Here is a 144,179-nt window from a genome sequence, read left to right on the forward strand (position 1 = left end):
CCTCTACCTAAACATCACCTTCACGGAAACCCTCACACTAACCCTAACCCTCACCCACACCCTAACCCTACCCCTCACACTAAACCTCAACCTATCCCTAACCCTAACCCTAACCCTAACCCTAAACCTAACCCTTACCTAAACAAAACCCTCACCCTCAGCTTCAGCCTAACCCTAACCCGCACCCAAACCCTAACATTTACCCTCAACCTAACCCTCACGCAAACCCTAATCCTCTCCCTAACCCTAAACCTAAGCCTTACATAACCGAAACTCTCACCCTCACCCTCACCCTAATCCTAACCCCACCCATCAGCCTAACCCTCACACTAACCCTAACACTCACCCTCACCCTGACCCTAATCCTAAACCTAAACCTTACCCTAACCCTCACCTTCACTCTAACCCTCACCCTAACCCTTACCCTCACCCTAACCCTAAACCTAACCCTAACCCTAAACCTCATACTAATCCTAACATTCAACCTAACCCTAAACCTAACACTAAGCTTAAACCTCACCCTCACCCTCACCCTACCCTAACCCTAACCCTAACCCTAACCCTCACCCTACGCCTCACCCTAACCCTAACCCTCACCCTAACCATCACCCTCATCCTAACCTTTACCCTCACCCTAAACCTACCCCTCAACCTAACCCTCATCCTATCCCTAACCATAACCTAATCCTCAACCTGACCCTAACCCTAACCCTAACCCTAACCCTCACCCTACGCTAACCCTCACCAACACCATAACCCTCACCCTCAAACTCACCCTCACCCTCACCCTCACCCTAGCCATCAACCTAACCCAAACCTTAACCCTAACCCTCACCCTAACCCTAACCCTCACCCTAGCCCTCAGCCTAACACAAACCATAACCCTAACACTCACCCTAACCCAAATCCTCACCCTAACCTTCACCCTCATCCTAACCCTCACCCTAACCCTTACCCTCAACCTAACCCTAATCCTAAACCTAACCCTTACACTTACCCTTACCCTCAACCTAACCCTCACCCTAACCCTAAACCTAACCCTCACCCTCACCCTAACCCTCACCCTAACCCTAAACCTATCCCTAAATCTCATCCTCGACCTAACCCTCACCTGATACCTAACCCTCAGTCTCATCCTAACACTCACCCTAACCCTCACTCTCATCCTAACCCTCACCCTAACACTTACCCTCAACCTAGCCCTAATCCTAAACCTAACCCTCACACTAAACATACCCTCACCTTAACCCTCACCCTCACACTAACCCTAACCCTAACGCTCACCCTAATCGTCACCCTGACCCTAACTCTAACCCTAAACCTCACCCTACCCTAAACCTCATGGACACTCTAACCCTCACCCTCAACCTCACGCTCACCCTCACCCTCACCCTAGCCCTCAGCCTAGCCCAAAACCTAACCCTAACACTCACCCTAATCCTAACCCTAACCCTAACCCTCACCCTCATCCTAACCCTCACCCTAACCCTCACCCTCATCCTAAACCTCAACTTAACCCTTACCCTCAACTTAACCCTAATCCTAAACCTAACCCTCACACTAAACATACCCTCACCCTAACCCTCACCCTCACCCTAACCCTAACCCTAACCCTCACCCTAATCCTCACACTGACCCTAACCCTAACCCTAACCCTCAATCTACCCTAAACCTCATGGACACTCTAACCCTCACCCTCAACCTCACGCTCACCCTCACCCTCACCCTAGCCCTCAGCCTAGCCCAAAACCTAACCCTAACCCTCACCCTAAACCTCACCCTCACCCTAACCCTAACCCTGACCCTCACCCTAATTCTCACCCTAACCCTAACCCTAACCCTCATCCTCACCCTAACCCTCAACGTAACCCTAACCCTCAACCTAACCCTAACCCTCACACTCACCCTAACCCTCACCCTTACCCTCACGGTAACCCTAATCCTAACCCTAACCCTCACAGTAACTCTATCCCTCACACTATCCCTTACACTATCCTTCACCCTAACCCAAATCCTAAACCTAACACTAACCTTCACCCTCACCCTAAACCTAAACCTAACCCTCACTCTTACCCTAAAACTCACCCTCACCCTCACACTCAACCAAAAGCTAAACCTACCCCTCACAATAACCCTCATCATAACCCTAACCCTAAACCTAACACTCACGCTAAACCTAAACCTAACCCTAAAACTCACCCTAACCCTCAACCTCAGCCTAACACTAACCCTCACACTAACCCTTACCCTCACCCTTCCCTAACCCTAACCCTATCCTTAACCCTAAACCAAACCCTCACACTAACCCTCCCCCTCAGCCTAACACTAACCCTCAGCATAAACCTCATCCTACCCTAACCCTAACCCTCACCCTACCCTAAGATAACCCTAACCCTAACCCTCACCATCCCCCTCACCATAACCATAAACCTCACCCTAACCCTCACCCTCATCCTAACCCTCGCCGTTACACTTACCCTCACAGTAACCCTAATCCTAACCCTAACCCTCACACTAACCCTAAACCTCACACTAACCCTAACCCTACCCCTCAACCTAACCATCATCCTAAACCTAACACTAACCCTTACACTCACCCTAACCCTAAGCCTACCCCTCACCAAAACCCTAACCCTTACCCTCACCTCACACTAACCCTAATCCCACACCTCACCCTAACCCGCATCCTAACCTTAACACTATCCCTTACACTCACGCTAACCATAAACCTAACCCTAACCCACACCCTCAACCTCACCCTCAGCCTAAAGCTAACCCTCACCCTAAACCTTACTCTCACCCTACCCTAACCCTAAGCCTAACCCTAACACTCACCCAAACCCTACCCTAACACCAACCCTGAACCTAACCCTAACACTCACCCTCACCCTAACACTAACCCTAAACCTAACCCTCACCCACACCCTAACCCTCACCCTCACCGAACCCTCACCCTCACCCTAAACCTCACCCTCACACTAAACATCACCCTAACCCTAAAAAGCACCCTAACCCTAACCCTAACCCTCATGCTAACTCTAACCCTCACCCTCACCCTAAACCTAAGCCTAAGCCTAACCCTAACACTAATCCTAAACCTAACAATCACCCTCACCCTAACCCTAAACCTATCCCTAAAACACCCTCACACTCACCCTAACCCTAACCCTAACCCTCACCCTCACCCTACCCTAACCAAAACCCTAACCATAACCCTCACCCTACCCCTCACCATAACCCTTAACCTAAACCTAATCCTCACCCTCAACCTAACCCTAAACCTAACCCTAACCCTCACCTTAATCCTCACCCTCACCCTCACTCTCACCCTCACCCTAACCCTAAACCTAGCCCTCACCCTAACCCTCAGCCTAAACCTAACCCTAACCCTAACCCTCATGCTAACCCTAATCCTCACCCTCACCCTCAGCCTAACCCTAACTCAAACCCTAATCCTAACCCTAAGCCTCACCCTCACCCTCACCATAACCTTAAACCTAATCCTAACCCTCATCCTCACCCTAACCCTAAAAATAAACCTAACCCTCACCCTAACACTAACACTAACCATCACCCTCACTCTAACCCTAACTCGAACTCTCAACCTAACCCTAACCCTCACCCTAAACCTCACCCTCATCCTAATACTCACCGTAATCCTTACCCTCAACCTAACCCTAATCCTAAAACTGACCCTCACACTAACCCTTACCCTCACTCTAACCTTCACCCTCACCCTAACCCTAACCCTAATGCTCACCCTAACTCTCACCCTAACCCTAAACCTAATCCTTACCATCATCCTCACCCTAACCCTCACAATAAACTTAACCCTCACCCTAACCCTAACACTAACCCTCACCCTCACCCTCACGCTCACCCTCAGCCTAACTCTAACCCTCACCCTCACCCTAACCCTAACCCTAACCCTAACGCTCCCCCTAACCCTCAACCTAAACCTTACCCTCATCCTCACCCTAACCCTCACCCTAACCCTAACACTAACCCTCATCCTCAACCTAACCCTAACTCTAACTCTCACCCTAACCCTAACCCTAACCCTAACCCTCACCCCAACCCTAACCCTAAACCTAACCCTCAACCTCACCCTAACCCTCACCCTAAACCTAACCCTCAACCTAACCCTAACCCTCACCCTCATCCTATCCCTCACCCTTACCTTACCCTCATGTTAACCCTAACCCTAAACCTAACCCTCACACTAACCCTAACTATACCCCTCACCCTCATTTTCACCCTGCAGGGAGCCGGGACAAATGCCATTACAAGATGGCGCCCGCTTCCTTTCAGCCTAGAAGTAAACAACTCCATATTAGGCAAGTGCTTGGCGGGGCTGCGAGTCCCCAGCTGTGCGTATGCACCATCATTATAAATCCTGAGCCAATCCCGTGGCACCTGGTGACGGTAGAAGGCGGACAGCCAATCCTGAAGCGACCCGTGTTCCAAACCCTATATAAGCGGCTGCATTTCCTTGCTCGCTCTCTTGCGCTCAAGCTCTCCCTTCAACTAAAAGGCTCTCCAATAAAGTGTGATCTGAGAAGACTCCTGGTGTGGTGGTCGTTCTTCCTCGCTGGCCGAGAAGGCGTTCGCCGCAAGTGGTGCCGAAACCCGGGACCTGCGCAAGAGGTCGAACAGGAGCCAGAACTCAACACACGGAGAGGAGACGTCGGTAAGTATCCCTAGGTATGTTGTTTTTTACTATGGACTATTGGTTGTTTGCATTGCTGCTTCCTTTGTGGTTTGTCTTTCTGGTGGTTCTCTGTGCCTGTCTGCGTTGTGGGGATGACCACAAAGAGGGGGTCTCAAGGAGACCCCTGTACCCTTTTTTGAAGGAATTTTCAAACTGGTTCTCAGCCCTACATGTGGAAGGGCAGGACCAAGAACGCAGTGATCCTGTGAGTGACTCAGAGGAAGAAATGTTAGAGGAGGAGGGAGAGCAGCTCGATCCAGCTGATAATGAAAGGAGCTGGCCCTCACCCGTCGGCCCCCTCCCCCGCCGTACCCGCCGGCGGGGCGGAGTCACTTTATAAAAGGGAGCACCTGGTCGCGGCTGGCGGCCGCCTTTCCAGTTTTTGAAAATCCAATTACTAATGAAAGAAATTTTGAGCCGGTTTCCTACTCCCAGCTTATAATTTTACCCGAGCTGCAAATTTGTCTAAACAATTGTCAAGTTATCTTTTAGGTAATTGGACTGGCGAGTTTGATGAGATGCTGGAGCAGCTGTGGATTGCCATTGTGATTGTTAATTCAACGCGAATGGATCCCGGATTTGTGGAGGGGCTCCAGTCCTGGATTTCCTCCGCTGTTTCCTGGTTTAAGGAGTGGGTGGGAGTTGGAATGTTTTTAGCCTGCTGCTTGGGTGGATGCGTGGTCTGCCTATGGTTGGTCTGTCGCCTTCGAGCCCAAACCAGTAGGGACAAAGTTGTTATTTCGCAAGCATTAGCCGCCTTGGAGAGTGGATCCTCACCCCAAATTTGGCTGTCGGCCCTGAGAGGTCATTAAGCCTTATCATTTCACATAGCCCTAGCACCCCGAGGGATCTGGGGATCCCATTGCACCGGGACGGGTATGTGACTGATAATTTGGAACAGGGTGTAAGGCAAACGCACTGCACTTGGGCAAACGCACTGCACATGGGAATCACTTCCTGGCGTAAGCCCAAGAAGAGCACGTTGGGCTGCAAGTGGGTTGATGCCCAAGATCCCACCTCTGCAAAAAAGGCATCGGACGGGCCTGGTCGTCACGGGGGAAGGCGCCCCCCAGGCGAAGGCCAGTGCAAGGTCCTCTCTTTGAGACAGAGGCCCGACCTCTACTCTTACCTGTTACCAAAACAAAAAGGGGGAACTGCAGGGAGCCGGGACAAATGCCATTACAAGATGGCGCCCGCTTCCTTTCAGCCTAGAAGTAAACAACTCCATATTAGGCAAGTGCTTGGCGGGGCTGCGAGTCCCCAGCTGTGCGTATGCACCATCATTATAAATCCTGAGCCAATCCCGTGGCACCTGGTGACGGTAGAAGGCGGACAGCCAATCCTGAAGCGACCCGTGTTCCAAACCCTATATAAGCGGCTGCATTTCCTTGCTCGCTCTCTTGCGCTCAAGCTCTCCCTTCAACTAAAAGGCTCTCCAATAAAGTGTGATCTGAGAAGACTCCTGGTGTGGTGGTCGTTCTTCCTCGCTGGCCGAGAAGGCGTTCGCCGCATCACCCTAACACTAATATGAACCCTAACCATCACCCTAACCATTACCTTAACCCTCGCCCTCACGCTAACCTTCCCCGTCAATCTAACCCTTACCTTTACCCTAACCCTCACCCACAATCCAACCCTCACCCTCACCTAACCCTAGCCCTATCCCTAAACCTAACCCAAACCCTCATCCTAACACTCATGCTAAACCTAAACCTTAATCGCACCCTACCCTAATCCAAACCATTACCCTCACCTTAACCCTATCCCTAACCATAACATTCACACTAAACCTGCTGAGTTCATTCACCCCTTAAGAAACTTAATACCAACTAATTGTATTAACTTAATACCAACTAATTGTATTAAACTCCTGTATCAATTACAAAAAAACACGATAACCCTCACAATAAACCTTACCCTCACCCTAACCCTAACACCAACCCTCACCCTCACCCTCATGCTCACCCTCAGCCTAACCCTAACCCTAACACTAATCCAAACACTAACCCTTACCCTCACCTCAACCTAAACCTAACCCTAACCCTAACCCTCACCCTCTCACTCACCCTCACCCTAACCCTAACCCTCAGCCTAACCCTAAGGCTAACCCTCACCTTAACCCTCATCGAACACTAAGGCTAACTCTAACACTCACCCTAACACTAACCCTAAACCTAATACTCACCGTCACCCTCAGCCTAACCCTGACCCTAACCCTAATCCTAACCCTATTCCTAACCCTCACCCTGACCTAATTCTAAGCCTAACCCTAACCCTAACTCTCACCCTGAACCTAACCCTAAATCTAACTCTCACCGTAACCCTAACCCTATCCCTAACCCTCACCCTCAAACTATCTCTAAACCTCACCCTAACCCTCAACCTAACCCTAACTCTAACACTAACCCTAGTGTGAGGGTGAGGTTTACGGTGAGGGTAAGGGTTCAGGTGAGGGTGAGGGTTAGGGTGAGTGTTAGGGTGAGGGTGATGGTTAGGGTTAGGTTTAGGGTTAGTGTTAGGGTTAGGGTTTGGGTGAGTGTTAGGTTTAGGGTTAGGGTTAGGGTTAGGGTGAGTGTAAGGGTTAGGGTTAGGGTTAGGATGAGGGTTTGGGTGAGGTGTAGGATTAGGGTTAGGGTAAGGGTGAGGGTGTGGGTGAGGTTTAGGGTTAGGTATAGGATTAGTGTGAGTGTTAGGGATAAGTTTAGGGTTAGGATGAGTTTTAGAGTGAGGGGTAGGTTTAGGGTTAGTTTGAGGGTGAGTGTGAGGGTGAGGTTAAGGGTTAGGGTGAGGGTTAAGGTTAGGGTTAGGGTGAGGATGAGGGTTAGGGTTAGGTTTAGGATGAGGGTTAGGGTGAGGGGTAGGGTTAGGGTTAGTCTGAGGGGTAGGTTTATTGTGAGGGTTCGGGTTAGGGTTAGGGTTAGGGTGAGGGTTAGGTTTAGTGTTACGCTGAGCGTAGGGTGACGGTGAGGGTTAGGGTGAGGTGAGAGTGAGGGTGAGGGTTAGGGTGTCTGTGAGGGTTAGGGTAGGGTGAGGGTTAGGGTTAGGTTTAGGGTTAGGGTGAGGGTGAGGGTTAGGTTTAGGATTAGTAATAGGGTTAGATTAGGCTTAGGGTGAGGGTGAGGTGAAGGGTGAGGGTTTGGGTTAGGGTTAGGTTGAGGGTTAGGTTTAGGGATAGAGTTAGGGTGAGGGTAATGGTTAGAGTGAGGGTTAGGATGAGGGTGAGGTTAGGGTTATGGTGAGGGTTAGGGTGATTTTTAAGGTTAGGTTTAGGGTTTGGGTTAGGGTGAGGGTGAGGGTGAGGGTTAGGGTTAGGGTTTGGGTGAGGGTTAGGTTTAGGGATAGGGTGAGGGTGAGAATTAGGTTTAGGATTAGTGTTAGGGTTAAGCTTAAAGTGAGGGTGAGGGGTAGGGTGTGGGTTTGGGTTAGGGTTAGGGTTATGGTGAGGATGAGGGTAAGGGTTAAGGTGAGGGTTAGTGTTAGGCTGAGGGTGAGGATGAGGGTCAGGTTTAGGGTTAGGTTTAGGATTAGTGCGAGTGTAGGGTTAGGGTTAGGATGAGGGATAGGTTGAGGGGTAGGGTTAGGGTTAGGTTGAGGGTGAGGGTGAGGGTGAGGTTTAGGGTTAGTGTGAGGGTTATGTTAGGGTTAGGGTTAGGGAGAGGGTGAGGGTTAGGGTTAGGTTTAGGATGAGGGTTAAGGTGAGGGGTAGGGTTAGGGTTAGTGTGAGGGTTAGGGTTAGTGTGAGGGTGAGGGTTAGGGTGAGGGTGAGGGTGAGGGTGAGGGTGAGGGTGAGGGTTAGGGTAGGTTGAGGGTAAGGGCGACGTTGAGGGTTAGGGTGAGGGTGAGGGTTAGGGTTATGGTTACGTTTAGGGTTAGGGTCAGGTTGAGGATTAGGGTTATGGTTTGAGTTAGGATGAGGGTTAGGGTTAGGGTGATATTTAAGGTTAAGTTTAGGGTGAGGGTGAGGGTTAGGGTTAGGTTGAGTGTGCGGATTAGGGTTACGGTTAGGGTTATTGTGAGGGGTAGGGTTAGGGTCATGCTGAGGGTTAGGTTTAGTGTGAGTGTTACGGTTAGGGATAGGGTTAGGGTGAGGGTAAGGGTTTGGATGAGGGTAGGGTGAGATTATGGTTTAGGTTTAGCATGAGTGTTAGGATGAGTGTTAGGGTTAGGTTTAGGGATAGGGCGAGGGTTGGGTGAGGGTGAGGGTTGGATTGTGGGTGAGGGTTAGGGTAAAGGTAAGGGTTAGATTGATGGGGAAGGTTAGAGTGAGGGCGAGGGTTAAGGTAATGGTTAGGGTGATGGTTAGGGTTCATATTAGTGTTAGGGTGAAGATGAGGGTGAGGGGTATAGTTAGGTTTAGGGTGAGGGTTAGGATTAGTGTGAGTGTTAGGGTTAGGGTTAGAATTAGAGTGAGGGTAAGGGTTAGGGTGAGGTTTTGGGTGAGGTTTAGGGTTAGGGTGAGAGTTAGGGTTAGGTTGAGGGTTAGGGTAAGGTTTAGAGTTAGGGTTAGGGTGAGGGTTAGGGTGAGGTTTAGCGTGAGGGTTAGGGTTAGGGTGAGAGTTAGAGTTAGGGTTAGGGTGAGGGTGAGGGTTAGTGTTAGGGTTAGGGTGAGGGTTAGGGTGAGGATGAGGGTAAGGTTTAGGTTGAGGGTTAGGGGGAAGGTTTAGAGTTAGGGTGAGGGTTAGGGTTAGGGTGAGAGTTAGAGTTAGGGTTAGGGTGAGGGTGAGGGTTAGTGTTAGGGTTAGGGTTAGGGTTAGGGTTAGGGTGAGGGTTAGGGTGAGGGTTAGGTTTAGGCTGAGCTTGAGCATGAGGGTGAGGGTGAGGGTTAGTGTTAGGGTTAGGGTGAGAGTTAGGTTTATTGTGAGGGTTAGGGTGAGGATGAGGGTAAGAATTAGGTTTAGGGTGAGGGTGAGGGTGAGGGTGAGGCTTAGGGTTAGGATTAGGGTTTGGGTTAGGGTGAAAGTGAGGGTGTGGGTTAGGGTTAGGATTAGGGTTTGAGTTAGGGATAGGCTGAGGGTAAGGGTGAGGGTTAGGGTTAGCATGAGGGTTAGGGCTAGGTTTAGGTTTAGGGTGAGGGTGAGGGTGAGGGTGAGGGTTAGGGTGAGATTTAGGTTTAGGGTGAGAGTTAGGGTTAGGGTTACTTTTAGGTTGAGGGTTAGGGTGAGGGGTAGGCTTAGGGTTAGTGTGAGCCTTAGTGTTAGTCTTAGGGTTAGGGTTAGGGTTAGGGTTAGGGTTAGGTTTAGGGTTACCATGAGGGTAAGGGTAAGGGTGAGGGTTAGGATGAGGGTGAGGGTTAGGGATAGGGTTAGGGTGAGGGTGAGTGTTAGGGTGTGGATGAGGGTTAGTGTTAGGGTTAGGGTGAGGGGTAGTTTGAGGGTTAGTGTTAGGTTTAGGGTTAGGGTGAGGGTGAGTATTAGGGTTAGGTTAAGTGTTATGGTGATGGGTAGGCTGAGGGTTACGCATAGGGTTTTGGTTAGGGTATGGTGAGTGTTTGGATTAGGGTTAGGGTTAGGGTGAGTGTGAGGGTGTTTTAGGGATAGATTTAGGGTTAGGGTGAGGGTGAGTGTTAGGTTTAGGATTAGTGTTAGGGTTAGGCTTAGGCTTAGGTTTAGGGTGTGGGTGAGGGTTAGAGTTAGCATGAGGTTTAGGGTTAGGGTTAGTGTGCGGTTTATGGTTAGGTTGATATTTAGTTTGAGGGTGAGGTTTAGGTTGAGGGTTCGTGTTCGGGTGAGGGTGAGAGTTAGGGTGTCGTTGAGGGTTAGGGTAGGGTGAGGGTTAGGGTTAGTCTGAGTATGAGGGGTAGGTGAGGGTTTGGGTTAGGGTTAGGGCTAGGGAGAGGATTAGGGTTTCGGTGAGCGTTAGGGTGAGGGTAAGTGTTAGGGTTTGGGTGAGGTTTAGGGTTAGGGTGAAGCTGAGGGTGAGGGTTTTGTTTAGGTAAGGGTTAGGTTTAGGGTTATGGTTAGGTTTAGGGATAGGTTGTAGGTTAGCATGAGGGGTAGGGTTAGGGTTAGTGTGAGGGTTAGGGTTAGTGTGAGTGTTAGGTTTAGGGATAGGATTAGGGATAGGGTGAGGATAAGGGTAAGGGTGAGGCTTAGAATGAGGGTAAGGTTTATGGTTAGCGTTAGGTTAGGGTGTCTGTTAGGGTGAGGGTTAGGGTTAAGTTTAGGGTGAGGGTGATGGTGACGGTTAGGGTGAGGGTGAGGGTGAGGGTTAGGGTGAGGGTTAGTGTTAGGGTTAGGGTTAGGCTAAGGATGAGGGTGAGGGGTAGGGTGAGGGTTTGGGTTAGGGTTAGGGTTAGGATGAGGGTGAGGGTTAGGGTGAGGGTTAGTGTTAGGGTTAGGGTTAGGTTTTGGGTGAGTGTTAGGTTTAGGGTTAGGTTTAGGGTTACCATGAGGGTAAGCGTAAGGGTGAGTGTAAGGATGAGGGTGAGGGTTAGGGATAGGGTTAGGTTGAGGGTGAGTGTTAGGTTGTGGATGAGGGTTAGTGTTAGGGTTAGGGTGAGGGTTAGGGTGTGGGTTAGGGTTAGGTTTAGGGTTAGGGTGAGGGTGAGTATTAGGGTTAGGTTAAGTGTTATGGTGAGGGGTAGGGTGAGGGTTACGCCTAGGGTTTTGGTTAGGGTAGGGAGAGTGTGAGGATTAGGGTTATTGTTAGGGTGAGTGTTAGGGTGTTTTAGCGATAGGTTTAAGGTTTGGGTGAGGGTGAGTGTTAGGTTTAGGATTAGTGTTAGGGTTAGGCTTAGGCTTAGGTTTAGGGTGAGGGTGAGGGTTAGAGTTAGCATGAGGGTTAGGGTTAGGGTTAGTATGCGGTTTATGGTTAGGGTGATGTTTAGTGTGAGGGTGAAGTTTAGGGTGAGGGTGAGGGTGAGGGTGAGGGTGAGAGTTAGGGTGTGGGTGAGGGTTAGGGTTAGGGTTAGTGTTAGGGTGAGTGTGAGTTTTAGGGTTAGGTTTAGGGTTGGTGTTAGGGTTAGGGTTTGGGTGAGCGTTAGGGTTAGGGTTAGGTTTAGGGTAGGGTGAGGGTAAGGTTTAGGGCGAGGGTTAGGTTTAGGCTGAGTGTGAGGGTGAGGGTGAGGGTTAGGGTTAGGTTTAGGGTTAGTGTGAGTGTAAGGGTTAGGGTTAGGGTTAGGATGAGGGTTAGGGTGAAGTGTGGGATTAGGGTTAGTGTGAGGGTTAGTGTGAGGGGTAGGGTTAGGGTCAGGGGTAGTCTTAGAGTTAGGATGAGTGTTAGGGTTAGTGTTAGGTTTAGGATGATGGTTAGGGTGAGGGGTAGGGTTAGGGTTAGTGTGAGGGGTAGGGTTAGGGTTAGGGTTACTGTGAGGGTAAGTGTAACGGCGAGGGTTAGGATGAGGGTGAGGATTAGTGTTAGGGTTAGGTTTAAGGTGAGGGGTAGGGTGAGGGTTAGGTTTAGGTTTATCTTAGGCTAGGGTGAGGGTTAGGGTTAGGCTTAAGGTTAGTGTTATGGTGAGGGTTAGGGTTAGTGTTAGGTTAGGGTTTGGTTGAGTGTTAGTGTGAGGGTTCGGGTTAGGGATAGGTTTAGGGTGAGGCAGAGGGTTAGGGTGAGGGTGAGGGTGAGGGTCCGGGTTAGGGTGTCTGTGAGGGTTAGGGTGAGGGTTTGGGTTAGTGTTAGGGTTAGGGAGAGGATTAGGGTTTGGGTGAGGGTTAGGGTGAGGGTAAGTGTTAGGGTTTGGGTGAGGTTTAGGGTTAGGGAGTAGCTGAGGGTGAGGGTTTTGTTTAGGTAAGTGTTAGGGTTAGGGTTAGGGTTATGGTTAGGTTTAGGGATAGGTTGTAGGTTAGCATGAGATGTAGGGTTAGGGTTAGGGTGAGGTTTAGGGTTAGTGTGAGGGTTAGGTTTAGGGATAGGATTAGGGATAACGTGAGGGTAAGGGTTAGGGTGAGTGTTAGGATGAGCTTGAGGTTTACGGTAAGCTTTAGGGTTAGGAGTTCAGTTATGGTGAGGGTTAAGGTTAGGTTTAGGGTGAGAGTGACCGTGATGGTTAGGGTTAGTGTGTGGGTGAGGGTTAGGTTTAGGGTTAGGGTGAGGGTGATGTCTAGGTTTAGGATTAGTGTTAGGGTTAGGGTTAGCCTTAGGTTGAGGGTGAGGTGTAGGGTGAGGGTTTGGGTTAGGGTTAGCGTTAGGGTTAGGGTGAGGGTGAGGGTTAGGGTGAGGCTTAGGGTTAGTGTTAGGGTTAGGTTTTGGGTGAGTGTTAGGGTGAGGGTTAGTGTTAGGCTGAGGATGAGGGTGAGGGTGAGTTTTAGGGTTAGGTTTAGGTTAAGCGAGAGTGTTAGGGTTAGGCTTAGCGTTATGATGAGGGTTATGGGGAAGGTTAGGTTTAGCGTTAGGTTGAGTGTGAGGGTGAGGGTGAGATTTAGGGTAAGAGTGAGGGTTAAGTTTAGGGTTAGGGTGAGGGTGAAGGTTAGGGTTAGGTTTAGGATGCGGGTTAGGGTGAGGGGTAGGGTTAGGGATAGTGTGAGGGTTAGAGTTAGTGTGAGGGTTAGAGTTAGGTTTAGGGTTAGGATTACCGTGAGGGTAAGGGTAAGGGTGAGGGTTAGGATAAGGGTGAGGGTTAGGTTTAGGTTGAGGGTTAGGGTTAGGGCAAGGGTTAGGGTGAGGATGAGGGTTAGGTTTAGGGTTAGGGTTAGGGTGAGAGTTAGGGTGAGGGTTAGGGTTAGGGTGAGGGTGAGGGTTAGGCTGAGGGTGAGGGTGAGGGTTAGGGTTAGCATGAGGGTTAGGGTTAGGGTTAGGTTTAGGTTGAGGGTTAGGTTGAGGGCTAGGTTTAGGGTTAGGGTGAGAGTGAGGGTGAGGTTGAGGATGAGGGTTAGGTTCAGGGTTAGGGTTAGGGTGAGGGATAGGGTTAGGGTTAGGTTTAGGTTGAGGGTTAGGGTGAGGGGTAGGGTTAGGTTTAGTGTGAACCTTCGTGTTATTGTGAGGGTTAGGGTTAGGGTTAGGGTTAAGGTAACCGTGAGGGTAAGGGTAAGGGTGAGGGTTAGGATGAGGGTGAGGTTTAGGGATAGGGTTAGGGTTAGGATTAGGGTGAGGTTTAGTGTTAGGTTTAGGGTTAGGGTGAGAGTGAGGATTAGGTTTAGGTTAAGGGTTATGGTGAGGGGTAGGGTGAGGGTTACAGTTAGGGTTTTGGTTAGGGTAGGGTGAGGGTGAGGGTTAGGCTTAGGGTTAGGGTGAGTGTGATGGTGTTTCTGGATAGGTTTAGGGTTAGGGTGAGAGTGACTGTTAGCTTTAGAATTAGTGTTAAAGTTAGTCTTAGGCTTAGGTTTAGGGTGAGGGTGAGGGTTAGAGTTAGGGTGAAGGTTTGAGCTAGGGTTAGAGTGTGGTTTAGGGTTAGGGTGATGTTTAGTGTGAGGGTGAATTTTAGGGTGAGGGTTCGGGTTCGGTTGAGGGTGAGGGTTCGGGTGTGGGTGAGGGTTAGGGTTAGGGTTCCTTTTAGGGTGAGAGTGAGTGTTAGGTTTAGGTTTAGGGTTGGCGTTAGGGTTAGGGTTTGGGTGAGTGTTAGGGTTAGGGTTCGGGTTAGGGTAGGGTGAGGGTAAAGTTCAGGGTGAGGGTTAAGTTTAGGCTGAGTGTGAGGGTGAGGGTAAGGGTTAGGGTTAGGTTTAGGGTTAGTGTGAGTTTAAGGGTTAGTGTTAGGGTTAGGATGAGGGTTAGGGTGAGGTGTGGGATTAGGGTTAGTGTGAGGGTGAGGGTGAGGGTTAGGCTTAGGGTTAGGGTTAGTGTTAGGGTTAGTGTTAGGTTTAGGATGATGGTTAGGGTGAGGGGTAGGGTTAGGTTTAGTGTGAGGTTTAGGGTTAGTGTGAGGGTTAGGGTTAGTGTGAGGGTTAGGGTTAGGGTTAGGGTTACCGTGAGGGTAAGTGTAAAGGCAAGGGTCAGGATGAGGGTGAAGGTTAGGGTTAGGGTTAGGGTGAGGGGTAGGGTGAGGGTTAGGTTTATGGTTAGGGTTAGGGTTAGGTTTAGGGTTAGTGTGAGTGTAAGGGTTAGGGTTAGGGTTAGGTTGAGGGTTAGGGTGAGGTGTGGGATTAGGGTTAGTGTGAGGGTGAGGGTGAGCGTTAGGGTTAGGGTGAGGGGTGGGCTTAGGGTTAGGGTGAGTGTTAGGTTTAGTGTTAGGTTTAGGATGATGTTTAGGGTGAGGGGTAGGGTTAGGGTTAGTGTGAGGGGTAGGGTTAGTGTGAGGGTTAGTTTTAGGTTTAGGGTTACGGTGAGGGTAAGTGTAACGGCAAGGTTTAGGATGAGGGCGAGGGTTAAGGTTAGGGTTAGGGTTAGGGTGAGGGGTAGGGTGAGGGTTAGGGTTAGGGTTATCTGAGGGTAGGGTGAAGGTTAGGGTTATGCTTAAGGTTAGTGTTAGGGTAAGAGTTAGCGTTAGTTTGAGGGTTAGGGTTTGGTTGAGTGTTAGTGTGAGGGTTTGGGTTAGGGTTAGGTTTAGGGTGAGGAAGAGGGTGAGGGTGAGGGTTAGGGTGTCGGTGAGGGTTAGGGTAGGGTGAGGGTTAGGGTGAGGGTTAGTGTTAGCCTGAGGGTGAGGGGTAGATGAGGGTTTGGGTTAGGGTTAGGGCTAGGGAGAGGATTAGGGTTTCGGTGAGTGTTAGGGTGAGGGTTAGTGTTAGGGTTTGGGTGAGGTTTAGGGTTAGAGTGAAGCTGAGGGTGAGGGTTTTGTTTAGGTAAGGGTTAGGTTTAGGGTTATGGTAAGGTTTAGGGATAGGTTGTAGGTTAGCATGAGGGGTAGGGTTAGGGTTAGTGTGAGGGTTGTGGTTAGTGTGAGTGCTAGGTTTAGGGATAGGATTAGGGATAGGGTGAGGGTAAGGGTAAGGGTGAGGCTTAGGATGAGGGTGAGGTTTACGGTTAGCGTTAGGTTAGAGTGTCTGTTAGGGTGAGGGTTAGGGTTAAGTTTAGGGTGAGGGTGATGGTGACGGTTAGGGTTAGGGTGAGGATGAGGGTTAGGGAGAGGGTTAGTGTTAGGGTTAGGGTTAGGCTAAGGGTGAGGGTGAGGGGTAGGGTGAGGGTTTGGGTTAGGGTTAGGGTTAGGGTGAGGGTGAGGGTGAGGGTTAGGGTGAGCGTTAGGGTTAGGGTTAGGGTTAGGTTTTGGGTGAGTGTTAGGGTGAGGGTAAGGGTTAGGGAAGGGTGAGCGTAAGGGTTAGGGTGAGGGTTAGTGTTAGTCTGAGGGTGAGGGTGAGGGTGAGGTTTAGGGTTAGGTTTAGGTTTAGTGTGAGTGTTAGGGTTAGGGTTAGGGTTATGATGAGGGTAATTGTGAGGGGTAGGTTTAGCATTAGGTTGAGTGTGAGGGTGAGGTTGAGGTTTAGGGTAAGAGTGAGGGTTAGGTTTAGGGTTAGGGTGAGGGTGAAAGTTAGGGTTAGGTTTAGGATGAGGTTTAGGGTGAGGGGTAGGTTTAGGGATAGTGTGAGTGTTAGCGTTAGTGTGAGAGTTAGGGTTAGGTTTAGGGTTAGGGTTACCATGAGGGTAAAGTAAGGTTGAGGGTTAGGATGAAGGGGTGGGTTAGGTTTAGGGTGAGGTTTAGGGTTAGGATAAGGTTTAGGGTGAGGATGAGGGTTAGGTTTAGGGTTAAGGTTATGGTTAGAGTTAGTGTGAGGGTTAGGGTAAGGGTTAGGGTAGGGTGAGGGTAAGGTTTAGTGTGAGGGTTAGGTTTAGGCTGAGGGTGAGGGTGAGTGTGAGGGTTAGGGTTAGGTTTAGGGTTAGTGTGAGTGTAAGGGTTAGGGTTAGGGTTACGATGAGATTTAGGGTGAGATGTGGGATTAGAGTTAGTGTGAAGGTAACGGTGACGGTTAGGGTTAGGGTGAGGGGTAGGCTTAGGGTTAGGGTGAGTGTTAGGGTTAGTGTTAGTTTTCGGATGATGGTTAGGGTGAGGGGTAGGGTTAGGGTTAGTGTGAGGGGTAGGGTTAGTGTGAGGGTTAGGGTTAGGGTTAGAGTTACCGTGAGGGTAAGTGTAACGGCAAGGGTTAGGATGAGGGTGAGGGTTAGGGTTAGGGTTAGGGTTAGGGTGAGGGGTAGGGTGAGGATGAGGGTAAGGTTTAGCTTGAGGGTTAGGATGAGTGTGGGGGTTAGGGTTAGGGTGAGGGTTAGGGTGATGTTGAACTGTAGGGTTAGGGTTAGGGTTAGGGTGAGGGTTAGGTTTAGGGATAGGGTGAGGGTGAGCATTAGGTTTAGGATTAGTGTTAGGGTTAGGCTTAGGGTGAGGGTGAGGGGTAGGGTGAGGGTTTCGGTTAGGGTTAGGATTAGGGTGAGGGTGAGGGTTAGGGTGAGGGTTAGGGTTAGTGTTTGGGTTAGGGTTTGGATGAGTGTTAGGGTGAGGGTGAAGGTTAGGATTAGGTTTATGGAAGTGTGAGGGTAAGGTTTAGGGTGAGGATTAGTGTTAGGCTGAGGGTTAGGGAGAGGGTGAGATTTAGGGTTAGGGTTAGGGTTAGGATGAGAGTTAGGGTTATTGTTAGGCTTAACCTGAGGGCTAGGGTGAGGGTGAGGTTTAGGGTGAGGGTGAGGGTGAGGTTTAGGGTGTTGGTGAGGGTTAGGGTAGGGTGAGGGTTAGGGGGACAGGGAGGGTTAGGGTGAGGGTGAGGGTTAGGTTTATGGTTAGGGTTAGGGTTAGGGTCAGGTTGAGGATTTAGAGTTACGGTTAGTGTTAGGGTGAGGGGTTGGTTTTGGTGTTAGAGTTAGGTTTACGGTGTGGGTAAGGGTGAGGGTGAGGGTTAGGGTTAGGTTTAGGATGAGGGTTATGGTTAGGGTGAGGGTTAGGGTTAGGTTTAAGGTTAGTGTTAGGGTTAGGTTAAGGGTTAGGGTGAGGTGTAGGGTGATGGTTAGGGTTAGGGTTTTGGTTAGGGTAGGCTGAGGGTGAGGGTTAGGGTTAGTATTAGGGTCAGAATGAGGGTTTTTTAGGGATAGGTTTAGGGTTAGGGTGAGGGTGAGTGTTAGCTTTAGGATTAGTGTTAGGATTAGGCTCATCCTCACCCTAACACTCACGCTCACCCTAACCCTATCCCTGTCCCTCACCCTCATCCTAACCCTCACCCTTACACTTACACTCACGGTAACCCTAAACCTAATCCTAACCCAAACCCTCACACTAAAATTAAGGCTCACACTAACCCTAACCATACCCCTCCCCCTAACCTTCAACTTAAACCAAACGCTAACCCTAACCCCCACCCAAACCCTGACCCTCACCCTCACCCTCAACCTCTCCCTAACCCTAAACCTACCCCTTACCCTAACCCTCAAACTAAACCTAAACCTAAACCTCACCCTCACCCTCAGCCTAACTCTAACCCAAACCCTAATCCTAACCCTAACCTCACCCTTACCCTAACCCTAACCCCAACCCTAACCCTCACCCTCACGCTCACCCTAGTCCTAAACCTAACCCTAACCCTCACCCTAACCCTAACCCACACCCTAAACCTAACCCTAAACCTCACCCTAACCCTAACCCTAACCCTAACCCCTACCCTAAACCTAACCCTAACATTAACCCTATTCCTCACCCTAAAAGTAACCCTAAACTTAAACCTAAACCTCACCCTAAGCCTCACCCTAACTTTAACCCTAACCCTAACCCTACCCATCACCTTAACCCTCAACCTAACCCTTACCATCACCTCACCCTAACCCTAGAATAAACCTAACCTTCACCCTAACCCTAACACTAATCCAAACACTAACCTTCACCCTCACCTAACCCTAACCCGAAACCTAACCCTCACCCTCACACTCACCCTCACCATCACCTTAAAACTCAGACTCAGCCTCAACCTCACCCTAACCATAACCCTAACCCTCAGCATAACCGTAACCCTGACCCTAACCCTAATCCTAACCCTAAACCTCACCCTCATGCTCACCCTCATGCTCACTGTAAGCCTAACCCTCACCCTCACCCTAGCCCTCACCCTCACCCTAACCCTAACCCTAACAATCACCCTAAATTTAACCCTCACCCTAACCCTCAGCCTCATCCTAACTAACCCTCACCCTAACCCTTACCCTCACCCTAACCCTAACCCTCCCCCTTACCCTAACCCTACCCCTCACCTTAACCCTCATCCTAACCCTAAGCCTAAATGGAACACTCACCCTAACCCTATCCCTAACCCTAACACTTACCCTCAACCTCAGCCTAACCCTAACCCTAACCCTAATCCTAACCCTATCCCTCACCCTCACCCTCACCCTAAATCTATCCCTAACCTTAACCTTAAACCTCACCCTCTCCCTAACCCTAACTCTAACTCTCACCCTAACCCTCATCCTAGCCCTAACCCTAAACCTAACACTCACACTAATCCTAAATCTAACCCTAAACCTCATGCTTACCCTCACCCTCAGCCTAACACTAACCCTCACCTTAACCCTTACGCTCACCCTTCCCTAACCCTAACACTAACCCTAACCCTCACCCTCACCCTAACACTCACCCAAACCCTAAGCCTAACACTAACCCTAACCCTTACCCTAACCCTCACCCTCACCCTAGCCCTAACCCTAACCCAAACCCTCACCCTACCCCTCACCCTCACCTTAAGCCTAACCCTAACCCTAACACTAATCCTAAACCTAATGCTCACCCTCACCCTATCCCTAAACCTAACCCTTACCCTAACCCTAACCCTAACCCTCACCCAAACCCCAACCCTAACCCTAACCTTAAAAATCACCCTAACTCTCACCCTAACCCTAAACCTCACCCTCATCCTAAACCTCTCCCTAACCCTTACCCTCACCCTAACTCTAACACTAAAGCTAACCCTCACCCTCACCCTACCACTCAGCCTAACCCTCATCCTAACCATAACCCTAAACCTAATCCTCACCCTCACACTAAACCTCAACCTCATCCTAACCCTCACCTTCATTGTAACCCTCACACTAACCCTAAACTTCACCCTAACCCTAACCCTACCCCTCACGCTAACCCTCAACCTATCCCTAAACCTAACCATAACCCTAACCCTAACCCTAACCCTTACCTAAACAAAACCCTAACCCTCAGATTCACCCTAAACCTAACCCTCACCCAAACCCTAACATTTACCCTCACCCTAACCCTCAACCAAACCCTAATCCACTCCCTAACCCTAAACCTAATCCTTACATAACCGAAACTCCGACCCTCACCCTAACCCTAACTCTAACCCTAACCCTCAGCTTAACCCTCACCCTAACCCTAACCCTAACCCTCACCCTCACCCTCACCCTAATCCTAAACCTAAAACTTACCCTAACCCTCACCCTCACTCTAACCCTCACCCTAACCCTTACCCTCACTCTAACCCTAAACCTAACCCTAACCCTAAACCTCACACTAATCATAACACTCAAACTAACCCTAAACTTAAACCTCACCCTAACCCTCACCCTACCCAAACCGTAACCCTAAACCTAAACCTCACCCTAACGCTCACCCTCACCCTAAACCTAACCCTATCCAAAGCCTCACCCTTCTGCTCACCCTCACCCTAAGCCTAACCCTAACCCTAACACTAATCCTAAACCTAACCCTCACCCTCACCCTAACCCTAAACCTAACCCTCATACTAACCCTAACCCTAACCCTCAACGTGACCCTAACCCTCACCCTACCCTAACCCTCACTGACACCCTAACCCTCACCCTCACTCTCACCTCACCCTAACCCTCACCCTCAACCTACCCTCAGCCTAACCCTAACCCTAACCGTCACCCTAACCCTAACCCTAACCCTAACTCTCACAATAAAACTAACCCCCACACTAACCCTACCCCTACCCCTCACCTCAACCTCATCCTAAACCTAACCCTAACCCTCACTCTCACCATAACCCTAACCCTACCCCTCACCCTAAACCTCATCCTAACCCTAAACCTTACCCTAACACTCACACTAATCCTACACCTAACCCTAAACCTCACCCTCACCCTCATCCTTACCCTAACCGCAATCCTACACCTCACCCTAACCCTCATCCTAACACTAACCCTAACCCTTACAATCACCCTAACCCTAAACCTAACCCTAACCCTCACACTCACCCTCACCCTCAGCCTAACCCTAACCCTCACCCTAAATCTTACAATCACCATACCCTAACCCTAACCCTAACCCTCACCCAAACCCTAAAACTAACACTAACCCTAAACCTAACCCTAACCCTCAACCTCACCCTCACCCTAACACTCACCCTCACCCTAAACCGCACCCTGACACTAGGGTTAGTGTTAGAGTTAGGGTTAGGTTGAGGGTTAGGGTGAGGTTTAGAGTTAGGGTGAGGGTGAGGGTTAGGGTTAGGGTTAGGGTGAGGGTTAGGGTTATGGTGAGAGTTAGAGTTAGGGTTAGGGTGAGGGTTAGGGTTAGGGTTAGTGTTAGGCTTAGAATTACGGTGAGGGTGAGGGTGAGGAATAGGGTTAGGATTAGGGTTAGGGTTAGGTTTAGGCTGAGGGTCAGTATTAGGGTTAGGGTTAGGGTTAGGGTGAGTGTTAGGGTTAGGGTGAGGGTTAGGGTTAGGGTGAGGTTAAGGGTTAGGGTGAGGGTTAGGGTTAGGGTGAGGGTAAGGGTTAGGGTTAGGGTTTGGGTGAGGGTAAGGTTTAGAGTGAGGGTTAGGATGAGGGTGAGGGTTAGGGTTAGGGTTAGTGTTAGGTTGAGGGGTAGGCTGAGGTTGAGGGTTACGGTTATGGTTAGGGTAGGGTGAAGGTTAGGGTGAGGTTTAAGGTTAGTTTTAAGGTTAGGGTTAGGGTGAGTGTTAGGGTAAGTGTGAGGGTTAGGGTTAGGATTAGGTTTAGGGTTAGGGTGAGGGTTACAGTGAGGGTGAGGTTTAGGGTAAGGCTTAAGTTTAGGATTATTGTCAGGGTGACAGTGAGGGTTAGGGTTAGTGTGAGGGTTAGGCTGAGGGGTAGGGTGAGGGTTAGGGTGAGTGTGTGGGTGAGGGTTTCGGTTACGTGAAGGTTAGGTTTAGGGCTAGGGAGAGGATTAGGTTTTGGGTGAGGGTGAGGGTGAGGGTAAGTGTTAGGGTTTGGGTGAGGGTTAGGGTTAGAGTGAAGCTGAGGGTGAGGGTTTTGTTTAGGTAAGGGTTAGGATTAGGGTTAGGGTTAGGGTTAGGTTTAGGGATATGTTGAGGGTTAGCGTGAGGGGTAGAGTTATGGTTAGGGTGAGGGTAAGGGTTAGTGTGAGGGTTAGGTTTAGGGATAGGATTAGGGTTAGGGTGAAGTTAAGGGTTAGGGTGAGGTTTAGGATGAGGGTGAGGTTAAGGGTTAGCGTTTGGGTTAAGGTGTCGGTTATGGTGAGGGTTAGGGTTAGGTTTAGGGTGAGGGTGAGGGTGACGCTTAGGGTTAGGGTTAGGGAGAGGGTTAGGTTTAGGGTTAGGTTGAGGGTGAGGGTTAGGTTTAGGATTAGTTTTAGGGTGGGGTTAGGCTTAGGGTGAGGGTGAGGGGTAGGATGGGGTTTTGGGTTAGGTTAAGGTTTAGGGTGAATATGAGGGTTGTGTGAGGTTTAGGTTTAGTTTTAGGTTTAGGGTTTGGGTGAGTGTTAGGGTAAGGGTGAGGGTTAGGTTTAGAGTTAGGGTTAGGGAAGGGTGAGGGTAAGGTATAGGGTGAGGGTTAGTTTTAGGCTGAAGGTGAGGGTGAGGGTGAGGTTTAGGGTTAGGTTTAGGTTTAGTGTGAGTGTTAGTGTTAGGGTTAGGGTTATGATGAGGGTTAGGGTGAGGGGTAGGTTTAGGGTTAGGTTGAGGATGAGGGTGAGGGTGAGGTTTAGGGTAAGTGTGAGGGTTAAGTTTAGGGTTAGGGTGAGGGTGAAAATTAGGTTTAGGTTTAGGATGAGGGTTAGGGTGAGGGGTAGGGTTAGGGATAGTGTGAGGGTTAGGGTTAGTGTGAGGGTTAGGGTTAGGTTTAGGGTTAGGGTTACCCTGAGGGTAAGGGTAAGGGTGAGGGTTAGGATGAGGGTGAGGTTTAGGGTTAGGGTTAGGGTGAGCGTTAGGGTGAGAATGAGTGTTAGGGTTAGGTTTAGGGTGAGGGTGAGGGTTAGGGTGAGTTTTAGGATTAGGGTAAGGGTGAGGGTGAGGGTTAGGGTGAAGGTAAGGGTTAGTGTGAGGGTTAGATTTAGGATTAGGGTTAGGTTGAGGGTAAGGGTTATGGTGAGGGTTAGGATGAGGGTGAGGGTTAGGGTGAGGTTTAGGGTTAGGGTTTGGGTTAGGCTGAGGGCTAGGGTGAGGGTGAGGTTGAGGGTGAGGCTTAGGGTGTCGGTGAGAGTTAGGGTAGATTGATGGTGAGGGTGAGGGTTAGGGTTAGGGTAGGGTTAGAGTTAGGGTTAGGGTCAGTGTGAGGATTAGGGTTAAGGTTAGGGTGAGGATGAGGATTAGGGTGAGGTGTAGGCGTAGGGTTAGGGTTAGGGTGAGGGTAAGGGTTAGGGTGATGGTGAGGTTTAGGTTAAGGTTTAGGGTTAGGGTGAGGTTAATTGTAAGGGGTAGGGATAGGATGAGGGTGAGGGTTAGGGTTAGGGTGAGGGTTAGGGTGATGTTAAGGTTAAGGTTAGGGGTTGGGTTACGGTTAGGCTCAAGGTGAGGGTTAGGATGAAGGTAAGGTTTAGGTTGAGGGTGAGGATTAGGGTGAGGTTTCAGGTTAGAGTTAGGGTTAGATTTAGGGTGTGGAATAGGGTGAGGGTGAGGTTTAGGGTGAGTGTGAGGGTGAGGCTTAGGTTTAGGGTATGGGTGAGGGTTAGGGTTAGGGTGAGGGTTACCGTGAATGTGAGGGTTATGATGAGGGTGAGGGTTAGGGTTAGTGTTAGGGTTAGGGTGAGGATTAGGTTTAGAGTTATGGTTAGGATGAGGGTTAGGTTGAGTTGTAGGGTTAGGGTTAGCGTGAGGGTTAGGTTTAGGGTAGGGTTAGGGTGAGGGTAAGGGTTATGGTGAGGGGTAGGATAAGGGTGAAGTTTAGGGTTAGGGTGAGTGTTAGGGTGATGTTTAAGGTTAGGATTAGGGTTAGGGTGAGGGTGAGGGTGAGTGTTAGTGTTAGGGTGAGGATTAGGTTTAGGGATAGGGTGAGGGTGAGCATTAGGTTTACGATTAGTATTAGGGTTAGGGTTAGGCTTAGGGTGAGGGTGAGGGGTAGAGTGAGGGTTGGGTTAGGGTTAGGATTAGGGTGAGGGTGCGGGTTAGGGTGAGGGTTAGGGTTAGTGTTCGGGTTAGGGTTTGGGTGAGTGTTAGGGTGAGGGTGAGGGTTAGGGTGAGGGTTAGGTTTAGGTTTAGGTTTATGTAGAGGGTAAGGGTTAGGGTGAGGGTTAGGATGAGGGTGAGGTTTAGGGTGAGGGTTAGGGTTAGGGTGAGGGTTAGGGTTAGGGTTTGTGTTAGGCTGAGGGCTAGGGTGAGGGTGAGGGTGAGGTTGAGGGTGAGGCTTAGGGTGTCGGTGAGTTTCAGGGTAGGGTGAGAGTGAGGGTGAGGGTGAGGGTGAGGGTTAAGGGTTAGGGTTAGGTTGAGGGGTAGGCTGAGGGTTAGGGTTACGGTTATGGTTAGGGTAGGGTGAAGGTTAGGGTGAGGTTTAAGGTTAGTTTTAGGGTTAGGGTTAGGGTGAGTGTTAGGGTTATTGTGAGGGTTAGGGTCAGGATTAGGTTTAGGGTTAGGGTGAAGGTTAGAGTGAGGGTGAGGTTTAGGGTAAGGTTTAGGTTTAGGATTAGGGTCAGTGTGACGGTGAGGGTTAGGGTTAGTGTGAGGGTTAGGTTTAGGATTAGGGTTAGGTTGAGGGTAAGGTTTATGCTGAGGGTTAGGATGAGGGTGAGGGTTAGGGTGAGGGTTAGGGTTAGGGTTAGAGTCAAGGTGAGAATTTGTGTTAAGTTTAGGGTGAGGATGAGGGTTAGGGTGAGGGGTATGGTTAGGGTTACGGTTAGAGTTAGGGTTAGTGTACGGGTTAGGGTGATGGTGAGGGTTAGGGTTAGGTTTAGGGTTAGGGTGTGGGTGTGGACTAGTGTGAGGGTGAGGTTTATGGTGAGGGTGAGGGTGAGGCTTAGGTTCAGGGTATGGGTGAGGGTTAGGGTTAGTGTGAGGGCTAGGTTTAGGGTTACAGTTAGTGTGAGGGTAAGGGTTAGGGTGAGGGTTAGGATGAGGGTGAGGGTTAGGGTGAGGGTGGGGTTAGGGTGATGTTTAAGGTTAGGGTTAGGGTGAGGATGAGGGTGAGGGTTAGAGTTAGAGTTAGGGTGAGGGATAGATTTAGGAATAGGGTGAGGGTGAGCATTAGGTTTAGGATTAGTGTTAGGTTTAGGGTTAGGCTTAGGGTTTAGGGTGAGGGGTAGGGTGAGGGTTTGGGTTAGGGTTAGGGTTAGGGTGAGGGTTAGGGTTAGGTTTAGGTTTAGGGTTAGTGTTCGGGTTAGGGTTTTGGTGAGTGTTAGGGTGAGGGTGAGGTTTAGGGTTAGGTTTAGGGAAGGGTGAGGCTAAGGTTTAGGGTGAGGGTTAGTGTTAGGCTGAGGGTGAGGGAGAGGGTGAGGTTTAGTGTTAGGTTTAGGATTAGTGTGAGTGTTAGGGTTAGGGTTAGTGTTAGGATGAGGTTTAGGTTGAGGGGTAGGGTTAGGGTTATATTGAGGGTGACGGTGAGTGTGAGGTTTAGGGTTAGGGTTAGGGTGAGGGGTAGGGTTATGGTTAGCGTTTGGCTGAGGGCTAGATTGAGGGTGATGGTTAGGTGAGTGTGAGGGTGAGGGTTAGGGTGTCGGTGAGTGTTAGGTTAGGGTAAGGGTTAGGGGGACTGGGAGTGTTACAGTGAGGGTGAGGGTTAGGGTTATGGTTATGGTTAGGGTTAGGGTCTTGTTGAGGATTAGGGTTACGGTTAGGATTAGGATAAGTGTTAGGGTGAAGGGTAGTTTTAGGGTTAGGCTTAGGTTTAGGGTGTGGGTAAGTGTTAGGGTGAGGGTTAGGGTTAGGGTTAGGGTTAGGGTTATGGTGAGGGTAATTGTTAGGTTGAGGGTTAGGATGAGTGTGAGGTTTAGGGTTAGGGTGAGGTTTAGGGTGAGGGTAAGGGTTAGGATGAGGGTGCGGATTAGGGTTACGGTTAAGGTTAGTGTGAGGGGTCGGCTTAGGGTTAGGGTGAAGGTTAGGTTTAGTGTGAGGTTATGGTTAGGGATAGGGTTAGGGTGAGGATAAGGGTTAGGATGAGGGTAGGGTGAGAGTAAGGTTTAGGGTAAGCATGAGTGTTAGGGTGAGGGTTAGGGTTAGGTTTCGGGATAGGGAGAAGTTAGGTGAGGGTGAGGTAACCCTAACCCTCACCCTCATCCTAACCCTCACCCTAACCCTTACCCTCACCCTAACTCTAAACCTAAACCTAACCCTCACACTAACCCTAACCCTCAACCTAACCCTAACCCTACCACTCAACCTAACCCTAATCCTAACCATAAGCCTAAACCTAATCCTCACCCTAACCCTAACACTAACCCTAACCCTCACCCTCATCCTAACACTCACTTTCATGTTAACCCTCACCCTAACCCTAACCCTCACCCATCCCCTAAACCTAAGCCTCATCCTCACCCTCACCCTCACCCTAGTCCACACCCTAAACCTAACCTTAACCCTTACCCTAAAACTCACCTTAATCCTCACCCTCAACCTAACACTTACCCTCACCCGAACTCTCAACCTGACCCTAACCATAACCCGTAACCTTAACCTTAAACATCAACCTAACCATCACCCTAACCCTAACATTCACCCTCATACTAACCCTCACCCTAACAATTACCCTCACCCTAACCCTAAACCTAACCTTAACCCTCACCCTCACTCTAACCTCTACCCTCACCCTAACCCTAACCCTATCCCTAAATCTACCCCTTACCCGAACCCTCAACTTAACCCTAACCATAACGCTAATCCTCACGGTGACCCTAACCATAACCATAACCCTAACCCGAACCCTCACCCTCACCCTCACCCTAACCCTCACTGGCACCCTAACGCTCACCCTACACTAACGCTCACCGACACCCTAACGCTCACACTCAACCTCACCCTCACCCTCACTGTAGCCCTCAGCCTAACCCAAACCCTAACCCTATCCTTCACCATAAGCCTAATCCTCACGCTAACCCTCACCCTCATCCTAACCCTCACCCTAACCCTTGCCTCACCCTAACCCTAATCCTAAACTTAACCGACACACTAAACCTTACCGTCACAGTAACCCTCACACTCACACTAACCCTAACCCTAAACCTATCCCTCACCCTAACCCTAACACTAAACCTAACATTCATCCTCATCCTAACCCTCAACCTAACCCTAACCCTCACCCTAATCCTAACACTCACCCTCATCCTAAACCTCACCCTTACCATTATCCTCATGGTAATCCTAACCCTAATCCTAACCCTAACCCTAACCCTAACACTAATTGTAACCCTCACACTATCCCTAACCCTACCCCTCACCCTAACCCTCATCCTAAACCTAACTCTAACCTTCACCCTCACCCTAACCCTAAATCTAACTCTCACACTTACCCTATACCTTACCCTCACCCTCACCCTCAATCTAACCTTAAACCTACCCCTCACCCTAACCCTAACCCTAACCCTAACCCTAACCCTAACCCTAAACCTAAACCTAACCCTAAACCTCACCCTCACCCTCACCCTCAGCCTAACACTAACCCTCACCCTAACCCTTACCCTTACCCTTCCCAAACCCTAACCCTAACCCTAACCCTCACCCTCACCCTAACACTCACCCAAACCCTAACCGTAACACTAACCCTAACCCTCACCCTAACCCTCACTCTCACCCTAACCCTAACCCTAACCCAAACCCTCACCCTACCCCTCACCCTCACCTTAAGCCTAACCCTAACCCTCACACTCACCCTAACCCTAACCGTCACCCTCATCCTCACCCTAAACCTAACCCTAACCCTCACCCTAACGGACACACTAACCCTAATGCTAACCCTAAACCTCACCCTCATCCTAACCCTCACCCTAATGCTAATCCTATCCCTAAACCTAACCCTCTAACTAACCCTAACTTTCACCCTAAACATAACCATAGCACTAACCCTAACCCTAAACCTTACCTAAACAAAACCCTCATCCTCAGTTTCACCCTAACCCTAACCCGCACACAAACCCTAACACTAATCTCCCCGTAACGCTCATCTAAACCCTAATCCTCTCCCTAACCCTAGACCTAAGCCTTACATAACCGAAACCCTCACCCTCACCCTAAACCTAACCCTACCCCTGAGCCTAATCCTCACACTAACCCTAACCCTCACCCTCACCCTGACCCTAATCCTAAACCTAAACCTTACCCTAACCTCACCCTCACTCTAACCCTCACCCTAACCCTTACCCTCACCCTAACCCTAACCCTAACCCTAAACATCACACTAACCCTAACACTCAACCAAACCCTAAAACTAAAACTAACCTTAAACCTCACCTTAATCCTCACCCTCACCCTAACCCTAAACATAACCCAAACCCTCACCTTCACCCTAAGCCTAACCCTAACCCTAAAACTAATCCTAAACCTAACCCTCACCCTCACCCTAACACTAAACCTAACCCTCACCCTAACCCTAACAGTAACCCTCACCCTCACCCTAACCCTCACCGTCACCCTAACCCTCACCCTTCCCTAACTCTCTCCAACACCCTAACCTTCACCCTCACCCTCACCCTCACCCTAACCCTGACCCTCACCCTAAACCTAAGCCGAACCCTAACCCTTACGGTAACCCTAACCCTCACACTAAACCTAACCCTACACCTCACCCTAACCCTCATCCTAAACCTAAACCTAAGCCTCACCCTCACCCTAACCCTAACCCTAACACTCACCCTCACCCTAAACCTCATCCTCACCCTCAACCTCAACCTAACCCTAACCCTACCCCTCACCTTAAACCTCATCCTAAACCTAACCCTAACCCTAACATTCACACTATTCCTAAACCTAACCCTAACCCTCACCCTCACCCTAACCCTCACCCTCAACCTAGCCCTCAGCCTAACCCAAACCCTAACCCTAACCCTCACCCCCATCCTAACCCTAACCCTCACCCTAACCCTCACCCTCAACCTAGCCCTCAGCCTAACCCAAACCCTAACCCTAACCCTCACCCCCATCCTAACCCTAACCCTCACCCTCACCCTCACCCTAACCGTAACATTAACCCTAACTCTCACCCTAATCCTAACCCTTAACTTAACTCTAATCCTCACCCTAACCCTAACCCTCCCCCTCCCCCTAACCCTCAACCTAACCCTTACCCTCATCCTCACCCTAACCCTCACCATAAACCTAACTCTCACCCTAACACTAACACTCACCTTCACCCTCACCCTCACACTCACCCTCAGCCTAACCGTAACCCTAACCCTAATCCAAACAGTAACCCTTACCCTCACCCTCAAACTAACCCTAACCAGAACCCTAACACGAACCCTCACACTCACCTTAAATCTCAGCCTCAGCCTCAACCTCACCCTAACCCTAATCCTAACACTAACTCGTAACCCTGATCCTAACCCGAACCCTAACCCACAACCTAAAACTCACCCTCCTCCTAAATCTCACCCTAATTATTACCCTCACCCTAACCCTAACCCTCACCCTAACCCTAACCCTACCCCTCACCTTAACACTCATCCTAACCCTAAGCCTAACCCTCACACTCACCCTAAACCTTACCCTCACCCTACCCTAACCCTAACCCTAACCCTAACACTCTCCCAAACTCTAACCCTAACACTAACCCTTTACCTAAACCTAACCCTCATCCTCAAACTAACACTCACCGTGATCCTTACCCTAAACCTAATCCTCAAACTCACCGTCACCCTAACACTCACCCTACCCATAACACTCACCCTAAACCTTACCCTCACCCTATCCTAACCCTAACCCTCACCCTAACCCGAACTCGAACCCTCACACTAACCCTCACACTAAACATCACCCTAACCTAACTCGCACCCTAACCCTCACCCTCACCCTAACACTCACCCTCACCCTAACCCTAACCCTAACACTAATCCTAAACCTAACACTCACCCTTACCCTTACCCTAAACCTATCAGTAAACCTCACCCTCACACTCACCCTAACCCTAATCCTAACCCTCACCCTAACCCTAACCCTAAACAAAACCCTAACCCTAAACCTCACCCTACCCCTCACCTTAACCCTTAACCTAAGCCTAACCCTCACCCTCACCCTAACTCTAAACCTAACCCTAACCCTCAACCTAATCCTAACCTTCATCCTAATCCTAACCCTAACCCTCATTCTCACCCTAACACTCACCCTCACCCAAACCCTATCCCTAAACCTCACCGTCATCCAAACCCTCACCCTTACCCTTACCCTCATGGTAACCCTAACCCTAACTTTCACACTAACACTGAGGCTCACAGTAACCCTAACCCTAGCCCTCATCCTAACCCTCTACCTAAACCTAACCCTTACCATAACCCTCAACCTAAACCTTATGCTCAACCTAACCCTCACCCTCACCTTCAGCCTCTCCCTCACCCTAACCCTAAACCTATCCCTCACACTAACCCTCAACCTAAACAGAACCCTAACCCTAACCCTCACGCTAACCCTAACCCTCACCCTCATCCTCAGCCTAACCCTAACCCAAACCCTAATCCTAAACCTAAGCCTCACCCTCACCCTCACCCTAACCCTAAACCTAACTCTCACACTAACCCTAAAGAAAATCCTAACCCTAAACCTCACCCTACCTCTCAACTTAAGCCTTAACCTAAGCCTAACCCTCACCTTCACCCTAAACCTAAACCTAACCCTCACCCTAACCGTAAACCTGACCCTAACTCTAACCCTAACCCACACCCTAACCCTCACCCTCATCCTCATCTTCACTCTAACCGTCACGCTCACCCTAGCCATCACCCTAACCCTAACCCTCACCCTAACTCTAAACCTCACCCTAACCCTCAACCTCATCCTAACCCTCACCCTCAACCTCACCCTCACCCTAACCCTCACCCTCAGACTAAACATCAACCTAAACCTAACTCGCACCCTAACCCTCACCCTAACCCTAACACTCACCCTCACCCTAACCCTAAGCCTAACCCTAACTCTAACACTAATCCTAAACCTAACACTCACCCTCACCCTAACACTAAACCTATCAGTAAACCTCACCCTCACACTCACCCTAACCCTAACCCTCACCCTCACCCTAACCCTAAACAAAACCCTAACCCTAAACCTCACCGTACCCCTCACCTTAACACTTAACCTAAGCCTAAACCTCACCCTCACCCTAACTCTAAACCTAACCCTAACCCTCACCCTAATCCTAACCCTCACCCTAACCCTAACCCTAACCCTCATCCTCACCTTAACAATCACCCTCACCCAAACCCTATCCCTAAACCTCACCCTCATCTTAACCCTCACCCTTACCCTTAACCTCACGGTAACCCTAACTCTAGCCCTCACACTAACACTGAGGCTCACACTAACCCTGACCCTACCCCTCACCCTAACCCTCAAACTAAACCTAACCCTTACCCTAACCCTCACACTAAACCTTACCTTCACCCTAACCCTCACCCTCAGACACTCCCTCACCCTAACCCTAAACCTACCCCTCACACTAACCCTCAAACTAAACCTAACCCTAATCCGAACCCTCACGCTAACCCTAACCCTCACCCTCACCCTCAGCCTAACCCTAACCCAAACCCTAATTCTAACAATAAAGCCTCACCCTCACCATCACCCTCACCCTAAACCTGCCTCCCACCCTCACCCTCACCCTCACCCTAACCCTAAACCTAACCCTCACCCTCACCCTAACCCTAACACTCACCCTAAACCTAAGCTTAACCCTCACTCTAACCCTAACCCTATCCCTAACCCTTACCCTAAACCTAACCCTAACATTAACCCTCACCCTCACCCTCACCCTAACCCTAAACCTAACCCTCACGTCACCCTAACCCTATCACTCACCCTAAACCTAAACTTTACCCTCACCCTAACCCTAACCCTAACCCTCACCCTAACTCTAAACCTCACCCTAACCCTCAACCTCATCCTAGCCCTCACCCTCACCCTCAACCTCACCCTAACCCTCATCCTCACACTAAACATCACCCTAAACCTAACTCGCACCCTAATCCTCACCCTTACCCTAACACTCACCCTCACCCTAACCCTAAGCCTAACCCTAACTCTAACACTAATCCTAAACCTAACACTCACCCTCACCCTAACACTAAACCTATCAATAAACCTCACCCTCACACTCACCCTAACCCTAACCCTCACCCTCACCCTAACCCTAAACAAAACCCTAAACCTAAACCTCACCGTACCCCTCACCTTAACACTTAACCTAAGCCTAACCCTCACCCTCACCCTAACCCTAAACCTAACCCTAACCCTCACCCTAATCCTAACCCTCACCCTAACCTTAACCCTAACCCTCATCCTCACCCTAACAATCACCCTCACCCAAGCCCTATCCCTAACCTCACCCTCATCCTAACCCTCACCTTTACCCTTACCCTCACGGTAACCCTAACCCTAACCCTCATACTAACACTGAGGCTCACACTAACCCTGACCCTTCTCCTCACCCTAATCCTCAAACTAAACCTAACCCTTACCCTAACCCTCACCCTAATCCTTACCCTCACCCTAACCCTCACCCTCAGCCTCTCCCTCACCCAAACCCTAAACCTACCCCTCACACTTACCCTCAACCTAAACCTAACCCTAATCCGAACCTTCACGCTAACCCTAACCCTCACTCTCACCCTCAGCCTAACCCTAACCCAAACCCTAATCCTAACCCTAAGCCTCACCCTCACTCTCACCCTAACCCTAAACCTGCCCCTCACCCTCACGCTCACCCTCACCCTAACCCTAAACCTAACCCTCACCCTCACCCTAACCCTAACCCTAACCCTAAACCTAAACTTAAACCTCCCCCTAACGCCAACCCTAAATCTAACCCTTACCCTAATCCTAACCCTAACATTAACCCTAACCCCAACTCTAAACCTAACCCTATACTGAACCCTAAGCCTCCCCCTCACCCTAACCGTCAAACTAACCCTTACCCTCATCCTCACCCTAAACCTCTCAATAAACCGGACCCTCACGCTAACCCTAACACTAACCCTCACCCTCACCTTCACACTCACCCTCACCCTCATCTTAAACCTCAGCCTCAGCCTCAACATCACCCTAACCCTAACCCTAAAACTCACCCTAAATGTAACCCTGACCCTAAACCTAACCCTAACCCCGACCCTAAAATTCACCCTAACCCTCACCCTAACCCTAGCCCTCACCAAAACCCTAACCCTAAACCTAACCCTCACCCTAACCCTCACCCTCATCCTAGCCATCACCCTAACCCTAAGCCTAACCCTCACCTAACTCTAAAACTCACCCTAACTCTCAGCCTCACCCTAACACTCACCCTCACCCAAAACCTATCCCTAAACCTCACCCTCATCCTAACCCTCACCCTTACCCTTACCCTCACGGTAATCCTAACCCTAATCCTCACACTAACACTGAGGCTCACATTAACCCTAACCCTACCACTCACCCTAACCTTCAACCTAAACCTATCACTTACCCTAAACCTTACCCTAATCCTTACCCTCACCCTAACCCTCACCCTCACCCACAGCCTCTCCCTCACACTAAACCTAAACCTACCCCTCACACTAACCCTCATCCTAAACCTAACCCTAACCCTAACCCTCACGCTAATCCTAAGCCTCGCCCTCAGCCTCAGCCTAACCCTAACCTAAACCCTAATCCTAACCCTAAGCCTCAACCTCACCCTCACCCTAACCCTAAACCTACTCCTCACCCTAACCCTAAACAAAACCCTAACCATAAACCTCACCTTACCCCTCACCTTAACCCTTAAACTAAGCCTAACACTCACCCTCACCCTAACCCTAAACCTAACCCTAACCCTAACCCTAATCCTAACCCTCACCCTAAGCTTCACCCTCACCCTCACCCTAACCCTAAACCTACCCCTCACCCTCACCCTCACCCTCACCCTAACCCTAAACCTAACCCTCACCCTCACCCTAACCCTAACACTCACCCTAAACCTAAACGTAAACCTCACCCTAAACCTAACCCTAACCCTAACCCTTACCCTAAACCTAACCCTAACATTAGCGCTAACCCTAACTCTAAACCTAACCCTAAACTTAACCCTAACCCTCCCCCTCATCCTAACCCTCAAATTAACCTTTACCCACATGCTCACCCTAAACCTCCCAATAAACCCGACCCTCACGCTAAGCCTAACACTAACACTCACCCTCACCTTCACACTCACCCTCCCCTTAAACCTCAGCCTCAGCCTCAACCTCACCCTAACCCTAACCCTAAAACTCACCCTAAATGTAACCCTGACCCTAAACCTAACCCTAACCCACACCCTAACCGTCACCCTCACCCTCACCCTAACCCTCACACTCACCCTAGCCCTCACCCTAACCCTAACCCTAAAACTAAACCTCACCCTAACTGTACCCCTCACCCTAACCCTCACCCTCATCCTAACCCTCACCCTAACCCTTACCCTCACCCTAACCCTCACCCTCGCCCTAACCCTAACCTTAACCCTCATCCTAATCCAAAGTCGATCCCTAACACTCACCCTAAACCTAACCCTAACCCTAACACTACCTCACCCTCAGCCTAACCCTATCCCTAATCCTAACACTATTCCTCACCCTCACCCTAATTCTAACCCTAACCCCAACCCTAACCCACATCCTCACCCTAACCCTAACTCTAACTCTCACCCCAAACCAAACACTCACCCTAAACCTAACCCTAACCCTCACCATCACCCTAACTCTAAACCTCACCCTAACACTCAACCTAACCCTAACTCTAACCCTAACCCTACACCTCACCCTAAACCTCACCCTAACCCTTACACTCACTCTATCCCTAACCCTATCCCTAATCGTCACACTAATCCTAACACTCACCCTAACCCTAAATATAGCCCTCACCCTAACCATCACCCTAAACCTAACCTTAACCCTCGCCCTAACTCTAACCCTCTCCGACAACCTAACCCTAACCCTACCCCTCACCCTAACTCTCACCCTAACCAAAACCCTCACCCTCACCCTATCTCTCACCCTAAAACTAACCCTCAACCTAATCCTAACCCTAACCCTAACACTCACACTAAACCTCACCCTAAACCTCACCCTAACCCTAACCCTAACCTTAACCCTAAACCTCACCCTCACCCACAACCTAACCCTCACCGTCACCCTATCCCTCCCCCAACCCTAACCCTCACCCACACTCTGAAACTTACCCTCACCCGAAACCTCCCCTCATCCTCACCCTAAACATCACCCTAAACCTAACTCTCACCCAACACCTAACCCTAAGCCTCACCCTCACCCTAGTCCTCACACTCACCCTAAGCCTAACCCAAAACCTAACAGTAATTCTAAACTTAACCCTCACGCTCACCTTCACCCTAACCCTAACCCTAACCCTAACCCTCACCCTAACCCTAACCCTAAACCTAACCCTCATCCTAACTCTAACCCTCACACTAACCCTAACCCTAACCCTCACACTAACCCTCACAATAACACTTACCCTCACCCTCACCCTCACCCTCACCCTAACTCCAACCCTAACCCCAATCCTAAACCAAGCCCTCACCATAACCTTAAGCCTAACCCTATCTCTAACCCTCAACCTCACCATCACCCTAACCCTAGTCCTAACCCTAAATCTCACCCTCAACCACACCCTCACCCTTACCCTACCTGTAATCCTAACTAGCACCCTAAACCTAAACCTCACCCTAACCCAGCCCTCAGCCTCACCCACACACTAATCCTAACGCTAACCCTAACCCTAACCCTCCCCCTCACACAAACCCTCACCCTAACCCTTGCCCTCACCCTTACCCTAATCCTAACCCTAAACCTCACACTAACCCTAATCCTCACCCTCACCCTCACCCTAACCCTAAACCTAACTCTAAGCCTCACCCTCACCCTCACCGTCACCTCAGCCTATCCCTAAACCTAATCCTAATCCTAAAACTCACCCTCACACTCACCCTCACCCTAAACCTAAGCCTAACCCTAAACCTCGCCCTCACCCTCACCGTCAACCTAACAATAACCCTAACCCTAACCCTAACCCTCACCCTCACCCTAACCCTAACCCTAACGCTCCCCATCAACCTCACCCTCACCCTCAGCCTAACCGTAACAGTAATCCTAATCCTAACCCTAACCCTAAATCTCACCCTCAGTCTCAACCTAACCCTAACCCTACCCCTCAGCCTAACCCTCAGCCTAACCCAAACCCTTACCCTAATCTTTACCCTATCCCTAACCCTAACCATCACCCTCACCCTAGTTCTCACCCTAAACCTAACCCTAAACCTAATCCTCACCCTAACCCTAACCCTCACCCTAACCCTAACTCTCATTCTGACCATAACCATAACCCTACCCCTAACCCTCACCCTAAACCAAACCCTAACCCAAAGCCTCACCCTACCCTTCAACTGAACCCTAAACGTAACCCTAAGCCTCACCCTCACCCCAAATCTCACCCTAATCCTTACCCTCATCCTAACCCTCACCCTAACCCTAATATTAATGCTCACCATAACCCTAACCCTAAAACTAACCCTAACCTTAACCCTCACCCTAACACTCATCCTAACCCTAACCCTAACTCTAACGCTCACCCTCAGCTTAAAGCTAACCCTAAACCAAACCCTCACACTCACCCTCAGTCTAAACATAACCCTAATGCTAATCCTAACCCTAATCCTCACCCTCACCCTCACCCTATCTCTAACCCTTACCCAACCCAAACCCTCACCTGAACCCTCACTTTCACCCCAACACTCATCCTCACCCTAAACATCACCCTAACTGAAACATTCAGCCTAAACCTAAAACTAAACATCGCCCTAACCCTAACCCTCATCCTCAACCTAATCCTCACACTAACCATAGCCCTAACCCTTACCTAACCGAAACCCTCACCTCACCCTCACCCTAACCCTCACCTTAACCCTAACCCTAACCCTCACCCTCACCCACACCCTCACCTTAATCGTAACCCTAACCCTCACCCTCACCCACACCCTAACCCTTACCCTCACCCTAACCCTAAACCAAACACTAACCCTCACACTAAACCTATCCCTCACCCTAACCCTAAACCTACCCCTCACCCTTACCCTAACCCTAACCCTAACCCTTACCCTAACCCTAAGCCTAAACCTTGCCCTCACCCTCAACATAGCCCTCACCCTAACACTAATCCTAAACCTCACACTCATCTTAACACTAATCCTCCTCCTCACCCTAACCCTCAAGCTAAACCTTACCTTCACCCTCACTCTAACCCTCATATTAACCCTAACCCTCACCCTAACCCTAACCCTAACATTAACCATAATCCTCAGCCTAACCATAACCTTAATCCTAACCCTCACCCTAACACTCCCCCTAACCTTAAACCTAATCCTAACCATCACCCTCACACTAACCCTAAGCCTAATCTTTATCCTCACGCTCACTCTAACCCTCACACTAACTCTAACCCTCACCCCAACACTAACCTTATCCCTCACCCTCACCCTATCCCTACCCAAACTCTAACCCTAACCCTAACCCTCACCCTCACCCAAACCCGAACCCTAATCCGAACCCTCACCCTAAACATCACCCTAATCCATCCCTCATCCTAGCCTAAACCTAACCCTCACCCTAACCCTAACCCTCACACTAACCCTCACCCTCACCCTAACCCTCAGCCTAAACTTAAACCTAACCCTAACACTAACCCTCAACCTCACCCTCACCCTCAGCCTAAACTTAACCCTAAACCTAACCCTAACCCTAACACTAAACCTACCACTAATCCTAACCCTAACCCTCACCCTCACCCTCACCCTAACCCTAAACCTACTCCTATCCCTCACCCTAACATACAGCCTCACCCTAACTCTAACCCTAACCCTAACACTCACCCTAACCCTAACAGTAACCCTAACCCTAACCCTCACCCTCAGCCTAACCCTAACCCTAATCCTAATCCTAACCCTAATCCTCACTCTCATCCTCACACTAAACCTAAACCTAATCCTAAACCTCACCCTCACCCTCATCCTCACCCTCACCTTCATCCTCACCCTAACCCTAACAATAACCCTAACCCTAACCCTAAAACTAACCATCACCCTAACCCTAACCCAAACCCTCAACCTAAACCTAACCCTCAACCTAACCCTAACCATAACCCTCACCCTCTCCCTAACCCTCACCCTAGCCCTAATGCTAACCCTAACCCTCACCCTCACCCTAACCCTCACCCTAAAACTTACCCTAACCCTGACCCAAAGTCTCACCCTATCCCTAACCCTAACCCTAAACATCACCATCATACTAGCCCTCACCCTAAATCTAACCCTAGCCCTAAACCTCACCCGAAACCTCACCTTCACCCTATCCTTCACCTTCACCCTAAACATCACCCTAACCCTAACTTAAAACCTAAACCTAACCCTAACCCTCACCCTAAACCAAACCCTCACCCTAATCCTCACACTAACCCTAACCCTAACCCTTACCTAAGCAAAACCCTCACCCTCACCCTAACCCTCACCCTCACCCTAGCCCTCACCTAACCTTAACCCTAACACCAAACCTAACCCACAACCTCAACCTCACCCTCAGCCTAACCTTAAACCTAACCCTATCCTAACCCTAACCGTCACCTTCACCCTCACCCTAACCCTAAACCTAAACCTAACCCTCACCCGAACCCTCACCTTCATCCTAAAACTCACCCTCATCCTAAACATCACCCTAACTCAAACCTTCACCCTAAACCTAAACGTAAACATCACCCTAACCCTAACCCTCACCCTCAACCTAATCCTCACACTAACCACAACCCTAACCCCTACCTAACCGAAACCCTCACCTCACCCTCACCCTCACCCTAACCATCACCTTAACCCTAATCCTAACCCTCACCCTCACCCACACCCTCACCTTAACCCTAACCTTAACCCTCACACTCACCCACACCCTCACCCTAAATCTGACCCTAACCCTTATCCTCACCCTAAACCTAAACCTAACCTTAACCCTGACACTCAACCTAACCCTCACCCTAACGCTAAACCTACCCTTCACCCTAACCCTAACCTTAACCCTAACCTGCACTCTTACCCTAATCCTAAGCCTACTCCTTGCCCTCACCCTCAACATAGCCCTCACCTTAACCCTAATCCTAAACCTAATCCTCACCTTAACCTAACCCTCCTCCTCACCCTAACCTTCAACCTAACCCTTACCTTCACCCTCACTCTAACCCTCACATTAACCCTAACCCTCACCCTAAACCTAAGCCTAACATTAACCCTAATCTTCACCCTAACCCTAACTTTAACCCTAACCCTCACCCTACCACTCCCCCTAACTCTAACCCTAACATTCATCATCCCCCTCACACTAAACCGCAACCTAACGCTTACCCTTACCCTCACCCTAACCCTCACATTAACTGTAACCCTCACCCTAACACTAACCCTAACGCTCACCCTCACCCTATCCCTCACCCAAACGCTAACCCTAACCCTAACCCTCACCCGAACCCTCAACCTCACCCTATCCCGAACCCTCACCCTAAACATTACCCTAATCCAACACTCACCCTAGCCTAAACCTAACCCTCACCCTCACCCTAACCCTCACCCTCACCCTAACCCTCACCCTAAACTTAAACCTAACTCTAACACTAACCCTCAACCTCACCCTCACCATCATCCTAAACCTAACCCTAACCCTAAACCTAACCCTACTCCTAATCCTAACCCTAACCCTCACCCTAAACCTAACCCTATCCCTAACCCTTACCCTAACACTCACCCTAAATCTAACCCTAACCCATACCCTAACACTAACACTAACCCTAACCCTTCCCCTCCCCCTCCCCCACACTCTCACCCTCAGCCTAACTCTAACCCTAATGTTAATCCTAACCCTAACCCTCACTCTGGTCCTCACACTAAACCTAATCCTAATCCTAAACCTCACCCTCAACCTCACCCTCACCTTTACCCTCACCCTACCCTAACAATAACCCTAACCCTAACCCTAAACCTCACCATCATCCTAACCCTAAGCTTCACCCTAAACCTAACCCTCAACCTAAACCTAACCCTAACCCTCAGACTCACCCTAACCCTAACCCTAACACTAACCCTCACCCTAACTCTCACCCTAACCCTAATGCTAACCCTAACCCTCACCTTCACCCTAACCCTCACCCTAACCCTTACCGTAAACCTAACCCAAATTCTCACCCTATCCCTAACCCTAACCCTAACCCTCACCCTCATCCTCACCCTAACTCTAAACCTAACACTAACGCTCACCCAAACATCACCCTAACCCTAATGCTAACCCTAACCCTCACCCTCACTCTAATCCTCACCCTAAACCTTAGCCTCACCCTAACCCTAACCCTAACCCTAATTCTCACCCTATCCCTAACCCTTACCCTAACCCTCACAATCTCCCTAGCCCTAACCCTAACTCTAACCCTAACCCTAAACCTCATCCGAACCCTCACATTCACCCTAACACTCACCCTCACCCTAAACATCACCCTAAAGCTAACTTTCATTCTAAACCTAACCCTAACCCTCACCCTAACCCTAACCCTCACCCTAACCCTCACCCTCATCCTAATCCTCACACAAACCCTAACCCTAACCCTTACCAACCGAAACGCTCACCCTCACCCTCACCCTCACCCTAACCCCCACCTTCACCCTCAGCCTAACCCTAAACCCTACCCTAATCATAACCCTAACCCTCACCTTCACCCTCACCCTCACCCTAACCCTCACCCTCACACACACCCTTACCCTAACTCTAAACCTAAACCTAAGCCTCAGCCTAACCCTAAACCTCACGCTAACCCCAACCCTCACCCTCACCCAAACACTAATCCTAACCCTCAACTTAACCCTAACCCTAACCCTAACCCTATTCCTCACCCTATCCCTAACCGAAACCCTAACCCTAAACCTCAACCTCACCCAAGCCATCACCCTAAACCTAACTCTAAACGTAACCCTCCCCTAACCCTAACCTTCACCCTAACTCTAACCCTCACCCTGATCCTAACCCTAACCCTCACCCTGACCCTAACCATAAACCTAAAATTAAAGCTCACCCTCACCCAAACCCTAACCTTCACCCTAATCGAAACCCTCCATCTCAACCTCACTTTCACCCTCAGCCTAACCCTCACCCTAATCCTAATCCTAAACCTAACCCTCACGATCACCCTCACCCTAAACCTAACCCTGACCCTAAACTTCACACTCACCCTCACTCTCACCCTCACCCTCACCTTCACCCTCACCCTAACCCTAACCCTAATCCTAACCCTAAAGCTCACCCTAACACTAACCCTAACATTAATCCTAACTCTTACACTAAACCTAACCCTCACCCTAACCCTAACCCTACCCCTCAACCTAACCCTAATCCTCACCCTATCCCTAACCGTAAACCTTACCCTAAACCTCAACCTCACCCAAGCCATCATCCTAACCCTAACTTTAACCCTAACCCTTCCCTAACCCTAACCCTCACCCTAACTCTAACCTTCACCCTCACCCTAACCCTCAAGGTCACCCTAACCCTCCTCCTCCCCCTCCCCCTAACCCTCAGCCTAACCCTAAACCTAATCCTTATCCTAACCCTAATCCTCATTCTTACACTCACCCTAAAGCTAACACTAACGCTAGCCTCAGCTTAAACCTCACCCAGACCCTAGCCCTCTCGCTAACCCTAAACCTAACCCTAACCCTCACCCTAACCCTCACCCTAAATCTTACCCTCACCCTAACCCTAAGCCTCACACTCACTCTAACCTTCACTCTAACCTTTACCGTCACCCTAACCCTAACCCTAACCCTAACCCTCAAACTAACCCTAACCCTCATCCTAATCCTAACCCTACCCCTCACCCTAACCCTAACCCTAAACCTCACCCTAACTCTCACCCTAACGCTAACCCTAAACCTAACCCTAAAACTTACCCTAACCCTAAACCTAACCCTAACCCTCCCCCTCACCCTTACCCTTAAAGTCATCCTAACCCACCCCCTCCCCTTCCCCCTCCCCCTCAGCCTTACAATAACCCTAATCCTAATCCTAAACCTAACCCTCTCTCTCACCGACAGCCTAAACCTAACCCTAAACCTCCCATTCACCCTCACCCTCACCCTAATCCTAACAATAAACCTAACCCTAACCCCAACCCTCACCCTAACCCTCACCCTAACCCTCACCCTCACCCTCACTCTCAGCCTAACCCTAAACTTAATCCTAATACTAATCCTAACCCTCACTCTCACCCTCAACCTAAACCTAACCATAACCCTACCCATCAGCGTAAACCTCACCCTAACCCTAACCCTAACCCTAATCTTCACCCTATCACTAACCCTCACCATAACACTCACCCTCACCCTAGCCCTCACCCTAACCATAACCCTAAACCTAACCCCCACCCTTACCTTAACACTCACCCTAACCCTAGCACTCACCCTGCCCCTAACCCTCACCCCAAACCTATCCCTAACCCTCAAGCTAACTCTCACCGTAACCCTAACCCAAACCCTCACCATGACCTCTATCCTCACCCTAACCCTCACCCTAACCCCAGCCCTAACCCTAACCCTAACCCTATCCCTAACCCTCACGCTCATCCTAACCTTCACCCTAGTGCAAACCCTCACCCTCACCCTCACCCTCAGTCTAACCCTAACGGTAATACTAAACCTAACCCTAACCCTCACCCTCACACTCACCCTAACACTTACCCTTACCCAACCCTAACCCTCACCCTAACTCTAACCCTCAACCAACCCTCACCTTCACCCTACCTCACACTCTAAACCTAATCCTAAACCTCACGCTCACCTTAACCCTAAAACTAACCCTAACACTCACCCTAACCCTCAACCTAACCCTAAAGCTATCCCAAAACCTCACCCTCACAATAAACCTCACCCTAACCCTTTTCCTCACCCTAACCCTAACCCTAACTCTATTCCTCACACTAAACCTAACCCTCACACTAACCCTAAACCTACCCCTCACCCTAACCCTAACCCACACCCTCACCCTCACCCTCACCCTAAGACTCACCCTAACCCTAATGCCAACCCTAAACCTCACACTCACCCTAACCGTCACCCTAACCCTTACCCTCACCCTTAACCTAACCCTAACTGTAACCCTAACCCTCCGACTTAACCTAACCCTCACCTTAACCCTACCATAGCCCTCAGCCTAACCCTAACCCTCACCCGAAACATCACCCTAATCCAACCCTCACCCTAGCCTAAACCTAACCCTCACCCTAAACCTAACCCTCACACTCACCCTCACCCTCACCCTAACCCTCACCCTCACACTAGCCCTCACCATAAACTTAAACCTCACCCTAACCTTAACCCTCAACCTCACCCTCAACCTCAGCCTAACCCTAAACCAAACCTAACCCTACCCCTATGCCTAATCCTAACCCTAACCCTCACCCTCACCCTCACCCCAACCCTAAACCTAAACCTAACCCTAACCCTCCCCCTCAGTCTAACCTTAAACCTAATCCTAATCCTAACACTAACTCTCACTCTCACCTTCACCGTAAACGTAAACCTAAACCTAAATATCCCCCTCCATCTCGCCCTACCACTCCCCATCCCCCTCACCCTAACACTAACAATAACCCTAACCCTAACCGTAACCCTAACCCTCACCCTAACCCAAACCCTCCCCCTCCCCCTCTCTCTCCCCCTCAGCCTAACCCTAAACCTAATCCTAATCCTAACCCAAACCCTCACTCTCACCCTCACCCTAAACCTAACCCTAAACCTAAACTTTACCCTCACCCTAACTCTCACCCTCACACTCAACTTCACCCTCACCCTAACCCTAACCCTAACCATAACCCTAACCCTCACCCTAACACTAACCCTCACCCTAACACCAAATCTCACACTAAACCTAACCCTCACCCTAAACCTAAGCCAACACCTCAGCCTAACCCTAACCCTAACCCTAATACTCACCCTATCCCTAACGGTAACCCGAACCCTAAACCTCACCCTAACGCTAGCCTGCACCCTAACCATAATCCTAAACCTAACCCTCCCCTAACCCTAACACTCACCTTAACCCTAACCCTCACCGTACTCCTCACCCTAACCCTAACCCTAACCCTCAACTTCACCCTAAACCTCACGTTAACCCTTAACCTCATCCTGACCCTCACCCTAACCCTAACCATAACCATAACCCTCACTCTAACATTCACCCTAAACCCTAAATCTAACTCTCACCCGAACCCTACCCTAAACCTCACCCTCACCCTCAACCTCAGCCTAACCCTAAACCTAACCCTAATCCTAACGCTAACCCTCACCCTACCATCACCCTAATTCTAACCCTAACCCTAACCCTCACCCTCACCCTAACCCTAACCCTAACCCTAACCCTAACCCAAACCTTCACCCTCACCCTCAACTCACCCTCAGTCTAATCCTAACCCTAACCCTAATCGTAACCCTAACCCTCACCCTCACCCTCACCATAACTCTAACCCTTACCCAACCCTAACCCTCACCCTAAATTTAACCCTCACCCAAACCTAACCCTCACCCTCACATTCACCCTAAACCTAACTCAAACCCTAACACTCACCCTTACCCTTACCCTAACCCTAACCCTCACCCTAACCCAAACCCTCACGCTCCTCCTCCCCCTCCCCCTAAGTCTAACCTTAACCCTAACCCTAATCTTAACCCTAACCCTCACCCTCACCTCACCCTAACTCTAACCATAACCATACCCTAATGCTCAACATTACTCTAACTCTCAACCAACCCTAACCCTCACCCTCAACCTCACCCTAAACCTAACACTAACCCTAACGCTAACGCTCACCCTAACACTTACCCTCACCCTAACCCTAACCCTAACGCTAAACCTAACCCTCATCCTAAGCCTCCTTCTCCCTTTCCCCCTCACCTTCAGACTAAATCTATCCCTAATCCTAATCCTAAACCTAACCCTCACTCTCACCCTCACCCTAAACCTAACCCTAACTCTAAACCTCCCCCTCACCCTCACCCTCACACTAACCCTAACAATAACCCTAACCCTAACCCTAAGCCTCACCTCACCCTAACTCTAACCCTCCCCCTCCCGCTAACCCTCAGCCTAACCCTAACCCTAATCCTCATCCTAAACCTAATACTCATTCTCACTCTCACCCTATCCCTAACCCTACCCCTCAGCCTAAACCTCACCCTCACCCTAGCACTCTCCCTAACTCTAACAGTAACCCTCACCCTAACCCTCACCCTAAGCCTTACCCTCACCCTAACCCTAACCCTCACCCTCACTCTAACCCACACCCTAACCCTTACCCTCACCTTAACCCTAACCATTACAGTCACACTAAAACTAATACTCATCCTAAACCTCACTCTACCCCTCACCCTAACCCTAACCCTAACCCTAACCCTAACCCTAACCCTAAAACTTACCCTAACCCTAACCCTCCCCCTCACCCTAACCCTCACCGTTACCCTAACCCTCCCCCTCACCTTAACCCTCACCCGCAGCATTACCCTAACCCTAATCCTAATCCTAACCCTAACCCTCACTCTCACCCTCACCCTAAACCTAACCCTAACCCTAAACCTCCCCCTCCCCCTGCCCCTCACCCTAATCCTACCAATAACCCTAACCCTAACCCTTACTCTAACACTAAACCTAACCCTAACCCTAACCCTCACCTTCAGCCTAACCCTAAAACTAATCCTAATCCTAATCCTAATCCTAACCCTCACTCTAACCCTCACCCTAAACCTAACACTAACCCTACCCAACAGCCTAAATCTCACCCTAACCCTGTCCCTAACCCTAATCTTCACCCTATCCCAAATCTTCACCCTATCCTGACTTTCACTCAAGCTCTCACCCTAACGGTAACCCTAAACCCAACCCTCACACTAACCCTAACACTCACCCTAACCCTAGCACTCACCCTGAACCAAACCCTCACCCTAAACCTATCCCTAACCCCCACCCTAACTCTAACCCTCACCCAACCCTAACCCTCACCCTCACACTCACCTTAACCCTACCCCTAAACCTAACACTCACCCTAACCCTAACACTCACCCTAAACCTAATTCTAAATTTCACCCTCACCTTAGCCCTAAACCTAACCCTAACCCTCACCCTAACCCTAAAGCTATCCCTCAACCTCACCCTCACCATAAACCTCACCCTAACCCTTACCCTCACACTAACCCTAAACCTAATCCTAACCCTCACATTAATCCTAACCCTAACTCTAATCCTAACCCTAAACTTCACCCTAAGGCTCACCCTAATCCTAACCCTAACCCTAACCTCAGCCTAACTCTAATCCTTACCGTAACCCTCACCCTCACCCTAACCCTCACCATCACCGTAACCCTCACACTAACCCTAACCCTCACCCACACCCTAACCCTCACCCTAACCCTAAACCTCACCCTAACCCTAACCCTCACCCTCATCCTAACTCTCACCCTAAGACTAACCCTAACCCTAACACTAATCCTAAAATTAACTCACCCTAACATTCACCCTAACCCTCAGCCTAACCCTAACCCTAACACTCACCCTCACCCTTACCCTAACCCAAACCCTAACCGTAACCCTCACACTAATCCTAACCCTAATCCTAAACCTCACCCTTAATATCAAGCTAAACCTAACCCTCACCCTTAACATAATCCTAACCCTCACCCTAAACCTCACCCTCAGCCTAAGCCAAACCTTAAACCTAACACTAATCCTAAACCTAACTCTCACCTTCACCCTCACCCTCACCCTCAACCTAACCCTAACCCTAACCCTAAATCTAAACCTCACACTCACCCTAGACCTCTCCCTAAACCTAATCCTAACCCGAACCCTCACGTAACCCTAACCCTAACCCTCATCCTCACCCTCAAGCACATCCTCAGCCTATCCCTAATCTTAACCCTAATCCTTACCCTAACCCTCACCCTAACCCTCACCCTCAAGCTTACCCTCTGCCTAACCCTAATCTTAACCCAAATCCTTACCCTAATCCTCAGCCTTACCATCACCTTAACCCTAACCCTCAAATTCACCGTCACCCTCACCCTCACCCTCACCCTCAGCCTCACTCTCACCCTCACCCTAACCCTAACACTAACCCTAACCCTCACCCTCACCGTAACCCTAAACCTAACCCTAACCCTCACCCAACCCTCACCTTAAACAGAACCCTAAACCTCACCTTCACCCTAACCCTCACCCTAACCCTTACCCTCACCCTAAGCCTCACCCTAACCCTAAACCTAACCGTAATCCTCAGACTAAACCTAACCCTCATCCTAACCCTAACCCTACCCCTGAGCCTAACCCTCACCCTAACCTTTAACCTAACCCTAATTCTGTCCCTACCCCTAAAAATAACCCTTACCCTCACACTCACCCTAGCACTCACCCTAACTCTATCCTAAAACCTAAACCTCACCCTCACCCTCACCCTCAACCTAATCCTAACGTTAACTTTAACCCTAACTCTCACCCTAACCCTAACCCTAAACCTACACCTAACCCTAACCCTCCCCCTCCCCTTCCGACTCAAACTCAGCATAACCCTAACCCTAATCCTAATCCTAACCCTAACCCTCAATCCCACCCTCAAACTAAACCTAAACCTATCCCTAAACCTCACCCTCACAGTCACCCTCAACCTCACACTAACCCTAACAATAACCCCAACTCTAACCCTAACCCTAACCCTCACCCTCACCCTAACTCTAACCCTCCCCTTCCCCCTAACCCTCAGCCTAACCCTAAACCTAATCCTCATCCTAATCCTAATACTCATTCTCACACTCACCTTAAACCTAACCCTATCCCTAAAACTAACCCTAACCCTAACCCTCACCCTCACTGTCACCCTAACCCTAACCCTCACCCTAACCCTCACCTTAAGCCTTACCCTCACCCTAACCGTAACACTCACCCTCACACTAACCCTCACCCTAACCCTTACCCTCACCCTAACCCTAACCATAACCCTCACACTAACCCTTACCCTAATCCTAACCCTCACTCTACCCCTCACCCTAAACCTCACACTAAACCTAAACCTCACCCTAACCCTAACCCTAACCCTAACCATAACCCTAACCCTAAAACTTACCCTAAACCTAACCCTAACCCTAACCCTCCTCCTTACCCTAACCCTCACCTTTACCCTAACCCTCCCCCTCACCTTAACCCTCACCCTCAGCCTTACCCTAACCCTAATCCTAATCCTAACCCTAACCCTCATTCTCACCCTCACCCTAAACCTAACCCCAAACCTACCCATCAGCCTAAACCTCACCCTAACCCTATCCCTAACCCTAATCTTCACCCTGTCCCTAACCTTCACCCTAACCTGACCCTCACCCTAGCTCTCACCCTAACCGTAACCCTAAACCTAACCCTCACACTAACCCTAACACTCACCCTAACCCTAGCACTCACCCTGAACCTAACCCTTGCCCTAAACCTATCCCTAACCCTCACCCTAACTCTCAACCTAACCCTAACTCAAACCCTCACCATAACCCCTATCCTCACCCTAACCCTCACCCTATCCCCAAACCTAACCCTAACCCTAACCCTATCCCTAACCCTCACCCTCATCCTAAACTTAACCCTAATGCAAACCCTCACCCTCACCCTCACTCTCAGTGTAACCTTAACCCTAATACTACACTTAACCCTAACCCTCACCCTCACCCTCACCCTAACTCTAACGCTTTCCTAACCCTAAACCTCTCCCTAACTCTAACCCTCACTCAACCCTAACCCTCACCCTCACACTCACCCTAACCCTACCCCTAAACCTAACCCTCACCCTAACCCTAACACTTACCCTAAACCTAATTCTAAACTTCACCCTCACCTTAGCCCTAATACTCACCCTAACCCTCACACTAACCCTAAAGCTATCCCTCACCCTCACCATAAACCTCACCCTAACCCTTAGCATCTCACTAACCCTAAACCTAACCCTAACCCTCACATTAATCCTAACCCGAACTCTAATCCTAACCCTAAACCTCACCCTAAGCCTCACCCTAATCCTAACCCTAACCCTAACCTCAGCCTAACCCTAATCCTTACCCTAACCCTCACCCTCACCCTAACCCTCACCATCACTGTAACCCTCACACTAACCCTAACCCTCACCCACACCCTAACCCTCACCCTAACCCTAAACCTCACCCTAACCCTAACCCTCACCCTCACCCTAACTCTCAAACTAAGACTAACACTAACACCAATCCTAAAATTAAAACTCACCCTCACCCTCACCCTAAACCTAACCCTAATCCTCACGCTCACCCTCACCTTAACCCGAACCCTCACCCTCACCCTCACCCGAACCCAAACCCTAACCCTAAACCTTACCCTTAACATCAAGCTAAACCTAACCCTCAGCCTTACCCTCACCCTAACCCTCACCCTCACCCTCACCCTCACCCTAAGCCTAACCTTAAACCTAACACTAATCCTAAACCTAACTCTCACCTTCAACCTCACCCTCACCCTCAACCTAACCCTGACTCTAACCCTAACCCTAAAGCTCACCCTCACCCCAGGCCTCTCCCTAAACCTAACCCTAACCCGAACACTCAGCCTAACCCTAACCCTAACCCTCATCCTCACCCTCAAGCACATCCTCAGCCTAACCCTAATCGTAACCCTAATCCTTACACTAACCCTCACTCTCACCCTCACCCTCAAACTCACCCTCTGCCTAACCCTAATATTAACCCAAATCCTCACCCTAATCCTCACCCTTACCTTCACCTTAACCCTAAACCTCAAATACACCCTCACCCTCAACCTCACACACACCCTCAGCCTCACTCTCACCCTCACCCTAACCCCAACACTAACCCTAACCCTCACCCTCACCCTAACCCTAAACCTAACCCTCACCCAACCCTCACCCTAAACAGAACCCTAAACCTCACCTTCACCCTAACCCTCACCCTAACCCTTACCCTCACCCTAAGCCGAACCCTAACCCTAAACCTAACCGTAACCCTCAGATTAAATCTAAACCTCATCCTAACCCTAACACTAGCCCTGAGCCTAACCCTCACCCTAACCCTAAACCTAACCCTAATTCTCTCCCTATCCCTAACCATAACCCTTACCCTCACACTCACCCTAGCACTCACCCTAACTCTATCCCTAACCCTAAACCTCACCCTCACCCTCACCCTCACCCTAATCCTAACGATATCTTTAACCCTAACTCTCACCGTAACCCTAACCCAAAACCTACCCCTAATCCTAACCCTCCCCCTCCCCTTCCCACTCAGCCTAACCCTAACCCTAATCCTAACCCTAACCCTAACCCTCACTCCCACCCTCACTCTAAACCTAAACCTATCTCTAAACCTCACCCTCACCATCACCCTCACCCTCACCCTAACCCCAACTCTAACCCTAACCCTAATCCTCACATTAAACCTTACCCTCACTCTAAACGTAACCCTACCCCTCAGCCTAAACCTCACACTAAACCGAACCCTAACGCTAATCCTCACCCTATCCCTAACACTAACCCTATCCCTAACCCTCATCCTGACCCTCACTGTCACCCTAACCCTAACCCTTCACCCTCAACCTCACCCTAATCCTAACCCTAACCCTAATCATAATTCTAACACTATGCCTCACCCTAAACCTAACCCTACCCCTAAACCTCACCCTAATCATAATCCTAATCCTATACTTCACCCTAACCCTAAACCTACCCCTCACCCTCACCCTCACCCTTTCCTAACCCTAACTCTCATCCTCACCCTACCCCTCACCCTAACCCTAATCCTATCCCTAACCCTAACCCTAATCCTAACCCTCCCCCTCACCCTAACTTTTATCTAAACCTTATCCTTACACTCACCCTAACCCTCACACTAACCCTAACCCTCACCCTGACCCTAAATCTAACCCTCAACCTCACTCTCAAGCTCATCCTCAGCCTAACCCTAATCCTTACCCTAAGCCTCACGCTCACCCTCACCCTCAAACTCACCCTCAGCCTAACCCTAATCCTAACCCAAATCCTTACCCTAATCCTCACACTTACTCTGACCTTAACCCTAAACCTCAAACTCACACTCAACCTCACCCTCACCCTAACCCTCAGCCTCACTCTCTCCCTCACCCTAACCCTAACCCTCACCCTAACCCTCACCTCACACTAACCCTAACACTAAACCTAACCCTCACCCTTAACCTAACCCTAAACCTCACCCTAACCCTAACACTCACCCTAATCCTTACCCTCACCCTAAGCCTAACCCTAACCCTAAACCTAACCGTAACCCTCAGACTAAACCTAACCCTCAGGCTAACCTTAACACTTCCCCAGAGCCTAAACCTCAACCTAACCCTAACCCTAACCCTAATTCTCACCCTATCCCTAAGCATAACCCTAACCCTCACACTCACACTAGCTCTCACCCTAACTCTATCCCTAACCCTAACCCTCACCTGAACCCTCACCCTCACCCTCACCCTAATCCTAACAATAAATTTAACACTAACTCTCTCCATAACCCTAACCTAAACCTACCCCTAACCCTAACACTCCCCTCCCCTTCCCACTCACCCTCAGCCTAAACCTAACTCTAATACTAATCCTAACACTAACCCTCACTCCCACCCTCACTCTAAATCTAACCCTATCCCTAAACCTCACCCTCACCATCACCCTCACCATCACACTAACCCTAACTATAACCCCAACTTTAACCCTAACCCTAACCATAACCCTGACCTAACATAACCCTACCCCTCAGCCTAACCCTCACACTAAACCGAACCCTAATGCTAATCCTCACCCTATCCCTATCCCTAACCCTATCCCTAACCATCACGCTGACCCTCACTCTCACTCTAACCCTAACCCACACCCTCAACCTCACCCTACTCCTAACCCTAACCCTAATCCTACTTCTAACACTCTCCCTCACCCTCACTCTCACCCTAAACCTAACTCTAACCCTACACCTCACCCTAACCCTAACCCTAACCCTAACCTTCACCCTAACTCTAAACCTAAACCTCACCATAAACCCTCACCCTAACCATAAACCTAACCCTAAACCTAACACTAACCCACAACCTAACCCTCACCCTAACTCTCACGCTAACCCTAACCCTCACTCTCAACCTAACCCTCACCCTCACCTTAACCCTAACCCTAAACCTAACCCTAACCCTCACTCTAACCCTAAGCCTAACCCTAACCCTCACCCTCAACCTAGCCCTCACCCTAACCATAATCCTAAACCTAAACTTCACCCTAACCCTAAACCTCATTCTAACCCTAACCCACACCCTAAACCTAACCTTCACCCTAACACTTACCCTAACCCTAACACTAACATTAACCCTAACCCTCACCATAATCTTAACCTAATATTAACCCAAACCCTCACCCTAACCCTCACCCTAACCCTTATCCTCACCCTAACCCTACCCCTCACCCTCACCCTAAACCTCACCCTAACACTTACCCTCATCCTAAACCTAACCCTCACACGAACCCTAAAACTCATCCTAACCCTAACCCTACCCCTCACCCTAACCCTAACCCTAACCCTCACACTAAACCTAAACTTCACCCTAACCCTAATACTAACACTAACCCTCATCCTAACCCTCACCCTCATCCTCAGCCTCAGCCTAACCGTAACACTAATCCTAATCCTAACCCTATACCTCATTCTCACCCTCACCCTAACCCTAAAGCTAACCCTAAACCTCAAACTCACCCTCACCTACACCTTCACCCTCAGCCTATCCTTAACCCTAACCATAACCCTAACCCTAACAATAAACCTAACCCTCAGCCTAAACCTAACCCTCACCCTAAACCTAACCCTCACTCTAAAACTAACCCAAACCCTACCCCTCAGCCTAAACCTCAACCTCACCCTACCCCTCTCCCTAACCCTAACTCTAACCCTCACCCTAACCCTCACCCTAAGCCTTACCCTCACCCTAACCCTAAGCCTCACCCTCACTCTCACCCTCACCCTAACCCTTACCCTCACCTTAACCCTAACCATAACCCTCACACTAACCCTAACCCTCATCCTAACCCTCACTCTACCCCTCATGCTAACCCTCACACTAAACCAAAACCTCACCCTAACCCTAACCATAACCCTAACCCTAAAACTTACCCTAACCCTAAACCTAACCCTAACCCTCCCACTCACCCTAACCCTCACTGTTACCCTAAACCTCCCCCTCACCTTCACCCTCACCCTCAGCCTTACCCTAACCCTAATCCTAATCCTAACCCTAAACCTCACTCTCACCCTCACCCTAAACCTAACCCTAACACTAAACCTCCCCCTCCCCCTCACCCTCACCCTAATTCTACCAATAATCCTAACCCTAACCCTCACTCTAACACTAACCCTAACCCTAACCCTCACCCTCACCTTCAGCCTAACCTTAAACCTAATCCTAATCCTAATCCTAACCCTCACTCTCATCCTCACACTAAACATAACCCTAACCCTACCCATCAGCCTAAACCTCACCCTAAACCTATCCCTAAACCTAATCTTCACCCTATCCCTAACCTTCACCCTTACCTGACCCTCACCCTAGCTCTCACCCTAACAGTAACCCTAAACCTAACCCTCACACTAACCCTAACACTCACCCTAACCCTAGCACTCACCCTGAACCTAACCCTCGCCCTAAACCTAGCCCTAACCCTCACCCTAACTCTCACTCTAACCCTAACCCAAACCCTCACCATAACCCCTATCCTCACCCTAACCCTCACCCTATCCCCAACCGTAACCCTAACCCTAAACCTATCCCTAACCCTCACCCTCATCCTAACCTTAACCCTAATGCAAACCCTCACCCTTACCCTCACTCTCAGTGTAACCCTAACCCTAATACTAAACCTAACCCTAACCCTCACCCTCACCCTAACTCTAACGCTTTCCCAACCCTAACCCTCACCCTAACTCTAACCCTCACCCAAGGCTAACGCTCACACTCACACTCACCCTAACCCTACCCCTAAACCTAACCCTCACCCTAACCCTAACCCTCACGCTAACCCTAATTCTAAACTTCACCCTCACCTTAGCCCTAAACCTAACCCTAACCCTCACCCTAACCCTCACACTAACCCTAAAGCTATCCCTCACCCTCACCCTCACCATAAACCTCACCCTAACCCTTAGCATCTCACTAACCCTTAACCTAACCCTAACCCTCACATTAATCCTAACCCTAACTCTAATACTAACCCTAAACCTAACCCTAAGCCTCACCCTAATCTTAACCCTAAACCTAACCTCAGCCTAACTATAATCCTTACCCTAGCCCTCACCCTCACCCTAACCCTCTCCATCACCGTAACCCTCACACTAACCCTAACCCTCACCCACACCCTAACCCTCACCCTAAACCTAAACCTAACCCTAACCCTAAACTTCACCCTCACCCTAACTCTCAACCTGAGACTAACCCTAACACTAATCCTAAAATTAAAACTCACCCTCACCCTCACTATAACCCTAACCCTAACCCTCACCCTCACCCTCACCCGAACCCAAACCCTAACCATTACCCTTAACATCAAGCTAAACCTAACCCTCAGCCTTACCCTCACCCTAACCCTCACCTTCACCCTCACCCTCACCCTAAGCCTAACCTTAAACCTAACACTAATCCTAAACCTAACTCTCACCTTCACCCTCACCCTCACCCTCAACTTAACCCTAACCCTAACCATAACCTTAAAGCTCACCCTCACCCCAGCCCTCTCCCTAAACCTAACCCTAACCCGAACCTTCACCCTAACCCTAACCCTCATCCTCACCATCAAGCACATCCTCAGCCTAACCCTAATCCTTACACTAACCCTCACTCTCACCCTCACCCTCAAACTCACCCTCTGCCTAACCCTAATATTACCCCAAATCCTTACCCTAATCCTCACCCTTACCTTCACCTTAACCCTAAACCTCAAATGCACCCTCACCCTCAACCTCACACACACCCTCAGCCTCACTCTCACCCTCACCCTAACCCCAACACTAACCCTAACCCTCACCCTCACCCTAACCCTAACCCTCACCCAACCCTCACCCTAAACAGAACCCTAAACCTCACCTTCACCCTACCCCTCACCCTAACCCTTACCCTCACCCTAAGCCTAACCCTCACCCTAACCCTAAACCTAACCCTAATTCTCTCCCTATCACTAACCATAACCCTTACCCTCACACTCATCCTAGCAGTCACCCTAACTCTATCCCTAACCCTAAACCTCACCCTCACCCTCACCCTCACCCTCACCCTAACGACAACTTTAACCCTAACTCTCACCGTAACCCTAACCCAAAACCTACCCCTAACCTTAACCCTCCCCTTCCCCTTCCCACTCAAACTCAGCCTAACCCTAACCCTAATCCTAATCCGAACCCTAACCCTCACTCCCACCCTCACTCTAAACCTAAAAATATCTCTAAACCTCACCCTCACTGTCACCCTCACCCTCACCCTAACCCTAACAATAACCCCAACTCTAACCCTAACCCTAACCCTAACCCTAATCCTCACATTAAACCTTACCCTCACTCTAAAAGTAACCCTACCCCTCAGCCTAACCCTCACACTAAACCGAACCCTAACGCTGATCCTCACCCTATCCCTAACACTAACCCTATCCCTAACCCTCACCCTGACCATCACTGTCACCCTAACACTAACCCTTCACCCTCAACCTCACCCTAATCCTAACCCTAACCCTAATCATAATTCTAACACTATCCCTCACCCTCACCCTCACCCTAAACCTAGCCCTAACCCTAAACCTCACCCTAACCATAATCCTAAACCTAAACTTCACCTAACCCTAAACCTAACCTTTACCCTCACCCTCACCCTTTCCTAACCCTAACCCTCACCCTCACCCTACAGCTCACCCTAAACCTAATCCTATCCCTAACCCTCACCCTAACCCTCACACTAACCCTAGCCCTCACCCGGACCGTAACTCTAACCCTCACCCTCACCCTCAAACTCACCCTCAGCCTAACCCTAATCCTAACCCAAATCCTTACCCTAATCCTCACCCTTAACCTGACCTTAACACTAAACCTCAAACTCACCCTCAACCTCACCTTCACCCTAACCCTCAGCCTCACTCTCTCCCTCACCCTAACCCTAACCCTAACCCTAACCCTCACCTCACACTAAACCTAACACTAAACCTAACCCTCACCCAACCCTTACCCTAAACCTAACCTTAAACCTCATCCTAAACCTAACCCTAAACCTCATCCCAAACCTAACCCTCACCCTAACCCTTACCCTCACCCTAAGCCTAACCCTAAACCTAACCATAACCCTCAGACTAAACCTAACACTCAGCCTAACCTTAACCCTACCCCAGAGCCTAACCCTCAACCTAACCCTAACCCTAAACCTAATTCTCACCCTATCCCTAAGCATAACCCTAACAATCATGCTCACGCTAGCCCTCACCCTAACTCTATCCCTAAACCTAACCCTCACCCTCACCCTCACCCTAATCCTAACAATAAATTTAACACTCTCTCCATAACCCTAACCTAAACCTACCCCTAACCCTAACCCTCACTCCCACCCTCACTCTAAACCTAACCCTAACCCTAAACCTCACCCTAACCGTCACCCTCAACCTCACACTAACCCTAACAATACCTCCAACTTTAACCCTAACTATAACCCTAACCCTCACCGTAACACTAACCCTAAACCTCACATTAAACCTTACCCTCACCCTAAATGTAACCGTACCCATCAGCCTAACCCTCACACTAAACCGAACCCTAATGCTAATACTCACCCTATCCCTAAACCTAACCCTAATAATAACCCTCACCCTGACCCTCACTCTCACTCTAACCCTAACCCTCACCCTCAACCTCACCCTACACCTAACCCTAAGCCTAATCCTAATTCTAACACTCTCCCTCACCCTTACCCTCACCCTAAACCTAACACTAACTCTAAACCTCACCCTAACCCTAACCCTAAACCTAACCCTAACCTTCACCCTAACTCTAAACCTAAACCTCACCATCAACCATCACCCTCACCCTAACCATAACCCTAACCCTAAACCTAACACTAACCCTTACCCTAACCCTCACCCTAACTCTCATGCTAACCCTAACCCTCACTCTCAACGTAACCCTCACCCTCACCCTAACCCTTACCCTCACCCTAACCCTAACCCTAAACCTAACCCTCACACTAAACCTAACCCTCACCCTAACCCTAAAACTACCCCTCACGCTAACCCTAAACCTAAACCTAACCCTAAGCCTAACCCTAACCCTGATCCTCAACCTAGCCCTCACCCTAACCATAATTCTAACCCTAAACTTCACCCTAAACCTAACCCTCATTCTAACCCTAACCAACACCCTAAACCTAACCCTCACCCTAACCCTAATCCACACCCTAACACTTACCCTAACCCTAACCCTAACATTAACCCTAACCCTCACCCTAAATTTAACCTAATATTAACCCTCGCCCTCAACCTAACCCCCACTCTAAGCCTTACCCTCACCCTAACCCTACCCCTCACTCTCACCCTAACCCTTACCCTCATCCTAACCCTAACGCTAACCCTCACACTAACCCTAAAACTCATCCTAACCCTAACCCTACCCCTCACCTTCACCCTAACCCTAAACCTCAAACTAAACCTAAACTTCACCTTAATCCTAACACTAACACTAACCCTAATCCTAACCCTCACCCTCACCCTCACCCTCAGCCTAACCCTAACACGAATCCTAATCCTAACCCGATCCCTCATTCTCACCTTCACCCTAACCCTAAACCTCAAACTCACCCTCACCTACACCTTCACCCTCAGCCTATCCCTAACCATAACCCTAACCCACACCCTAAACCTAACCCTCACCCTAAACCTAACCCTCAACCTTAACCTCACCCGAATCCCAAGGCTAACCCTCACCCTCACACTAACCCTCACCCTAACACTCACACTAACATTTACTCTTTCCCTAACCCTCATTCTCAAGCTAACCCTCACCCTAACCCTTACATTCACAGTAACCCTCACACTAAACCTACCCCTCACCCTAACCCTAAACCTACCCCTCACCCTAACTCTAACTCTCAACCTAACCCTAACCATCACCCTAACCCTAAGCCTAACCCTAACCTTCACCCTCACCCTACCCCTCACCCTAACCCTAATCCTAACCCTAACCCTCACCCTCACCCTAACCCTCACTCTAACCTTAACCCTCACCCTCTCCCTTAACCTAAGCCTAACCCTAACTTTAACCCTAACCCTCACCCTAAAACTAACCCTTACCTTAAACTTAACCCTCATCCTAACCCTCACCCTAACCCTAACCCTAACCCTCCCCCTCCCCCTAACCTTCAATCTAAACGTTACCCTTACCCTCACCCTAACCCTCACACTAACCCTAACCCTCACACTATCTTTAACCCTAAACCTCACCCGCACCCTCAAGCTCATCCCTTCCCAACCCTAATCCTAACCCTAATCCTTACCCTAACCATCACCCTCACCCTCACCATCAAGCTCAACCTCAGCCTAACCCTAATCTTAACCCAAATCCTTACACTAACACTCACCCTCACCCTCATCCTAACCCTAACCCTCAAACTCACCCTCACCCTCACCCTAAACCTCAGCCTCACCCTCACCATAACCCTAAGCCTAACCCTCACCCTAACCATAACCCTCACTCTAAACCTAACCCTAACCCTCACCCTCACCCTAACCCTAACCCTAACCCTAACCCTCACCCAACTCTCACCGTAAACCTAAACCTAAACATCACCCTCACCCTAACAATCACCCTAACCCTTACCCTCAATGTAACCCTAACCTTAACCCTATCCCTAACTGTAACTCTCAGAAGAAACCTAACTCTCACCCTAATCCTAACACTACCCCTGAGCCTAACCCTCACCCTAACCCTAATTCTCACCCTATCCCTAACCATAACCCTAACCCTCACACTCACCCTAGCCCTCACCCTAACTCTATCCCTAACCATAATCCTCACCCTAACCCTCACCCTAAACCTAACAATAACTTTAACCCTAACTATCAACGTAATGCTAACACTAAACCTTCCCCTAAATCTAGCCCTCCCCCTCCTTTTCCCACTCACCATCAGCCTAACATTAACCCTAATCCTAACCCTAACCCTAACCGTCACTCCCACCCTCACTCTAAATCTAACCTTAACGTAACCTCACCCTCACCCTCACCCTAATCATAATCCTAATTCTAAACCTATCTCTCACCCTCACACTCCTGCTAAACCTAACCCTAACACGAAACCTTACCCTAACCCTAAACCTAACCCTCACCCTCACCCTATCCTAACCCTAACCCTAACCCTAACCCTCACCCTAACACTCACCTAACTCTCACACTAACCCTAACCCTCACTCTCAACCTAAACCTCACCCTCAGCCTAACCCTTACCCTCACCCTAACCCTCACACTAAACCTAACCCTCACACTAAACCTAACCCTCACCCAAATCCTAAAATTCCCCTCAAGCTAACTCTAACCCTAAACCTAACCATAACCCTCACCCTAACTCTAAGCCTAACCCTAACCCTCACCCTCACCCTAGGCCTCATCCTAAACATAATCCTAACCCTAAACCTCACCCTAACCCTAACCCTCATTCTAACCCTAACCCTTACCCTAAACCTAAACCTCACCCTAACACTAACCCTCACCCTAACACTTACCCTAACCCTAAGCCTAACATTAAACATAACCCTCACACTAACCCTAACCCAACCTTAACCCTAACCCTCAAACTAACCCTCGCCCTAAATCTCCTTCTACCACTAACCCTCAACCTAACCCTTATCCTCACCCTCACCCTAACCCACACATTAACCCTAACCCTCACCCTAACCCTAAGCGTAACGCTCACCATCACCCTCATTCTCACCCTCAGCCTAACCCTCACTCTCACCCTGATTCTCACCCTAACGCTCACCCTCACTCTTACCCTAACCATAACCTTCACCCTCACCCTCACCCACAACCTAAACCTCACCCTCAACCTCACCCTCACCCTATCCTTAACCCTAACCCTAACCCTCACCCTAACCCTAACCCTAACCCTCACACTAAACCTAACCCTCACCCTAACCCTAAAACTACCCCTCAAGCTAACTCTAACCCTAACCCTAACCCTAACCCTCACCTTAACCCTAACCCTAACCCTAACCCTCACCCTACCCTAACCCTCACCCTAACCCTAACTTTCCCCTCAGCCTAACCCTCACCCAAACCCTAACCCTAACCCTAATTCTCACCCTATCCCTAACCCTACCCTAACCCTTACCCTCAACCTAGGCCTCACCCTAACTCTAACCGTAAACCTAATCCGCACCGAACCCTCACCCTCACCCTAACCCTCACCTTCATTCAAAATATCACCCTAACCCTATCCCTCGCCCTAATCCTGACCCTAACCCTCACCCTAACCCTAACTTTCATCCTAACCCTCACCCTCACCCTAATCCTCACCCTCACCCTTACCCTAACCCTCACCCTAACCCTCACCCTCCCTCAAATCCTCACCCTAACCCTAACCCTAATCCTCACACTAACCTAACCCTCATCCTCACTCTAACTCTAACACTAACCTTCCCCCTCACCCTCACCCTCACCCTCATCCTAATGCTAACCCTAATCCTAATCCTAACCTTCCCTCTCACCTTCACCATAAACCAAACCCTAACCCTAACCCTGTCTCTCCCCCTGCCCCTCACCTTTACCCAATGACTAATAATAAAACTAACCCTAACCCTAACCCCAACCTTCACCCTAACCCTTACCCTAACCCTAACTGCAACCCTAACGCTCCCCCTTACCCTAACCCTCATCCTCAGCCTAACCCTAACCCTAATCCTAATCCTAAACCTAACGCTCAATCTCACCCTCACCGTAAACCAATCCCTATTCCTCAACCTCACCCACACCCTCAAACTCAACCTCACCCTCACCCTCACACTAACAATAACCCTAATCCTAACCTTAATCCTCAACCCAACCATTTCCCTATCCCTCAGCCTAACCCTCACCCTCACCCTAACCCTAACCTTAAGCTTCACCCTAACATTAAACCTAACAATAACCCTAACCTTTATACTAAATCTAACCATCACCCTAACACTTAACCTACCCCTCAGACTAACCCTCACTCTACCCCTGACCCTAACATGCACTCTAAACCTAACCATAACTCTAACCCTCACCCTAAACCTAACCCTAACCCTTACCCTCACCCTAACCCTCACATTAATCCTAAGCCTCACACTAAACCTAAGGCTCACCATAAGCCTAACCCTCACCCTCACCCTAACCCTAATCATACCCCTCACCATAACCCTAACCCTAACCTTCACACTAAACCTAAACCTCACCCTAACCCTAACCCTAACCCAAAACCTCACCCTCCTCCTCAGCCTAAACCTAACCATAATCCTAATCCTAACACTATCCCTCACCCTCACCCTCACCATAAACCTAACATTAAACCTAAACCTCAACATCACCCTCACCATCACCCACACCCTCAGCCTAACCCTAATATTAACAATAACCCTAAACCTAACCCTAAACCAAACCCTCGCCCTCACCTTCACCCTCACCCTCCGTCTAACCTTAACACTAAACCTAATCCTCACCCTATCCCTCACCCTCAAACTCACCCTAACACTAACCCTTAACCAACCCTCATCCCACCCTAACTCTAACCCTAACCCTCACCCTAATCCTTACCCTCATCCTAACACTAACCCTAACCCTAAACCTAACACTCACACTAAACCTAAACCTCACACTAACCTAAACCTACTCCTCACCCTAACCCTAAACATAACCCTAAACCTGAACCTCACCTTCACACTAACCCTAATCCTAACCCTAAAACTCACCCTCACCCTCACCCTCAGTCTAACCCTAACCCTAACCCTAATCCTAAACCTAACCCTCACCCTCACCCTCATCCTAACTCTAACCCTAATCCAACCCTAACACTCACTCTAAATCTAACACTCACCCAAGCCTAACCCTCACACTCAACCTCAATCTAACCCTAACCTTAACCCTCTCACCCTAACCCTTACCCTAACCCTAAACCTAACCCTCACACTAAACCTAACCCTCACCCTAACCCTAAAACTACCCCTCACTCTAACCCTAAACCTAAACCTAACCCTAACCCTCATCCTCACCCTAAGCCTAACCCTAACCCTGACCCTCAACCTAGCCCTCACCCTAACCATAATCCTAACCCTAAACTTCACCCTAACCCTAACCCTCATTCTAACCCTAACCCACACGCAAACCTAACCCTCACCCTAACCCTAATCTTCACCCTAACACTTACCCTAACCCTAACCCTAACATTAACCCTAACCCTCACACTAACTTTAACCTAATATTAACCCTAACCCTCACCCTACCCCTCACCCTAACCTAACCCTATACCTCAACCTCCCAATCATACTAACCATCAACCTAACCCTTATCCTCACCATCACCCTAAACCTCACATTAACCGTAACCCTCATCCTAAACCTCATCCTAACCCTCACCCTCACCCTAACCCTCACCGTCACCCTAACTCTCAACCTAACCCTAACCCTCACCCACACCCTAACACTCACCCTAAACTTAGGCCTCACCCTCACCCTAACCCTCACCCTAAGACTAACCCTAACCCTAACACTAATCCTAAACTTAACCTTCACCCTCACCCTAACCCTTACTCTAAGCCTAGCCCTAACCTTAACCCTAACCCTCACCCTAACCCTAACCCTAACCTTAAACTTTACCCTCATTCTAACCCTCACCCTAACCCTAACCCTAACACTCCCGCTCACCCTAACCTTCAATCTAAACCTTACCCTTACCCTCACCCTAACCCTCACACTAACCCTAACCCTCACCCTAACTTTAACCCTAACCCTCACCCTCAAGCTCATCCCTTCCTAACCCTAATCCTAACCCTAATCCTAACCCTAACTATTAAGCTCACCCTCACCATCAAGCTCACCCTCAGCCTAACCCTAATCCTAACCCAAATCCTTACACTAACCCTCACCCTCACCTTCACCCTAACCCTCAAACTCACCCTCACCCTCACCCTCACGCTAACTCTCCGCATCACCCACCCTCACCATAACCCTAAGCCTAACCCTCACCCTAAACATAACCCTCACTCTAAACCTAACCCTAACCCTCACCCTCACCCTCACCCTAACCCTAACCCTCACCCAACCCACACCGTAAACCTAAACCTAAACATCACCCTCACCCTAACCCTCACCCTAACCCTTACCCTCACCCTAACTGTAACTCTAACCCTAATCCTAACTGTAACTCTCAGACTAAACCTAACCCTCACCCTAATCTTAACACTAACTCTGAGCCTAACCCTAACCCTAACCCTAACCCTAATTCTCAGCCTATCCCTAACCATAACCCTAACCCTCACACTCACCCTAGCCCTCACCCTAACGCTATCCCTAAACATAATCCTCACCCAAAACCTCACCATAATCCTAACAATAACTTTAACCCTAACTATCACCGTAATGCTAACACTAAACCTTCCCCTAAAGCTAGCCCTCCCCCTCCTTTTCCCACTCACCCTCAGCCTAACCCTAATCCTAATGCTAACCCTAACCCTAACCATCACTCCCACCCTCACTCTAAATCTAACCCTAAAGTAAACCTCACCCTCACCCTCACCCTAAACATAATCCTAATTCTAAACCTATCTCTCACCCTCACCCTCATGCTAAACCTAACCCTAACCCTAAACCTCACCCTAACCTAACCCTAACCCTAACCTCCACCCTAACCCTAACCCTAACCCTCATCCTCACCCTAACCCTAACCCTAACCCTAAACCTAACACTAACCCTCATCCTAACCCTCACCTAACACTCACGCTAACCCTAACCCTCACTCTCAACCTAAACCTCACCCTCAGCCTAAACCTTACTCTCAACCTAACCCTAACCCTACCCCTAACCCTCACACTAAACCTAACCCTTACCCTAACCCTAAAACTACCCCTCACACTAACTCTAACGCTAAACCTAACCATAACCCTCACCCTAACCCTAAGCCTAACCCTAACCCTCACTCTCACTCTATCCCTCACCCTAACCATAATCCTAACCCTAACCCTCATTCTAACCCTAACCCTTACCCTAAACCTAAACCTCACCCTAACCATAACCCTCACCCTAACACTTACCCTAATCCTAAGCCTAACATTAAACCTAACCTTCACACTAACCCTAACCTAACCTTAACCCTAACCCTCAAACTAAACCTCCCTATCACCCTAACCCTCAACCTAACCCTTATCCTCACCCTCACCCTAACCCACACATTAATCCTAACCCTCACCTAACCCTAAGCCTAACCCTCACCATCACCCTCATTCTCAACCTCAGCCTAACCCTCCCCCTATCCTTAATCCTAACCCTGACCCTCACCCTCACTCTTACCCTAACCCTAACCCTCACCCTCACCCTCACCCACAACCTAAACCTCAGCCTCAACCTCATCCTCACCCTATTCTTAACCCTAACCCTAACCCTCACAATAACCCTAACCCTAACCCTCACCCTAACAATAACCCTAAGCCTAACCCTAACCCTAACCCTAACCCTACCCCTAATCCTAACCCTCACACTAAACCTAAACCTTATCCTAACCCTAAAACTACCCCTCACGCTAACTCTAACGCTAAACCTAACCATAAACCTCACCCTAACCCTAAGCCTAACCCTAACCCTCACTCTCACCCTATCCCTCACCCTAACCATAATCCTAACCCTAAGCCTCACCCTAACCCTAACCCTCATTCTAACCCTAACCCTTACCCTAAACCTAAACCTCACCCTAACCATAACCCTCACCCTAACACTTACCCTAATCCTCAGCCTAACATTAAACCTTAACCCTCACACTAACCCTAATCTAACCTTAACCCTAACCCTCAAACTAACCCTCACCCTAAACCTCCCTATCACCCTAACCCTCAACCTAACCCTTGTCCTCACCCTCACCCTAACCCACACATTAACCCTAACCTTCACCCTAACCCTAAGCCTAACCCTCACCATCACCCTCATTCTCACCCTCAGCCTAACCCTCCCCCTAACCCTAATCCTAACCCTAACCAGCACCCTCACTCTTACCCTAACCCTAACGCTCACCGTCACCCACACACTAAACCTCAGCCTCAACCTCACCCTCACCCTATTCTTAACCCTAACCCTAACCCTCACCCTAACCCTCACCCTAACTCTAACCCTCACCCTAACCCTAACCCTAACCCTCACCCTCACCCTAACCCTAACCCTAACCCTAACCCTCACCCTCACCCTAAAACTCACCCTAACCCTTAACCTCACACTAACCCTAACCCTAACCCTAACCCTCAGACTAATCTTAACCCTCACCCTAACCCTAACCTTCCCCTCAGCCTAACCCTCACCCAAAGCCTATCCCTAACCCTAATTCTCACCCTATCCCTAACCCTACCCTAACCCTCAGCCTCAACCTAGCCCTCACCCTAACTCTAACCATAAACCTAACACGCACCGGACCCTCACCCTCACCCTAACAATCTCCTTCATCCTAAATATCACCCTAAGCTTATCCTTCACCCTAACCCTGAACCTAACCCTCACCCTAACCCTAACTTTCACCCAAACCCTCACCCTCACCCTAATCCTCACCCTCACCCTAACCCTAACCCTCACCCTAACCCTCACCCTCACTCAAACCCTCAGACTAACCCTAACCCTAACCCTAATCCTCACACTAACCTAACCCTCACCCTCACCCTAAACCTAACTCTAACCCTAACACTAACCTTCCCCCTCACCCTCACCCTCAACCTCATCCTAATGCTAACCCTAATCCTAATCCTAACCTTCACTCTCACCGTCACCCTAAACCAAACCCTAACCCTAAACCTCCCCCTCCCCTCTCCCTAACCTTTACCATATCCCTAACAATAAACCTAACACTAACCCTAAACCTAACCCTTACCCAAACCCTTACCCTAACCCTAACTGTAACCCTAACCCTCCCCCTAACCCTCCCCTCATCCTCAGCCTAACCCTAACCCTAATCCTAATCCTAAACCTCACCCTCAATCTCACCCTCACAATAAACCTAACCCTATCCCTCAACCTCACCCACACCCTCAACCTCAACCTCACCCTCAACCTCAACCTCACCCTCCTCCTAACAATAACAATAACCCTAATCCTAACTCTAACCCTCAACCCAACAGTTTCACTATCCCTCAGCCTAACCCTCACCCTCACCTTAACCCTAACCTTAAGCTTCACCCTAACACTAACCCTAACCCTAACCCTAACCCTCACACTAAATCTAACCCTCACCTCACCTAACACCTCACCTTAACCTACCCCTCAGCCTAACCCTCACCCTGCCCCTGACACTAACATACACCCTAAACCTAACCATAACCCTAACCCTCACCCTAAACTTTACCCTCACCCTAACACTCACATTAATCCTAAGCCTAACCCTAACCCTAACCCTAAACCTCACCCTAACCCTAACCCTAAACCTAAACCTCACCCTCACCCTCAACCTCACCCTCACCCTCACCCTAACCCTAACAATAACCCTAACCCAACCCTAACCCTAAACCTCACCCCAACCCTTACCCTATCCCTCAGCCTAACTCTCACCCTCACCCTAACCCTAATGCTAACCTCCACTCTAACACTAACCCTAACCCTAACCCTAACCCTCACACGAAATCTAACCCTCTCCCTAACCCTTACCCTACCCCTCAGCCTAACCCCCACCCTAACCCTGAACCTAACCTGCACACTAAACCTAACCATGACCCTAATCCTCACCCTAACCCTCACCCTAACCCTTACCCTCACCCTAACACTCAAACTAATCCTAAGCCTAACCTTAACCCTAAACCTCACCCTAAACCTCACCCTAAACCTAACCCTAACACTAACCCTCAGCCTAACCCTAATCCTAACCTTAAGCCTCACCCTCACCCTAACCCTCACACTAACCCTAACCCTCACCCACAACCTAAACCTCACCCTCACTCTCACCCTAGGCCTAATCCTAATCCTAACACTAATCCTAAACCCTCACCCTCACAATCATGCTAACCCTAACCCTAACCCTCACCCTCACCCTAACCTTAACCCTAACAATATCCCTAACCCTAAACCTAAACCTAACCCAAATCCCAGCCCTCAACCTAACACTACGCCTAACCCGAACCCTAAACCTAACCCTAACTCTCACCCTCACCCTAGCCCTCACCCTAACCCTAGCCCTAACATTAACCCTCACCCTCACCCTAGCTCTCACACTAACACTAACCTGAACCCTAACCCTCACCTAACCCTCACCCTAATCGTTACCCTCAACCTAACCCCCATCCTAACACTTATCCTCACACTAACCCTAACCCTAACCCTCACCATAAGCCTAAACCTCACCCTCATCCTAACACTAACCCTACCCCTCACCCTAACCCTAACCCTAACCTTCACACTAAACCTAAACCTCACCCTAACCCTAAACCTAACCCAAAACCTCACCCCGCCTCAGCCTAATCCTAACCATAATCCTAATCCTAACACTATTCCTCACCCTCACCCTCACCATAAACCTAACATTAAACCTAAATCTCAACCTCACCCTCACCGTCACCCTCACCCTCAGCTTAACCCTAACCCTAACAATAACCCTAAACCAAACCCTAAACCAACTCTCACCCTCACTTTCATCCTCACCCTCTGTATAACCCTAACACTAACCGTAATCCTCACCCTAACCCTCACCCTCACCCTCACCCTAACACTAACCCTTACCCAACCCTCACACTCACCCTAACCCTAACTCTCACCCTAATCCTTACCCTCATCCTAACACTAACCCTAACCCTCACAGTAACCCTAACCCTCACCCTAACCATAAACCTACCCCTCAACCTAACCCTCAACCTACCCCTAACCCTAAACCTCACGCTTACCCTCACCCTAACCCTAATCCTAAACCTCACCCTAACCCAAACCTTCACCCTCACCCTCACCCTCACCGTCAGTCTAATCCTAACCCTAACAATAATCCTAACCCTAACCCTCACTCTAACCCTCACCCTAACTCTAACCCTAATCCAACCCTAACCCTCACTCTAACTCTAACACTCACCCAACCCTAAACCTCACACTCAACCTCAATCTAACCATAACCCTAATCCTAACCCTAACCCTCACTCTAACCCTCACCCTAACTCTAACCCTAATCCAACCCTAACCCTCACTCTAACTCTAACACTCACCCAACCCTAACCCTCACACTCAACCTCAATCTAACCCTAACCTTAACCCTAACTCTCACCCTAACCCTTACCTTAACCCTAACCCTTACCCTCAAAATAACCCTAACCCTAACGCTAACCCTAACCTTCACACTAATCCTAACACTAACGCTAAACCTAACCCTCCCCCTAACCCTAAAACTAACATTAACCCTCACCCTAAACCTAACCCTAATCCTCACCCTCACCCTAAACCGCACCGTCACCCTAACCCTCACCCTAACCCTAACCCTCACCCACACCCTAACCCTCACTCTCACCCTGACCCTCACCCTCCCGTTAAACATCACCCTAAACATAACAATCACCCTAATCCTAACCCTAAGCCTCACCCTAAACCTAACCCTCACCTTCAACCTCAGCCTCACTCACAGCCTAAGCCTAACCCTAACCCTAAACCTCACCCTAACCTAACCCTAACCCTAACCCTCACCTTAACCCTAACCCTCATGATAACCCTAAATCTAACCCTATACATCACCCTAACCTTGACCCACACCTAAACCCTAACCCTATACCTCACCCTAAACCTCACCCTCACCCTCACAATAAGCCTAACCCTAAACCTAACACTAATCCTAAACCTAACTCTCACTCTCACCCTAACCCTCACCCTAACCCTAACCTAACCTTAACCCTAACCCTCACCCTAACCCTAATCCAAATCCTAAACCTCCCACTCACCCTAACCCTCATCGTAACCCTTATCCTCACCCTCACCCTAACCCTCACATTAACCCTAACCCTAAGCCTAACCCTCACCCTCTCCCTCATTCTCACCCTCAGCCAAACCCTAACCCAACCCTAATGCTAAACCGAACCATAACCCTCACCCTCAAGATTACCCTAAACCTAACCCTCACCTTCACCTTCACCATAAATCTCAGCCTCAAGCTCACCCTCACCCTATCTTTAACCCTAACCCTAACTCTCACCCTAGCTCTCACCCTAAACCTAAGCCTCACCCTAAACCTAACCCTAACCTTCACCATAACCCTCACCCTCACACTAACCCTCACCCTCAACCTAATCCTCACCCTAACCCTAACCATAACACTCACCTAACCGAAACCCTCACCCTCACCCTAACCCTAACCCTCAACCTCACAATAGCCCTCACCCTAGCCATAACCCAACCCCAAACCTAACCCTCAACTTCACCCTCACCCTCAGCCTAACCCTAACTCTAACCCTAAACCGCACGCTAACCCTCACCCTCACCCTCACCCACACATTAATCCTAACCCTAACCCTAAGCCTAACCCTCACCCTCACACTAAACCTCACCCTAAACCTAACCCTAACCCTAACCCTCACACTAACCTAACCCTTAACCTCTCCCTAACCCTAACCTTAACCCTAACCCTAACCCTCACAGTAACCCTAACCCTCACTCTAACCATAACCATGCCCCTCAACCTAACCCTCATCCTACTCCTAACCCTAACCCTCATGCTTATCCTCACCCTAACCATAACCCTAACCCTCATCCTAAACAAACCTTCACCTTCACCCTCACCCTCAGTCTAACCCTAAACCTAACCCTAATCCGAACCCTAACCCTCACACTACCCCTCACCCTAACCCTTACCCTCACCCTAACCCTAACCCTCACACTAATCCTTACGCTAACCCTAACCCTAACCTTAACCTTCACCCTCAATCTCAATCTAACCCTAACAATAACCCTAACATTCACCCTAAACCTAATGCTAATCCTCACCCTCACCCTAACCCTCACTGTCACCCTAACCCTCACCCTAACCCTAACCCTCACCCACACCCTAACACTCACTCTAAACCTGACCCTCACCCTCATGCTAAACATCACTCTAAACATAACCCTCACCCTAACACTAAACCTAAGCCTCACCCTACACCTAATCCTCACCCTCACCCTCACCTCACTCACAGCCTAAGCCTAAGCCTAACAATAACCCTCACACTAAACCTAACCCTCACCCTAACACTAACCGTAACACTAACCCTAACCCTAACCCTAAACCTCACCCTAACCCTAACCTTCACCCTAAACCTAACCCTATCCCTAACCCTAAACCTCACCCTCACCTTCACCCTAAGCCTAACCCTAAACCTAACACTAATCCTAAAGCTAATTCTCACTCTCACCCTAATCCTCACCCTAACCCTAACCTAAACTTAACCCTAACCCTCACCCTAATCCTCACCCTAACCCTAACCCTAACCATAACCCTACCCCTCAACCTAACCCTCATCCTACCCCTAACCCTAAGCCTCACGCTTACCCTCACGCTAACCCTAACCCTAACACTCACCCTAACCCAAACCGTCACCCTCACTCTCACCCTCACCCTCAGCCTAACCCTAACCCTAACCCTAAACCGAACTCTAACCCTAACCCTCACCCTCACCCTTACCCTAAACCTAATCCTCACCCTAACCCTAAACCTCAGCCTAAACCTCACCCAAACCCTAACCTTAACCCTAACCCTAACCCTAGCCCTAACCCTCAGACTAAACCTAAGCCTCACCCTAAACCTAACCATTCCCCTCAGCCTAACCCTCACCTTAACCCTGACCTAACCCTAATTCTCACCCTATCCCTAACTGTAACCCTAACCCTCACATTCACCCTAGCCCTCAACCTAACTCTTTCCATAACCCTAACCCACATCCAAACCCTCCCCTAACCCTAACCCTCACACTAACCTATGCCTTACCCTCTCCCTAAACTTAACCTTAACTCTAACCCTAACCCTCACAGTAACCCTAACACAAAACCTCTCCCTCATCCTCACCCTAACCCTAACCCTCATCCTAATCCTAACACTATCCCTAACTATCACCATCACCATAAACCTAACCGTAAAGGTAAACCTCAACCTCACCCTCAGCGTCACCCTCACCCTCAGATTAACCCTAACCCTACAAATAACCCTAAACCTAACCCTAAACTAAACCCTCACCCTCACCTTCACCCTCACATTCCGTCTAACCCTAACACTAACCCTAAGCCTGACCTTAACCCTCACCCTCACCCTCACCCTAACACTAACCCTTACCCAACCTTTATCCTCACCCTAACCCTAACCCTAACCCTCACACTGACCCTAAACCTAACACTCACCCTAAACCTAACCCTAACCCTAACCCTCACCCTAACCCTTACCCTCATACTAACACTAACCCTAACCCTAAACCTAACACTCACACTCAACCTAAACCTCACACTATCCCTAAACCTACCCCACACCTAACCCTAACCCTAATCCCAAACCTAAACTTTACCCTCACCCTAAGCCTAACCCTAATCCTCACCCTCACCCTAGCCCTCACCTTAACCCTAATCCAAACCCTAACTCTCACCCTAACCCTAACATTCAACCTAACCCTAACCCTCAACCTAAACCTTACCCTAACCCTAACCCTAGCATTAACTCTAACCTTCACCATAACACTCATCCTAACCCTAAACCTAACCTTCCCCCTCACCCTAAACGTCAACCTAACGCTAACCCTCACCCTCACCCTAAGACTCGCACTGAGCCTAACCCTCACCCGAACCCTAACCCTAACACTCTCCCTCACCCTCATGCTCACCCTCACACTAACCCTAACCCTAGCACTAATCCTAACCCTAAACCTCAGCCTCACCCTTACCCTAACCCTAACCCTAACCATACCCTACCCCTCAGACTAAACATAACACTCACCCTAAACCTAACCCTACCCCTCAGGCTAACCCTCACCCTAACCCTAACCCTAACCCTAATTCTCACCCTATCCCCAACCCTAATCCGAACCCTCAACCTCACCCTAGCCTTCACCCTAATTCTAACCCTATTCCTAACCCGAACCCGAACCCGAACCCGAACCCTCATCCTAAACATCATCCTAACCCTAACCCCAACCCTCATCATAACCCTAACCCTCACCCTAAATCTCACCCTCACCCTAAACCTCAACCTAACCCTAAAACTAACCCTTACCTAACCGAAACCCTCACCCTCACCCTAACCCTGACCCTCACCCTAGCCCTCACGCTAACCTTAACATTAACCCTAACCCTCAACCTCACCCTCACCCTCAGCCTAACCCTAACCCTAAACCTAATCTTAAACCTAACTCTCACCTTCACCCTAACCCTAACCCTAACACTAACCTTAAACCTCACAGTAACCCTCACCCTAACCGTAAACCTAACCTTAAGCCTAACCCTCACTGTAACCCTCACCCAAACCTAACCCTAAACCTCTACCTCACCCTAACCTTATTCCTAACCCAAACCCTCACAGTAACCCTAAACCTCACCAAAAGCATAACCCTACCCCACAACCTCACCCTCATCCTACCCCTACCCCTAACCCTCACGCTTAGCCTCACACTAACCCTAACCATAACCCTCACCCTATCCCAAACCTTCACCCTCACCCTCACCCTCAGTCTAACCCTAACACTAACCCTAATCCTAACCCTAACCCTCTACCTCACCCTAACCTTATTCCTAACCCGAACCCTCACAGTAACCCTAAACCTCACCAAAAGCATAACCCTACGCCAAAACCTCACCCTCATCCTACCCCTACCACTAACTCTCACGCTTAGCCTCACACTGACCCTAACCATAACCCTCACCCTATCCCAAACCCTCACCCTCACCCTCACCCTCAGTCTAACCCTAACACTAACCCTAATCCTAACCCTAACCCTCACCCTCACCCTAATTCTAACCCTAATCCAACCCTAACCCTCACTCTAACTCTAACCCTCACCCAAGCCTAACCCTGACCCTCAACCTCAATCTAACCCTAACATTAACCCTAACTCTCACCCTAATCCTTACCTTCACCCTAACCCTTACCCTCACCCTAACCCTAACCCTCACCCAAACCCTCACCCTAACCCTAAAACTAACCCTAACCCTCACTCTAAACCTAACCCTAATCTTCACACTCACCCTAACCCTCACCGTCACCCTTACCTTCACCCTAACCCTAACCTTCACCCACACCCTAACCCTCACTCTCACCCTGACCCTCACCCTCACGCTAAACATCACAATAAACATAACCGTCACCCTAACCCCAACCGTAAGCCTCACCCTAAACCTAACCCTCAACTTCACTCTCACACTCACTCACAGCCTAATCCTAACCCTAAACCTAACCCTCACCCTAACCCTAAACGTAACCCTAACCCTCACCCTAACCCTAAGCTACACCCTAACCCTAACCCTAACCCTATACATTACCCTAACCCTAACCCTCACACTAACCCTAAACCTATCCCTAACCCTAAACCTCACCCTCAACCTCATCCAGAGCGTAACCCTAAACCTAACACTAATCCTAAACCTAACTTTCACTCTCACCCTAACCCTCACCCTACCCCTAACCTAACGTTAACCCTAACCCTCAACCTAACCCTAACCCTAAACCTAAACCTCCCACTCACCCTAACCCTCATCCTAACCCTTATCCTCACCCTCACCCTAATCTTAACGCTAATCCTTCCCCACACCCTAACCGTCATCCTCACCTGAACCGTCACCCTCTCCCTAACCCTCACGCTTACCCTAAACCTCACCCTCACAGTAACCCTCACCCTAACCCTAACCCTAACCCTAACCCTAACCCTCACCCTAGCACACACCCTAACCCTAACCCTAACCCTAACCGTCACGCTCACCCTCAACCTCACCCTCAGCCTAACCCTAACCCTAACCGTAATCCTAACCCTAACCCTGACCCTAACCCTCACCCTCACCCTAAACCTAACCCTAACCCTAACCCTAACCCTCACCCTGACCCTAACACTCAACATCACACTAATCCTCACCCTAACCCTTACTCTAACCCTAACCCTAACCCAAACCCTCACCCTCACCCTAACCCTAACCCTAACCCTAAACCTCCCACTCACCCTAACCCTCATCTTAACTCTTATCCTCACCTTCACCCGAAACCTCACATTAACCCTAACCCTCATCCTAACCCTAAGCCTAACCCTCACCCTCACCCTCATTCTCACCCTCAGCCGAACCCTAACCCTAACCCTTATCCTAAACGTAACCCTAAACCTCACCCTCAAGCTTACCCTAAACCTAATCCTCAGCCTCACGGTCACCCTAAACCTCAGCCTCAACCTCACCCTCACCCTATCCTTAACCCTAACCCTAACCCTCACACTAACCCTCACCCTAAACCTAAGCCTCACCCTAAACCTAACCCTAACCCTCACCCTCATCCTGACCCTAACCCTAACCCTAAACCTCACCCTCAAACTAACCCTCACCCTAACCCTTACCCACACATTAACCCTAACCCTAACCCTAACCCTAAGCCTCTGACTAAACCTAACCCTCACCCTATCCCTAAACTTTCCCCTCAGCCTAACCCTCACCATAACCCTAACCCTAACCCTAATTCTCACTCTATCCCTAACCCTAAACCTAACCCTCACTCTCCCCCTAGCCCTCAACCTAACTCTAACTGTAACCCTAATCCACACCCTCATGCTCACCCTCAACCTAACCCTCACCCTCATCCTTAACATAACCTTACCCCTATCCCTCACCCTAACCCTTAACCTAACCCTAACACTAACACTAAGCCTAATCCTAACCCTCACTGTAACCCTCACCCTGAGCCTAACTCTAACTCTAATTCTAATCCTAACCCTATCCCTCACTCTCACCCTCATCCTAACCCTAACCCTCACTCTAAAGCTAACCCTCACCCTAAACCTAACCCTAATCCTAAACCTCACCCTAACACTCACGCTAACCCTAAACCTCTCTCTCACCTTAACCTTAACCCTAACCCTAACCCTTTCCCTCACCCTAATCCTAACCCAAACCCTGACCCTAACCCTCACACTAAAACTAACCCTCCCCCTAACCCTAACCGTCACCCTAACCGTCACCCTAACCCTCAGCCTAACCATTACCCTAACCCTAACACTCAACCTCACCCTATCCCTCACCCTAACCGTTAACCTCAGCTTCACCCTAACCCTCACACTAACCCTAACCCTCAGGCTAACCCTATCCCTATCAAGCATCCTCACTCTCACCCTCAACCTCAGCCTAACACTCAGAGTAACCCTAACCCTAACCCTAACCCTAAATCTCACCCTACACCTCATCCTTACCCTAACACTTACCCTAACCCTCAACCTCACCCTAACTCTCATCCCAACACTTATCCTCACCCTAACCCTCACCCTAACCCTAACAGTAACCCTAACCCTCACCCTAACCCTCACAATAACCCTAAGCCTAATAATAACCCTAACCGTAACCTTAACCCTAAACCTAACTGTAATTCTCAGACTAAACCTAAACCTGATCCTAACCCTAACGCTACCGCTGAGCCTAATCCTCAACCTAACCCTAAACCTAACCCTAATTCTCACCCTACCATAACCATAACACTAACCCTCACACTCACCCTAGCCCTCACCCTAAATCTATCCCTAACCCTAACAGTCACCCGAACCCTCACCCGAACCCTCACCAGAACCCTCATCCTAACAATTACTTTAACCCTAACTCTCAAAGTAACACTAACTGTAAACCTACACCTAACCCTAAACCTCCCCCTCTCTTTCCCACTCACCCACAGATTAACCCTAAACCTAATCCTAATCCTAACCCTAACCCTCACTCCCACCCTCACTCTATACCTAACACTAACCGTAATCCTCACCCTCCCCCCCCTCCCCCTCCTCCTAATCCTAACAATAACCCCAACTCTAACACTAACCCTAACCCTAACCCTCACCCTAAAATTAATTCTAAACCTAACCCTCACACTAAACCTATACCTCACCCTAAACCTAACCCTACCCCTCAGCCTAACCCTCACACTAATCTGAAACCTAATGCTAATCCTCACCCTATCCCTAACCCTAACCCTAACCCTAACCCTCATCCTGACCCTCACTGTCACCCTAAACCTAACCCTCACCCTCAACCACACCCTCATCCTAACCCTAACCATAATCCTAATTCTAAGCCTATCCCTCACCCTCACCCTCATGCTAAACCTAAACCTAACCCTAAACCTCACCCTAACCCTAAACCTAAACCTAAACTTCACCCTAACCCTAACCCTAACCCTCACCCTCACCCTAACCCTAACACTAACCCTAACACTAACCCTAAACCTCACCCTCAACCTAACCCTAATCCTAACCCTAACACTAACCCTAAACCTCACCTTCACCCTAACCCTTACGCTAACCCTTAAACTCACCCTAACCCTATTCCTAACCCTCACACAAACCGTAACCCTAACCCTAACCCTAACACTCACCCTCACACGCACCTTCAACCTCAGCCATATCCTAACCCTAATCCTAATCGTAACCCTAACCCTCACACTCACCATCACCCTACACATAACCCTAACCCTAAATCTCATCCTCACCGTCACAGTCAACCTCACCCTCATCCTAACCCTAACCCTAACAATAACCCTAACCCTAAACCTAACCCTAAACCTCACCCTAACCCTATCCCTTACCCTAAACCTAACCCTAACCCTCACTCTCACAATAAACCCTAACCCTCACCCTCACCCTAACCCTCACCCTAACACTCACGCTAACCCTAACCCTCACTCTCACCCTAACCCTCACCCTAACCCTTACCTTCACGCTAACCCTAAACCTAACCCTAATACTAACCCTCATACTAAAGCTAACCCTCACACTAACCCTAACCCTACACCTCACCCTAACCCTAACCCTAACCCTCACCCTCACCCTCACCCTCACCCTAACCCTCACCGACACGCTAACCCTCACCATAACTCTAACCCTCACGCAAACCCTAAACCTAACCCTAACACTAACCCTCCCCCTGACACTCACCCTCACCCTTAGCCTAACCCTAATCCTAACCCTAAAACTAAACCTCATTCTCACCCTCACCCTAAACCTAACCCTAACCCTAAACTTCACCCTCACCCACACCCTCACCCAAACCCTAACGCTAACCCTAAAACTCACGAACACCCTTACACTAAACTTCACCGTAACCCTAACGCTCACCCTCACACACACATTAATGCTAACACTAAACCTAACCCTAACCCTCACCCTCACCCTAACTCTCACCCTAAGCCTTACCCTCACCCTCACCCTAACCCTAAACCTAACCCTAACACTGACACTAACCCTAACCCTCACACTCAACCTAACCCTAACCCTAACATTCCCTCTCACAATCACGCTCAACCTCAGCCTAACCCTAACCCTAATCCTAATCCTAACCCAAACCCTGACTCTCACCCTCACCCTAAACATAATCCTAACCCTAAACCTCTCCCTCCCCGTCCCCCTTCCCCTACCCTCACCCTAACCCTAACAATAACCCTAACCCTAACCCTAACCTTCACCCTTACCCTAACCCTAAACCTAACCCTAACCCTCCTCCTCCCCCTTAAGCTCACCTTCAGCCTAACCCTAAACCTAATTCTAACCCTAACCCTAACCCTAATTCTCACCCAATCCCTAAACCTAACCCAAATGCTGACCCTCACGCTAGCCCTCACCCTAACCCTAACCCTAACCCTAAATATAACACTAACCCTAACACTCACCCTCATCCTAACACTCAGCGTAACCCTCACGGTTAAGCTCACCCTCACCCTAACCGTCACCCTAACCCTTACCCTCACCCTAAACCTAACACTAACCCTAACCCTAACCCTAACCCTCACACTAACCCTAACCCTCTCCCTAACCATAAACCTACTCATCACCCTAAACCTCATCCTAACCCTAACCCTAACCCTAACCCTCATCCTCACCCTAACCCTAACCCTAACACTAACCCTTACCCTAAACCAAACCCTCATCCTCACCCTCAGCTTCACCCTCTGTCAAACCCTACACCCTAAACCTAATCCTAACCCTCAGCCTCACCCCCACTCTAACCCTAACCCTAACCCTAAACCTAAGCCTCACCCTAACCCTAACCCTAACCCTCACCCTCACACTCACCCAACACTAACCCTAACCCTAACCCTCACCCTAACCCCAATGCTAACCCTAAACCTCATCCTCACCCTAACCCTCAACCTAACACTTACCCTCAACCTAACCATAACCCTAACCCTAACCCTAACCCTCAGACTAAACCTAACCCTCACCCTAACACTAACCCGACCCCTCAGCCTAACCCTCACCCTAACCCTAACCCTAACCCTAATTCTCACCCTATACCTATCCCTCACTCTTACACTCACCGTCACACACACACTAATCCTAACCCTAACAATAACCCTAACCCTCACCTGCACCCTAACCCTCACCCTAACCCTTACCCTCACCCTAACCCTAACCCTAACCCTCACCCTCAACCTAACATTAACCTAACCCTAAAACTAACCCTCCCCCTCCCCCTCCCATTCACCCTCAGCCTAACCCTAACCCTAATTCTAATCCTAACCCTAACGCTCACACTCAGCCTCACCCTAAACCTAACCCTAACCACAAAACTCACCCTCACCCACACGCTCACCCAAACCCTAACCCTAAACCTAACACCAACACCCTCACCCTAAACCTCACCCTAACCCTAACCCTCTACTTAACCCACACACTAATCCTAACCCTAACACTAACCCTAACCCTCACCCTCACCTTAACTCTGAGCCTGAGCCTTACCCTCACCCTCACCCTAATCATTAACCTAACCCTAACCCTAACACTAACCCTAAACCTCACACACACCCAAACCCTAACCCTAACCATAACCCTCCCTTCAAACTCACCCTCAACCTCAGCCTAACCCTAAACCTAACCCTAATCCTAACCCTAACCCTAACTCTCACCCTCACCCTAAACATAACCTTAATCCTAATCCGCCCCCTCCCTTTCCCCCTCTCTCACCCCCTCACCCTAATCCTAACAATAACCCTAACCCTAACCCTAACCCTCACCCTTACCCTAACCCTAAATCTAACCCTAACCCTCACCCTCACCCTCAGCCTAACCCTAAACCTAATCCTAAACTTAACCCTAACCCTAAACCTCACCTTAAACCTAATGCTAACCCTAACCCTCACCCTCACCCTAGCCCTCACCCTAACCCTAACCCTAACCATAACCCTAAACCTAACAGTCACCCTCACCCTAAAACTCACCCTAAAACTTACCTTCACCCTAACCCTGACCCTAACCCTCAACCTCACCCTAACCGTCACCCTAACCCTTACCCTCACCCTAACCCTAACAGTAACCCTAATCCTAACCCTAACCCTCAAACTAACCCTAAACCTCACCCTAAACATAACCCTACCCCTTACCCTAAGCCTAACCCTAATCCTAATCCTAAGCCTCACTCTCACCCTCACCCTTATAATAACCCTAAACCTAATCCTCCCCACTCCTCCCCCTACCCCTCACACTAACACTAACAATAACCCTAACCCTAAACCTAACACTAACGATAACCCTAACCCTAAACATCATCCTCAACCTAACCCTCACCCTAACCGTTACCATCACCCTAACACTCACCCTAACCCTAACCCTATCACCCTAAAACTCACCCTCACCATAACCCTAACCCTCACCCTCACCCTAACCTCACCCTAAGCAGAACCCTACCCCTCACCCTAAACCTCATCCTAACCCTAACCCTAACCCTCATCCTCACCCTAACCCTAATCATAACCCTGACCCTAACCCTAAACCTAACACTAACGATAACCCTAACCCTAAACATCATCCTCAACCTAACCCTCACCCTAACCGTTACCATCACCCTAACCCTCACCCTAACCCTAACCCTATCACCCTAAAACTCACCCTCACCATAACCCTAACCCTCACCCTCACCCTAACCTCACCCTAAGCAGAACCCTACCCCTCACCCTAAACCTCATCCTAATCCTAACCCTAACCCTCATCCTCACCCTAACCCTAACCATAACCCTAACCCTCAACCTAACCCAAACCCTAACCCTCACCCTCAACCTCATCCTCAGTCTAACCCTAACCCTAACCTTAATCTGAACCCTAACCCTAAGACCACCCTCACCGTAACTCTAACCCTAACCCAACCCTAACACTCACCCTAAATCTAACCCTCACCCAGACCTAAGCCTCACCCTCACCCTCACCCTAACCCGAACCCTAACCCTAAACCTCACCCTAAACCTAACCCTCACCCAAACCCTAACATTAACCCTCACTCTCACCCTAACCCTCAGCTTAACCCTAACACTCACCCTAACTCTAACCCTCATCCTAAACTTCAACCTAACCCTTACCCTCACACTAACCCTAACCCTAACCCTTACACGAATCCTAACCCTAACCCTAACCCTCACCCTCACCCTGACACTAAACCTAATCCTACACCTCACCCTAACCCTAATGCTAACCTTAACCCTCACCCTAACTCTAAACCTCCCCTAACCCTTACCATAACCCTAACCTTCAGACTAAACCTAACCCTCACCCTCACCCTAACCCTACCTCTCAGCCTAATCCTCACCCTAACCCTAACCCTAACCCTAATTCTCACCCTATCCTTAACCCTCACCCTAACACTCACTGTCACCCACACACTAATTGTAACCCTTACACTAACCCTGACCCTTACACTCAGGCTAACCCTAACCCTCAAACTATACCTAACCCTAACCATCAAACTAACCCTAACACTAATCCTAACACTAATCCTCCCCCTCACACTCACCCTCACCCTCAGCCTAATCCTAACCCTAATACTAATCCGTACCCTAACCCTCACCGTCAGCCTCACCTTAAAACTAACCCGAACCCTAAAACTCACCCTCACCCTCACCCTAACACAAACCCTAGCCCTAACCCTAACACTCAATTACACCCTCACCCTAAACCTCACCCTAAACCCAAGCCTCACCCTCACCCACACACTAATCCTAACACTGAGCTAACACTAAACCTTCCCCTCACCCTAAACCTCACCCTAACCCTAATCTAACACTCACCCTCAGCCTAACCCTGACCCTAACCCTCTCCTTAACTCTCACCCTCAACGTCATCTTAACTCTAACCCTAACCCAACACTAACTCTCAACCTAATTCTAACCCTCACCCTAATCCTCACATTAACCCTCACTCTCACCCTAACCCCCAACCTCACCCTAACCCTAACACTAACCCTGACCCCCACCCTCACCCTAACCCTCACCCTAACCCTAAACCTAACCCTAAACCTCACCCTCACTGTCACCGTGACTCTAACCCTAACCCAACCCTAACATTCACCGTAACACTAACCCTCACCCTAATCCTCACACTAACCCTCACGCTCACCCTAACCCTGACCCTCACCCTCACCCTAACCCTAACACTAACGCTAATCCCCACCGTCACCCTCACCCTCACCCTAAACCTAAACCTAAACCTAAACCTCACCCTCACCCTCTCCGTCACTCTCACCGTCAGGCTAAACCTAACCCTAACAACCCTAACCCTAATCCTAACCCTAACCCTCACCCTAACCCTAAACCTCACACTAACCCTAACCCTCACCCTCACCCTAACCCTTACCCTAACAGTAACGCTACCATTAAAGCTAACCCTCACCCTAAACCTAACCCTGTCCTTAACCCAAACCCTCACCCTAACCCACACCCTGTCTATAACCATAACCCTCCCCCTCACACTAAACCACAACCTAACCCTAACCATAACCCTAATCCTATACCTAACCCTCACCCTCACCCTTACCCTAAACCTCAGCCTCAACCTCAACCTATCCCTAACCCTAACCCTAACCCTCAAACTAACCCTAACCCTCACCCTAATGCTAACCTTAAACCTCACCCTCAACCTCACCCTAACACTATCCCTAACCCTCAACGTAATCCTCATATTAACCCTAATGCTAACCCTAACCCTCTCCCTCACCCTTACCCTCACCATGACCCTTACCCTCTCCCTAACCCTAACCCTAAACCAAACCCTAACCCTAACCCTCAGACTAAACCTAAACCTCAACCTAACCCTAACCCTATCCCTCAGCCTATCCCTCACCCTGAACCTAACCCTAATCTTAATATTCACCCTACCATTAACCCTCACCTAACCCTCACCCTCACCCACACACTAATCCTAACCCTAACTCTAACCCTAACCCTCAAGCTCACCCCAACCCTCAACATAACCCTTTCCCTCACCCTAACCCTAACCCTAACCATACACTGAACCTAACCCTCACCCTAACCCTAACCGTACCCCTCAACCTAACCCTAACCCTAAACCTAGCCCTAACCCTCACACTAACCATAACCCTCACCCTATCCATGACCCTACCCCTCACCCTAACCCTCATTCTAACCCTAATCCTAACCCTAACACTCATCCTCACAATAACCTTAAACCTAACCCTAACCCTGACCCTAACCCTCACCTTCATCCTAATTCTCACCCTAACCCTTAACCTCACCCTAACCCTAACCCTAAACCTAAACCTCACACAAACCCTAACCCTAACCCTAAAACTAACCCTCACCCTCACACTCACACTCACCCTCAAACTCAGCTTTAACCTAACCCTAATCCTAATCTTAACCCTAACCCTCACCCTAACCCTAACCCTAAACTTCACCCTAACCCCCACCCTAACACTCGTGCTAACCCTAACCCTCACTCTCACCCTAAACTTAACTGTAACCCTTACCCTAATCCTAAACTTAACCCTAACCCTAACCCTCACACTAAGCCTAACTCTCCCCCTAACCCTAACCCTAACCCTAACAGTCATCCTAACCCTCAACCTAACCCTTACCCTAACCCTAACTCTCAACCTCAACCAATCGCTCACCCTAAACCTTAACCTCAACTTCACCCTTACACTCACACTAACCCTAACCCTCACCCTAACCCTAACCCTATCCCGCACCCTCACCCTCGCCCTCAACTTCAGCCTCACACTCACAGTAACCCTAACCCTAAACCTAAACCTAAATCTCACCCTAAACCTCACCCTAACACTAATCCTAACCCTAACCCTTACGCTCAACCTCAACCTAACCCTAACCCTAACCCTCACCCTAACCCTCACCATAACCCTAACGATAACCCTAGCCCCCACCCGCACCAAAACCCTCACCCTAACCCTTATCCTCACGCAAACCCTAATTTTAACCCAAATCCTAACCCTCACCCTAACCTTCACCGTCATTCTAACCCTAACCCTATTCCTAAACCTCACACAAAAGCTAACCCTAACCCTCACCCTCACCCTCACCCTCAGCTTTACCCCAAACCTAATCCTAATCCTAACCCTAACCCTCAACCTAACCCTAACCCTAACCTTCACCCTTACCCTCACCCTAACTTTCACGCTAACCATAAACCTCACTCTCACCCTAACCTTAAACCTAACCCTTACCCTCACCCTAATCCTAACCCTAACTCTAACCTTATCCCTCACACTAAACCTAACCCTCCCCCTAACTCTAACTGTAACCCTAACCGTCACCCTATCCCTCAACGTAACCCTTACACTAACCCTACCCCTCAAGGTCACCCTATCCCTCACCCTAACCCGTAACCTCACCTTCACACTAACCCTAAACTAACCCTAATCCTCACCCTAACCCTAACCCTATCCCTCACCCTCACCGTCACCCTCAACTTCAGCCTAACCCTCACAATAACCCTAACACTAACCCTAACCCTAAATCTCACCCTACACCTCACCCTAACCCTAGCCCTAACGCTCTACCTTACCCTAACCCTAACCCTAACACTAACCTTAAACCTAACAATAAACTAACCTAAAACCTCACCCTCAACCTCAACCACACGCTAACACTCAGCCTCACCCTAGCCCTCACCCTAACCCTAACCCTCACCCTCAACCTAAGCCTAACACTAACCCTAACCCTAATCCTATACGTTACCCTCACCCCCACCCTAACCCTAACCCTAACCCTCACCCTCACCCTAACCCTAACCCTAACACTTAACCTAAACCCCACTCTAACCCTAACCGTCGCCCTAAACCTATCCCTAACCCTCAACCTCAACCTAACGCTAACCCTAACCCTAACCCTGAACCTAACCCTCACCCTAACCCTAACGGTAACCCTAACACTCACCGGCACCCTAACCCTCACCCTATCCCTTATCCTCACCCGCAACCTAACTTTAACCCAAATCCTAACCCTCACCCTATCCCTCACCCTCACTCTAACCCTCACCCTATCCCTTAACCTCAGCCTCGTCCTATCTGTAACCGTCACCCTAAACCTCACACTAAACCTAACTCACATGCTAACTCTAACCCTATGCCTCACTCTAACCCTCACCCTAACCCTAACTCTAATCCTAACCCTAATCCTCACCCTCACCCTAACCCTCACCGTCATCCTAACCCTCACCCTAACACTAACCCTCACCCACACCCTAACCCTTACCCTTACCTGAAACCTCACTCTCACCCTAACAATCACCCTCACCCTAAACATCACCCTAAACCCAACCCTAACCCTAGCCCTCACCATAACCCTAACCCTAACCCTTACCTAAAGAAGACCGTCAACCTCCCCTCACACTAACCCTAACCTGAAGCCTAACCTTCACCCCCACCCTCACCCTCACCCTAACCCTAACGCTAACCCACACAATAACCCTAAACCTAACCCTCACCCTAATCCTAACCCTCACCTTCAACCTCACCCTAATCCTAACCCTAACCCTAACACTTACTTAACGGAAAACCTCACCCTCCCCTCATCCTTACCCTTACCCTCAGCTTAACCCTAACCCTCACCCTCAACCTAACCCTCACACTAGCGATCAAGCTAAACCTATCCCTCACTCTCACCTTAACCTTCACCCTAACCCTTACCCTCACCCTAATCCTAACACTAACGCTAACCCTAATGCTTACACTAAACCTGACCTTCACATTCACCCTAAACCTTACCCTAGCCCCAACCCTCACCCTAAACCTCACCCTCACCGTAACACTCACCCTAACAATCACGCTAACCCTAACCCTCACTCTCAACCTAACCTTCCCCCTAACCCTTACCCTCACCCTAATCCTAACTGTAACCCTAACCCTCACCCTAAACCTAACCCTAATCCTAACCCTAAAGCTCACCCTTATCCTCAAACTAACCCTAACCCTAACCCTCACCCTAACCCTCAACCTAACCCTTACACTCACCCTCACCCTAACTCTCACACTAACCCTAACCCTGACCCTAACACTCACTCTCACCATAACCCTTACCCTCACCCTAAGCCTAACTATAAACCTAACTCCAACCCACACACTAACCCTAACCCTCACCTTAACCCTAACACTACCCCTCACCCTAAACCTCATCCTAAACCTAACCCTAACCCTAACCATCACCCTAACCCCAAACCCAACCCTAAACCTCATGCTAACCCTACCCCTCAACATCACCCTCAACCTCAACCTAACCCTAACCCTAATCCTGACCCTAACCCTCACCATCACCCTCACCCTCACCCTAACCCTAAACCTAACACTAACCCTCACCCAAACCCTAAACATCACCTTATACCTAACCCTAACCCTCACTCTCACCTTCACCCTAACCCTAACCCTAAATCTAATCCTCACCTTAACCCGCACTCAAACCCTTACCTAACCGAAATCCTCACCTTCACCCTCACGCTCACCGTAATCTGCACCCTCACCCTAGCTCTCACCCTACCCCTAACCCTAAGCTTCACCCTTACTATCACCCTCAACCTAAGCATAACCCTAACCGTCACCATAACCCTCAACGCTACCCTAAACATCACCCTCACCCTCACCCTATCCCTCACAATAACCCCAACCCTCTCCCTAACTCTAACTCCAAAGCTCATCCTCACCCTCACTCTTAGCCAAACCCCAAAGCTAACCCTAATCCTATCCCTAAACCTCCTCCTCACACTTACCCTCTCCCTCACCCTCATGCAAGCCCTCATTCTAAGCATAACCCTCAACCTCACCCTCACGCTCACCAAAACCCTGACACTCACCCTAACCCTAACCCCAACCCTAACCCTAAATCTAACCCTCACCCTAACCCTAAACCTAACCCTCACCCTCCGTCTCACCCTAAACCAAACAATAACCCTAAACCTAACGCTAACCCTAACCCTCACCCTCACCCTAACCCTTACCCTAACCTTTACCCTCACGCTAACCACAACCCTAAACCTTACCTAACGGACACCCTCACCTTCCCTTCACCCTAACCTTAACCCTAACCCTAACCATCATCCTCACCCTCACCCTCACCCTCACCCTAACCCTAACCCTCACCCTAACCCTATCCCTCTCCATAACCCTAACCCTAACACTATCCCTAAGCTTCACCCTCACCCTAGGCCTCACCCTAACCCTAATCCTAACCCTAATCCTCATCCTAACCCTAACATTCACCCTCACCCTTACCCTCACCCTCAACCTAACCCTCTAACTCACCCTAACCCTAAACCTCACAGTCACACTAAGTCTCACCCTAACCCTTATACTCACCCTCACCCTAACCCTCACACTAACCCTAACCTACACCCTAACCCTAACCCTAACTCTCACCCTCACTCTCACCCTCACCCTCAGCCTAATACTAACATTAACCTTAATCCTAACCCCAACCCTCACCCTCATTCTAACCCTAAACCTAACCCTAAACCTCACCCTCACCCTCACCCTCACCCTCAACCTCACCCTCACACTAACCCTCACCCTCACCCTCATCCTCACCCTAACCCTAACCCTAACACTCACCCTAACCCTAACCCTCACCCTAACCTTAACCCTAACCCTCACTCTCACCCTCATCCCAACCATTACACTCACCTCACCCTCACCCTAAACCTCACCCTTACCCTTACCCTAACCCTAACCCTTACTCTCACCCTAACCCTAACGCTAATCCTAACCTTCACACTAAACCTAAACATCACCCTAATTCTCAACCTCACCCTAACCCTAATGCTATCCCTAACCCTCACCCTGGAACTAACCCTCACCATAACCCTTACCCTCACCTAAACCTAACCCTCACCCTCACCCTAACCCTCACCCTAACCCTAACGCTACCCTCACCCTAACCCTAATGCTAACTCTAAACCTAAACCTCACCCTAAAACTTACTTTCACCCTAACCCTAACCCTCATCCTAACCCTTACCTTCACCCTCACCCTAACACTAAACTTCAGCCTAACCCTAACTCTAACCCTAACCCTCACCCTAACCCTCACCCTAAACTTAACGGTCACTCTAACCCTAACCTTACCCCTCACCCTAACACTCACGCTAACCCTAACCTTCATTCTCAACCTAACCTTCCCCCTAACCCTTACCCTCACCCTCACCCTAACCCTAACATTAAACCTAACCCTCAAACTAACCCTCACACTAAAACTAACCCTAACCCTATCCCTCACCCTAACCCTAACCCTAACCCTTACCCTCACCCTAATCCTAACCCTAACCCTAACTCTTACCCTCACCCTAATCCTAACCCTAACCCTAACCCTTACCCTAACCCTCAACCTCACCCTTACCCTCACCATCACCCTTACACTCAACCTCAGCCTAAACCTCACACTAACCCTAAACCTAACCATAACCCTCACCCTAACCCTGACAATAGATGTAACTCTAACCCTAACCCTCAGACTAAACCTAACCCTCACCTTAACCCTCACACTAACCCTAATGCTAAACCTCACCCTCACCTTATCCCTAATCCTAATCCTTACCCTCTCCCACACCCTAACCCTCACCCTCACCCAAACAGTCACCCTAACCCTAACCCTCAAGCTGAACCTAAACCTCACCATCACCCGAACCCTCACCCTAACCCTCAAATTAACACTTACCGTCACCCTAATCCTCACGTCACCCTAATCCTCAACTTAACCCTAACCTTAAAACTTACCCTAACCCTAACCCTCACCCTCACCCTCACCTTCACCTTCAACCTAAACCTCACCCTCAGCCTAGCCCTCACCCTAACCCTAACCCTACCTTCACCCTCACCCTAAACCTCACCCTCAGCCTAACCATAAGCCTAATACTAATCCTAATACTAACCCTTGCCCTCACTCTCACCTCACCCTCACCATAACCCTAACCCTCACCCTCACCCTCACCCTCGCACTAACCTTCAGCCTCACCCTCACCCTCACCCTCACCCTCACCCTAACCCTAACCCTAACCCTCACCCTAAACCTAACCGTACCCCTCATCCTTACCCTAACACTAAACCTAACCCTAACCCTCACCCTCACACTAACCCTAACTCTCACCCTAACCATGACCCTACCCCTCATCCTAACACTCATCCTAACCTTAACCCAAACCCTAACCCTCATCCTCACCCTAACCTTAACCCTAACCCTAACCTTGACCCTAACCCAAACCCTCTCCCTCAACCTCATCCTAAAGCCAGTCTAACCCTAACCCTAACCCTAATGCTAACACTAAAGCTCACCCTCACACTCACCCTAACCCTAACCCTAATCCTAAAGCTAACCCTCATCCTCACCCTCACCCTCACCCTCACCCTAACCCTAACAATAACCCTAACCCTAAACCTAACTCTAAACCTAACCCTAATCCTAACCCTTACCCTAACACTTACCCTAACCCTAACCTAGCCCTAACCTTAACACCATTCCTAACCCTAACCCTCACACTAACCCTAACCCTCACCCTAATCCTCACCGTCAACCTAACCCTCACCCTAACCCTAACACTCACACACACCCTAACCCTCACCCTTACCCAAAACCTTACCCTCATCCTAAACCTCACCCTCACCCTAAACCTCACCCTAACCCTCTCTCTCAACCTAACCTTCTCCCTAACCCTTACCCTCACCCTAATGCTAACCCTAACCCTAACCCTAACCCTCATCCTAATTCTCACTCTAACCCTAACCTTAACACTAACCTAACCAAAACCCTCACCCTCAACCTCAACCACACACTAACATTCACCCTCACACTCACCCTAGCCCTCACCCTAACCCTAACCCTAACCCTAAACCTCACCCTCACCTTCACACTCAGTCTCACCATCAGCCTAACCCTAACCCTAACTCTAACCATAACCCTCACCCTCACCCTAACCCTAACCCTAACACTAACCCTAACCCCCACCCTCACACTCACTCTAACCCTATCACTCACCCTCACCCTAACTCTAACACTCAACCTCACACACGGCATATTCGTAACCCTAACCCTATCCCTAAACCTCACCTTCACCCTAACCCTCACCCTAACACTTACTCTCACCCTAACACTAACCCTATTCCTAAACCTCACACAAACCCTAACCCTAACCCTAACCCTATCACTATCCCTCAACCTCACCCTCAGCTTTACCCTAACCCTGATCCTAATCCTAATCCTAACCCTCACCCTAACCCTAACCCTAATCCTCACCCTAAACCTCACCCTAACACTCACGCTAACCCTAACCCTCACTCTCACCCTAGCCTTAACCCTAAACCTTGCCCTCACCCTAATGCTATCCCTAAACCTAACCCTAACCCTCCCACTAAACCTAACCCTCCCCCTCCCCCTAACCCTAACCCTAACTCTAACCGTCATCCTAACCCTCAAACTAACAGTTACCCCAACCCTAACACTCAACCTCACCCTATCCCTCACCCTAACCCTTAACCTCATCTTCACCCTAAACATCACACTAACTCTAACCCTCACCCTAACCCTATCCCTATCCCATACACTCACCCTCACCCTCAACCTCAGCCTAACCCTCACAATAACCCTAAACCTAACCCTAAATCTCACCCTACAACTCACCCTAACCCTAACCCTAACCCTAACCCTCACCCTCAAACTCACCCTCAGCCTAACACTTACCCTCAACCTAACCCTCACCCTAACCCTAATCCTAACAATAACCCTCACAATAGACCTAAACCTAACCCAAACCTAACCCTTAGACTAAACCTAACCCTCAACATAACCCTCACCCGAATACTCACCTTATCCCTAATCCTAACCCTTACCCTCTCCTACACCCTAACACTCACCCTCACCAGAACAGTCACGCTCACCCTGACACTCACGCTCACCCTAATCCTCACCCTCACCTGAACCCTCACCCTAAACCTAACCCTAACCCTCACCTTAACACTTACCATCACCCTAATCCTCACCTCACCCTCACCCTCACACTCGCCCTAACCCTCATACTAACCCTAACCCTCATCCTAACCATGACGCTACCCCTCACCCTAACACTCATCCTAAACCTAACCGTAACCCTAACCCTCATCCTCACCCTAACCTTAACCCTAACCCTAACCCTCACCCTAACCCAAACCCTCACCCTCACCCTCACCCTCATGCCTAGTCTAACCCTGAACCTCACCCTCACCCTCACCCTAAGCCTAACACTAACCCTAACGCTAACCATCACCCTCACCCTCACCCTCACCCTCACCCTAAACCTAACCCTAACAATAACCCTAAACCTAACACTAACCCTTACCCTAACCCTAACCCTAACCCTAACACCATTGCTATCCCTAACTCTCACTCTAACCCTTACTCTCACCCTAACACTAACCCTATTTCTAAACCTCACACAAAAGCTAACCCTAACCCTAACCCTATCCCTACCCCTCACCCTCAACCTCACCCTCACCCTCACCCTCAGCTTTACCCAAACCCTAATTCTAATCCTAACCCTAACCCTCACCCTAACCCTAAACCTAACCCTCACCCTAACACTCACCCTAACACTCACGCTAACCCTAACCCTCATTCTCACCCTAACCTTAACCCTAACCCTTACCCTCACCCTAATCCTATCCCTAACCCTAATCCTCCCACTAAACCTAACCTTCCCCCTCCCCCTAACCCTAAACCTAACACTAACCGTCACCCTAACCCTCAACCTAACCGTTACCCCAACCCTAACACTCAACCTCACCCTATCCCTCACCCTAACCCTTAACCTCACCTTCACCCTAACCATCACACTAACCCTAGTCCTCACCCTAACCCTATCCCTATCCTGCATCCTCACCCTCACCCTCAACCTAAGCCTAACCCTCACAATTACCCTAACCCTAACCCTAACCCTAAATCTCACCAGACAACTCACCCTAACCCTAACCCTCAAACTCACCCTAACACTTAACCTCAACCTAACCCTCACCCTAACCCTAACACTAACCCTAACCCTCACAATATCCCTAAGCTTAAACCTAACCCTCAACCTAAACGTCACCCTAACCCAAACCGTAACTGTAACCCTCAACCTAACCCTAATCCTAAACCTAAACCTCAACCTCACCCTAACCCTCACCCTCACCCTAACCCCACCCTAACACTAAACCTCACTCTCACCCTCACACGAACCCTCACCCTCAACCTAACACTAACGGAAACCCTAACCCTAACACTAAACCTCACCCTAACCCTCCCCCTCCACCTCCACCTCACCCTAACTCTAACCCTAACATTAAACCTAACCCTAATCCTAAACCTCACCCTAGCCCTCACCCTCACCCTGATCCTCACCCTCACCCTAGCCCTCACCCTAACCCTCACCCTAATCTTTATCCTCACCCTAACCCTAACCTTAACACTAATCCTAACCCACACACTAACACTTACCCTCACCCTAACCCTGACCTTATCCCTCACCCTAACCCTCACACTAACCCTCACATTCAAACTCACCCTAGCCTTAACCCTCACCATAACCCTAAGCCTCACCCACACCCTAAGCCTCCACCTAAACTTAAGCCTCACCCACACCCTAACACACACCCTCACCCGAAACCGAACCCTCACCCTAAACCTGACCCTCACCCTAAACATCAACCTATTGCTAACCCTCACCTTAACCCTAACCCTAACCCTCACACTCAACCTCAGCCTCACCTTAAGCCTAACCCTAAACCTAATCCTAACCCTAACCATAACCCTAACCCTAAACCTAAACCTCACCCTAACCTTAAACTTCGCCCTAACCCTAACCCTAACCCTCAACCTCAACCTAACCCTAACCCTAACCCTGACCCTAACCCTGACCCTAAACCTCACCCTAACCCTAACGGTAACCCTAACCCTCACCTGCACCCTAACCCTCACCCTAACCCTTATCCTCACCCTAACCCTAACTATAACCCAAATCCTAACCCTCACCCTAACCCTCAGCCTCACCCTAACTATCACCCTAACCCTTACTCTCAGCCTCGTCCTATCCCTAACCCTCACCCAAACCCTCACACAAAACCTAACCCTCACCCTAACCCTAACCCTACCCCTCACCCTAACCCTCACCATAACCCTAACCCTAAACCTCACCCTCACCCTAACCCTAACCCTCACACACTCCCTAACCCTCATTCTTACCCAAAACCTCACCCTCACCCTAACAATCACCCTCACCCTAAACATCACCCTAACCCTAACCCTAACCTTTGCCCGCACCCTAACCCTAAACCTAACCCTTACCTAAAGGAGACCATCACTCTCCCCTCACCCTAACCCTCACCCTAACTGAAAACCTCATCCTCACCCTCACCCCCAGTCTAACCCTAACCCTAACCTTAATTCTAACCCTAAACCTCACCCTCACCCTCACCCTAAGCTGAACCCTAACCCTAATGCTAACCATCACCCTCACTCTCACCCTCACCCTCACCCTAACCCTAAAAATAACCCTAACCCTAACCCTAAACCTAACCCTAACACTTACCCTAACCCTAACCCTAACCCTAACCCTAACACCATTCCTAAACCTAACTTTCACCCTAACCCTCACCCTCACCCTAACCCTCACCCCCATCCTAATTCTCACTCTAACCCTAACCTTAACCCTAACCTAACCAAAACCCCCACCCTCAACTTCAACCACACACTAACACTCACCCTCACCCTAGCCCTCACCCTAGCCCTAACCCTAACCCTAAACCTCACCCTCACATTCACACTCATTCTCACCCTCAGCCTAACCCTAACCCTAACTCTAACCCTAAACCTCACCCTCACGCTAACCCTAACACTAACCCTAACCCTCACCCTCACCCTAACTCTAAAATTCAAACTCACACACTCCATAATCCTAAACCTAACCCTATTCCTAAACCTCACCTTCACCCTAACCCTCACCCTAAACCTTACTCTCACCATAACACGAACATTATTCCTAAGCCTCACACAAACGCTAACCCTAACCCTAAACCTATCCCTATCGCTCACCCTCACCTTCACCCTCAACCTCAGCTTTATCCTAACCCTGAATCTAATCCTAACCCTAACCCTCACCCTAACCCTAACCCTAACCCTCACCCTAAACCTCACCCTAACACTCACGCTAACCCTAACCCTCACTCTCACCCTAACCTTAACCCTAACCCTTACCCTCACCCTAATCCTATACCTAACCCTAACCCTAACCCTCCCACTAAACCTAACCCCCCCTCCCCCTAACCCTAACCCTAACCCTAACCCTAAACCTCACCCTCACCTTCACATTCATTCTCACCCTCAGCCTAAACCTAACCCTAACTCTAACCCTAAACCTCACCCTCACCCTAACCTTAATACTAACCCTAACCCTCACCCCACCCTACTCTAACCCTAACCCTCACCCTCACCCTAACTCTAAAACTCAAACTCACACACACCATAATCCTAAACCTAACCCTATCCCTAAACCTCACCTTCACCCTACCCCTCACCCTAAACCTTACTCTCACCCTAACACTAAATCTATTCCTAAGACTCACACAAACGCTAACCCTAACCCTAAACCTATCCCTATCGCTCACCCTCACCCTCACCCTCAGCTTTACCCTAACCCTGAATCTAATCCTAACCCTAACCCTCACCCTAACGCTAACCCTAACCCTCACCCTAACACTCACCCTAACACTCACGCTTACCCTAAACCTCACTCTCACCGTAACCTTAACCCTAAACTTTACCCTCACCCTAATCCTATCCCTAACCCTAACCCTCCCAATAAACCTAACCATCCCCCTCCCCCTAACCCTAACCATCACCCTAACCCTTAACCTAACCGTTACCCCAACCCTAACACTCAACCTCACCCTATCCCTCACCCTAAACTTTAACCTCATCTTCACCCTAACCATCACACTAACTCTAACCCTCACCCTAACCCTATCCCGCACCCGCACCCTCACCCTCAACCTCAACCTCAGCCTAACCCTCACAATAACCCTAACCCTAAACCTAAACCTAAATCTCACCCTACAACTCACCCTAACTCTAACCCTAACCCTAACCTCAACCTCACACTAACACTCACCGTAACACTTACCCTCAACCTAAAACTCATCCTAAACCTAACACTAACACTAACCCTCACACTAACACTCACAATAACCCTAAGCCTAAACCTAACACTCAACCTAAATGTCACCCTAACCCAAAACTTAACCTTAAACCTCAACCTAACCCTAATCCTAAACCTAACCCTCAACCTCACCCTAAACCTCACCCTCACCCTAACCCTCACCATAAACCTAAACCTCACCCTCACCCTCACCCTAATCCTTACTCTCACCCTAAACCTAACCCTCACCCTAACCCTAACACTAACCCTAACCCTAACCCTCAGCCTAACCCTCAGCCTAAACCTAACGGTCACCCTAACCTTAACCCTACCCCCACCCTAACCCTCATCCTAAACCTAAACCTAACCCTCACACTAACCCTAACACTACCCGTCACACTAACCCTCACCCTAACACTAACCCTCACACTAAAGCTAAACATCACCCTCACCCTCACCATCACTCTCACCCTCAGCCTAAACCTAACCCTAACACTAACCCTCACCCTAACACTAACCCTTACCCTAAACCTCACCATAACCCTAACCATATCCCAAACACTTACCATCACCGTAATCCTCACCATAACCCTAACCCTCACCCAAACATTACGCCTCACCCTCACCCGAAACCTCACCCTCACCCAAACATTACGCCTCACCCTAAACATCACCCTAACCCTAACACACACCCTAACCCTAACTCCAACCCTCAGCCTAACCCTAACACTCACCCTAACCCTCACCCTAACCCAAACATTAACGCTAACATTAACCCTAACCCTAACGCTAACCCTAACCCTCATCCTCAACTTAATCATCACCCTAAACCTTACCCTCACCCTAACCATAACCCTATGCGTTACCTATCGGAAACCCTCACACTCCTCTCACCCTAACCCTCACCCTAACCCTCACCCTTACCCTAGCCCTCACTCTAACCCTTACCCTCACCCTAACACTAACCCTCACACTAAACCTAAACCTCAACCTCACCCTAACCCTCACCTCACCCAAGCCCTCACCCTCACCCTAGCCCTCACCCTAACTCTAACCCTAACCCTAATCCTCACCCTAACCATAACCCTCACCCTCACCCTAACCCTCACGCTCACCCTAACACTCACCCTAACCCTAATCCTAAACCTCACGGTCACACTTACTCTCAACCTCAGCCTAATACTAACAATAACCGTAATCTTAACCCTAACCCTAACCCTCACCCTAACCCTTACCCTCTCCCTAAACATAATCCTAACCCTAACCTATCGGCAACCCTCACCCTCCCCTCACCCTAACACTAAAGCTAAACCTCACCCTCACCCTCACCATCACTCTCACCCTCAGCCTAAACCTAACCCTAACAATAACTCTAACCCTAACCCTAAACCTAAACCTAACCCTCACTCTAACCCTAACCCTTACCCTAATCCTAACCCTAACCCTCATCCTAAACCTAACCCTACCCTACCCCTCACCCTCAACTAACCCTAACCCAAACCCTAAACCTTACCCTCACGCTAACCCTCACCATAACACTTACGCTAACCCTAACACTCATTCTCACCCTAACCCTCAACCGAACCCTTACCTTCACCCTAACCCTAAACCTAACCATCACACAACCTTACCCTCACTCTAATCCTAAGCCTACACCTCACCCTAATCCTAACCCTATCCTTAACCCTCATCCTAACCCTAAGCCTACCCTTATTCCTCACCCTCACCCTAGCCCTCACCCTAACCCTAACCCTAAATCTAAATCTCTCCCTAACCCTACACCTCACACTAAACCTAATCCTCAACCTCACCCTAACCCAGAACCTAACCCTTATCCTCACCCTACCCTAACCCTAACCCTAACCCTCACCCTAACACTAAGCCTATAGCTCACACTAATCCTAACCCTAACGCTAACCCTCACCCTAACCCTAAGCCTAAGCCTAAGCCTCACGCTCACCCTAGCCCTCACCCTAACACTAATCCTCACCCTAACCCTCACCCTAACACTAAACCTCAACCTAACCCTAAACCTCAACCTAACCCTAACCCTCACCTTAACCCTAACCCTTACCCTAACTGTAATGCTAACATTAACCCTAGATCTCACCATAAACCTAACCCTACACTTAACCCTTACCCTCACCCTAACCAACACCCTAACCATAACCCTAATCCTCCTCCACACCCTAAACCTCAACCTAACCCTAACCCTAACCATAATCCTAAACCTAACCCTCACCCTCACCCTAACCCTAACCCTAAGCCTCACCCTGACCCCCAGGCTAAACCTCAGCCTCCCCCTCAACCTAATCCTAATCCGAAACTTAATCCTCAAACTAACCCTAACCCTCACCCTAATGCTATCCATAACCCTCACACTCACCTCAACCCTCACCCTAACACTTACCCTCTCCCTAACCCTAACCCTAACCCAAACTCTAACCCTAAACCTCAGAATAAACCTAACACACACCCTAACCCTAACCCTATCTCTCAGCCTAACCCTCACCCTAGCCCTAACCCTAACCCTCACCCTCAACTTCACCCTAACCCTAAACCTCAGCCTCACCCTCACCCTAAACCTTACCCTCACCCTAACCCAAACCCGAACCCTAACACTCCCACTAAACCTAACCCTCACCCTAACACTAAACGTACCAATCACCCTAACCCTAACATTAACCCTAACCCTAACTCTCACACTAACCCTACCCCTCACCCTAAACATGACACTACCCCTCACCCTAACCCTCATCCTAACCCTAACCCTAACCCTAACCCACATCCTCACCCTAAACCTAAGCCTAAACCTAAAAGTAATCCTAACCCTAACCCTCACCCTTACCCTAACCCTCACCCACAATCTAAACCTAACATTAACCCTAATCCTAACCCTAACCCTCACCCTCACCTGAACCCTAACCCTCAACCTAATGCTAATCCTAAACCTCACCCACACCCTCAGCCTAACCCTAACCCTAACAATAACCCTAATCCTAACCCTAAACCTAATCCTAACCCTAAACCTTACCCTAACGCTAACCCTAACCCTAACCCTAACACCATTCCTAACCCTAACCCTCACCCCAACCCTAACCCTCATCCTAATTCTCACCCTAACCCTAACCCTAACGTAACCTAATTCCTCACCCTCAACCTCAATCAAACACTAAAACTCACCCTCACCCTAGCACTCACCCTAACACTAACCATAACCCTAAAACTCACCCTCACCTTCACCCTCACTCTCACCATCAGCCTAACCCTAAACTTAACCCTAACCCTCACGCTCACCCTAACCCTCACCATCATCCTAAACCTCACCCTACCCTAACCCTCACCCACACCCTAACCCTCACCCTTACACGAAACCTCACTCTAATCCTAACCCTCACCCTCACCCTAAACATCACCCTAAACCTAACCCTAACCCTAGCCCTTACTCTAACCCTAACACTAACCCTTACCTAAAGGAAAACATCACCCTCCCCTCACCCTAACCCTAACCCTAAACCTCAACCTCACCCTCACACTAACCGTCACCCTCACCCTCACCCTCAACCTAACCCTAAACCTAACACTCACCCTAACCCTAACCCTCACCATAACCCTAACCCTAACCCTCACCCACACCCTCACCCCAACCCTAACCCTAAACCTCACCCTCACCTTAAACCTCACCCTCACCCTAATCCTCACCCTAACTGTGACCCTCATCCTAACTCTAACCCTAATCCTAACATTCACAATAAACCTATCTCTTACCCTAATCCTCAACCTATCCCTAGCCCTAACCCTAACCCTCAACCTCACCCTAGCCCTCACCCTAACCCTAACCCTAACCCACACCGTGACCCTCACAATAAAACTCACGCTAACCCTAACCCTCACTCTCAATCTAACCTCACCCTAACCCTTACCATCACCCTAATTCTAACCCTAACCCTAACACACACACTAAACCTAACCCTCACCCCAACCCTAACCCTAACAATTACCTAAAGGAAAGCTTCACCCTCCCCTCACCCTCAACCTAACCCTAACCCTAACGATAACATACACAATAACCCTAAACATAACCCTCACCCTAACCCTAAACCTCACCTTCACCCTCACCCTAATCCTAATCCTCACCCTAACACTTACCTAACGGAAAACCTCACCCTCCCAACAACCTAACCCTTACCCTCACCCTAACTCTAACTCTCACCCTCACCTTAACCCTCACTCTAACAATCACGCTAACCCTAAATCTCACTCTAAACTTAACCTTCACCCTAACCCTTAACCTCACCCTAATCCTAACCCTAACCCTAACCCTTACACTAAACCTAACACTCACCCTAACCCTAACCCTAAACCTCACCCTAACCATAAACCTAACCCTAACCCTAACACTCACCCTCATCCTAAACCTCACCCTAAACCTCACCCTCACCCTATCCCTCATCCTAACAATCACGCTAACCCTAAACCTCACTGTCAATCTAACCATCCCCCTAACCCTTACCCTCACAATAATCCTAACCTTAACCCAACCCTAATCCTAACAATAACCCTAACCCTAACCCTTACCAGAACCCTAAACCTAACACTCACCCTAACCATCAACCTAACCCTAACCCTAATCCTAACAATCACCCTCACCATAAACCTCACCCTAACCCTAAACCTCACGCTGACCCTAAACCACACCCTAAGCCTAACCCTAAACCTAACACTCACCCTCACCCTAACCCTCACCCTTACACTTACCTTCACCCTAATCCTCAACCTAACTCTAACCCTAACCCCAACCCTCACCCTAACCCTCACCCTAACCCTCACACTAACCCTCACACTAACACTTACCCTCACCCTAAACCTAACCCTAACCCTAACTCTCATGCTCATCCTAACCCTCACCCTAAGCGTATCCCTACCCCTCACCCTAACAGTCATCCTAAAACTAACCCTAACTTAACCCTCTCGCTAACCCTAACCCTCACCCTAAACCAAATCCTCACCCTCACCCTCATCCTCACCCTCAGTCTAACCCTAACCCTAACCCTAATCCTAACCCTAACCCTAACCCTAATCCTAAACCTAACCCTCACCCTCACCCTAACTCTAACCCTTACCCAACCTTAACCCTCACCCTAACTTTAATCCTCACCAAACCCTAAACCTCACTCTCACACTAACCGTAACAATAACCCTAACCCTAACCCTCACCCTCACCCTAACCTTAAACCTAACCCTAACTATCACCCTAAACCTAAAGCTAATACTAAACCTCACCCTAACCCTTACACTCAACCTAACCGTAACCTTAACCCTAACCCTAACAGTCACACTATTCCTAATCCTAAGCCTAACCCTAAACCTAAACTTCACCCTAGCCCTCACCCAAACCCTAACCCTACCACTCACCCTACACCTAAACCTAACGCTAAACCTAACCTTAACCCTCACACTAACCCTAAACCTCACCCTAACCCTAACCCTAACGCTAACTCTCACCCTAACCCTTACCCTAACCCTAACCTTAACCCTAACCCTAACCCTCAGTCTAAACCTAACACTCACCCTAAACCTAACCCTACCCCTCAGACTAACCCTCACCCTAACACTTAGGCTAACCCTAACCCTCACTCTCACCCTAACCCTGAGCCTAATCCTTACTCTCACCCTAAACCTCACCCTAAACCTCACCCTCACCCTCACCTCAGCCTAACCCTAACCCTAACCCTAATCCTAATCCTAAAGCTCACCCTCACCCTCACACTAACCCTAACCCTAACCCTCAACCTAAACCTAAGCCTCACACTAACCATAAAACTAACCCTAGCCCTCACACTAACCTTAACCTTCACCCTAAACATAAACCTACCACTCCCCCTAACCCTCACCCTAACCCTAACCATAAACCTAACCATAAACCTAGCCAAAACACTCACTCTAACCCTCACACAAACTCTCACACGAAACCTAACCCTCACCCTACACCTAACCCTACCCCTCATCCTACCCCGCACCCTAACCCTAACCCTAACCCTCACCTTCACCCTAACCCTCATCGTCATCCTAACCCTCACCCTAACCCTAACCCTCACATACACACCCTAACCCTCATCCTTACCCGAAACCTCACCCTCACTCTAACAATCACCCTCACCCTAAACATCACCCTAGCCCTAACCCAAACCCTAGCCTTCACCCTAAGGCTAACCCTAACCCTTACCTAAAGGAGACCATCACCATACCCTCACCCTAACCCTAACCCTAACCTTAAACCTCACCCTCACCCTCACCCTCACCCTAACCCTAACCCTAAAGCTAACCCACTCAATAACCCAAAACCTAACCCTCACCCCAAACCTAACCCTCACCTTCACCCTCACCCTAATCCTAGCCCTAACCCTAACCCTTACCTAACGGAAACCCTCACCCTCCCCTCATCCTTACCCTTACCCTCACCCTAACCCTCACTCTCACCCTCACCCTAACCCTCACCCTAACAATCACGCTAAACCTAACCTTCACTCTCACCCTAATCTTCACCCTAACCCTTACCCTCACCCTAATCCCAACCCTAAACCTATCCCTAACCCTTACACTAAACCTGACCCTCACCCTAAACCTACCCCTAATCCCAACCCTAACCCTCACCCTAATCCTCAACCTAACCCTAGCCCTAACCCTAACTCTCAACCTCACCCTAACCCTCACCCTAACTCTTACACTCACCCTCAGCCTAACCCTCACACTAACTATAACCCTCACTCTAACCCTAACCATAACCCTCAGCCTCAGCCTCAGCCTCAGCCTAACCCTTACCCTCAACCTAACCCTCACCCTAACCCTAACCCTCACAATAGACCTAAATCTAACCCTCACAATAGACCTAAACCTAACCCAAACCTAACCCTCAGACTAAACCTAAACCTCAACATAACCCTCACCCTAATAATCAACTTATCCCTAATCCTAAACCTTACCCTCTCTCACACCCCAACCCTCACCCTCACCCGAACAGTCACCCTCACCCTAACCCTCACGCTCACCCTAAACCTCACCCTCACCCTAACCCTAAACCTAACCCTAACCTTAAAACTTACCGTCACCCTAATCCTCACGCCACCCTAATCCTCAACTTAACCCTAACCTTAAAACTTACTCTAACTCTAACCCTCACCCTCACCTTCATCTTCACCCTAAACCTCACCCTCAGCCTAGCCCTCACCCTAACCCTAACCGTAACCCTACCCTCACCCTCACCCTCAACCTCACTCTCAGCCTAACCATAAGCCTAACCCTAATTCTAACACTAACCCTGACCCTGACCCTCATCCTCACCATAATCCTAAACCTCACCCTCACACTCGCCCTAACCCTCAGCCTCACCCTCACCCTAACACTAACCCTAACCCTAACCCTAAACCTCACACTAACCCTAACCGTCACCCTAAACATGACCCTAACCCTCACCCTAACACTCATCCTAACACTAAACATAACCCTAACCCTCATCCTCACCCTAACCTTAACCATAACCCTAATCCTCACCCTAACGCAAACCCTCACCCTCACCCTCACCCTCACCCAAGTCTAACCCTAAACCTAACCCTAAGGCTTACCCTAAACCTCACCTTCACCCTCACCCTAAGCCTAACCCTAACCCTAACGCTAAACATCACCCTCACCCTCACCCTCACCCTAAGCCTAACCCTAACCCTAACGCTAACCATCACCCTAACGCTCGCCCTCACCCTAACCCTAACAATAACCCTAACACTAACCCTAAACCTAAACCTAACCCTAACCCTAATCCTCACCCTCACCCTAACCATAACTCTAATGCTAACCCACACAATAACCCTAAACCTAACCCTCACCCTAACCATTAACCCTCACCTTCACCCTCACCCTAATCCTAACCCTAACCCTTACCTAACGGAAACCCTCACCCTCCCCTCATCCTTACTCTAATCTCACCCTAACCCTAACCCTCACCCTCACCCTAACCCTCACCCTAACAATCACGATAAACCTAACCCTCACTCTCACACTAACCTTCACCCTAAAACTTACACTCACCCTAATCTTAATCCTAACCCTAACCCTAACCCTCACACTAAACCTGACCCTCACCCTAACCCTTACCCTAACCCTAACCCTCACCCTCACCATAAACTTCACCCTCACCCTAACCCTCACCCTAACACTCACGCTAACCCTAATCCTCACTCTCAACCTAACCTTCCCCCTAAACCTTACCCTCACTCTACCCCTAACCCTAACATTAATCCTAACCCTCAAGCTAACCCTAACCCTAAACCTAAACCTAACCCTATCCCTCACCATAGCCCTCACCCTAACCCTAAACCTAATCCTTACCCTCACCCTAATCCTAACCCTAACACTAACCCTCACCCTACCCCTACCACTACCCCTAACCCTAACCCTCTCCCTAATCCTCAACCAAACCCTAACCCTAACCCTAACCCTCAACCTCACCCTAACCTTCACCCTAACCTTACACTCAGCCTCAGCCTAAACCTCACACTAACCCTAACCCTCACCATAACCCTAACCCTAAACCTCACCCTCAGCCTATCACTTACCCTCAACCTAATACTTCAACCTAACCCTAACCCTAACCATAACCCTCACCCTAACCCTCACAATAGACCTAATCCTAATCCTAACCCTAACCCTCAGACTAAACCTAACCCTCACCCTAAACCTAACGCTAAACCTCACCCTCACCTTATCCCTAATACTAAACCTTACCTTCTCCCACACACTAACCCTAAACCTCACCCTCACTGTAACACTCACCCTAACCCTAACACTAACCCTCACCTTAACACTTACTGTCACCCTAACCCTCACCCTAAGCCTAACGGTACCCCTCAACCTAACCCTAACACTAACCCTAAACCTAACCCTCACACTAATCCTAACTCTCACCCTAACCATGACCCTACCCTTCACCCTAACACTCATGCTAACCCTAACCATAACCCTAACCCTCATCCTCACCCTATCCTTAACCCTAATCCTAACCGTCACCCTAACCCAAACCCTCACCTGCACCCTCAACCTCACCCCCAGTTTAACCATAACCCTAACCCTAATGCTAACCCTAAACTTCACCCTCACGCGCACGCTAACCCTAACCCTAACACCATTCCTAACCCTAACACTCACCCTAACCCTCACCCTCACCCTAACCCTCACCCTCATCCTAATTCTCACTCTAACCCTAACCCTAACCCTAACCCTAACCTAACCTAAACCCTCAGCCTCAAACTCAACCACACACTAACACTCACCCTCAACCTAGCCCTCACCCTAACCCTAACCCTAACCCTAACCCTAAACCTCACCCTCAACTTCACACTCACTCTCACCATCAGCCTAACCCTAACCTTAACTCTAACCCTAACCCTCACCCTCATCCTAAGCCTAACACTAACCCTAACCCTCACCCTCACCCTCACTCTAACCCTAACCCTAACCCTCACACTAACTGTAACACTCAACCTCACACACACCATAATCCTAAACCTAACCCTATCCCTAAACCTCACCTTCACCCTAACCCTCACGCTAACCCTTACTCTCACCCTAACACTAAACCTATTCCTAAACTTACCCTCACCCTAATTCTATCCCTAACCCTAACCCTAACCCTCCCACTAAACCTAACCCTCCCCCTCCCCCTAACCCTAACCCTAACCCTAACCGTCACCCTATCCCTCAACCTATCTGTTACCCCAACCCTAACACTCAACCTCACCCTATCCCTCACCCTAAGCTTAACCTCACCTTCACCCTAACCATCACACTAAACCTAACCCTCACCCTAACCCTATCCCTATCCTGCACCCTCACCCTCACCCTCAACCTCAGCCTAACCCTCACAATAACCCTAACCCTAACCCTAACGCTAACAATCACCCTTACCCTCGCCCTCCCCATCACCCTAACCCTAACCCTAAGATTAACCCTCTAAACCTAAAACTCACCTTAGCCCTCACCCTCACCCTGATCCTCACCCTCACCTTAGCACTCACCCTAAACCTCACCCTAATCGTTATCCTCACCCTAAACCTAAACTTAACGCTAATCCTAACCCACACACTAACACTAACCCTCATCCTAACCCTGACCTTATCCCTCACCCTAACCCTCACACTAAACCTCCCCCTCAACCTCACCCTAGCCCTAACCCTCACCATAACCCTAAGCCTCACCCACACCCTAACCCTCACCCTCACCTGAACCCGAACCCTAACCTTAAACCTGACCCTCACCCTAAATATCAACCTAACGCTAACCCTCACCCTAACCCCAACCCTAACCCTAACCCTAACCCTCACCCTAAGCCGAACCCTAACCCTAATCCTCAAACTTACCCTCACCCTCACCCTAACCCTAACCCTAACCCTCACCCTCACCCACACCCTAACCTTAACCCTAAACCTAAACCTCACCCTAAACCTAACCCTCGCCCTGAGCCTAACCCTAACCCTCAACCTCACCCTAACGCTAACCCTAACCCTAACCCTCACCCTAACCCTCACCCTAATCCTAACGGTAACCCTAACTCTCACCCACACCCTAACCCTCACCCTAACCCTTATCCTCACCCTAACCCTAATTTTAACCCAAATCCTAACCCTCACCCTAACCCTTAAACTCAGCCTCCTCCTATCCCTAACCATCACCCAAACCCTCACACTAAACCTAACCCTCACCCTAACCCTAACCCTATCCCTCACTATAACCCTCACCCTAAGCCTAACCTTAACCCTAACCCTCACCCTCACCCTAACCCTCACTGTCATCCTAACCCTCACCCTAACCCTAACCCTCACACACACCCTAAACCTCATCCTTACCCGAAACCTCACCCTCACACTAGCAATCACCCTAACCCCAAAAATCACCCTAAACCTAACCCGAACCCTAGCCCTCACCCTAACCATAACCCTCACCGTAACACTCACCCTCCCCCTAACCATAACCTTAACGCTAACCCACACAATAACCCTAAACATAACCTTCACCCTAAACCTCACCTTGACCCTCACCCTAATCCTTACCCTAAACCTAACCCTTACGTAACGGAAATCCTCACCCTCCCCTCATCCTTACCCTTACCCTCAACCTAACCCTAACCCTCACCCTCACCCTAACCCTCAACCTAACAATCACACTAAACCTAACCCTCACTCTCACTGTAACCTTCATATTAACCCTTACACTCACCCTAATCCTAACTCTAACCCTAACCCTAACCCTCACATTATACCTGATCTACACCCTAACCTTAACCCTAAACCTAAACCTAACCCTAATCCTCACCCTCACCATAAACCTCACCCTAAAACTCACCCTCACACTAACCCTCATCCTAACACTCACGCTAACCCTAACCTTCACTCTCAACCTAACCTCCCCCTAACCATTACCCTCACCCTAACCATTACCCTCACCCTAACCCTAACCCTAATATTAAACCTAACCCTCACCCTAAACCTCAACCTAACCCTTACACTCACGCTCACCCTAACCCTCACAATAGACCTAACTCTAACCCTAACCCTAACCCTCAGACTAAACCTAACCCTCACCCTAATCCTCACACTAACCCTAACGCTAAACCTCACCCTCACGTTATCCCTAATCCTAACCCTTACCCTCTACAACAAACTAACCCTCAACCTCACAAGAACAGTCACCATAATCCTAACATTCACGCTGACCCTAAACCTCACCCTAACCCGAACACTCACCCTAACCCTAACCCTAACCTTCACCTTAACACTTACCATCACCCTAATCCTCACATCACAATAATCCTCAACTTAACTCTAACCTTAAAACTTACCCTAACCCTAACCCTCACCCTCACCCTCACCTTCACCTTCACCCTAAACCTCACCCTCAGCCTAGCCCTCACCCTAACCCTAACCCTAACCCTACCCTCACCCTCACCCTCAACCTCACACTCAGCCTAAACATAAGCCTAACCCTAATGATAACACTAACCCTGCCTGACCCTCACCTTCACCCTCAGCATAATCCTAACCCTCACCCTCACCCTCGCCCTAAACCTCAGCCTCACCCTCACCCTCACCCTAACCCTAACCCTAACCCTATCCCTCACCTTAAACCTAAACCAACCCCTCACCCTAACCCTAACACTAACCCTAATCCTAACCCTAACCCTCACACTAACACTAACCCTCAGCCTAACCATGACCCTACCCCTCAGCCTAACACTCATCCTAACCCTAACCATAATCCTAACCCTCATCCTCACCCTAACCTTAATCCTATCCCTCACCCTAACCCAAACCCTCACCCTCACCCTCGCCCTCACCCCCTGTCTAACCCTAACCCTAACCCTAATGCTAACCCTAAACCTCACCCTCACCCTAACTCTAACCCTAACCCTAACGCTCACCCTCATCCTCAACCTCACCCTCACCCTCACCCTAACCCTAACATTAAGACTAACCCTAACCCTAACCCTAAACCTAACCCTAACCCTTACCCTAACCCTAACCATAACCCTAACACTAACACTAACACCATTCCTAACCCAAACCCTCACACTAAACCTCACCCTCACCCTAAACCTCACCCTAAAACTTACCCTCAGCCTCATCCTATCCCTAACCCTCACCCAATCCCTCACACTAAACCTAACCCTCACCCAAACCCTAATCCTACCATTCACCCTGACACTCACCGTAACCCTAACCCTAACCCTAATCCTCAACCTCACCCTAACCCTCACCGTCATCCTAACCCTCACCCTAACCCTAACCCTCACACACACCCTAACGCTCACCCTTACCCTAAACCCCACCCTCACCCTAAACATCACCCTAACCCTAACCCTAGCCATCATCATAACCCTAACCCTAACCCTTACCTAAAGGAGACCATCACCCTCTCCTCACCCTAACCCTAACCCTAACCCTTACCCTCACCCTCACGTTGACACTCACACTCACCATAACCCTAACGCTAACCCAAACCCACACAATAACCCTAAACCTAACCCTCACCCTAAACCTAACCTCACCTCCACCTCACCCTAATCCTAATCCTAACCCTAACCCTTACCTAACGGTAACCCTCACCCGCCCCTCATCCTTACCCTTACCTTCACCTTAACCCTAACCGTCACCCTCACCCTAACCCTCACAATAACCTTCACGCTAACCTTAACCCTCACTCTCAACCTAATCTCCCCCCAACCTTTACCGTCACCCTAACCCTAACCCTAACCCTAACCCTAACCCTAAACCACACGCAAACCCTAACCCTCACCCTCAACCTCACCCTCAACCTAACCCTAACCCTCATCCTCACCCTCACCCTAAACCTAAACCAAACCCTAACCCTCACCCCCACCCTAAACCTAACACTAACGCTAACCCACACAATAACCCTAAACCTAACCCTCACCCTAACCCTTACCTAACGGAAACCCTCACCCTCCCCTCATCCTTACCCTTACCCTCACCCTAACCCTAACGCTCACCCTCACCCTAGCAATCGCGCTAAACCTAACCCTCATTCTCACACTAACCTTCACCCTAACCCTTAGCCTCACCCTAATCCTAACCCTAACCCTAACGCTTACACTAAACCTGACCCTCACCCTAAACCTAACCCTCACCCTAAACCTCACCCTAAATTTCACCCTAACCTAACCCTCACCCTAACAATCACGCTAACACTAACCCTCACTCTCAACCTAATCCTAACCTTCACCCTCACCCTAACCCTCACCCTAACCCTCACCCTAAACCTTAACCTCACCTTAACAATAATCCTAACCCTAACCCTAACCCTCATCCTAACCCTCACGCTAAACCTAACGGTCACCCGAACCCTAACCCTACCCCTCACCCTAAACCTCATCGTAACCCTAAACCTAACCCTCACACTAACCCTAACACTATCCGTCACACTAAACCTCACCCTAACACTAACCCTAACCCTAAACCTCACCCTAACCCTAACCGTATCCCAAACACTCACTGTCACCATAATCCTCACCCTAACCCTAACCCTCACCCAAACATTACGCCTCACCCTCACCCGAACCCTCACTTTCACCCTAACACTCACCCTCACCCTAAACATCACCCTATCCCTAGCCCACAACCTAACCCTACCCCTAACACTCACCCTAACCCTCAACCTAACACAAACATTAACGCTAACATTAACCCTAACCCTAACGCTAACCCTAACCCTCATCCTCAACTTAATCATCACCCTAAACCTTACCTTCACCCTAACTATAACCCTAAGCGTTACCTATCGGAAACCCTCGCCCTCCCCTCACCCTAACCCTCAGCCTAACCCTCACCCTCACCCTAGCCCTCACTCTAACCCTTACCCTCACCCTAACACTAACCCTCACATTAAACCTAACCCTCACCCTCACCCTAACGCTCAACTCACCCAAGGCCTCACCCTAACACTAACCCTCACCCTAAACCTAACCCTAACCCAAACCCTCACCCTAGCCCTCACCCTAACCCTAACCCTAACCCTAATCCTCACCCTAACCCTAACCCTCACCCTCACCCTAACCCTCACCCTAACCCTAACCCTAAACCTCACGGTCACACTAACTCTCTCCCTTACCCTTAAACTCACCCTCACCCTAACCCTCACACCAACCCTGTACTACACCCGAACCTTAACCCTAACCCTCACCCTCACCCTCACCCTCATCCTCAGCCTAATACTAACAATAACCGTAATCCTAACCCTAAACCTAACCCTCACCCTAACCCTTACCCTCACCCTAAATATAACCCTAACCATTACCTATCGGAAACCCTCACCCTCCCCTCACCCTAACACTAACCCTAACCCTCACTCTCACTCTCACCCTCACACTAACACTCACCCTCACCCTAGTCCTCACTCTAACCCTTACCCTCACCCTAACCCTAACCCTCACACTAAAGCTAAACCTCACCCTCACCCTCACCATCACTCTCACACTCAGCCTAAACCTAACCCTAACAATAACCCTAACCCTAACCCTATACCTAACCCTCACTCTAACCCTAACCCTTACCCTAATCCTAACCCTAACCCTCATCCTAACCCTAACCCTAACCCTCACCCTCAACTAACCCTAATCCAAATCCTAAACCTAACCCTCACTCTAACCCTCACCCTAACACTCATGCTAACCCTAACCCTCATTCTCACCCTAACTGTCAACCTAACCCTTACCCTCACCCTAACCCTAAACCTAACCATCACACAAAACCTTACCCTCACCCTAACACTAAGCCTACACCTCACCCTAATCATAACCCTAACCTTAACCCTCACCCTAACCATAAGCCTAACCCTATCCCTCACCGTCACCCTAGCCTTCACCCTAACCCTAATCCTAAATCTAACCCTCTCCCTAAACCTCACCCTAAACCTAACCCTCACCCTCACCCTAACCCTTAACCTAACCCTTATCCTCAACCTTCCCTAACCCTAACCCTGACCCTAACCCTCACCCTAACCCTAAGCCTACACCTCACACTAATCCTAACCCTAACCCTAAACCTCACCCTAACCCTAAGCCTAAGCCTAACCCTCACCCTCACCCTAGCCCTCACCCCAACCCTCATCCTAACCCTAACCCTCACCCTAACCCTAAACCTCAACCTAACCCTAACCCTCATCCTTACCCTAAACCTTACCCTTACTTTAATGCTAACATTAACACTAGCTCTCACCCTAAAACTAACCCTACACTTAACCCTAACCCTCACCCTAACCAACACCCTAAGGATAACCCTAATACTCCTCCTCACCCTAAATTTCAACCTAACCCTAACTCTAACCCTAATCCTAAACCTAACGCTCACCCTCACCCTAACCCTAACCCTAAACCTAAGCCTCACCTTCACCCTCAGGCTAAACCTCAGACTCACTTTCAACCTAACCAAAACCCTAACCCTAATCCTCAAACTAACCCTAAACCTCACTCTAACCCTATTGCTAATCCTAAACCTCACCCTCACCTCAACCCTCACCCTAACACTTACCCTCTCCCTAACCCTACCCCTAACCCAAACCCTAACCCTAACCCTTAGAATAAACCTAACACACACCCTAACCTTAACCCTATCCCTCAGCCTAACCCTCACCCTCACCCTAACCCTAATCTTAATATTCACCCTATCATTAATCCTAAAACTAACCCTCACCCTCACCCTAACCCTAACCCTAACCCTAACCCTCACCCTCAACCTCACCCTAACTCTAAACCTCAGCCTCACCCTCACCCTATAACTTACCCTCACCCTAACCCTAACATTAACACTAACACTAACCCTAACCCTCACACTAACCCTTCCCCTAACCCTAAACATGACACTACCCCTCACCCTAACCCTCATCCAAACCCGAACCCGAACCCTAACCCACATCCTCACCCTAAACCTAAGCCTAAACATAACCCTCACACTAACCCAAACCCTCACACTCACCCTAACCCTCACCCACAGTCTAAAACTAGCCCTAACCCTAATCCTAACCCTAACCCTCACCCTCACCCTAACCCTAACCCTCAACCTAACGCTAATCCTAACCCTCACCCTCACCCTAAACCTAACCCTAATCCTAACACTCACGCTAAACCTATGCCTCACCCTAAACTTAATCCTAACCCTAACCCTTACCTTAACCCTAACCCTAACCCTAACTCTAACCCACACAATAACCCTAAACCTAACGATCACCCTAACCCTAACCCTCACCTTCACCCTCACCCTAATCCTCACCCTCACCATAACCCTTACCTAACGGAAACCCTCATCCTCCCCTCATCATAAACCCTACCCTCACATTAACTCTAACTCTCACCCTCAACTTAACCCTCACCCTAACAATCACGCTAAACCCAACCCTCACTCGCACCCTAACCTTCAACCTAACCCTTTCCCTCACCCTAATCCTAACCCTAATCCTAATCCTAATCCTTACACTAAACCTAACCCTCACCCTAACCCTAACCCTAAACCTAACCCTAACCCTCACTTTAACCATAAACCTAACCCTAACCCTAACCCTCATCCTCACCCTAACCCTTAACCTAACAATCACGCTAACCCTAAACCTCATTGTCAATCTAACCTTCCCCCTAATCTTTATCCTCACCATAATCCTAACCCTAACCCAACCCTCATCCTAACAATAACCCTAAACCTAACCCTAACCCTCACCCTAACCATCAACCTAACCCTAACCCTAATCCTAACCCTCACCCTCACCATAACCCTCAACCTAAGCCTAACCTTCACCCTGACCCTAAACCACACCCTAAGCCTAACCCTCACCCTAACCCTCACCCTCACCCTCACCCTAACCCCAAACCTAACCCTAACCCTCACACTAACCGTAACTCTAACTCTCACCGTCACCCTAACCCTCACCCTAAGCTTATCCTACCCCTCACTCTAACACTCATCCTAAAACTAACCCTAACCTAAACCCTCTCGCTAACCCTAACCCTCACCCTAAACCAAATCCTCACCCTCACCCTCATCCTCACCTTCAGTCTAACCCTAACCTTAACCCTAATCCTAACCCTAACCCTAATCCTAAACTTAACCCTCACCCTCACCCTAATTCTAACCCTTACCAAACCTTAACCCTCACCCTAACTCTAATCCTCACCAAACCCTAAACCTCACCCACACACTAACCGTAACCCTAACCATAACCCTAACCCTCACCCTCACCCTAACCTTAAACCTAACCCTAACCCTCACCGTAACCTTAAGGCTAACACTAAACCTCATCTTCACCCTAAAACTCACCCTAACCCTTACACTCACCCTAACCCTAACCCTAAGCCTCACCCTAACCCTATGCCTAAGCCTAACCCTCACCCTCACCCTAGCCCTCACCCCAACCCTAATCCTAACCCTAACCCTCACCTTAACCCTAAACCTGAACCTAACCCTAAACCTCACCCTTACCCTAACCCTTACCCTAACTGTAACGCTAACATTAACTCTAGCTCTCACCCTAACGCTAACCCTACACTTAAACCTAACCCTCACCCTAACCAACACCCTAAGCATAACCCTAATCCTCCTCATCACCCTAAACCTCAACCTAACCCTAACCCTAACCCCAAACCTAAGCCTCACACTCACACTCAGGCTAAAACTCAGCCTCACCCTCAACCTAACCCTAACCCTAACCCTTACCCTCAAACTAACCCTAACCCTCACCCTAACCCTAATGCTAACCCTAACCCTCACCCTCACCTCCACCCTCACCCTAACACTTACCCTCTCCCTCTCCCTAACCCTAACCCTAACCCAAACCCTAACCTTAACCCTCAGAATAAACCTAACACACACCCTAACCCTAACCCTATCCCTCAGCCTAACCTTCACCCTGACCCTAACCCTAATCTTAATATTCACCCTATCCTTAATGCTAAACCTAACCCTCACCCTCACCCTAACCCTAACGCTAACCCTAACCCTCAAGCTCAACCTCACCCTAACCCTAAATCTCAGCCTCGCCCTCACCCTAAACCTTACCCTCACCCTAACCCTAACCCGAACCCTAACACTCCCACTAAACCAAACCCTCACTCTAACCTTAAACGTACCCCTCACCCTAACCCTAACATTAACCCTAACCCAAACCCAAACCCTAAACTAACCCTACCTCTCATGACACTACCCCTCACCCTAACCTTCATCCTAACCCTAACTCTAACCCTAACCCACATCCTCACCCTAAACGTAAGCGTAAACCTAACAATCACACTAACCCATACCCTCACCCTCACCCTAACCCTCACCCACAGTCTAAACCTAACCCTAACCCTAATCCTAAACCTAACCCTCACCCTCACCCTAACCCTAACCCTAACCCTAACAATAACCCTAATCCTAACCCTAAGCTTACCCTAACCCTAACCTTAACACCATTCCTAACCCTAACCCTCACCCTAACCCTAACCCTCACACTAACCCTCACCCTCATCCTAATTCTCACCCTAACCCTAACCCTAACCCTAACCTAAACTAATTCCTCACCCTCAACCTCAACCACACACTAACACTCCCCCTCACCCTAGCACTCACCCTAACCCTAACCCTAACCCTAAACCTCACCCTCACCTTCACCCTCACTCTCACCCTCAGCCTAACCCTAACCCTAACCCTAACCCTAACTCTCACCCTCACCCTAACCCTCACCATCATCCTGAACCTCACCCTACCCTAACCCTCACCCACACCCTAACCCTCACCCTTACCCAAAACCTCACTCTCACCCTAATCCTCACCCTCACCCTAAACATCACCCTAAACCTAAACTTAACCCTTGCCCTTACTCTAACCCTAACACTAACCCTTACCAAAAGGAAACCGTCACCCTCCCCTCACCCTAACCCTAACCCTAAACCTCAACCTCACCCTCACACTAACCCTCAACCTCACCCTCACCCTCACCCTAACCCTAACCCTAACACTCACCCTAACCCTAAACCGCACCATAACCCTAACCTTAACCCTCACCCACACCCTCACCCCAAACCTAACCCTCAACCTCACCCTTACCCTAAACCTCAGCCTCAACCTAAACCTCACCCTAACCATTACCCTCACCCTAACCCTAACCCTAATCCTAACTCTCACACTAAACCTATGCCTCACCCTAATCCTCAACCTATCCCTAGCCCTAAAACTAACCCTCACCCTCACTCTAGCCCTCACCCTAACCCTAACCCTAATCCTAACCCTCATCGTGACCCTCACAATAAAACTCACACTAACCCTAACCCTCACTCTCAACCTAACCCTCACCCTAACCCTTACCATCACCTTAACTCTAACCCCAACCCTAACACACACACTAAACCTAACCCTAACCATAACCCTAACCCTTACTTAAAGGAAACCTTCACCCTCCCCTCACCCTAACCGTAACCTTAACCCTATCCCTCACCCTCAACGTAACCCTAACCCGAACGCTAACCCACACAATAACCCTAAACCTAACCCTCACCCCAACCCTAACCCTCACCTTCACCCTCACCCTAATCCTAACCCTCACTATAACCCTTACCTAACAGAAACCCTCAACCTCCTCTCATCCTAACACTTACCCTCAACCAAACTCTAACTCTCACCCTCACCTTAACCCTCACCCTAACAATCACGCTAAACCTAACCCTCACTCTCACTGTAACCTTCAACCTAACCCTTACCCTCACCCTAATCCTAACCCTAATCCTAATCCTACCCTTACACTAAACCTAACCCTCACCCTAATCCTAACACTAAACCTAACCCTAACCCTCACCCTAACCATAAACCTAACCCTAACCCTAACCCTCATCCTCACCCTAACCCTTACCCTAACAATCACTCTAACCCTGAACCTCATTGTCAATCTAACCTTCCCCCTAACCCTTACCCTCACCCTAATCCTAACCCTAACCCAACCCTTATCCTAACAATAACCCTAACCCTAACCCTAAACCTCACCCTAACCATCAACCTAACCCTAACCCTAATCCTAACCCTCACATTCAACATAACCCTCAACCTAAGCCTAACCCTCACCCTGACCCTAAAACACACCCTAAGCCTAGCCCTCACCCTAACCCTAAACCTAACCCTAACCCTCACCCTAACCTGCACCCTAACCCTCACCCTAACAGTAACATTAACCCTCACCCTCACCCTAACCCTCACACTAACACTTACCCTCACCCTAAACCTAACCTTAACCCTAACGCTCATCCTCACCCTAACCCTCACACTAAGCGTATCCCTACCCCTCACCCTAACACTCATTCTAAAACTAACCCTAACCTAAACACTCCCGCTAACCCTAACCCTCTCCCTAAAACAAATCCTCACCCTCACCCTCATGCTCACCCTCAGTCTAACCCTAACCCTAACCCTAATCCTAACCCTAACCCTAACCCTAACACTCACCCTCACCCTAACTCTAACCCTTACCCAACCTTAACCCTCACCCTAACTCTAATCTTCACCAAACCCTAAACCTCACCCTCACACTAACCGTAACCCTAACCCTAACCTTAACCCTCACCCTCACCCTAACCTTAAACCTAACCCTAACCCTCACCCTAACCCTAAGTCTAACACTAAAGCTCACCTTCACCCTATACCTCACCCTAACCCTTACACTCACCCTAACCCTAAACCTAACCCTACCCCTAACACTCACACTAATCCTAACCCTAAACCTAACCCTAACCCTAAACTTCACCCTAATCCTGACCCTAACCCTAACCCTACCACTCACCCTGCACCTAAACATAACCCTAATCCTCAAATAACCGTAAAACTCACACTAACCCTAACCCTAACGCTAACTCTCACCCTAACCCTTACCCTCACCCTAACCCTAAACTTAACCCTAACCCTAACCCTCAGACTAAACCTAACACTCACCCTAAACCTAACCCTATCCCTCAGCCTAACCCTCACCCTAACACTCAGGCTAACCCTAACCCTCACTCTCACCCTAACCCTCAGCCTAACACTTACTCTCACCCTAACCCTCACCCTAAACCTCATCCTCACCTTCACCCTCACCCTCAGCCGAACCCTCAGCCTAACCCTAATCCTAATCCTAAAGCTCACCCTCACCCTCACACTAACCCTAAACCTAACCCTAATGATAACCCTCACCCTCATCCTTACCCTCACTCTAACCTCAGCCTCACCCTCACCCGCAAGCTAATACTAACCCTAAGCCTCAACCTAACCCTAAGCCTCACACTAACCCTAACCCTAACCCTTACCCTCATCCTTACCCTAACCCTAAACTTAACCCTAAGTCTCATCCTAACTGAAATGCCAACCCTAACCCTCACCATCACCCTAACCCTCACCCGAACACTGACCCTCACCTTTACCATAACCTTAACCCTAACCATCACCCTCAGACTAAACCTAACCCTCACCCTAACCCTAAGCGTACCCCTCAGCCTAACACTCACCCTGACCATAAACCTAACCCTAATTCTCACCCTATCCCTAACCCGAAGCCTAACTCTCAGCCGAACCCTACCCCTCACCCTAACTCTAACCCTAACCCTAACCCTCACCCGAATTCTCAACCTCACCCTAAACTTCAAACGCACCATAAACATCACCCTAACCCTAACTCTCACCGAACCCTAACACCAAGCCTCACACTAACCTTAACCCTCTCCCTAAACATAAACCTACCCCTCACCCTAACACTCATCTTAACCCTAACCCTAAATATAACCATAACCCTAACCCTCACCCTATCCCTAACTCTAACTGTAACCCTCACCCTAACCCAAACCCTAACCCTCACTCTCACCCTCAGTTTAACCCTAACCCTAACCCTAAACCTAACCCTAACCCTAACCCTAATCCTACTCCTAAACCTAATCTTCACCCTCACCCTCACCCTAACTCTAACCTTTGCCCAACCCTAACCCTCACCTTAACTCTAAACCTCACCAAACCTTAACCCTCACCCTCACACTCACCCTAACCCTAACCCTAATCCTCACCCTCAGCCTAACCATAAACCTAACCCTAACCCTCACCCTAACCCTAAGGCTAACCCTAACCCACACCCTCACGCTAAACCTCACCCTAACCCTCAGCCTCACCCTCACTCTCACCATAACCCGATCCCGAACCTTAACCCTCACACTAAACCTAACCCTCACACTAAACCTAACCCTAACCCTCACCCTATCCCTAACTCTAACTCTAACCCTCACCCTAACCCAAAACCTAACCCTCACTCTCACCCTCAGTCTAACCCTAACCCTAACCCTAAACCTAACCCTAACCCTAATCCTACTCCTAAACCTAATCTTCACCCTCACCCTCATCCTAACTCTAACCCTTGCACAACCCTTACACTCACCTTAACTCTAAACCTCACCGAACCTTAACCCTCACCCTCACAATCACCCTAATCCTAACCCTAATCCTCACCCTCAGCCTAACCATAAACCTAACCCTAACCCTCACCTTAACCCTAAGGCTAACCCTAACTCACACCCTCACGCTAAACCTCGCCCTAACCCTAAGCCTCACCCTCACCCTCACTCTAACCCCAACCCTAACGCTAACCCACACAATAACCCTAAACCTAAACCTCACCCTAACCCTAACCCTCATCTTCACCCTCACCCTAATCCTAACCCTAACCCTAACCTTTACCTAACGGAAACCCTCACCCTCCCCTCATCCTTAACCTTACCCTCAGCCTAACCCTAAACGTCACCCTCACCCTAAACCTCACCCTAACAATCACGCTAAACCTAAGCCTCACTCTCACCTAAACTTCACCCTAACCCTTAGCCTCACCCTAATCCTAACCCTAATACTAACCCTAACCCTTACACTAAACCTGACCCTCACCCTAACCCTAACCCTAACCCTCACCATAACCATAAACCTAACCCTAATCCTAATCCTAACCTTCACTGTCACCCTAACCCTTACCCTAACAATCACGCTAACCCTAAACCTCATTGTCAATCTAAACTTCCCCCTAACCCTTACCCTCACCCTAATCCTAACCCTAACCCAACCCTCAACCTAACAATAACCCTAACCCTAATCCTAACCCTAACCCTCACCCTCAGCCTAACCCTCACCCTAACATTCACGCTAACCCTAACCCTCACTCTCAACCTAATCTTCCCCCTAACCCTTAACCTCACCCTAATCCTTACCCTAACCCTAACCCTCACCCTCACCCTACCCCTAACCCTAACCCTAACCCTCACCCTAATCCTCAAAATAACCCTAACCCTAACCCTAATCCTCAACCTAACCCTAACCATCACCCTAACCCTTACACTCAACATCAGCCTATCCCTCACACTAACCCTAACCCTCACCCTAACTCTAAAACTAACCCTCACACTCAGCCTCAAGCTCAGCCTAAAACTTACCCTCAACCTAACCCTCACCATAACCCTAAGCCTAACCATAACCCTCACCCTACCCCTCACAATAGACCTAACCCTAAACCTAACCCTCAACCTAACCCTCACCCTAACCTTAACCCTTACCCTAACACTCACAATCACAATAACCCTTAACCTCACCCTAACCCTAACTCTAAACCTAACCCTAACCCACACACTAACCCTAACCCTCACCCTAATCCTAACCCTACCCCTCACCCTAAACCTCATCCTAAACCAAACACTAACACTAACCTTCACCCTAAACTCAAACCTAACCCTAAACCTCACGCAAACCCTAGCCCTCACCCTCACCCTCACCCTCAGCCTAACCCTATCCCTAACCCTAATCCTAAACCTAACCCTCATCCTCACCCTCACCCTAACCCTCCCCCAACCCTCAATCTAACCATAAACGTAACCTTACACTCACCCTAACCCTCACCTACACCCCCACACTAAACCTAAAACTCACCCTAACATTAACCCTACCCCTCACCCTAACCCTCACCCTAACCCTACCCCTCACCGTCACCCTAACCCTCACCGTCATCCTAACCCTCACCTTAACCCTAACCCTCACGCAAACCCTAGCCCTCACCCTCACCCTCACCCTCAGCCTAACCCTATCCCTAACCCTAATCCTAACCCTAACCCTCACCCTAACCCTAACCCTAACGCTAACCCACACCATAACCCTAAACCTAACCCTCACCCTAACCCTAACCCTCATCTTCACCCTCATCCTAATCCTAACCTTAACCCTAACCCTTACCTAACGGAAACCCTCACCCTCCCCTCATCCTTATCCTTACCCTCACCCTAACCCTAAACGTCACCCTCACCCTAACAATCACGCTAAACCTAACCCTCACTCTCACCCTAAACTTCACCCTAACCCTTACCCTCACCCTAATCCTAACCCTAAAACTAACCCTAAACCTTACACTAAACCTGACCATCACCCTAACCCTAACCCTAACCCTAACCCTAACCCTCACCCTAACCATAAAGCTAACCCTAACCCTAACCCTAACCCTCACCGTCACCCTAACCCTTACCCTAACAATCACGCTAACCCTAAACCTCATTGTCAATATTACCTTCCCCCTAACCCTTACTCTCACCCTAATCCTATCCTAACCCAACCCTCAACCTAACAATAACCGTAACCCTAACCCTAACCCTAACCCTCACGCTCAGCCTAACCCTCACCCTAACATTCACGCTAACCGTAACCCTCAATCTCAACCTAACCTTCCCCCTAACCCTTACCCTCACCCTAATCCTTACCCTAACCCTAACCCTCACCCTACCCCTACCCCTAACCCTAACCCTAACCCTCACCCTAATCCTCAACCTAACCCTAACCCTAACCCTAATCCTTAACCTAACCCTAACCCTCACCCTAACCCTTACACTCACCCTCTGCTTAGCCCTCACACTAACCCTAACCCTTACCATAACTCTAAACCTAACCCTCACACTCAGCCTCACACTCAGCCTAACACTTACAATCAACCTAACCCTCACCCTAACCTTAACCCTGACCCTAACACTCACTCTCACAATAACCCTTACCCTCAACCTAACCCTAACTCTAAACCTAACCCTAACCCACACACTAACCCTAACCCTCACCCTAACTCTAACCCTACCCCTCACCCTAAACCTCATCCTAAACCTAACCTTAACACTAACCTTCACCCTAAACTCAAACCTAACCCTAAAATTCACGCAAACCCTAACCCTCACACTCACCCTCACCCTCAGCCTAACCCTATCCCTAACCCTAATCCTAACCCTAACCCTCATCCTCACCCTCACCCTGACCCTAAACCAAACCCTAACCCACACTCTTACCCTAACCCTAAACCTAACCCTCACCCTCAACCTTACTCTAACCCTAAACTTAACCCTAACCCTCACACTAAACCTCACCTTAACCGAAATGCTAACCATAACCCTTACCCTCACCCTAACCCTCACCCTCACCCTAACCCTAACCCTAACCGTAACCCTAACACTGACCCTAACGCTCACCCTAACCATAACCCTAATGCTCACCCTAACCATAACCCTTACCCTAACCCTCACACTAACCCTCACCCTCACACTAACCATAACCTAGCCCACACCCAAACCCTCACGCTAACCCTAACCCTCACCCTAACCCTAACACTCACCCTAACCCTAACACTCACCCTGACCCTAACACTCACCCTAACCCTAACCCTAAACCTAACACTCACTCTCACCCTAACCCTTACACTTAACCTTACCTTCACCCTAACCCTCACACTAACCGTAACCGTAATCCTAACCCTCACCCTAAACCTCACCATAACCCTAACCCTACACCTCACCCTAACCTTCACCCTAACCCTAACCCTCACCCTAACCCTCACCCTAACCCTAAACCTCACCCTAACCCTAACCCTCACCCTGACCCTAACGCAAACCCTAACCCTAACCCTAAATCTAACACTCGTCCTCACCCTAAGCCTCACTCTTACCCTTATCTTCACCCTAACCCTCAACCTAACCCTATCTCTAACCCTAACTGTCACCCTAACACTCAACCTAATCCTAAACCTAACCCTAACCCTCACCCCAAACCTGACACTAACTCTATCCCTAACCCTCACCCTCACCCTAACGCTCACACTAAACCTTACCTAACCCTAACCCTCACCCTATCCGTAACCCTAACCCTAACCCTATCCCTAACACTAACCCTCATCCTCACCCCCACTCTAGCCCACATCCTAACCCTAACCCTAAACCTAAACCTAACCCTCACCCTAACCTTAACCCTCACCCTGACTCTAACCCTCAACCTAACCTGAAACCTAACCCTAACCCTCACCCTAATTCTTAGCGTACCCCACACCCTAACCCTCACACTACCCCGAATTCTAATCCTCACCCTAACCCTAAACCTAACCCTAAACCTCACCCTCATCGTAACCCTCACCTTCACCCTTACCCTCACCCTAACCCTAACCGTTACCCACACTCTAAACCTCACCCTCACCTGAACACTCACCCTACCCCTAATCCTAACCCTTACCCTAAACATCCCCCTAAACCTAACATAACCCTAACCCTAATCCTCACACTAACACTAAGCCTCACCCTAACGCTAACTCTAACCCTAACCCTCAACCTAACCTTTACCCTCACCATAACCCTAACCTTAACCCTAAAACTAAACCTCAGACTAAACCTAACCCTCACCCTAAACCTAACCCTACCCCTCAACCTAACCCTCACCCTAATCCTCACCCTAACACTCAGGCAAACCCTAACCCTCACCCGCAACCTAAACCTGATCCTAACCCTTAACCTCCCCCTAACCCTAGCAATAACCCTAACCCTAACCCTCACACTAATCCTATCCCTAACCCTAACCTTCACCCTCACTCTAAACCTCACCCTAACCCTAACCATTACCCTAACCCTAACCCTAACCCTCAACGTAACCCTCACCAACACCCTAACCCTCCCCCTCCCCCTCCCCGTAACCCTCACCCTAACACTAACCCTAATCCTAATCCTAACCCTAACCATCACTCTCACCCTCACCCTAAACCTAACCCTAACCCTTAACCTCACCCTCAACCTCACCCTCACCCTTACACTAACAATAACTCTAACCCTATCCCTAACCCTAACCCTCCCCTTCACCCTCACCTTCAGCCTAACCCTAATCCTAATCCTAACCCTAACCCTCACTCTCACCCTCAGCCCAAACCTAACCCTAACCCTACCTCTCAGCATAACACTCACCCTAACCCTAACCCTAATCCTCACCCTATCCCTACCCCTAACCCTAACACTCACCCTCACCCTAGCTCTCACCCTAACCATAACCCTAAACCTAACCCTCACCATAAACCTAACACTTACCCTAACCTAACCCTAAACCCTAACCCTAACCCTCACTCTAGCAAGAATCCTAACCCTAACCCTCTAGTGATTAAATCTTTGACAGCTACACTCTATTCAACCTGAGGAGTAAGTTGAACCTCTACTTATGGTACTCTCTGAATGTTTGTAGAACTACACCTCAGTTGTTTCGGACGCAACAACTGTCCATCCAGGAATATGGATGGCACTAGCTATGTCAGGCTCTAATTAGTCCAACGTTGTGTTCAGCTGAATGACCTCTGCCAGAAACACTGAAAATGAGGTTCTGAGTTATTGCAAGATAGGTGCGTATCACTCCTTTTCAAGGCTTCTTAGGAAGAATTTCAGATTCTGGCTGCCGGCAGGCCTCCGGATGTTCCTGGTGAACATCTAATTGGAAAGCCTAACCCTAACCCTAACGCTCACCCTAACCCTAAACCTAATCATAACGCTCACCGTAACCCTAACCCTCACCCTCACCCTAAACCTAACCCTAACCCTCACCCTAACCTTCACCCTAACACTCACGCTAAACCTAACCCTCACTCTCACCCTAACCCTCACCCTAAACCTTACCCTCACACTAAACCTAACCCTAACCCTCACCCTAACCCTAAACCTAACCCTAATCCTAACCCTCATCCTAACACTCACCCTAACAATCACGCTAAACCTAACCATCACTCTCACCCTAACCCTCACCCTAAACCTTACCCTCACCCTAACCCTATCAGTAACCCTAACCATCACACGAAAGCTAACCCTCACCCTAAACCTAACCCTACCCCTCACCCTAACCCTAACCCTAACCCTAACGCTAAGCCTAATCCTAACGCTTACCCTCACCCTAGCCCTCACCCTAACATTAATCCTAACCCTAACCCTCACCCTAACCCCAAACCTCACCCTAACACTAAACCTCACCCTCATCCTAACCCTTACCCTAACCCTAACCCTAACATTTACCCTAACCTTCACCCTAAATCTAACCCTAACCTTAAACCTAAACCTAACCCTAACCCTAAACCTCACTCTCACCCTAACCCTCACACTAACACTAACCATCACCCTAACGCTAACCCTAACCCTTACCCTCACCCTAAAGATCACCCTCAGCCTAATCCTAACCCTAACCCTAATCCTAACACTAACCCTCACCCTCATCCTCAACCTCACCCTAACCATAACCCTAACCCTAACCCTCACACTCACACTCACCCTCACTCACACCTTAACCCTCAGCCTAACCCTCACCCTCATCCTAAACCAAACCCTAACCCTACACCTCAACCTAACCATCAATGTAACTCTAAACCTAACCCTAACCCTCACCCTAACCTTAACCCTAACCCTCAGCCTCACCCTAACCTTCACCGTCACCCTAACCCTCACCCTCACCCTAACCGTAACCCTAACCCTAACCCTTACTCTAACCCTAACCTTCACCCTCACTTGCACCCTAACCCTAAGGCTAACCATAATTCTTACCCTAATCTTAAACCTAAACTTCACCCTAACGCTAACCCTCACCCTAAACTTCACCCACACTCTAATCCTCACCTTAACCCTAATCCTAATCTTCACCCTAACCCTAACCCTAACCCTTAGGCTAACCCTAACCCTCACCCTCAGCCTAACCTTAACCCAAAACTTAATCCTAAACCTAAGCGTCAACCTCACCCTCACCCTAACCCTAACCCCAACCATAACCCTCACTCTCACCCTCACCCTAACCCTAAACCTAACCCTAACCCTCACCCTAACCTAGCCATAACCCTCACCCTAAACCTAAACCTAACCCTAACCCTAAACCTTACCCTAAACCTAACCCTAACATTAACCCTAACCCTCACCCTAAACCTAAACCTAAACTTTACCCTAACCCTCACCCTAAAATTAACCCTAACCCTAAACCTCTGCCTCACCATAATCCTCAACCTAACCCTTACCTTCATCCTCACCCTAACCCTCACAATAAACCTAACCCTCACCCTAAACCTAACACTAACCATCACCCTCAACCTCAAACTCACCCTCAGCCTAACCCTAACCCTAACCCTAATCCAAACACTAACACTCAACCTAAACCTAACCCGAAACCTCACCCTCACCCTCACACTCACCCTCACCCTCACTTTAAACCTCATCCTCAGCCTCAACCTCACCCTAACCCCAACCCTAACCCTCACCCTAAACGTAACCCTGACCCTAACACTAATCCTAACTCACACCCTAACCCTCACACTCACCCTAACCCTCATCCTCACCCTAGCCCTCACCCTAACCCTAACCCTCACTCTAACTCTAACCCTCACCCTAACCCTCACCCTCATCCTAACCCTCACCCTAACCCTTACCCTCACCCTAACCCTAACCCTAACCCTACACCTCACCTTAACCCTCATCCTAATCCTAACACTCACCCTAATCCTAACCCTAACCCTAACACTCACTATCACCCAAAGCCTAACCCTAACCCTAACCCTAATTCTAATCCTATTCCTCACACTCACCCTCACCCTAATTCGAACCCTAACAATAACCCTAACCCTCACCCTCATCCGAACCCTAACTCTAACTCTCACCCTAACCCTAACCCTCACCCTAAACCTAACCCTAACCCTCACACTAACCCTAACTATAACCCTCACCCTAACCCTCACCCTAACACTAATACGAACCCTAACCATCACACTAACCCTCACCTTAACCCTCGCTCTCACTCTAACCCTCCCTGTCAACCTAACCCTCACCTTTACCCTAACCCTCACCCACAACCCATCCCTCACCCTCACCCAAACCGTCACCTTATCCCTAACTCTAACCCTAACCCTAACCCTCACCGGCAACCTCACCCTCAACATAACCCTAACTCTCATGCTAAACCTAAACCTACCCCTCATCTTAGCCCTCATCCTAACCCTAAGCATAACCCAAACACTCACCCTAACCTTAACCCTAACCCTAATACTCACCCTCACCCTCAGCCTAACCCAACCCTAAACCTAATCCTAACCCTATTCCTCACCCTCACCCTCACCCTAATTCTAACCCTAACACTAACCCTAACCTGCACTCTCACCCTAACCCTAACTCTAACTCTCACCCTAACCCTAACCCTCACCCTAAACCTAACCCTCACCCTCACCCTCACCCTAACTCAAAACCTCATCTTAACCCTCAACCCTACCCTAACTCTAACCCTAACTCTAAACCTCACCCTAAACCTCACCATAACCCTTATCCTCACTCTAACCCTAAACCTAACCCTAACCCTCACACTAACCCTAACTATACCCCTCACCCTAACCCTCACCATAACACTAATATGAACCCTAACCATTGACCTAACCATAACCTTAACCCTCGCCCTCACTCGAACCCTCCCTGTCAACCTAACCCTCACCTTTACCCTAACCCTCACCCACAACCCAACCCTCACCCTCACCCAAACCCTCACCCTATCCCTAACCCTAACCCTCACCCGCAACCTCACCCTCAACCTAACAATAACCCTAACCCTCATCCTAACCCTCACCCTAACCCTCAACCTCACACTCATGCTAACCCTAACCCTCACCCTCACGGTCAACCTAACCCTAAACTGAACCCTAACCCTCACCCTCACACTCCACCTCACCCTCAACTTAAACCTCAGGCTCAGCCTCACCCTCAACCTAAACCTAACCCTTAGCCTAACCCTCACCCTAACCGTAACCCTGACCCTAACCCTAACCCTAACCCTAACACTCACCCAAACCCTAATCCTAACACTAATCCTAAACCTAACCCTACCCTCACCCTCACCCTAACACTCACCCTAACCCTTACCCTAAACCTAACCCTCAAGCTCACCATCACTCTAAAACTCACCCTAACCCTAACCCTCACTCTCACCCTCACCCTCACCCTCAGCCTAATCCTAACACTAATCTTAGTCCTAAACCTAACCCTCACTCTCACCCTCACCCAAACCTAACCCTACCTCTAACCCTCACCCTCACCCTCACCCTAACACTAACACTAAAACTAACTCTAACCCTAACCCTCACAGTAAACCTAACCCTAACCCTAACAATAACCCTCACCCTCAACCTAGCCCTCAACCTAACCCTAATCCTAAGCCTGATCCTCACCCTAACCCTAACACCATCACCCTAACCCTCACCTTCACCCTAAATCTCACCCTAACACTAACCCTGAATCTCACGCTCACATTAACTTTCATCCTAACCCTTACACTCACCCTCACCCTAACCTTCACACTAACCCTAACCTACACCCTAACCCTAAACCTAACCCACACCATCACCCTCAGCCTCACCCTCAGCCTAACACTAACCCTAACTCTAACCATAACCCTAACCCTCACCCTCACCCTCACCCTAAACCTAAACCTAACCCTAAAACTCACCCTCACCCTCACCCTCACGCTCACCCTCACCCTAATCCTCAACCTCACCCTCATACTAACCCTAACCCTAACCCTAACACTCACCCAAACCCTAACCCTTAGCCTAACCCTAACCCTAACCCTCACCCTCTCTCTCAATCCAAATCTAAACGTCACTCTCAACCTAACCCTCACCCTGACCCTCACCCTAAAACTCACGCTAAACCTAACCCTCACTCTCACCCTCACGTGCACCCTAACCCTCACCCTCACCCTAACTCTCACCCTAACCCTCACATTAAACCTAATCCTCACTCTTAACCTAACCCTCACCCTCACCCTCACCCTAACCCTAACCCTCACCCTAACACTAACCCGACCCTAATGCAAACCCTAACCCTCACCCTCAACCTAAACCTCAGACTAACCCTTACCCTCACCTTCACCAACAATCCAAATCTAACCCTCACCCTCACCCTAACCCTCACCCTGACCCTCACCCTCAAACTCACGCTAACCCTAACCCTCACTCTCAACCTAATAGGCACATTGACCATTACCCTCACCCTAACTCTAACCCTAAACCTAACCCTCACACTAAACCTAACCCTCACCCTTAACCTAACCCTCACCCTCACCCTAACCCTAACCCATCCCTCACCCTAACTCTAACCCGAACCCTAATGCTAACCCTAACCCTCAACCTAAACCTCACCCTAACCCTTACCCTCACCTAACACTAATCCTAACCCTATTCCTAACACTCACACTAACCCTCACCCTCACCCTAACGCTCACCCTCACACTAAACCTAACCCTCACCCTAACCGTTACGCTCACCCTAATCCTAACCCTAACATTCACCCTCACCCTAACCTTAAAGCTAAACCTCACCCTAACACTCACTCTAACCCTAACGCTCACCCTGAACCTCACCCTACCCCTCACCCTAAGCCTCATCCTAAACCTGAACCTAACCCTCACCCTAACCCTAACCCTCACCCTAACACTAACCCTAAACCTCACCCTCACCCTCACCCTCAGCCTAACAATAAACCTAACACTAAACATAACCCTCACCCTCACACTCACCCTAACCCTAAACCTAACCCTAACCCTAAAAATAACCATAACCCTAACCCTAACCCTAAACCTCACACTAAACCTAACCCTCACACTAACCCTAAGCGGACCCGGCACCCTAACCCTCACCCTCACCCTAACCCTAACCCTCACCCTAAACCTAACACTAACCTAACCCCTAACACTCACCCTAACCTTAGCCCTCACCCTAATCCTAATCCTCACGCTAACCCTCACCCTCACCCTCACACTAACAATCACACTCACCCTAACCCTTACCCTAACACTAAAACTAACCCTAATGCTCACCTTCACCCTAACCCTCATACTAACCGTAACCTTCACCCTAAACCTCACCCTCACCCTCAACCTCAGACTAACCCTAACCCTAACCCTAATCCTTACCCTAAACCTCACCCTCAGCCTCAACCTCAACCTCACCCTAACCTCACCCTAACCCTAACACTCACCCTAACCCTCACCATCACCCTAACCATCACCCTAACCCTAATCCTCACGCTAACCCTCACCATAACCCTAACCCTCACCCTAAACCTAACCCTCACCCTCACCCTAACCCTCACCCTCACCTTATCTCTCACCCTAACCCTTACACTCACCCTCAACCTAACCCTCACACTAACCCTAAACCTCATCTAACCCTAACCCTAAACCTCACCCTCACCCTAACCGTCTCCCTAAACCTAACACTAACCCTCACCCTCACCCTAACACTAATGCTCACCCTCACCCTAACCTTTACCCTCAGACTAAACCTAACCCTCACCCTCACCCTCACACTCACCTTAACCCTAAACCGCACCTTCACCCAAACCCTCACCATCACCCTAACCCTCACCCTGACTCTAATCCTAAACCTAACCCTCACCCTCACCCTCACTCTAACCCTCACCCTAACCCTCACCCTCACCCTCAGCCTCATCCTCACCCTAACCCTAACCCTAAACCTCATCCTAACACTAACCTTCGCCCTAACCCTAACCCTAAACCTCAATCTCACCTTAACCCTAACCCTCACCCTCAACCTCACCCTAACCCTAACCAAATCCTAACCAGAACACTCACCCTGACCCTCACCCAAACATTAATCCTCACCCTAACACTCACCCTCACCCTAATCCTCACCCTAACCCTAACCCTAACACTTTCCTAACTAAAACACTCACCCTCAACCTCACCCTCACCCTAAACCTCACCCTAACCTAACCCTAACACTCACCGTCACACTCACCCTCAACCTAACCCAAACCCTAAAAATAACACTAACCCTAAACCTCACACTAAACCTAACCCTCACCCCAAACCGAACCCTAACCCACACCCTAACACACAACGTCACATTAACCCTAACCCTCACTCTAACCCTAACCCTAACCCTTACCCTAACCCTCTCCCTAACCCTAACACTAAATCTCACACTCACCCTAACACTAATGCTCACCCTAACCCTAACCCTAACCCTAAACCTCACACTCACCCTTACGCTAATGCTCACCCTCACCCTAACCCTCACCCTAACTCTTACCCTCAATCTAACCCTAAACCTCACCCTCACACTAACACTCACCCTAACACTTAACCTCACCCTAACCCTCACCCAAACCCTAACCCTAACCATAATGCTCACCTTAACCCTCACCCTACACCTCACCCTAAGCTTCATCCTAACCCTAAACCTAACCCTCACCCTCACCCTCATACTCACCCTAACCCTAAAACTCACCCTTACCCTAATCCTCACCGTCATCCTAACCCTCACCCTAAACCTCACCAACACCCTAACCCTAAACTCACCCTCACCCTAACCCTCACCCTAATCCTTACCCTCAAATTAACCCTAACCCTCACCCTCAACCTAACACTCACCCTAACCCTTAACCTCACCCTAACGCTCACCCTAACCCTAACCCTAACCATAAAGCTTACCCTAACCCTGACCCTCAACCTAACCCTAACCGTAACCCTAATCCTGACCCTACACCTAACCCTAAACCTCATCCTAACAATCACCTTCACACTAGCCCTCACCCTAACCCTCATCCTAACCCTACTCCTAACCCTAACCCTGACCCTCACCCTTACCCTCAACCTAATCCTTACCCTAACCCTAACGTTAACCCTAACCCTCACCCTCAACCTAACCCTACACATAACCCTAATCCTAACCCTCACACTAAACCTAACCCAAACCCTAAGTTTAACCCTATCCCTCACCCTCACCCTAAACCTCATCCTAACCCTAACCCTAAACCTCACCCTAACCCTCACCCTAACACTTACTCTCACCCTAATCCTAACCCTAAACGTCACCCTCACACTAACCCTAACCCTAAACCTAACCCTAAGCCTCACCCTCACCCTAAAACTAATGCTTAACCTAACAATAACCCTAACCCTAAACCTCACACTCATCCTAACCCTAATGCTCACCCTCACCCTAACTTTCAACCTAACTCTTACCCTCACACTAACCCTAACCCTCACCCTCACCCTAACACTCACCCTAACACTTAACCTCACCCTAACCCTCACCCTAACCCTAACGCTCACATTAACCGTCACCCTAAACCGCACCCTAAGCCTCATCCTCACCCTAAACCTAACCCTCACACTCACCCTAACCCTAAATCTCACCCTCACCATAACCGTCTCCCTAACCCTAACCCTCACCCTCACCATAGCCTTCATGATAACCCTAACCCTAACCCTAGACCTCACTCTCACCCTAACCCTAATGCTCACGCTCACCCTTACCCTCACTATAATCCTTACTGTCACACTAACCCTAACATTCCCCCTCACCCTAACACTCACCCTAACCCTTAACCTCACCCCAACGCTGACCCTAATCCTAACCCTAACCCTAATGCTTGCCCTAACCCTCACCCTCACCCTAACCCTAACTGTCACCCTCATCCTAACCCTAACCCTAACCCTAAACCTCATCCTAACCCTCACCTTCACCCTAACCCTCACCCTAACCCTACTCGAACCCTAACCCTCACCATCACCCTTACCCTCAACCTAACCCTTATCCTAACCCTAACGCTATCCCTAACCCTCAACTTCACCATAACCCTAACCTTAACCCTAATCCTAACCCTCACACTAACCCTAACCCCCACCCTAATCCTAACCCTATCCCTTACCCTCAACTTAAACCACATCCTAACCCTAATCCTAACCCTCACCCTAACCTTTACCCTCACCCTAATCCTAACCCTAAACGTTACCCTCACACTACCATTACCCCTAACCCTAACCCTAACCCTCACATTCAACCTAACCCTAACCCTACACCTCATCCTAACCCTCACCCTCACCCTAACCCACACCCTAACCCTTGACCTCACGCTCACCCTAACCTTAACCCTCACCCTCACCCTCACACTAAACCTATCGCTCACTCTAACCCTAACCCTAACCCTCACCCTAACCCTCACCATAAACCTAACCCTAATACTAATCCTAACCCTTACCTAACCAAAATCCTTACCCTCACCCTCATCATCACCCTCACCCTAACCCGAACCCTCACTCAACCTCACCCTAAGCCTCACGCTAAACATCACCCTAACCCTAACCCGCACTCTACCCCTAACTCTAACCCACAGCCTAAACCTAACCCTCACCTTAAACCTCATCCTCAACCAAATCCTCACACTAACCCTAACCCTAACACTTTCCTAACTAAAACACTCACCCTCACCCTCACCCTCACCCTAGCTCTCACTCTAAACCTAACCCTAAACCTAACCCTCAACCTCACCCTCACCCTCAGCCTAACTCTAACCCTAATCTAAGTCCTAAACCTAACCCTCACCCTCACTCTCACCTTCACCCAAACCTCACCCTACCTCTAACCTTCACCCTCACCCTCACCCTAACACTAACACTAAAACTAACTCTAGCCCTAACCCTCAGCCTAACCCTAACACTAACCCACACGCTAACACTCACCCTCAACCTAACCCTAGCCCTCACCTTAACCCTAACCCTAACCCTAACCCTCACCCTAGCCCTCACCTTAACCCTAATCCTAAGCCTGATCCTCACCCTAACCCTAACGCTCACCATCACCCTAATCCTCGCCCTCACCCTAACCCTCACCCTAAACCTCACGCTCACATTAACTCTCATCCTAACCCTTACACTCACCCTCACCCAAACCCTCACACTAACCCTAACCTAAACCCTAACCCTAAACCTAACCCTCACCTTCACCCTCAGCCTCACCCTCAGCCTAACACTAAACCTTACTCTAATCGTAACCCTAACCTTCAACCTCACCCTCACCCTAACCCTAAACCTAACCCTAAACCTCACCCCCACGCTCACCCTCACCCTAACCCTCAGCCTTACCTCACACTAACCCTAAGCCTAACCCTAACACTCACCCAAACCCTAACCCTCACCCTAACACTAAATCTAACCTACACCCTCACCCTCAATCCAAATCTAACCCTCTCTCTCACCCTAACCCTCACCCTGACCCTCACCCTAAAACTCACACTAACCCTAACCCTCACTCTCACCCTAAAGTGCACCCTACCCCTTACCATCACCCTAACTCTAACCCTAACCCTAACCCTCACACTAAACCTAATCCTCTCCTTTAACCTAACCCTCACCCTCACCCTAACCCTAACCATAACCCTAACCCTCACCCTAACGCTAACCCGAACCCTAATGCTAACCCTAACCCTCACCATCAAACTAAACCTCACCCTAACCCTTACCCTCACCCTAACACTAATCCTAACCCTATCCCTAACACTCACACTAACCCTCACCCTCACCCTAACCCTCACCCTCACCCTAACCCTACCCCTCACCCTAACCTTTACACTCACCCTAATCCTAACGGTAAACCTCACCCTCACCCTAACCTTTACCCTAAGCCTCACCCTAAACCTCAGCCTAACCCTAACGCTCACCCTAACCCTCACCCTAAGCCTCATCCTAACCCTAAGCCTAACCCTCACCCTAACACTAACCCTAAACCTCACCCTCACCCTCAGCCTAACAATAACCCTAACACTGAACATAACCCTCACCCTCACCCTCACCCTCACCCTAAACCTAACCCTAACCCTAATCCTAAACCTCACACTAAACCTAACCATCACATTAACACTATCCGTACCCTTCACCATTAACCTCACCCTCACCCTAACCCTCACCGTCACCCTAAACCTAACACTAACCTTAACCCTAACCCTCACCCTCACCTTAGCCCTCACCCTAACCCTAATCCTCACCCTAAACCTAACTCTCACCCTCACACTAACAATCACACTCACCCTAATCCTTACCCTAACACTAAGACTAACCCTAACCCTCACTTTCACCCTAACGCTCATACTAACCGTAACCTTCACCCTAAACCTAACCCTAACCCTCACCCTCACCCTCACCCTCAGCCTAACCCTAACCCTAACCCTAATCCTAACCCTAAACCTCACCCTCACCCTCAACCTAAATCTCACCCTAACCCTCACCCTAACCCTAACCCTAAACCTAAACCTCACCCTAAACCTAACCCTCACCCTCACCCTAATCCTCACCCTCACCTTAACGCTCACCCTAACCATTACACTCAACTCACACTAACCTTAAACCTCATCTAACCCTAACCCTAAACCTCAACCTCACCCTAACCGTCTCCCTAACCCTCACCCTAACCCTAACGCTCTACCTAACACTAACCCTAACCATCACCCTCACCATCACCCTCAGCCTAACCCTAACCCCAACACGAAACATAACCCTCACCGTCACACGCCCCCTCACCCTAAACCTAAACCTAAACCTAAAAATAAACCTAAACCTAACCCTAACTCTCACACTAAACCTAACCCTCACACTAACCCTAAACATACCGCTCACACTAAACCTCACCTTCCCCCTAACCCTTAACCTAACCCTAATCCTCACCCTAAACCTAACCCTCACAATCACAATAACCCTCTCTCTCACGCTAACCCATACCCTAACGCTAAAACTAACCCTAACCCTCACCTTCACCCTAACTCTCATACTAACCCTAACCTTCACCCTAACCCTAACCCTAACCCTCACACTCAGGGTAACCCTAACCCTAGCCCTAATCCTAACCCTAAACCTCACCCTCACCCTCACCCCAAACTTAACCCTCACCCTCACACTCACCCTCACCCTCAACCTAACCCTCACCCTCACACTAACCCTAACCCTAAACCTCACCCTAACCCTAACCCTCACCCTAACCCTATATCTAACCCTAACACTAACCCGCACCATAACCCTAACCCTCACCCTAACCTTCACCCTCACCTTAACTCTCACCCTAACCCTTACCCTCACCCTCACCCTAACACTCAACCTAACACTTAACCTCACCCTAACCCTCACCCTAACCCTAACCCTGACCTTAACCCTCACCCTACACCTCAACCTAAGCCTCATCCTAAACCTAAACCTAACCCTCACCCTCACCCTCACACTCACCCTAACCCTAAATTTCACACTCACCCCAACCATCAGCGTTATCCTAACCCTCACATTAACCCTAACCCTAATACTCACCCTCACCCTAACCGTCTCCCTAAACCTAACCCTAACCCTCACCATCACCCTAAACCTCACTTTAACCCTAAACCTAAAACTAAACCTCACCCTCACCCTAAATCTAAAGCTCAACCTCATCCTAACCCTCACCCTAATACTTACCTTCACACTAACCCTAAACCTCACCCTCACCCTAACACTCACCCTAACCCTTAACATCACCAAAACGCTCACCCTAACCCTAACCCTAAACCTAACCCTTACTCTACCCCTCACCATCACCCTAACCCTAAACATAAAACACATACTAACCTTAACCCTAACACTCATCCTAAACCTCAAATTCACCCTAACCCTAACCCTCACCCTAACCCTACTCGAACCCTAACCCTCACCCTAACCCTAACCCTAAACCTCACCCTCACCCTAAGCTTCTCCCTAAACCTAACCCTAATCTTCACCCAAACCCTAACCCTAATGCTCCCGCTTACCCTAACCCTCAGCCTAACACTTAATCTCTCACTAACCCTAACACTCACCCTTACCCTAACCTAACCCTTACCCTAACCCTAATGCTAACACTAACCCTCAACCTCACCCTAACCCTCACCTTAAATCTTATCCTCACCCTAACTGTAAACTTAACCCTAATCCTAACCCTCACTCTAACACTAACCCTCACCATAACCCTAACCCTGTCCCTCACCCTAACCCTCACCCTAACCCTCACCTTAACCCTAGCCCTCACCCTCACTCTAACCCTATCCCTCAACCAAACCCTAACCCTCATGCAAACCCTCACCCTAATCCTAAACCTAACCCTCACCATCGCCCTAACCCTCACCCTAACCCTAACCTTAACACTAACCCTCACCTTCAACCTAACCCTAACCCTCACCCTCAACCTCACCCTCAGCTTAACCCTAACCCTAACCCTAATCCTAACCCTAAAACTCACTCTCACTCTCACTCTCACCCTAACCCTAACCCTCAACCTCACCCTCACACTCACCCTCCCATTTCCCTTAACCATCACCCTCACCATAACCCTAACCCTAACCCTCACACTAACCCTAACGCTCACCCTCACCCTAATCCTCACCCTCACCTTAACTCTCACCCTAACCCTCACCCTAACCCTAACGCTCACCCTCACCCTAATCCTCACCCTCACCTTAACTCTCACCCTAACCCTTAACCTCACCCTCACCCTAACCCTCACACTAACCCTAACCCTCACCATAACCCTAACCCTAAACCTCACCCTCACCCTAAGCTTCTCCGTAACCCTAACACTAATCCTCACCCTCACCCTAACCCTAATGCTCCCGCTTACCCTAACCCTCACCCTAACACTTACCCTCTCACTAACCCCAACCCTCACCCTCACCCTAACACTCACCCTAACCCTTAACCTCACCCTAACCCTAACCCTAACCCTCACCCTCACCTTAGCCCTCACCCTTACTCTAATCCTAACCCTAATCCTCACCCTAAACCTAACCCTCACCCTCACTCTAACCCTCCCACTAACCTTAACTCTCACCCTAACCCTATCCCTAACCCTAACCCTCGCCCTCACCCTTTCATCAACCTAAACCTTAGCCTAACCCTAACGCTAACCCTAACCCTCACCCGCACCCTGACTCTCAACCTAAACCTTATCCTCACCCTAACCCTAATCTTAACCCAAACACTAACCCTCACACTAACCCTAACCCTAACCTTAACACTAACCCTAACCCTAACCCTCTCAATAAACCAAACGGTGCCCTTCACCATAACCCTTATCCTCACCCTAACCCTAACCCTCACCCTCACCCTAACCCTAACCCTAACCATAACCCTAACCCTCACACTAACCCTAACACTCACACTAAACTTAACCCTCACCCTCACCCTCACACTCACCCTAAACCTAACCCTCACACTAACCCTAACCCTCACTCTAAACCTAACCATAACCGTCACCCTCACCCTAACCGTCTCCCTAACCCTAACCCTAACCCTTACCCTCACTCTAACCTTAATGCTCACCCTCACCCTAACACTCATCTTAACCCTTAAACTCACCCTCACCCTCTCCCTAAATCTAACCCCAACCCTAACCCTCACCCTAACCCTAGACCTAAACCTAACCCTCACCCACAACCTTACCCTCAACCTAACACTTACCCTAACCCTAATGCTAACACTAACCCTCAACCTCACCCAAAACCTTATCCTCACCTTAACTGTAAACTTAACCCTAATCCTAACCCCCACTCTAACACTAACCCTAACCATAACCCTAACCCTGTCCTTCACCCTAACCCTCACCCTAACCCTCATCTTCACCCTAGCCCTCACCCTCTCTCTAAACCTATCCCTCACTCTAACCCTAACCCTCACCCTAACCCTCACCCAAATCCTAAACCTAACCCTCACCCTCACCCTAACCCTCACCCTCACTTTAACCCTCACCCTAACCCTTACCCTCACCCTCAACCTAACCCTCACACTAACCCTAACCCTCACCCTAACCCTAACCCTAAACCTCAACCTCAACCTAACCGTCTTCCTAAACCTAACCCTAAACCTCACCCTCACCCTAACACTAATTCTCACCCTAACCCTAACCCTAACCCTAAACCTAACACTCATCCTAACCCTAATGGTCACCCTCACCCTAAACCTCCCCCTAACCTTTATCCTCACACTAACCCTAATCCTAAACCTCACCCTCACCCTAACACACAACCTAACACTTAACTCACCCTAACCCTCACCCTAAACCTCACCCTAACCCTAACGCTCACCTTAACCCTCACCCTACCCCTCACCCTAAGTCTCATCCTAACCTTAAACCTAACCCTCAGCCTAACCCTAACCCTCACCCTAACACTAACCCTAACACTCACCCTCACCCTCACCCTCAGCGTAATCGTAAACCTAACCCTAAACTTAACCCTAACCCTAACCCTCAATTTCACCCTCACCCTAACCCTAACCCTAACCCTCAGCCTCACCCTCACCCAACCCTACCTCTCAACTTAATCCTCACCCTCATCCTAATCCTGAACCTAAACCTAACCCTCAAGCTGAACCTCGGCCTCACCCTAAACCTCACCCTAACCCTTACCCTCACCCTAACCCTAATCCTAACCTTAACTCTAAACTTCACACTCCCCCTAGCCCTCACCCTAACTCTAAACCTAAACCTAACCCTTAGATTAAACCTCACCCTAACACTCACCCAAAACTCACGCTAACCCTAACCCTCACTCTCACCCTAACCCTCACCCTAAACCTTAACCTCACCCTAAATCTAACCCTAACCCTAACCCTCACACTAAACCTAACCCTCACCTTTAACCTAACCCTCACCCTCACTCTCACCCTAACCCTAACCCTAAACCTAACCCTCACCCTAACCCTAACCCTAACCCTAATGCTAACCCTAACCCTAACCCTCACCCTAACCCTCACCCTAACCCTTACCCTCACCCTAAATCTAACCCTAACCCTAACCCTCTCACTAAACCTAACCCTCACCCTTAAACTAACCATCACCCTCACCATCACCCTAACCCTAACCCTAACCCTAACCCTCACCCTAACTCTAACCCTAATGCTAACCCTAACCCTCACCCTAAACCTTACCCTCACCTCTAACCCTAACCCTAACCCTCACACTAAACCTAACCCTCACATTTACCCTAACCCTCACCCTAAACCTAACCCTAACCCTAACCCTCACATTATCCCTAATCCTAACCCTAACCCTGACCCTCACTGGAAACCTAATCCTCACCGTAACCCTTACTCTACCCCTCAGTCTAACCCTCACACTAACCATAACGCTAATCCTCACCCTATACCTAATCCTAAACCTAAACCTCACCCTCAAAATAGCCATACCGTAACCCTAAACCTAACCCGACCCTCACCCACACACTAAGCCTAATGCTATCCCTAACCCTCACCAGCAGCCTAATCCTCACCCTAATCCTTACCCTCACCTAACCCTAAACCTCAAGCTCACCCTAACCCTCATGCTAACCCTAATGCTATCCCTAACCCTCACCCTCAACCTAACCCTCACTGTAACCCTTATTCTCAACCTAACCCTAACCCTCACCCTAACCCTTACCCTCACCCTAACACTTATCCTAACCCTCATCCTCACCCTAACTCTAACCCTCACCCTAACCCTCATCCTAAATCTAACCCTCACCCTAACCCTAACCCTAACCCTAATGCTAACCCTAACCCTCACCCTCACCCTAACCCTTACCCTCACCCTAAATCTAACCCTAACCTTAACCCTCACACTAAACCTAACCCTCACCCTTAACCTAACCATCACCCTCACCGTCACCCTTACCCTAACCCTAACCCTAATCCTCACCCTAACTCTAACCCTAATGCTAACCCTAACCCTCACCCTAAACCTTACCCTCACCATAACTCTAACCCTAACCCTAACCCTCACACTAAACCTAACCCTCACACTTACCCTAACCCTCACCCTAAACCTAACCCTAACCCTCACGTTAACCCTAATCCTAACCTTAACCCTGACCCTCACTGGAAACCTAATCCTCACCGTAACCCTTACTCTATTCCTCAGTCTAACCCTCACCCTAACCATAACCCTAATCCTCACCCTATACCTAATCCTAACCCTAACCCTCACCCTCAACATAGCCCTACCATAACCCTAACCCTAACCCTACCCTCACCCCCGCCCTAAGCCTAATGCTATCCCTAACCCTCACCCTCAACCTAACCCTCACTTTAACCCTTATTCTCACCCTAACCCTAACCCTTACCCTAACCCTTACCCTCACCCTAACACTTATCCTAACCCTCATCCTCACCCTAACTCTAACCCTCACCCTAACCCTAACGCTCTCCCTAACAATAACCCTACCCCTCACCCTAACCCTCATCCTAACCCTAAACATAACCCTAACCCTAACCCTCACCCTCACCCTGACCCTCAGCCTTACCCAAACCCTAACCATAAACCCAAACCTAACCCTCACCCTCACCCTCACTCTCAACCTAAACCTAACACTAACACTAAACCTAAACCTCATCCTCACACTCACCCTCATCCTAAACCTAACCCTAACACTAAACCTAAACCTCACCTCACACTCACCCTCACACTAAGCCTAACTCTAACCATACAAATAACCCTAATGCTAACTCTAACCCTCACACTAAACCTAACCCTCACACTATCCCTAAACCTACCCCTCACCCTAACCCTCTTTCTTACCCTAAACCTAATCCCCACCCTAACCCTAACCCTAACCCTAACCCTAACCCTCACCCTCACCTTAGCCCTCACCCTAACCCTAATCCTAAAACGAATCCTCACACTAGCTGTCACACTCACCCTCACCCTAACCCTCACCCACACCCTCACACTCACCATAACCCTAACACTTACACTAACACTCACCTTCATGCTAACCCTCACACTAACCCTAACGTTCACCCTACACCTAACCCTCACCCTCACCCTCACCCTCAGCCTAACCCTAACCCTAACACTAATCCTAACACTAATCCTCACCCTCACCCTCACCCAAACCCTAGCCCTAACCCTAACTATCACCTTCACAATCACCCTTACCTTCAGCCTAACCCTCACCCTAAATCTCACCCTAACACTCACGCTAACCCTAACCCTCACTCTTAACCCTAACCCTCACTCTTAACCCTAACCCTCACCCTAACCCTTACCTTCACCTAACCCTAACCCTCACCCTAACCTAATGCTAACCCTAACCCTAATCCTCAACCTACCCCTCACCCTAAGCCTCACCCTTACCCTAACCCTAATTCTAATCCTAACACTATCCCTTACCTAACAAAAACCCTCACCTTCACCCTAACCTTCACCCTAACCCTCAGCCTCAACCTAGCCCTCACCCTAACTCTAACCCTAATCCTAACCCTAACTGTCTCCCTCATCATTACCCTAACCCTAACCCTCAGCCTCACCTTAATTCTCACCCTAATCCTAACTCTAACCCTCACCCTCACCATCACTCTCAGCCTAACCCTAAACTTAACCCTAATCCTCACCCTCACCCTAAACCTCACCCTCACCCTAACCCTCACCCTAACCCTTAACCTCACCCTAAAACTAACCCTAACCCTCACCCTCACCCTCACCCTCACCCTCACCCTAACCCTAACCCTAAGCCTAACCCTCACCCTAACTCTCACCCTCACCCTAATCCTCACCTTAACCCTAACCCTCACCCTCACCCTCAACCTAACACTAACCCTCACACTCACCCTAAACCTAACCCTAATCCTAACCCTAACTCTCACCCTAACCCTCACCATAACCCTAACGCGAACCCTAACGCTCACACTAAGCCTTATATTCACCCTTACCCTAAACTTAACCCTAATACTAACCCTTACCCTAACCCTCACCTCACCCTAACGCTCACCCTAACCCTTACCCTCACCCTAACATTAACCCTACCCCTCACCCTAACCTTAACCCCAAACCTAAGCCTCATCCTCACACTCACCCTAACACTAAACCTAACACTATCCCTCACCATAACACTAACCCTGATCCTAAGCCTAACCGTAACCCTCACCCTCCCCTAAACCTAACCTTAACCCTAACACACCCTCACCCTCAAACTTACCCTAACCCTCACCCTAAGGCTTACCCTCACCCTAACACTAACCCTAACCCTAACTCTCACCCTACACCTCACTCTAACCCTAACCCTAACACTTACCCTCACACTAACTGTTACACTAACACTTACCCTCACCCTAACCCTCACCCTCACCCTAACCCTAACCCTAACACTCACCCTAACCCTCACAATAACCCTAACCCTCAACCTAACCCTCACTCTAATCCTAAACCTAACACTCAACCTCACCCTAACCCTCACCCTCACCCTCAGCCTAACCCTAACCCAAACCCTAATCCTAACCCTAAGCCTCATCCTCAAACTCACCCTAACCGTAACCCCAACCCTAACCCTCATCCTCACCCTGACCCTGACCCTAACCCTAACCCTAACTCTCACCCTAACCCTTACCAAAACCCTAAACCTCACCCTAAACCTAATCCTCACCGTAACACTAACCCTCCTACTAAACTTAACCCTAACAGTCAACCTCAACCTCAAACTCACCCTCACCCTAACTCTCACACTCACCCGAACCCTAAAACTTACCCGAACCCTAAACCTCACCATAAATATTACCCTAACCCTAACCCTCACCCGAACCCTCACCGTCACCCTAACAATCACCCTCACCCTAACCTTCACCTTCACAATAAACATCACTCTAACCCTACCCCTCAGCCTAAACCTAACCCTCTACCTAACCCTAACCCTCACCCTGACCCTCACCCTCACCCTCATCCACACAATACCCCTAATCCTAACCCTAATCCTAACACTAACCCTCACCCTCACCCTAACCCTCACCTTAACCCTCAAACTAACCCTAACGCTAACCCTAACCCTCACCTTCACCCTAAACCTCACCCTAACCCTTATCCTCAACATAACCCTAAACCTAATCCTCACCGTAAACCTAACCCTCGCACACACCCTAACCTTCATCATCACCCGAACCCTCATCCTCACCCTAACACTCACACTAACTCTAACCCTAACCCTTATCCTAAACCTAACCCTCACTCTCACCCTCACCCTCACCCTAAAACTAAACCTAACCCTAAACCTAAACCTAACCCTCACCGTCACCCTAAACCTAACCCTCAACCTAACACTCACCCTATCCCTAATATTAACCCTACAGCTCACCCTCACCTTAACCCTCCCCCTAACCCTTATCCTCACACTAACCCTCAACCTAACACTAACACTAACCCTCACACTAACCCTAATCCTCACCCTATCCCTCACCCTAACCCTAACCCTATCCCAAAACCTAATCCTCACCCTCACCCTAACACTCACCCTCACCATAAACATCACCCTATCGGTAACCCTCATCCTAAACCTAACCCTAACCCTCACCCTAAACCTAACACTAACCCTCACCCTAACTTCACCCTATCCTTAACGCTAAAAAAAACACCTCACCCTCACCCTAACCCTCACCCTAACCCTTACCCTCACACTAACCCTAACCATAACCCTAAACCTAAACTTCACACTAAACTAAATCCTCAGCCTATCCCTAATGCTAAGCTAACCGTCACCCTATCCCTCACCCTCACCCTAACTCTAATGCTAACCCTAAATCTCACGCTCACCCTAACCCTCACCATAACCCTTACTCTCAACCTACCCCTAACCCTCACCCTCACCCTAAATCTCACCCTAAACATTACCCTCACCCTAACCCACAAACTAACCCTAACCCTAATCCTAACGCTAACCCTAACCCTCACCCTCACCCTAACCCTAAAATTAACCCTAACCCTCACCATAACCCTAACCCTCACCCTCACCCTAACACTCGCCCTAACCCTTACCCTCACACTAAACTTATCCCTACTCGTAACCCTAACCCTAAATCTCACCCTCACCCTAACCCTCACCCTCACACTAAACAACACCCTAAACCTAAACCTCACCCTAAACCTAACCCTCACCCTAAACCTAACCCTAAACCTCACCCTAACCCTAACCCTCACCGTAACCCTAACACTCACCCTAACCCTAACCCTAACCTTAGCCCACACCCTCACCCTAATCCTCACCCTAACCCTAACCCTAACCCTTACATAACCAAAAACCTCACCCTCAGCCTAACCCTCATCCTCACCCTAGCCCTCACCCTAACACTAACCCTCACCCTAACCCTAACCCTAACGCTCACCCTCACACTAGCTCTAACTCTAAAACTAACCCTAACACTCATCCTAACCCGAACCTTAAACCTAATGCTAACCGTAAACCTCACACTCACCCTAACCCTCAACCTAACCCTTACTGTCACCCTAACCCTCACAATAAACCTAACCCTCACCTAACCCTAACCCTAACCCTCAGCTTAACCCTCACCCTTAACCTAAACCTAACCCAAATTATCACCCTATCCTTAACCTTAACTCAAACCCTCAACCTATCCCTCAACCTCACCCTAAACCTCATCCTTATTCTTACCCTCACCGGAAACCTAACGCTCATCCTCAACCTAACCCTCACCCTAACACTTACCCACACCCTAACACTCACCCTAACCCGAACCATAAACCTAAACTTCACCCTAACCCTAAACCTAACCCTAAACCTCACACTAACCCTAACCCTCACCCTAACCCTATCCCGACACCTCACCCTAACTCTCACACTAACCCTAAGCCTAAACCTAACCCTAACCCTAACCCTAATCGTAAACCTAACCCTCACCCTCACCCTAACCCTCACCGTCACCCTAACCCTCACTCTAACCCTCAACCACACCCTAAACCTCACCCTCACCCTC

This window comes from Dipodomys spectabilis, unplaced genomic scaffold (genome assembly GCF_019054845.1).
Source record: "Dipodomys spectabilis isolate Male_0828 unplaced genomic scaffold, ASM1905484v1 ptg000129l, whole genome shotgun sequence".
Taxonomy (NCBI): Eukaryota; Metazoa; Chordata; class Mammalia; order Rodentia; family Heteromyidae; genus Dipodomys; species Dipodomys spectabilis.